Source organism: Ascaphus truei, chromosome 6 (genome assembly GCF_040206685.1).
Source record: "Ascaphus truei isolate aAscTru1 chromosome 6, aAscTru1.hap1, whole genome shotgun sequence".
Taxonomy (NCBI): domain Eukaryota; kingdom Metazoa; phylum Chordata; class Amphibia; order Anura; family Ascaphidae; genus Ascaphus; species Ascaphus truei.
Genome location: NC_134488.1, coordinates 133361420 through 133505598, shown reverse-complemented (window position 1 = coordinate 133505598; position 144179 = coordinate 133361420). Strand labels below are relative to the sequence as shown.

The 144179-nt window shown below is 45.2% G+C and overlaps 3 protein-coding genes across 8 annotated transcripts in view; 1 reads left to right on the top strand and 2 right to left on the bottom strand.

Annotated features, from left to right (window-relative positions):
• The window catches only part of LOC142497939 (phospholipase A2 inhibitor gamma subunit B-like), a 16377-nt gene extending 6644 nt beyond the window's left edge, over positions 1-9733 (top strand). The window contains exons 4-6 of the mRNA XM_075606408.1: positions 3223-3369; positions 6039-6188; positions 9376-9733. Of these exons, the coding sequence (XP_075462523.1) occupies positions 3223-3369; positions 6039-6188; positions 9376-9494 (416 nt within the window). The 3' untranslated portion in view covers positions 9495-9733. The remainder of the gene's footprint in view (positions 1-3222; positions 3370-6038; positions 6189-9375) is intronic.
• A 13788-nt stretch (positions 9734-23521) lies between these two features.
• Positions 23522-93575, bottom strand: LOC142497936 (phospholipase A2 inhibitor gamma subunit B-like). 5 transcript variants are annotated; one of them, XM_075606405.1, is made up of 6 exons: positions 93508-93575; positions 42588-42796; positions 34476-34592; positions 32365-32511; positions 28262-28411; positions 23522-23790 (listed from the first exon to the last, which is right to left on the bottom strand). In XM_075606405.1, exons 2-6 carry the CDS (start codon positions 42637-42639, stop codon positions 23672-23674), a joined length of 585 nt encoding a protein of 194 aa, XP_075462520.1. In that variant the 5' UTR covers positions 42640-42796; positions 93508-93575; the 3' UTR covers positions 23522-23671. The 5 variants fall into 5 exon arrangements, 4 of the variants coding, with proteins under 4 accessions (XP_075462520.1, XP_075462518.1, XP_075462517.1 ...); XM_075606403.1 differs by lacking the exon at positions 93508-93575 and adding an exon at positions 91420-91544; XM_075606402.1 differs by lacking the exon at positions 93508-93575 and adding an exon at positions 44193-44295.
• Positions 93576-123342: 29767 nt separating this feature from the next.
• Positions 123343-144179, bottom strand: part of LOC142497935 (phospholipase A2 inhibitor gamma subunit B-like) — a 133294-nt gene continuing 112457 nt past the window's right edge. Inside the window, exons 1-6 of one of the 2 annotated variants that reach the window (XM_075606401.1) lie at positions 137812-137865; positions 135781-135989; positions 134738-134854; positions 129969-130115; positions 125911-126060; positions 123343-123685 (exon numbers count right to left, since the gene is read on the bottom strand). In XM_075606401.1, coding sequence (XP_075462516.1) covers positions 123567-123685; positions 125911-126060; positions 129969-130115; positions 134738-134854; positions 135781-135832 — 585 coding nt within the window. In that variant the 5' untranslated portion in view covers positions 135833-135989; positions 137812-137865 and the 3' untranslated portion in view covers positions 123343-123566. Of the gene's footprint in view, positions 123686-125910; positions 126061-129968; positions 130116-134737; positions 134855-135780; positions 135990-137811; positions 137866-144179 lie in introns of those variants that run through there. The other variant, XM_075606400.1, reaches the window with a different exon arrangement.

Below are 144179 nucleotides of genomic sequence, written 5' to 3'. Positions count from 1 at the left end.
GTTTTGGTGCTTATCCCATAAAGCAATAACAGACCATACGATACCGGTTGCAACACGACATCAAGGGACAGCACGCAGGTAAGTAAATCAAAAATGTGTTTATGTTGGTATTTAAGGTGTCGCTTCCTGGAAGGATACATAGTCATCAATGCATTATCATTTCTTACACTACGCATTATGCGTTCTATGGCTGAGTGGACACCATTACAGGCTCGAACGGCACCACTGGCTTATGAGGGCCAATCTCATAACTGCTTTCAAATAACGCTTTACTTGTGAGTGGGCATTTGTCTGGTTTTAAATGTTCCATAAAATTATTGGTAAACTTTAATGCACTAGGTGTGCGCCTGTTTTCTTTTCTTTTTTCTTTCATATATATATATATATACACAGTATATATATACACAGTATATATATAATATAGTATAGTATATAATAACTATGTATTAAATATACTGAATGCTTGGAAGTGAAATTGTACAAATATATCAAGATGGAACTTTATTTTACCATGGATGTACCTCTATTCTAAACCAATCAACACAAATAAAGGTATAGTGTATCAAATGAACTTCCTATAATATCCTAATAAAGGAGGAATAAATAATGATACTTAAGAGTCCACTGATGAAAATCAAATAATCCAAAAAATCTTACACACAGGATACAGGCTGCCTTCTTTGTGGGCTCAACGACCTCCCCTTAACCTGTATAGAAAAACAAAAAAGAAAAGCGCCCGATCCTAGTACAATATGTTTAAAAATATATGTAAATTTAATGTCCCAGATAACAAAGGAAAACTCCCAAACAAACGTTAAAAACAGGCATATTATGAGAATATACTCATGCTCCAGCGATCCGTGACTGTTTCTTTGCTGGTCATCAAAGCTGCACACCACGAGTCTCCACACCAGCAGGAAATTGTGATGTTAGTCCTCTGTATAGGTATCCTCCAGCAACACACCACAAGCGTATGTGGTTCCGGCTGGGGAATTAATTCTGTGTGGCCCCAATGGAAATCAGTGCAAGTCTCTGACAGTCTGTCGCGGAGCAGCACCAAGATAAGTAAATCAAGTACAGTCCAATCCTACGCGTTTCATCAGATAAACTGACTTCATCAGGGATTCATAATATATTATTAATAAATTTTTATATATATATATATTTACAGATGCAGCGGTGCACAAGTGTTTATCGCGATTGCTTTGTTTGAATTTCATGGATTCTGTTTCATATCCGTGGCAGAAATGAATGAGTTGTAATGTGTACAGTACTGTGCTACTGTGCTACTGTTTCAATTTCAGTGTTTAACACTGTTTAACACTAAAATGCCATTTTCTGCACTCACGTTTAAGGCGGGAAGGTTGGAAGAAATCACACGCCATGAAATGGGTATTCCGTGGTATAAAACGCGTGAAGTGTTCGAATAACGGCCACTGCATCTATAACAAAAAATAAAACAGCGCTACCGGTGATTTAGGCAAAGGTACTCTAATATGAATACTAACTATTGAAGGAACACTAAATATTAAACATAGTAATATATATAAATATATGTATATGTATATGTGTATATATATATATATATATATATATATAAATATATATATATATATATATATACAGGTAAACCCCATTATAGCGCGACCCGTTATAACGCGAAATCGGTTATAACGCGGTTTTCACGTGGCTCCCGTTTAAAAAATAAATAAATAAATACATTTTTAAATTAAAAAAATATATATTTTTTTTATTTTTTTTGCACACTGCACACACTGCACACACTCTCACTGCACACTCTCTCACTGTACACTCTCTCACTCACTGCACACACTCACTGCACACACTCACTGCACACACTCACTGCACACACTCACTGCACACACTCTCACTGCACACACACTCACTGCCACTGCACACACTCTCACTGCGCACACTCTCACTGCGCACACTCTCACTGCGCACACTCTCACTGCGCACACTCTCACTGCACACACACTCACTGCACACACACTCACTGCACACACACTCACTGCACACACACTCACTGCACACACACTCACTGCACACAAACTCTCACTGCACACACACTCTCACTGCACACACACTCTCACTGCACACACTCTCACTGCACACACACACTCACTGCACACACTGCACACTGCACACTGCACACACTCCCAGCACACTGCTCACAGCACACACTCTCACTGCATGCACACTGCACACACTGCACACTGCATGCACACTGCACACACTGCACACAGCACTCACAGCACACAGCACTCACAGCACACTCTCAAAGCACTCACAGCACACTACACCACACCTCCCCCTCCCTACCTTTTGTGTCGGCTGCTGAGATCGGAGCGGAGCTGGCATCAAGAGGAGGGGGGGGTTTTGGGAGGAGGGGGGTGTCGGGAGGAGGGGGGGGTGAGTGAGGAGCAGGCTGGGACTCGGAGGGCCGCGTGGGCTATGCCGCTGCTGGACTCGCCGTTGCTAGGGGACGGGTAGGGCTTCCGGCCACCTTCCTTCCTTCCCTCCTCACTCCTTCCAGATCAGGCGCGCGGCGGCCATTTTTTTTTAAAATCAGCGCGACCCCAGGTCCAGCGCGGTTGGATCGGGTGGCCCCCGAGGACCGCGCTATAATGGGGTTTACCTCAGGTAAAGTGAGTGTGTGCAGTGAGTGTGTGCAGTGAGAGAGTTTGCAGTGAGAGAGTGTGCAGTGAGAGAGTGTGCAGTGAGAGAGTGTGCAGTGAACGGGAGCACCATGAAAACCGCGTTATAACCTATTTCTCGTTATAACGGGTCGCGCTATAATGGGGTTTACCTGTGTGTGTGTATATATATATATATATATATATATATATATATATGAGCTTGAGAAAGGACCAGCGGGGTCGAAACGTTGCCCTATATTAGTGATTTTGTATTGTTATACTCAATAAATTACTGACTTTATCACATTTTGGTCAGTGCTGCAGATTTTGTGCTACTTTATATTTCCAGGACTGGTTGGTGATCCTTGTCCTTCTGCTTGCACCCCATACTAAGTTAATTACTTACCTTTTTACTTAGTAGTGTGGACCAGGCATCATTGACTTATATATACAGTATATTGTGGAATATTTGAGTTTGTAGATTATTTTCCAGTGTGGAGCCCAGATCTCTTCAGCTATTAATATGGACATTGACTTCTCCTTACCTACATTTTCCCCACAGATGGACAAATATTCCGTTCAATTGCTAAGGGTTGTGCTGAAGAAATACCTTGTGACTCTTCAGGCTATGTATCTAACAGTATGTTCCTTGTACGTGAGAACGTCAAATGCTGCTCTGGGGATAACTGCAACACCAATAAATATTACAGTAAGTGCCCTAGAAATGCATTTAAAAAATCCAACTGGATCAAACATCCATACGAAAAAGAATTTGCTACACTACTGCACTCAATATTGAATTACAATTACAGTATTAAAACATTGAGTATACAAGGAATGCCAATTGTTTACAAAACATATTATTTTTAAATGTTGAAATATACAGAAGTATTCTCAACAACATATAAAACCAAACTAATACAGTATATCATATTATACATGTTCCTTTATAAAGAGTGCTGACTGAACCAAAGATACAGTACACTACTATGCTTATACTTTATACATATAATCTGCAGATGGATGATTAGCAATGGATATTTATACCACTGTTTAAAGGCGGAAGGAAATACAGGTATCTCACAGCTTGGGCAAATTGAAGCGCATATGTTGTAACTTGCTATATTTACCCAACATGGGGTCGGTGAAACCTTGTGTCTCCTGATTTACGGGGAATTGAAGTGAGAGGGCTTCAGAATACATTTTTAAACTGTCCTTTCAGATATCTAAATATAAAGAGAGATATTCAGATCCTAGGACAAACTTACTGCTGATAATATAACAGGCGGAGTCTTTCCTCATGTGAACAGCGACCGCGGGAAATCCAAAAGCATATTCTGAAGGCTTGGAGACACTGTGCGGCTCACTCCGTAGCCGTCAGTAATGGCCCATCAGATTAACACAACGGGGGTCCTTGCATTTAAATTGGACTTGTGCTGTGTGAATCCTACCGGACTGCTCCTGTCTGTAAGAGGTGCTCACTATGGGGCTCATGCAGTAAAGTCCGATCGAAATTATCGGCAGGGTTTTGAAATCGCCATATTTTTTTGCCGTGTTGCTCTCACGGTATGCAGAAAGGCCCGAATACCAATGAGAGCAACATTTCCAAACATGGTGAGGTGCTGGCAGCGATAGGACCTGCCCTCCGATAAGGGCTCACCCAGCGAGTTGTATCTGCTGCCGAGAGATCCGCCTCTCTCAGAGATAATCTCGCAGGAAAAAACTATTTTTACATTTAAATTGTATTACTGTGTATTGTAGCAGGGGGTCTCCGGAGCAGAACAACATTGGTTTCCGGTCGAGGGACCCCTAACATCCCGAGATACATTCTCCGTTAGGGGGTACCAATATCTCCAATACATGGAGATGTCCCAATCACGTGATCGTGACATGGCGGGGATAATGTAATTTTAGTGGTGTTTTCAATAGTTTATTTCAGCGGGGCTTGCTTTTTAATAAAGGCATGTTTTTGGTAGTGATATTTTGTGTGTTGGTGGTTACTTTGAGCTTTCATTTATTTCATAACAGTTTGGTTTTGGAGTTTTAATTGGGAATTGTGTAATGTGCAAAATCCCTATTATCCATATCTGGATAAAAGCATATTTGCCCATATTTTACCTGCCAATTTATCAAGACACTTTGAAGATTAATATTGAATAAAGTTTCCCAGGTGCAGAAATGAAGCAAGCCGAGTGCAAAAGAATGTCCAGAGGCGGATTAAGATTGTCTGGGGCCCTTGGCACCAAGACTTTGGGGGGCCTTTCTTCAAGGCATTCTTCTCCTGCAGCATTGCTGCGTCATGTGATCTTGTTTTGTCATGACGATGTGACGCTGCAGGGGGGGCTGATCCGGAGAAGTTAGGAGACACCCTCATCTCACTCACTCCACAACACACACACCCTAAGGGAGCACTGTTTGCAATTCGCGTTTTCCAAAATGCCTCTCTTTGTCCAAGTCTCCTGTGTCTGTGTCACCTCCTTGGTCAATACCTTTTGTTCCACCGGCCTCTCATCTTTCCGGCTAATTGATCTTATATGTTCAACAAAGCTAATTTTGCTTTACATTTAAAAGGCCACATAGGACCGTTAGAGTGTATACCATGTATTTGGAATCCCATGTAAAGAAGTCCTGAATTGGCATAAAAGTCCCACTCCTTAGGTGGCTCAAGAATGCCCCCTTGATGATATTGTTGCAAGAAGAACAATGTAACCAAGGAAATGTTCCATACACGGATAAACAAGAACATGTTTGCTCCCCATTATTTTTAGGAGACACTAAATCTTCACAAATCAATTCATCATGAAAGCTCTGGGCTCTTTTAAATGATAACAAAGGTAGATTATTAAAGAGTTCACCATATCTGCAGTTATTCCTCAAGATACTCCAATGCTTAGTAATACTCCTTTTTATGGACGTAGAAAATATATTGATTGTAATCACGCAGGGTATTTTATTGATAGTCTTTCTCAGACAACTGCACCATCCTTAACGTTGAATCACTGAAAGGTTAACTGCAAATTTCATTTTAATACAAAGATAGAGAGCTGATCAAAAAGATAAAGCATTTAACATCACGAAACTCAAGAATAACAGCAGAGAATTCTTACTAAAACTGATCAAATGATTCAAAGTGCTACAGATGCACTGGGATACTCTGACAAACAATTATAACAAAGAAGCTATGCAATAAGTAGACACATTGTATTGAAGAGTTCTTTATATACTGGCTTTTATAATTACATGTGTAGCCATTGCTGTACTGTTAATGAATACAAGGATGAGATATATGTGTGTATGTATATATATATATATATATATATATATATATATATATATATATATTCGAGAAATCTAACTGTTTACCTCGTTCATTCTTAGTGCCTCCTGATAATGTAAAACCCAGTGGAAGGGTTTGCCCAGACTGCTTTAAGGGGAATAGCTTTGACGATTGTATCAGCGACAAAACACGAGAGTGCAAACATAAAGAGGACAAATGTGTCACCTACACCGGGCAGTTCAAAAATCCAGGTAATTAGCACAGTCCTCAAAGGTGTATTAAGAAAATGGGTGATGAGACCTTCCCTATACCTAATGTATATAACAGTAACTGATTTAATTGACTTATATGTAACATGCTTAATCGCACCTGGCACATACATTGGAATAGGCTGTTACTAGGTGTAAAGACTGAGCAGGGGGTGAGGGAGATGAAGGGTTTTATCAGTAGGATGATATAAGAGGACACAGAAGGGCACCTGTATGTATCAGTGACATGCAGCACAGGTAACTGCATCTTATTGCTAAATTAAAAACTAATGATGATCCCGATTTTTACCACGAAATATACATTTCAGTGTTTAAAGTATCATGAATACATTTATTTTGTGGTTTGACAATAATCATGCTGACCCTCCTATTTCCGATCATGTGTAATTTATCTTACTTATCTTCTCATGCGGAACATTGCCACAGCTGTATGTGTCTTCAGGCTGCAGTACGTTATGAGGCAGCCTGTCCCACTGACCCTTTTAGTTCCTGCGTATTTACTATGTGTGTGATACACGGCCGCGCACCTTCTGCCACCGGGGACATACCCAAGGAAAGACAGACCTGGGGGAGAGACGGTCTCACAGTCTGGGGGGGCGCTGTCTGGGGGGGCGCTGTGCATGGAGAGGTCTGGTTATTACTTAGAAAGGAAAGTAGTTTGTACATGTTCTTATCGTCTCTCCTTTAGAGAGAATAAGTACTGAACAAATAAAATGAATAGGTAACTGTAACTGTAAGGGAAATGTAATTTCATAAACACATATAATAACTCTGCAATTGTTAAGTTATATTATTAGATATTTTGTGTTACAAAAGATCTAGTTTTATTGTTTCATGTTCCCCAATACAGTTCCAGGAGTGAAATCAGGAGTCAAATGTAAACATTGCATTTAACAAACCTGTAGCGTTTAACACCTATCCTCATTTCTCTCAAGGGAATATATTGCCACGGTTAGTGCACAAATATATGATGAAAAACAAAAACAGCGCACAACTCATAGGGGCCTATGCAGAGAACAGCGCTAATAGCAATCTCGCCATTTTCCGGCGAAAATCGCGCTAAAAACAGCCGAAAATGGCGAGATTTGAAAAAAGCGCCATTTTTTTTTCTTTCCCTTTATATTCGCCGCGCGGCTGGAGAGTTTCAAATCTCTCCAGTTTTTTTCTCTGCCGTATGCAGAGAGCCGCGATCGCCATCTAGTGGCTGTTCGCGCCAAAAAAAGGGCGCGATTTTCAACATTTTTCCTCTCCACCAAGCAGCTGGCGCTCCGCGGTCGGTGGAGGGGAAAAAAAAAAAACCCGATTTTTCCCCCACTAGTTTCAACAGCGCTTATAGCGCTGGTTGAAACTCTCCATATGCAGAAAGGCAGTTTTCTGCCCTTTCTGCATATGGAGATAAAAACTCTCCAATAAAGCTAAACATTTTCCCCCTCTCCACTTCTGAATAGCGCTGCTCTCTGCATGAGGCCCATAGTGTATTAAAAATGATTATTGCTCATTGCAAGGAAGGTTATATATGCACGTACATCAAACAATAAATCAGGCAAGACATGTTTTGGACATGTTACCACAGGGCGCATGTGACGGTAGGGGGTAATCAGGCTCTCAAATAAAGGTTTAAGCCCGTTTGGTTACCCCCTAATCCATAATAAGGGTTCAAGAAAAGTCAGCTCCTGAGCCCAGGGTTGTACATGCATACCCTGCAATGTGCGGTAATAAAGTATTTGATGTGTTTTTACCTTTCCCAGAGTGCCAGAGAGCCGAGAATACTGTGGTATGAGTTTCAAGGGGGGTTTTGCAGAGAAAGTGTGGTCATAACGTGCCTAGCTAGTCGGGGTCCAGAGTTGCTGGTTCCCCTAAAAATGTACCCAAGAATCAGGTCCGATTCCTGGGTGCATGTAGACACACTGTCTCGGTACTATCTCCCCTTGAAAATGTTTTCGTGACTCACCAAACAGTGCTTCAGAACAGACCAGAAAGGTAAATGGGGTATAGGGATGTGAGGTGTCCCTGAAACAGTCAAAGGGTCCCTATGTTAATGGGGATACCCTGTAAATGCCCAGGTCACCCAGAACCTGTATTGGGGTTCTGAGGTGCTTCAACCATACTTATAAAGTTGTGAGGGGATTCTTAGAATCCATTTTAAGTCTATGCAATAGTGTGTGGGGTATATGGCTCGTAAGAAGCAAAGTGCAGCTTTTGATTCTATTCCCCATACCAGGAAGACTTAGGATATTTTAAAGTGTATATTTTTGCACTGGGGCTGCAAACCTGGTGCCGGTGAGTCTGCCAGGACATCTGGAGATGAAAACCACAGAGGAGGTTTGAGGTGTCAATGTGCTAAGTGGAAGGGGCAGGGTGGAGTACTGGGGCAGGGTGGAGTACTGGGTCCGGGTATAAACTGGGTACAAACTTCTTCCAAGCAAAGATAAAGATGATGGCCCATATTTATTGATACACATTGTGGCACCAAAATACAGAACAGACCCAATGCATGATCCTGGTAAAAAGGTGTAAATTGCATGGTCTCCCGAGACACACATCCACTGGCTGACCCTATTGGTGGATCCGGGACCGGGGACTGTTGGTTTAGAGCCCAACGGATCCGTTATAAGTACCGTAATCCAGAGAATCCAGGAGTAAAGACGGGAAGTGCCAGCTGATGTGGATATCGAGGAATATAGACAATCAGATGTGTGCGCCCTGTGATAACATGTCCAAAACATGTACTGCCTGATTTATTGAGTTTGATGTACGTGCATATATCACCTTCCTTGCAATGGGCAATAATAATTTTTAATACACTGAGTTGTACGCTGTTTTTGTTTTTCTTACACGAGCTTTTGTGATGCGAAGCCATCATTGTTGAAACAGCGGCAGACTCGTGTATTATCTCAACAGGAAAGGTTGCATTTATATTCCTTCCTCACTTCACTCAAGTGATTCACTGACACTATTTTGACACACTATTTTGATACACATATTGTATAATTACTCACTTTGTAGGATAATGTTTCTACCTTGGTTCATCACTGTTTAATATTATTCGCTTACACTGTTCCGCTTATTTATCACGATCTGGTGCACATTTATTTTTGTTCTATTGTCACAAACATGTGATGCTGGATATTCTTCATTATCTGATCAGAGAAATATGCTGTCTCTGCAGATGGATCAAATGTGCAATTGTCCCAAAAAGGCTGCATGTCTCCCTCGATATGTAAGCACGGCTTCGCTATATTGATTGGTTTTGAAGATGTATCCATGTCTGGCATTCGTTGCACCTAACTGCAGAAAGAAGACAGATCCCCCAGTCTTCAAAGATTTGCAATCATTAAATAATGACAGAAGAGAAGAAAAGAAGTAAATATTTTATTTAGATTATTGATACATATGCGCTGGGAGTTTGAATTATTGAAATGATAATAACAATAAACAATTACAATTGTTAAGCAATGTATTATTATTGTCTCCTTTGTATCGGTCACACAGGAAGCTTTGGCAGAACACGAGTTGCCATATCATAATCCTTTTATAGGAACCACAAAGTAAGAAAGTAAACAAAGATTTTATAAATGTAATCTCATATCAAATAAATAAATACCAAAAATCAAGTGTTTGAATGTGTGTGCTGGGCTCATTTGCTGGAGCATTGCAAATTCATTTTGACAGGTTAAATTGGGATGATATTGTTGAAAGGTGGAGTGATTACGCTGTAGTTTTGTGGTGAGATTTTTAAACTCGAAGATCCCAGATCAGAAACTTGTGAATCAGTTTAACAAAGTAAAACATGTAGGAAGGTGGGAGGGCAGGGCATTTTACAGGTTATCTCTGATGAAAATCTGAACCACTGTGACAGTCAGATAAACCATGGTTTGAACTACTGTAGAGTATGAGTGATAATAGAGAGAGAGGCATATTGTTCATCTGTCCAATGGTAATGTATCTGCATTATAGATACTTGTTCATAGAAAAACAGCACTCAAGTGATCTTGTAGAAAGAAAGAAAAAAAAATGTTATTAGTGAAATATATATATATATATATATATATATATATATATATTATATATATATATTTCACTAAGAAAATGTTTTTTTCTTTCTGTATATATGGTTTTCTGTATATATATATATATATATATATATATATATATATATATATATATATATATATATATATACACAGAAAAACAGAGACTGCACTTGATATAATGGTGAGCAACACCAATGATAATCCAAAAATTATATCAAATATAAAAACATATATATCAATAAAAATTCATAAATAAAAATAATAAAATGTAAAAAAATGTAAATGTGATTATAATTTAACTGATGCCTGACTATACCACATATGTGAACTACTAAACCTATATATACTTGAAATTACTATTAACTCTATCTATATATTTAATATAACTGAATGCTGAGTGATATTGTACATGTATATCCGGATGGAACTCTAAACTACCATGAATGTACCTCTATTCTATATCAATCAACACAGGTAAAGGTATAGTGTATCGAATGAACTTCCTATAATGTCCTAATAAAGGGGGAATAATATGTACAGTATGATTGATGATACTTAAGAGTCCATGGATAAAAGATCAAATAATCCAAAAAATCTTGCACACAGGATAAAGGCTGCCTTCTTTGTGGGCTCAACGACCTCCCCTTAACCTGTATAGAAAAAAGAAAAAGAAAAGCGCCCGATCCTAGTGCAATACGTTAAAAAATATATGTAAATTTAATGTCCCAGATAACAAATTAATACTCACAAACAAACGTTAAAAACAGGCATATTATGAGTATATACTCATGCACCAACGATCCGTGACTGTGTCTTTGCTGGTCATCAAAACTGCATACCATGAGTCTCCACACCAGCAGGAAATTGCGATGTTAGTTCTCTGTATAGGTATCATCCAGCAACACACCACAAGCGTATGTGGTTCCGGCTGGGGAATTAATTCTGTGTGGCTCCAATGGAAATCAGTGCAAGTCTCTGACAGTCTGTCGCGGAGCAGCGCCAAGATAAGTAAATCAAGTATTGTCCAATCCTACGCGTTTCATCAGATAAACTGACTTCATCAGGGAAAAGTAATTAAGTCAGTTTATCTGATGAAACGCCTAGGATGAGACTATACTTTCCTACGCTTGTCCTCTGGGCTGCTGTACTCAGGGGGTGTTGCGCCACTGTCTTGAGCTTTTCTCGTGCTGCGGCTAGCATGCTGGATGTTCCTTGCTTGCACTCCGGTGTCCTGGATGTGACGTAATCTCTACGTATTTCCGGTGTCTCTGGTAGGTGATTACCCCTATAGCAAATCTATACAAATGGATAGAACTACCTCCCAGGCTTCAGTTTTTGCTGGCAAATGATTACTGACCAACAGTCCACAACTGCAGACTTGGATACGTCAGTTGGTTATAGATAAAAAAAATCCTACTCGTTTCGACGCACCTGCACCTTCCTCAGGAATGTAGTGAGGCACTGTTAGATCCTTTTTTTATACACACCTAAGTGATCCTAGTCTCATTTATAATTGGTTATTGAGTTAATTAGATAACTGTTTACATGTTTGGGATTGGTTTCTCTGCAATGTGATGTGTTTGCCTCAGGTCTAACAGTGATCAACAAATACAAATACAAACAGATAGATCACAGGTACCGTTGGGCTAACCACAGTAATCTCCAGCATAATCTATGTAATGCTTAAGTGCCCATGGAGCCCGGATATCTAATGCTGAGGGGGGAGGTGGAACTGACCCAGCAGAGCAGAAACCGCGAACTGGCGCAAAGCGCCCCTCATGATGTCAGCGGGACCTCCCCTCTGTCTCAGGCCTGCCACAGAGTCAGGAGCCGACCTCTATCACTCAAGGCAGGGCTTGAAGGGGGAAAAACCCATGATTACTACTGGCGCCTGCCCTTAACATGACTTACTGCAGTAGGAGAAAGATATGTAGCCCATTATTTCTTACCGGGGCTACATAGTATTGCAGTTTATAAAATGTTTAAATTTAAATGTTTCCTCTGTGACTCCAGATCTAAATTCAATCTATTTGTTCTTAATGTGTTTACATAAAAAAGGAAAGGTGATGTAAAAATGCGCTAATGGGAATAAAAACAATGAACCCTGTATAGAGGGGGAACCCTATTGGTGGAAAGGCAGCCTGGTGGAAACTGATAGTACAATCAGATAGACAGCATAAATAAAAAGAGATACCGGCACCTAATGAGTCCAAAATAGATGGAAGTCCAGTGGAAATAGTCCCAGTCCCAAGATGTGCTACAGTCACTGAATCCTTGAGTGCTCCATTAGGAATTCATGCAGGGGATGTGGAACATGGAATGAAAGAAGAGAGAAATTTAGTGCAACACAGCTAAACAGATTACACAGATATAAAATGCAAACTGGCTGCCACAGGGGGACAAGACAAACAGACACAACTAGACAGACAACATTAAAGCAAAGCTAGTGATAAAAGTTAATTTATTATAACTGAAAATAAAAGGTAGGACAGGTTGCTGATGTGCCGCTCCGGTGGGTAAAATCTGAATAACACTCACAGGACGGCAGATGTAGATTCGCATATATCAATGTGAGCCGAAATCCACGCAGGGTTCTCAGGATGCCGTGTACTCCCTCCGTTTCTCCTTGCTGGTGAGGACCGGAAATTACGTCTCCGTCGTGCCGAAACCGGAAATGACGTCGCTGGATGTGACGTCAGGACTGGCAATATCCCGTGAAGCCTCAGGGAAACGGCGATCCACACCTCCTTGCCCCTCTGACGCTCAACCAAAGCGCTCAGCGATATTACAGCTTGTACTTCTACACAGCAAAAATGTCCAAAATCAAATAAAATAGCCCTACGCGTTTCGTGTGTGACTACACTTCCTCAGGGGGTATGAAGTTATGGCAGTGAGCCCAGGTATATATATCCTCAACTTGGCTCCGATTGGTCTGTCAATCAGGGCAGTCACGGGGATACACCAATTAGCATAGTAAATCACTGACATTTGGTTCAGCTTTGCATAACAAAAAAAAAACATGACACAACATTTAACATGACATAAAAACAGATAAAATAGTGGATAGATAAAATCAATGGCATTGGCAATTAACAAAGGGCAAAACCAGCTCAAAGAAGTAATGCTACTGTTTTAAAAAAACCTAGCAGTAACATTCTGGTTCCTAGCCAAACAACTCAGGTTCCATTACCTATACACAACAAAAACCTTTACCTTCAACAGAAAAAAAGCTAAAGAACGGTATGACCTGTAAACAAAGTCACAACAAGCACCTATTGTTACAAGTAATAAATATACTGTGTTGACCGATATAGAGTCAGGAAGTGAGACAGACAGTGTTTCATACACACCCTTACCCACCCCTGTTAACAAGACTAATTTCTCTTTTTTAGAGTGGAGGAAGGAGAGGGACCACATTTTCCCGGAGGTAGAAATCATCAAACCTCATGTGTACCCTATCCGACCTCTAAACTACAAGAAAAGAAAAACAGGGCCAGAGGAAGAAGAGGAGGTATTGGTAGAACTAGATTAAACAGACCCAAACAAGAATCCAACATCTTCAATATTAGTCAGCACACCTTGACCAATTTAGAACAACGAGTCCTAGGGAAAGGACTCACTTTTGCTCCAGTTTGTGGTCCCAATAGTTTTAACCTGTATATACTGTAGACGTCCATAAATTTGCTAGGAAATTGGCCTTAAAAAAGTATTTTATTAGGGATGCCATTTCCAGCCATAATGGTACCAACCAAGAGGTAAAAACAGATATACCATCATCTCATGCTTTTAAAAGGAAATCAACCTTTTATCCCAAATTTGCTCAGGGGCACCTAGTAAGTTCTTTTGTCGATATGGTCACTAAAGACCTGGAAGATTCAAGTCGATCATTTAAAATTAAAAATGACAATTTGAACACAAAAGAAAAAGAAGCCTTGCACAATTTGGAGACTAATGAATTGTTAGTTATAAAACCTGCTGACAAAGGGGGAGGTATAGTGGTAATGGATAGATCTTATTATCTGGCTGAGGCCAAAAGACTGTTGGATGACAGATCCACTTACCTCCCCCTCTGTAATGATCCCCTCGATCAATATCAAAAAGATCTAGAGGCTCTGCTTGACACTGGCTTGAAAAATAGAGCTATCACTGAAGATGAGGCAGCTTACAACACTTACTATTACAACACTTTTTTTCTTATTTGAACAATAATGACAAAAATCTTGAGTTCACTTTTAAGCACAGTACAGAGCACATTGATTTTTTAGATTTTAATATTTATATCACCAATCACACTTTACACACTAAAACCTACTTCAAGCCAGTGCAGGCTAATACCTACCTAAGAGCTGACAGTTCACATGACCCATTGTGGATAAAGAACATACCGAGGGGTCAGTTTCTCCGCTTGAGACGCAATTGTTCCGACATTGGTGACTTTGCGTCACAGGCGAAGGAACTGAAGTGCAAGTTTCTTAGTAGGAACTACCCAGATAGAATAAGTGAAATAGACCGCTATCACCTTAAGTAGTTAAACAGATAGGTATAAATGACAGGTGCTGTAAGGGTATTGAATACAATAGTATCAGTGGTGATCAAAGAGTTAGATCAAAAAAGAAACCCTTATAAGTAGCAATCTCATGTCATATAAGTAGTGCCATATTTGTTGGACATAAATGGTCCAGCAGTGAATACTGTATATCTGAGTGGTGACCAGATTCACAGAGGAAGTCAAAAATAATAAAATTTTATTCAATCTACATAGATATTAAAAACACATACTGCACCGACACACTTTATTCGAGCAAATACCCGGTATGTACCTGGCAGATACCTGGAATGCGCCGCTCCTCACCTCTAACAAGCCCCGTTGCATTTGCCTTCCCAGCCTGGGTTCATGCCTGGCTGATGGGCGGCTGATCTGTTAAATGATAATGATTAGGATTTAATAGGCTGCAATGCTTCGCGTGTCTACCAGATGGCATAAATTCATGAATTGTAATGCAGTATATATATATATACTGTGCATTATTGCAGCCAGCGGGAATAAAATGCTTCAATCCCTGCTTGGAAAATACCTCAATGCACTCGGGCAGAAAACAGTCACAAACCTCAATACACCCGGGTATACCCGAATTCGTGGGACTAGCCAAGCTCGAATAAAGTGTGTCGCCAGTGTATACATTATTAAAAATCCCTGTTGTTTTGAGTGGTGGATATGTTTTAATCATAGGTCAGTCGGTACAATACCATATATAGACTTATCTAGACTTTCAGAATCGCAGCTATAAGTAAGGTCTTTAAACCAAAACCAAAAGGTGTTGCAGGTGTGTGATATGTATCAATCACAGTGCGATCAAATGGAATGGGGTAGTACCTCAGTGTGTATTATATGGCTAGATCAAGGAGCATGTTGGAAGTGTAGTGTGGGAAAGATGGTACATTCAACAGAGAAAGGGCCTATAGGTATATATCGATACTAGTGTCGCAGTATACAGGTATGCCAAAACAGTTTGTATATATATCACTGCCACATAGCAGTATATAGTAGACTCTGTTTGTATAATGGGCCCTCTGGCTCTCCCAAACACTACAGGGCTATGTATTCGTTTACAAAGCTCAAACTGTATCACATTGATAGGTAGATAAAAGAGTCTCTATGATCACAAATCGCGGTAATATTTATCACATCAAAGAGTCCTCTATTAGCCAAATGCAGAAATATAAGCTCATATAGATCGCCAAATAGTGAATACTACTGCACAAATGGTCTGTATTAGCCTAAACAGTGTTTTAGCTGGCTGCCATAAGTGTAGATCGATACAAGCCTGCTTCTGTTGCCGCTTTCAGAAAGTCGCCACTCAGATGACGTCACGCCTGTGACGCCTTACGTCCCGTGGTAGTCACGTGAAACGTACGTCGGGACGTAAGGCGTCACAGGCGTGACGTCATCTGAGTGGCGACTTTCTGAAAGCGGCAACAGAAGCAGGCTTGTATCGATCTACAGTAAAGGTGATTTGGTGCTCAAGCATGGAATCCCATTATTCTGAGTATATGAGGGGGACACTTCTGGGACATGAGATATAAAAACCTTTTAAAGAGCTCCAGTTGCCCTGAAGGCAGGGGTAAATGCACAAAGACACCCCCCCTAACCTCATTGGGCTGGCCCCAGGTAAGTACTCACGATTGTGTCACCAGTAGTCCTTCTCAATCTGCGTGCAGTTGCCAGTAGGGAGAAGTCCAGTGCAATATGGGTTGGTGCAACGCACAGCAAAAAAAGGGGGTGATGGCAGGTCTGGCAAAAATGTTTCTTTATTATGTGGACATAAAAACAGAAGGCTGCAACCTTCTACGCGTTTCGTAGGGTATATGTGTGTTTATTATTTGCACCATTCGGCGGTTTTTGATTTTGTATATGTCATACCGTTCTTGAGTTGCACTACATCATACTTTAGTGTGGGCCCCTGACACAAGGTCCTTACTATTGGACCGGCCTATCTTAAGTTTTCCACCCCTAGAGATTCAGTATCAGCAGCCTGCCATTGTTTAGGTTTGCTGATTTTTTAGATAAAAGGGTATCCATCATAACATTGGGTACCTTTTTCTGTAGGTAACTAATGGTGTATCTCTTGGCCACTAGGCCCCCAGTTTATTGGTGTAGTGCGACTTATAATTATCTTCCGTCTATTTGTATGTAAGAAAAATCTTTGGTTTGCCATAAGGGACTGGTCTTGGACTGTGTTTACCATGTCCCTCTTTAAAACATTATTTTATATGTGATTAAAGGTTTTTTAATGTACTAATCATATCAAATTGGTGTATGCCCGTGACTGCCCTGATTGACAGACCAATTGGAGCCAAGTTGAGGATATATATACCTGGGTTCACTGCCATAACTTCATATCCCCTGAGGAGGTGTGGTCACACACGAAACGCGTAGGGCTATTTTATTTGATTTTGGACATTTTTGCTGTGTAGAAGAACAAGCTGTAATATCGCTGAGCGCTTTGGTTGAGCTTCAGAGGGGCAAGGAGGTGTGGATCGCTGTTTCCCTGAGGCTTCACGGGATATTGCCAGTCCTGACGTCACATCCAGCGACGTCATTTCCGGTTTCGGCGCGACGGAGATGTCATTTCCAGTCCTCACCAGCAAGGAGTAACGGAGGGAGTACACGGCATCCTGAGAACCCTGCGAACCCCCCACACGTGGATTTCGGCTCACATTGATATATGCGAATCTACATCTGCCGTCCTGTGAGTGTTATTCAGATTTTACCCACCGGAGCGGCACATCAGCAACCTGTCCTACCTTTTATTTTCAGTTATAATAAATTTACTTTTATCACTAGCTTTGCTTTAATGTTGTCTGTCTAGTTGTGTCTGTTTGTCTTGTCCCCCTGTGGCAGCCAGTTTGCATTTTATGTCTGTGTAATCTGTTTAGCTGTGTTGCACTAAATTTCTCTCTTCTTTCATTCCATGTTCCACATCCCCTGCATGAATTCCTAATGGAGCACTCAAGGATTCAGTGACTGTAGCACATCTTGGGACTGGGACTATTTCCACTGGACTTCCATCTATTTTGGACTCATTAGGCGCCGGTATCTCTTTTTATTTATAATGTGTTTACATGTGACACATCTGTAAACCAGATATCCCTCATACGTTGTATGGTCTCTACACTGGTTTTCTTATTTCGTAGTACGCTGGGTGCAATGATGTTTTTCAAAGATCTAGGGGCCTATGCAGAGAGCAGCGCTATTTCAAAATTCGCCATTTTTTGGAGAAAATCGCGCAGAAAACAGCAGAAAATGGCGAGTTACGGAAAACGCGCCAATTTTTCTTTTCTATTTCTAAAACTCGCCTCGCGGTTGGCGAGAACCTCCATCTCGCCAGTTTTAAAAATATCCTAATGCGGAGAGGCGCGAACGGCATCTAGCGGCTGTTCGCGCCAATAAAATGGCGCGATTGTCTCCTTTTTGCCTCGCCAGAAAAAGTTGGCAAGAAGCTGCCGCTCGCGGCCATAGCAAAGGGAAAAAAAAGGCGCGATTTTTTTTTACACATTTCTGAAGCGCGCATCTCGCCAATTTAAATTCGCCACACGCATTCATGTTAAACATAGCAGAATTCGCACATTTCTGCATATGGAGAATAAAACTCTCCAAAAAAGCTACTTTTTAATAAACTCGCCAATTTTAAAATTCGCTGCTCTCTGCATAGGCCCCCTAGCTTTCTTGAAAATGACAGAAGTTCTGTCTTCTAATTCCTCCTTTAGAATTTGATAATTTAATGGTATTCCCCAATGTTTGGTAATTATATTTTCAATGTTTTTGGCCGACTTGTTATATTTTGTTGTGAGTAAACACTTTTTTTTCTATCTTCTCTCGCTCAGGTTCTTCTCCTTTTTTTGTCTCTACTGATAAGTACAGATGCAGCGGCCGTAATTTCACGGCCTCATGCTGTACTCCACGCGGCATGAATGTGGCCACCAGGCATGCGCGTTTATCGCGGTTGCTTTGTTTGAATTTTAGGGATTTTGCACAATTATATGCAATGAAATTAATTAATTGTAATGTGTACTGTACTGTGCTACTCTGCTACTGTGTCAATTTATGGTGTTTAAAAACCAGAACACAAAAATTCCATTTTATGCACTTGTCTGCACTCGTGGTGCGGTTGGAAATAATCCCGCGCCATCACATGGGTATTCCGCAGTATAAACCGAGTGATTTCGTATAATTATGGCCGATGCATCTCTGTTTGAATTGCATACTCTAATTAGTGATTCCTCCACTTCCTCTCTTCTGTACCCTTTTTCTAGAAATTTTATCTTCAATAAAAGTGACTGCTGCTCAAAATCCTGATCTTTCGTACAATTTCTACGTAATCTTAAAAACTGTCCATACGGGATGTTTGCTTTCCATCTTTGAGGTGGTTGCTTTCCGAGTGTAAGTAGCTATTCGCATCAACTGGTTTAAAATGTGTTTTAGTGCAAATATTCTCTCCCTCAGTAAAAAGAATTAAATCTAGATAGTCTATTGAGTTTGCATCATACTTTGCTGTAAACTTTAAATTCATCTCATTTGTATTTAAAAAATAAGACACAATTCTTTAAAAGTTCCTCACCTCCCTTCCAGATAAAAATAAGATCATCTATAAATCTTCCATAAAATAATATATTAAAAATGGGTTGTTGTTCCAGACATTCTGTCTCCTCCCAGTTTTCCATGAACTCATTTTCAAATGTGGGAGCAAATTTAGTACCCATTGCCACTCCACATAGTTGTTGATAAAATTTGCCTTCAAAGTTAAAATAGTTGTGGATTAAAATAAATCTAATACAGTTTGTAATACAAAAACAAAAACACACCAAGCGCACCAAGGATTATTATAACACTCAGAGATGATCAATACAATAGAACCCGTCCAAAAATAAACACTGAGTACACAATTTAATAAAACATATAGTAAAATCACACATGTCTAAAAAACGCAAACCCCACGCTGCACTTCGGGCAAAGGGAATAATCATGTAGGGCCAGCCCTTATACTACATACCCCCAATAGCAGCAAAGTGATCAACAAATACAAATACAAACAGATACAGTAGATCCCAGGTACCGTTGGGCTAACCACAGTAATCTTCAGCATAATCTATGTAATGCTCGAGTGCCCATGGAGCCCGGATATCTAATGCTGAGGGGGGAGGTGGAACTGACCAAGATAGTGCGAGCAGGAACCGCTTAATAATTCTATCTTGTAATAGAATCAATGCCCGATACAGTTGGTCTCCCCAGTGGATTTATAAGGCTCTTGTGTATTTTGGGGACATGATAAAAGTTCGGCGTTCTTGGGTGAGGAATGTTTACAAATAAAAATATAGATTTGTTTAAAATATTTCTATCTAGACCATCTTTCAGTGTTCTATTAGTGAGTCCTGATATTTAAAGATAGGGTCAGCATTCAGCTCTAGATAGGAAACAGCATCTCCCAAGAGTCTCATGGCTTCCTTAATATACTGTCTTGCACAAAAACCCCTCCACCTCTGTCTGTCTGTCATATAACGAGACTATGGCCATTTTTGAGTTCTTCCAAGGCTATTTTCTCTGTTTGTGTTAAGTTAGGGACATTTTCTATTTTAGATTCACATATTTTGTAAAAATTCTTAAAAATCAATTGATGGAACATTTCAATATTATGCCCTTTCAACTGTGGGGATACAAAAATGATTGGGTTTAAAACTTGTGTGTCTTATATTTGTTCCGAGATCTGTCTCTATAGCATTTATTTCCTGTGTGTCTTGTTCTCTAGCCTCTTCTAATAGTGCAATCATATCTGCTAGATAGTTCTGCTCCCTTTCATAAAAACCTGTGTAGCCAGGTCCCCCCCTGTCATGGCTGACCCCCTCCTCCCTTTTTGCCAGACGCTGTGTGCGAGGGAGTGAGGGGGGGCCGGCGCACGAGGAGAGAGATCCCTGGTAGCTAGGGACGCGAGCGGCGAGCGGGCCGGTTGCCGGGGATGCGATCGGGCCGTCGCTAAGGCCGCGATCGCGTTGCCACCGGCCCGGCGGCTCGGGAAGCAGGGCGCCGCCATGTCTAGGGCTGTTGCGCATGCGCAGTGACTAGAGACAGCGCGAGAGGCCCCAGATAGCTCGCGCATGCGCGAGATGAGACTGCCAGCCCCCAGGGTGCATAGGGGCAGAACACCACCTGACTCCAGGGAGCCAATAGGGCTGAGGGATTGCCTGGCAACAGATGGATACATTTAGCGGGGTTTTGCAGCCACGCAGGCAGTCAGGATCCGGACCAGCTAGGGGTAAGAGGTGGATGCAGGGGTCAGTGACCCTCTGCATTAGGCCAGCAGCCCCCAAGGTCCCAGTTAGGTCCTGAGCCACCTAGTAGTTTGTGGAGCTTAGGGACAGGCCCTAGATAGGGACACTGCCCCATTAATTGGTCGCTTAGTCAGGGACACAGTGCTGAAGCCGTGCGGCCCTGCGAGGTGGGTTATGGGCTCAGAACACCACCAAAGACCCTGGGACTAAGGTGATATTATCCGCGCTGGAATTCACCCAACGCGGTGTGGAGGACAACGTCGGATCGGGCGGATCTCCGGTGATATCGCGGTACCCGTGGCTGGAGCCCGGGCAGGTAACCTGCAACTCACGTGCACCAACCAGGCCTATTACCAGACATAGTGGCTGCGCAGTCACACATACACATGCACCGTGGTATTTGACTTTGGGGGTGCGAGACATTTGGGTGGGGGTTACTGGACACGGGGTGGGATCACTCTGTGGGAGGTTAGCGTCCGCCGTGGCGCAGAGTGGTTAGCGTCCGCCGTGGCGCAGAGTGGTTAGCGTCCGCCGTGGCGCATGGAGGTTGTGTTGATATGTGATGATATACGTTATGATATGCAGTAAAGACAGTCCTGTTTTATATTGCTCACTTTGTGTGGTTGTTTCCTGTGAGGGCCTCCTCCCACTCCGTTGGGATCCCTCCCAGGTGGAGGCGTTGCACCAAGAGATGTATAACATGCATGTACCCCAGGTTCCCCAAGCGGAGGCTTAGGCTCCTGAGAGCCACACAGGTTGCACAGCAGGTAGTAGCGGTTGTATTCATAGGGAATACCCGCTACACCTGCATCATAAATTGGTAAAACCTCATTCCTCTGGTTCTCTTCCTTTTGGTGACAGCACCTTCAGGCATAAGGGGCTTCAGCATTGTCGAAGGCAGTCCCCGCTATGACAGTCTCTACTCCTACTACCTCTCTCCACATAGAATGTGCTGAGCCAGAAGTATAATGAGGGTGATCTTTATTATAGCAGTCACTGCTGGTGTCGTTGCAGCGTATGCTCCAGCTAGTAAGGTAGATCCTTGGCTTCTGGATGGGACAGGCCTGCGGGTAATGGTGAGGGCATCGCTGGATTAGCTTAGTGCCCTCAACCAATGTGGGCTGAGAGCATGTCTCCCTCCCAGCCGGGAGGAGAAGATGGATGTTTCTACCCCATGAAGGGGTAGTCTGGAACTCACTGAAGGTCTAACCCCTAAGGGACTGAACTTCACTCTATAATTTAGGCACCTCCTACCTGAGGTTCAAAGAGGGAGGGCCCAGTATCAGCACCACCATTGGCTATTCACAGATCCCTGTGTCACACCACTACGGTCACTCAGGAAATCAGCATGAGGAGGGGGAAAACCACATAGGATAGCCTGTCACTGTCTATATTTTACTAGAACAGGGAAGGTAGAAAAATAGCTGGACCATCCATGGCTATATACAGTATGTTTGCAAGCATGGATGTGTAGCTGCGTTGGTCTGTCGGATCGTGAGAGAGGTTGTCCCACTGCCTGCGGTGCAGTGAAGAGGGGAGAATTCCTTTGCTCTTGCTAGGACTGTCTCAATAACTGGCACCTCTGGATTCCATTGCCAGTGTATGGAATGCAGTTAGGGGGTTCCTGTTACCCCTGCGACATTACGGCCAGTGCCTCTGGACCCCTGTTTCCGGTTCTGTATATATTTGGACACTTAAATGGGTTTCTCATGGAGCAGTCCCCTGATGTCTAAATGATGTTGCTAGGTGATTATATCATACCAAAAAGCTTTTAATTCTTTGCTATATGTGAGTGCATTTACCTTTCCAACTTTTAATATTAAATTGTTCAACTTTTATGCGCTATGTGGCGTGTGCCTTCTTTTTATGATATTCTATTCACTAATAACATTTTGTAGTATGTTTTTCTACAAGATCACTGGAGTGTAATTTTCTATGAACAAGTATCTATAACGCAGCTAAATTACCCTTGGACAGATGCGCAATACTCCTCTCTATAATCACTCATAGTTCAGCCCATGGCTTATATCTGACTATCACACTGGCTCAGATTTTCATCAGAGATAACCTGTAAGATGCCCTTCCCTCCCACCTTCCTAAATATGTTACATTGTTAAACTGATTCCCAGGATTCTGATCTGGGATCTTCGAGTTTGAAAAATATAATCCCAAAACGTCAGGAAAATAATCCTTCCTTGCAATGATATTTGATATGCAAGAAACATATCATCCCAATTTAACCTCTCAAAATGAATTTGCAATGCTCCAGTAAATGAACCCAGCACACACACTCAAACACTTGAATTTTGGTATTTATTTATTTGATATGAGATTTTGCTTATGGAATATTTGGTTACTTTCTAACTTTGTGGTTCCTATAAAAGGATTATTATATAGTAACTTGTGTTCTGCCAAAGCTTCCTGTGTGACCGATACAAAGGAGACCATAATAATTCATTGCTTTACAATTGTTATTGTTTATTGTTATTATCATTGCAATAATTCCAATCCCCAGTGCATGTATCAATAACCCAAATAAAACGCTTTTCTACTTTTCTGTCTTTAGTGAAGTTTTTGTAGACTGGGGGATCTGTCTTTTTTCTGCAGTTAGGTGCAATGAATGCCAGAATTGGATACATCTTGAAAACCAACCAATAGATCAAAGCCAAACTCACATAACGAGGGAGACAGGCAGCCTTTCTCAGAATATGGTATTTCCCCTCCATCTGCAATGAAGAATATCCAGCATCATACATTTGTGCATTAACCATGGCAAGATGTTATATGCAAGAGATTTGTTAACTGCAACTCTCACATTAGTTTCTTGATTTCACACCTGTAACTGTGCTGGTGAACAAGAAAACTACTGAAGGTATTATGTAAAAAAAAAAAACATCTAAACATACAGTATGACTTAACATTTGCTGAATTGCCATTTTTAAACTTTGTCTTCCTTTGGCCTTTGTGTTCCTGAAATTGTTCCCTTGTTACAGTTACATATTTGTTCCCTACTTACTGTATTCTCTCTAAGGGGAGCAATAAGATCCCGTACAAACTTCTTCCAAGAAAGGATAAAAAGATGATGGCCCATAATTACTAAGTGGTGCTATTCCATAATACACGTTGTGGCACCAACATACATATATACATCCCATTAAAAGGAATGGGTTAGATTGTGACTTATGGAATAGCACTGTCTAGACCAGGGGTGAGCAAACTTTTTAGGCCGAGCCCCCCCTTTTCATCCATGACATTACTCGCCCCCCTGCCTGATGTAATCAAAATCACATGGAAAAAAAAAACCTTTATTAAACAGTATACAATGTAAATACAAATATGTCTAAATACTTACATATTTCAACAGCTCGCGCTTGCAAAATTAGGCTGCGTCCACGCTGCCGCTGAGAGCAGTGACATCACCAACTCTCCAAGCATGAGCACAGTGTGTCCTGCATAATTTTGCAAGCACGAGCGTGGAGGCATGGATCGGGGTTGGTGTGTGTGTGTGTGTGTGTGTGTGTGTTTGTGTGTGCATGTGTGTGTGTGTCTGTATGTGTGTTTGTGGCAGTGTGTAGCTGTGTGTGTGTGCATTGACTGCTGCTGAGCACGCTTCAAAGTCAATTTTGTTTGTCTTCCCAAGCGCCAAGCTTGGGCGAGCGTACGTACACAAACGCAATCCTTTTGGGGGGGCATTCACCCATCTCTTTGCTACCTCCCTTCCCTCTCTCCCACCCCCCTTTCTTTCCCCTTCCTTTCCTTTTTTTTCTTCTCCCTTTGCCTTTTTATTCTCCCTACTTTTTGGCTTGCTGTCCCCAGTGGCACCACACTCCTACCTACAGTATTATGTATTATTTATTTATTTTCTGTTTTCAATGTTGTGTTTTCACTTTTTTTAAATTCATTTTGTACATTCATAGCATGATTGATATAGTGGCAGCCGACCCTTTCACTTGCAGGGGATCGCAGTGAAGCAGGTTGCCAGCGGAAGAGAGCAGGACCACCGCGCTATTGCAGGGCAGACACCGGAAGTTGGGGTGTTTGATATCACAGCACTGGGGCGTGCTCCTCCCTCATACCGCCGAAGCCCCCGCGCGTGTGCACACACCATCACGTGGCCGCCATCTGCACTATCCTGTTCGGCCGCCCTCGCACATCTTCGGTTACCCACATGCGTACAGCTTCTTGGCCTCCCGTGCACAGCTTTTTCTCCCCCAGCATAGTGTCTGCCGGCCAGCGCACACCAGGTTTTGCCGCACGCCGCCTGCACCCCCCCTAAATAATCTCGCACCCCTGCATTCAATCACAACACCCACACACAATCACAAAACAGACACAACACACATATTCAATCACAAAACATGCAGACACCACACACTCATATCAAAACACACACAGACACAACCTACACTCAATCACAACACACACTCAATCGCAACACACACACTCAATCACAACACAGACACAGCACCCATACTTCAATCACAACACATATAGACACAGCACACATCAATCAGAACAAACACAGACACAACACCACACAATAACAACACACATTCATATCTCAACACACACCACAGACATCACAACAAACACAGACACAACACACACTCAATCACAACACACACTCAATCACAACACAGACACAGCACACATTCTCAATCACAACACACATATCACAACACACACTCATCACAACACACACCACACATATCACAACACACACAGACACAACACACACTCAATCACAACAAAGACAGCACACATACTCAATCACAACACACACAGAAACCGCACACACTCATATCACAACACACACAGACACAACACACACTCAATCACAACCAACACAGACACAACACACACATCAAAACACTCATAACACACACACTCATATCACAACACAAACTCATATCACAACACACACAGCGCACATTCAATCACAACACATACATACACAGACACAATCATAACAGTCACAAACTTTCACCTGGGGGGGGGTGGAAGTACTAAGCATGCTCCGGTCCCCTGTGTGCTGCTGCAAACTGGGGCAGGAAACAGACTGGAGGAGGAGGAGTTGTCTGTGTGCAGTGAAGGCCACGCCCCCGCAGCAAGGCCCCGCCCCCACAGCAAGGCCCTGCCCCCGCAACAAGCAGAGAGCAGAAAGGCCTTGACCCGCAGCAAGAAGAGAGCACCGAGAAGCAGCCAGCACGAAGCTTGAGCTTGTTCAGCCGTCCACACGTGCACAGTGTCTGCCCGCCCGCGCATATCTTCTTGGCCGCCCGCGCACAGCAGGTTTCTCCGCACGCCCCCTGTGCCCCCCCTAAATAATCTTTTGCCCCCTCAAGGTGGCGCGCCCCCCAGATTGCGCACCGCTGGTTTAAACAATATGGCCCAATGTGTCGTTCAACAAAAAAGAAAAGTATATCTGAAAAACAAAGTTAAGAAAGAAGAGGTGATGTATAATAGCGCTAATGGGAATTGGACAGTAAGCCCTACTCGAAGGGTGAGCCCTAATGGTAAAAAAGGCATCCTGATGATAAACTGATAGTACAATCAGAATAGACAGCATAAAACAAAAAGAGATACCGGCGCCTAGTGAGTCCAAATGATGGAATCCTGTTGTGTGTGTAGTTGTGTCTGTTTGTCTTGTCACCCAGTGCCAGCCAGTTTGCAATTTTATGTCTGTATAATTTGTTTCAGCTGTGTTGCACTAAATATCTCTTTTTCTCATTACATGTTCCACTTCCCATGAATGAAGTCCTATCTGAGCACCCAAAGATTTAGAGACTGTTGATCATCTTGGGACTGGAACTATTTCTACTGGATATCCATTATTCCATCATTTGGACTCACTAGGCGCCGGTATCTCTTTTTGTTTTATGTTGAAAAACAATGTTGCTACAGATGCAGCGGCCGTTATTCGAACAAATCACAGAGCCGTCTTCGTGTGCGCTGCTGTACTCCACGCGGCATTAACGCCGCCAATCACCCCAGGAACGCGTGTTTATCGCGGTTGCTTTGTTTGAATGTCATGGATTGTGTGCAATTACATGCAATGAAATGAATGAATTGTAATGTGTACAGTACTGTACAATGAATGAATTGTGATGTGTACAGTACTTTACAATGAATGAATTGTAATGTGTACAGTACTTTACAATGAAGGAATTGTAATGTGTACAGTACTGTGCGACTGTGCTACCGTGTCACTTTTACGTGTTTAAAAACAGAACACTAAAATGCCATTTTCTGCACTCGCCTGCACTCGTGTCTAAAGGCGGTACGGTACGGTTGGAAGAGATCGCGCGCCATCACATGGGTATTCCGAGGTATACACCGCGTAATTTGTCAAAATAATGGCTGCTGCATCTGTATAAGCAGAGAACCTTGTAGTTGTTCCCTCAGGGTGTCTGGTAGGATGTGGAAGTCTGCAGCTCAGATCCTGTATCAGGAGCTCAGGGACAACTCTGCTCTACGTACATTAGGGTCATATGTAGCAGCACATGCACACCGCTGGTAGGTGCTGGAGGGGGGTACTTATCTGCCGGTGCGCTGTATCCAGGGAGGTCCAGACATCCCAGAGTTACTTGAGCAAAGGAATGGAAGCAGGCACACAGTCTTTCTAAAGGTGCAGTTTATTGTGCCACCAAAGGTCCAACATTTCGGCAAATAGATTGCCTTTATCAAGGAGAGCCCTCTCCTTGATAAAGGCAATCTTTTTGCCGAAACGTTGGACCTTTGGTGGCACAATAAACTGCACCTTTAGAAAGACTGTGTGCCTGCTTCCATTCCTCTACGTACATTAGGGACCTGGGTGGAGGTTAGGACTCCCAACAGCAAAGTTAATGGGGAAAATGTGATTATAGTGTGTGATACCTGCCTGCTATCAGAGATATAAATATAGCAAAATATAGCTAACACTGAGAGTAACCTGCAGCTTCCTTCCTGTATCTACTTTCCTTTCCAAGTAATAACCAGACCTCTCCAGTGTTTTAATTCATGATCATTTGAAGACTGAAACTTACATTTAGTTGTAAATTATATAATTTACCTATCAACATTGAGGTTATCTTTTAGTTTTGAAGTGCCCTTCTTATTCCTCTCATATCACCCTACTGATAAAACCCTTAATATCCCTCTTCCCTTTCGGTCTCATCACACACTTTTTAATACTCTTTTGAGGACTGTGCTAATTACCTGGAACTCTGACTATACCGACGTAGGTGTAGCATTTGTCCTCTTCATGTTTGCATACTAGGGTTTGGTCGCTGATACACTCCTCCAAGCTATTCACTTTCAAGCAGTCTGGGCATACTTTTCCATTGGGGTTTCCATTATCAGGAGGCACTAAAAATTAATGAGGGAAACAATTAAATCTCTTTATAATATATATATGTATGTAGAGGTATCTGAACCGTGTTAGCCAAGCTTAATAATGAAAAACAAATAGACAATACCGGTTTGAATTTTTGAACTATTGCGCCCAAGTTCTCAGAAAAGACTGTAGTGGTCACACCTTAGATTTCATGCTGATTTGGTTCCAGGAGATTCATGCTGACTTGCGGTCAGGAGGGACCAAATTCTCAGAAGCAAACGTAGCGGTCGTGGCTGGGGTTTTATGCCGATTTGAGTTCCAGTAGATTCCGGGCTAAGTTCCGGTCAGGGTAAAACTCTCCCATAGAGTTCCCTGCCCCTACTGTAGGACAGTCTAGTTTTCGACACAGAGACCCAGTAAGTGTGTCTTTTCGTCTGTATTTTGTGTTTCTTTGTGTGTAAGCAAATTTATGCCGAATAAATGACAATTTATTTCTCTACCTTGTTTTGCTCAATGAATGATTCTGGTATAAAGGTGTAAGTAACCTGGTCTCCCATGACACCCATCCTTTATAAATCCATGCTGAATATTCCTAATCATTTTGTTTTCCATTAGATATTCCTGAATATTATCCCATTCTAAACCTTCAAGTAGCTTCGCCACTATTGATGTCAGGCTTACAGGTCTGTAATTCCACAGTTGTGATCTACAGTGGCGGCCGAGCTGAGTCTTATTCGGCCGTCACCGCAATGCGCGGGAAGACCCGGCTTGGCCCGCTGCGTGCCGCACGCCACAGATGCGCGGTCACGCAGTACAGGCTGCGTGCATGCGTGGTGCACGTGCCCAGGGCTCCCCAAAGGTGGGTGGGTTGGAGGGGGGATGTGGGAAGGCATAGGGGGACCCGGAGAACTGGAGAAGGCAGGTCGCGAGGGGAGAGGAATGACCGTGGAGATCCGGCTGGCGCGCGGCCAAGTTCGGCGTCAGCCCGAAAACAGCCACGGGACAAGACAGGTGAGTGTTAGAGTCAGATGCGCTGCAGCAGTAGCTCCCTTTTCGTACATATAGGCACCATGTCTGTTTTACGCCAATCGTGTGGTACTGAGCCATTGGAAATGGAGTCCCTGAATAATAAATGTAATGTTTTTTCTGTTACTGAACTTAACTCCTTGAGAACTCTTGGATGTATGCCATCGGGGCCAGGTGCCTTATTTACTTTAATTTAATCAAGCCGTCTATGAACCTGTTCCTCAGTTAGCCATTTGTTCGTTAATATAGAGGTTGTGTTTCCTCCTGCGGCACTACTCTTGCAAGTGATTCTTCCGTGGTAAATACTGAGGAACATATTTTTCCCTTATCTATGTATGTATTATATGTCTTTATTTACATATTTACATAGCGCTTCACAGTAGTAATACACGTGACATTCATATAAATAACAAATAATACAAATTATCTCCAATAATCTCCCTGCCCATCTCACACTGAAAGGGTCCTATATTTTCTTTTGTTATTAAGGGACTTAAAGAACATTTTAGGGTTTTGCATTGACTAATGCATAAAAAATATGCGGATGCAGTTACACAGCTAAGAAAACGTTGTCGGAACTAATGTTATATCCTGACTTTGAACCGGAGGACAAACTCCACAAGGAGTATTATCGAGAGATCACATTAGTGTATCATAACGGATACATAAGTCTAACAAGAAACTATTAAGAGTTCCTGTAACTCCACACTATCCTTACCCATATCTATTAAACACCAAATTACATGGCTAGAACTTAACAAGTTCAGAACGTAATACTGTAAGTGGCAACAAACCCTGGAGGCACTTGAGGGCGATCATTCGCTCTGCAGTATACATTTACATGATCTCTAGCATTTGGAGAAGGGGCACCATCAAAAGGGCTATATACACCCCTGCACTGAAAGCCAATTGCTCCACACTATTGATACATATATATACGTCATACGTTTGAAACCACATTTGGTATCAGGAGATACTATCCCTGAATAATAAGAGCTCAATTGTACCAGGGACTGGCAAAACCTATACTAGTGCTATTGTAACTGTATCCTATCCAACACTACGTCGGACTATCCGAAAGATACACACACTTACAGGGTTCTAATATACCAGTCTGTGTGCACGATAAAGCTCTGAGTGTGCTAGTTCCTCTACTAGAGGCACACAGCTACATTTGCTTTTTAACCAGTATCTCTGTAATATTTCCATATTACACTGTCACAATATGTGTTATTAAAATTTAGATTTTAGACCATTTTCCAGTACTATATCTAGACCATTATTATATAAAAACTATTTTGGTTAGTAGTGCACTATAAAAGGGATCTCTCTCTGAAGGTTTGTGTCTCTGCCACATGACTCCCCAGCTCTTCCAATAGGCTTCCTCAATCTCACAGATATTTGGTGGTTTATAGCATATCACTACAAACATTTTCTCTTGATCACTTTTGATAATTTCATTGACCCCACTGCTCTCATGATACTTGGAAGCATTTTACCATGTTCCATTCTACTTGTATCAAGCCCTGCTGGATACGTTCTTCATATAAAGCTATATTTACAAATGCTGCGGTTAATGCACATATGCCACAAATGAGAAAGTTAATGGATAGGACACCCATTAAAGGTGAGTCTCCGTTACATTGTAGATGAGGTTCAAAATAGACATACAGTATGTTCATCAAGTTCAACCTATGCTATTTAGACGACAGATATTTATCCTAGTTTTCTGTTTACAGTATATTGATCTAGATGAAGGCAAACAAAAAACAGAAGTGAAAGTTTATCTAATGATATCTCATATAGGGAAAAATAAATTCCTTTGTGATTATGGTTATCAGTTTTCTCCCTGGATCAACATTCTTCCGTTGTTTACTTATTTGCTATATCCATGTATACATTTCCTTTCTAGAAAGATGTCAAATATTTATTTGAATATATTTATTGTATCTGCCATCACAGTCTCCATGGGTAATAAATTAAAATGTTGAACTGCCCTTACTGTAAAGAACCCTTTCCATTGTTTCTGGTGAAATCTTCTTTCCCACAATCCTAAGTGATGATCCCATGTCATTTGCTCTGCCCTCGGCATGAATAGATATTTTGAAAGCTTGTTGTATTGACGCTGAATATATGTGTATAAAGTTTTCATATTGTTTCTTAGATGCCTCTTTTCTAATGTAATCTAATCTAATTTAGATAGCCTCTCCTCAGAAATCAGATTTTCCATCACCTTTTTTATGTACTCCATATTCAAGGTGTTGAATTACTAATGCTTTATAGAGGGCATAATTATGCTTACTTCCATGTATTCCACATTTAATGCAAGATTAGATCTAATTTGCCTTTGCAGCTACTGCCTGACATTGGGCACTATTGCTAAACCTGCCATCTACATGCACTCTTAAATGCTTCTCCATCAAGGATTCACCTAATATTGCCCCATTTAATTTGTAAATTGCCCATTTATTCTTGTTTCCCAATTGCATAACGTACACTTACAATTATCTGCCGTGTATCTGCCCAAATTCGCAGTCTATCCAAGTTCTTCAGGAAAAAAATTACATTTACCTTTGATTTTACTAATTTACACCATTTTAAACAGTCTGCCGTGCTCACGACCCAGCAAGCCAGGTATGCGTCATCTGACCGCCCTCACTGACAAACCAGCTCTGATAAGGGCATTTTCCAATGTCCCACGCAGGACCACTACACTGCCTAGAACAGCTGCTCCTACACGCCATCTTTTGAGGTCCGGCATGGGACATTTAAACATGCACTTTTCAGACCTGGCTATTCAGAGCGGGCAGTAGGCCGTTGCTGACCTGCATTTGTTCATAATGTTTTCATAATTCTGATTCAATATTGATTTCAGACTTTGGTAAAATCTTTTTTCTTATACATTTGTAATTCAATTGGATTTTTTTATTACATGTCTCTTAATAGTCAGTGCACTTACTGTCATAGTTATAGGTGTTGCAGTTATCCCCAGAGCAGCATTTGAAGTTATCACGTAGAAGTAACTTGCTGTTATTTAAATAGCCTGTAGTGCCACACGGGATTTTTTCAGCACAACCTTTAGCAATTGATTGGTATATTTTTCCGTCTGTGAAAATAATTTAGGAAATGAGAAGTTAATGTCCATATTCATAACCGGAGAGATCTGGGCTCCACACTCACCGCATTGGAAAATTATATCCAAATGATCTACAAACTCAACTATTCCAACATACAGTATATAAATCAAAAGAACCTCAAAGTGTCATCTACATTTGAGTATTTCTCTCACGTTTAATCTTCTGCAGAATAACATAGATTAACCCAACTACATATGTGCTGCATTTTCAAAAGCGAAGAAAATAATTCTTTATCCTTTCATCAGAAGTAAACTCTTTGTTTTACATGAAATAATGCAAGAATATTGAAGATCAGAATTTTACGTTCCCCTGTATATGACCCACAGCTTTCTATACTCATACGTCACTCATATGACGTATAGAACTGTTTGTGAGAAGGTGAGAAAAGTCTCCAGTTCATACAGAAATTACCATGTTACTAGAGAAGGGGAATACAATGTATTGCAGGACTCAGAGGAAAAGCAGGGGGTTATGGGAACATGGAAACACTAGAAGAAAGTTGACAGGACATTATATAATTGATGTATATAATTAAAATGTTCATTAGGTAATTGCCCCATTAGCTCATAGAATTGCTCCACAAATTTCCTCACATTTGTAGGTGATGCATGATCCAAATGACATTGTGATTACAGGAAGCATATTCAAAATTACCTGAACATAATTGTTTGTATTAAAATCACATAGTTTGGAGCTTTAGACATTCAATAGAAAAAAATACATTAGTGAATTGTTAGCTTTGTTTTATCCTATTCTTATTCTAATAAAGAGGGGACATAGCTCTAAAAAGGGGGGATATTTAGAGTCCCACAATACGACTCCTGTTCTATTTCTCCTCATTTCTAGCACATATAGGAAGTACACTCTGTATCAAGGAAACCACTGTTTAATGCACTGCATTATATTGTTACGTTCTGCTTCCATCTGCATAAACTGTAAGGGACTTCTGCATCAGCATAATGTGTGAGGAACGTTTACACCCCCCAGACCTGGAGGAATGGGGTGTTATTTGTCTGTGGCTGCAAAATAGGGTAGAAAATGCACCAGATTAATGAACAAATAGAAATTTTGCACCACAATCCTTTCTTTGCACTAGTTTTGCAGTTGGGAGATTTTGATGGAGAAAAATGAAGATATTAGAATAAAATATTGCTTTATTAAATGATTAATAAATTAGATGGATTATATGATATGTGTCATGTTCAAATAGGGTGTGAGGTTTTGCCGCGGTTAGGAACCGGGCCGCCAACAGAAATCATTGGGCCCAGGACAAATGTAAGGAGCAGTGGGGGAGGGGCATTGCTGTGGGGGCCAGTGGCTGCCGGTGTTGCGGGAGGGACTGTGCCTGCGACGGGGCCATTGCTTTGGGGGGGGGGGCATTGCTGCGGGGTGGAGGGTAGGCCGATGTCTGCGGCATGGCTTGGGGGAGGGGGGCCACAGCCACACAGGCAAACTTACCTGAGGCAGCTGAGAGCCGGGGCAGGGCCGGGGCAAGGCCGGGGCAGAGCCTGGCCAGAGGAAATTTTCAGTGCCAGCGGGCCCGGGACACCACCCTCACCCCCCCCCCCCCCCCCACCTGTTGGTAGCCCATGTTAGGAACATGGTCTGACTCGGTGCAGGACCGGTGGGTTATTATCTGAGGTCACAGTCTGTGTTTCTATATACAGAAATACACAGAGGTGAGAGATAGAGATGCCTATAACTGCACTCTAACTCAGTATAGAAATACAATATAATCTTTATTAAAATAGTTCAAACGCAAAATAAGTGGCATAGAATAACTTTGTCGTTTGATATAAGCACAGTATTACATGTGCATTATGTCGCTAACGCACAATATTATCTGCGTTATTTCCATGAGCGCATTTGACCTAAAACTGCAACTCCTGTTCCCCTAGCACAGGACCACCCACCGTTACAGACTTGCACTTACCTACATAGGTATATTCAGAAATCACAACGCATTGTGACTCCCCCTTGCAGGACACGGACTCTCCTTCACATGTGACACCGTTGAGGTTGAGGCACTTAAGGCACCTGCTGCCATTAGCTGGAAGGTGAAAATAGTGATTATTTGGCTATGTACAGTATCATTTACATCCAAACACCCAACAATGACCTTATTGTTTCTATTGAAAGTATAGGATATAGGGAGCAATACGAGGACTAATTAGTATATCAATTGATATAGATAAAGGTGGTGAATCGGGAACAGCATAGGGACCCTAAGCCCTCAAAATGTAAATTTTGAGGGATTAATGTAAATACAAAATGTTAAATGTAAATACAATGTAACATTGTATCTCAGAATCAATATACAGCAGAATAGGTGGATAGAATCAATAGTGTGTATTTACACTCAATCATGATTCGAATGTATGTGCTGGATTTGATGTTAAGGCTGGGTACAGTATCTCCTATTTGTTCTACCATATACATCTTTGGGGAGTTAATATTTTGTGGCCGGTCTATCTACAGTACCCTCTATGGGAATTGTTTATTCCCCTAGTATGTACTAGTCATGATTCTTTTGTTATTTCTTTAACATTGGTGTAATTTGTTTGCATTTTTTTTGTGTTTGCTATTATTATTTTCTTACCTGATTAGACTGAAATAAGTTATTTTTCATTATCTACAGTATTAGTATTTTGGAGCTTAGCGGTTCAGGTTTTGTTTTATTTCAATTTTAATTGTTTTATAGTGTTGTGTGTTTTTTTTGTTTGTTACCAATACAATCCATAATAATTTGTCATATTTGCGTGCTTTAGACAGATCTCTTTTCTTCTTCTGTGTGTGTGTGTATAATATCTATCTGTCTATCTGTCTATCTATCTGTCTATCTGTCTATCTGTCTATCTGTCTATCTATCTATCTATCTATTCTTATTTACCTGTATAATTACAGGAAGAATGATCACATTGGATCTGTCGTAACCTGGCAAAATGAAACTGAGCTGCCAACTTGGAAAGTGAGGGGGGTGCAAGCTTAAACCTTGGGGGGGAGGGGCCACTACCCTCCCATAAGCAACAGCTTGCGTGTACTGATTGATCTGTGTGGTTGATTGAAGTGCTGATTGGTTAAAGTGTGTGCAGTTAGAACCAGAAGGAAAGGGAAGTACTGGGTATACTAGCAGGGGTGGCTGTTTTTGGGGAGTGTGCAGTGGGTTAATCTATTTTTAAAGTGTGCTGTAATTTGAAGCCTGTAACTATTTTTCCCCTTTCTCCTGCCTGAGGCAGAGTGGGTGTGGTTGGTTAATTGGCTGGCCTAACACACCTGAAGTGGGTGGGGTTAGTTAATTGATAACCTAACACACCTGGTGGGTGTCCCTATTTAAACAGAGGCTTCTAACGAATCCTGAGCTTGCTTGTACTGATTGATCTGTGTGGGTGATTGAAGTGCTGGTTTGTTAAAGTGTGTGCAGTTAGAACCAGAAGCAGTTTGAACAAGGAAGCAGTTAAACAAGGTATAGTTTATTGAAGTACAGTTTACTGTTAGTACTTCTAAACTTCATAGTTGCTAGAATGAGCAGGATTGAAAATGCCACTCAATGCGCATCTTGCCACATGTATGTGCACTTGGAGCAGCTGTTCCAAGGAGCATACCGCTGTGAAAAGTGTGAGCAGGTGGTCTCTTTAGAATCAGAGATTGCTGATCTGAAGAGGCAACTTGCAATATTGAGGGACATTGGCAATCTTGAAAGGGACTTAGAGCTCCCTGAGCAGGCCCTTGCTTCGACTAGTGGTGCAGATGGTGGCGCTTTTAGTGTGGAGCATGTAGGTAGCTTAGTTGCTGTTAGTGAGGAGCAGGTAGGTAGCTGGGTGACAGTTAGAAGGGGAAGCAGGGGCAATAGGGAGAGGCAGGTCGTTTCTGAGCTGACACATCCCAATAGATTTGCCATGTTGAGTGAAGATATTGGGAATGTTGGGGCAGAAATGGCAAGGCTGGGGGAGACTAATTCCTCTAGCAGCCAGGGGAATAGTTCCTCCAGCACAGTGGGGACTCAGGATGCTCAGATGCAAAGAAAGATTGTGGTGGTAGGGGACTCAATTATTAGGAAGGTAGATAGGGCAATCTATTGCCGGGACCGCATGAACCGAACAGGTTGTTGTCTCCCGGGTGCTCGGGTTCGGCACATTGCGGATCGGGTAGACAGATTGTTGGGGGGGGCTGGGATTGACCCGGCGGTCTTGGTACATGTTGGCACCAATGACAAAGTTAGAGAAAGATGGAGGGTCCTAAAAAATGATTAAAGGGATCTAGGCCAAAAGCTTAAGGCAAGGACCTCCAAGGTAGTATTTTCTGAAATACTACCAGTGCCATGCGCTACCGCAGGGAGACAGTCAGAGATCAGGGAGGTTAATGCATGGCTAAGAAAGTAGTGAAGGAAGGAAAGGTTTGGGTTTTTAGAGCACTGGGACTCCTTTTCTGAGAGGTGCCATCTATAATCTAGGGACGGATTGCACCTCAATGAAGAGGGATCTTCTGTGCTTGGGGGGAGAATGCTAAAAAGGTTGGAGGAGATTTTAAACTAGGATGGAGTGGGGAGGGGAATGAAACAGATAATGAACTAAATGGAATAGATGAGGATACAAGGTGGTATGGAAGTAGAATGGGGGCAAGTGCAAGTATGACAAGCAGTGAGATACCCATAGTAAATAGAGATAATACTAGAAAACTTCTAAAGACTAAACCAAGTGGGAGCAGAAAGGAAGGAGCAGATAAGATAATAGTACAGGCTGAAAAAAAACTTAAATGCATGCTTGCTAATGCAAGAAGCCTGACAGATAAAATGGGGGAGTTTAAATTAATAGCTACAAGCGAGCAATATGATATCATAGGCATTACTGAAACATGGTGGGATGAAACTCATGACTGGACAGTTAATTTAGAGGGGTATTTTCTTTTTTGGAAGGATCGAACAAATAGAAGGGGAGGTGGAGTATTTCTATATGTTAAACCAGATCTAAAACCTATTATAAGGGATGATGTCTATGAAGGGAATGATGAAAATGTAGAGACTTTGTGGATAGAAATTAGCAGTGGAGGTAAAAGTATAAAGAAAATGTTTGTGGGAATATGCTATAAACCACCAAATATCTGTGAGATTGAGGAAGCTAAAATACATTTGCAAATGGAGAAGGCATCAAAACTGGGTCATGTTTGCATAATGGGGTATTTTAATTATCCAGACATAGACTGGGGCAATGAGATTAGCGTTACAACGAAAGGGAACAGGTTTTTGGGGGTGCTTAAAGATAATTATATGACCCAAATTATTGAGGAACCAACCAGGAGAGGGGCAGTTCTGGATTTGGTCATATCAAACAATGTAGAAGTGTGACACAGTGAAGTCAACTCCTATCAGTTACGCCTGGGAGACATATGTCTGAGTGCTTCATCCAGCACTCATAAGGGTTAATTCAGGTGGAAGTTAGGTAGTCAGGAAGTAAGCTGACACCTGAGAGCCAGCAAGGTAGATAAGGATCTTGTGACTAGCAGTAGCTGGCTCTCTCAGACCAGAGCACATGGTTATATGTGCTGCTAGCCAGACGGATATAGCACAATACTTACTGCAGCCAAAGTAAGATTTGTTTCATTTGTTTTCATGACTGCTTAAAAGACTCTTAATGTTTGGTTATGGTTTAGCCAGCCAGCCTGCTAGATCGGTCTGCTGTGTTAGTCAGTTTTTGGAGCAGGATTTATTTGTTTAAAGGGACAGTGTACTGTACACGCATGTTATGTTGCTGTGGAGAAATAAAGCCACTGAGCGTTTTCATTTATCCTGAAACTACATGTGTGGACTGTTCCCTGACCTCGGCTACAGGCCGTCCTGCCACAAGAAGTAATAACAAATATTCAAGTCCTGGAACATTTGGGTAACAGTGATCATAACATGGTCTCATTTGAAATAAATTATCAAAAAACAGATTACTTGGGTTCAACAAAGACTTTAAACTTTTGAAAGGCAGATTTTAATAAACTGAGGTCTAATCTAGTAGTAATACAATGGGATGATGTTTTTGCAGGGGAAAATGTAGAAGATAAATGGGCAGTCTTTAAAACATTGTTAGAAAAGCACACTTATCAGTGTATACCCTTGGGTAATAAGTATAAAAGAAATAAGTCAAAACCAATGTGGCTAAATAAACAGGTAGGGGAGGAAATGGACAAGAAGAGGAAGGCGTTTAGATTCTTTAAGTCAGAAGGGACAGAGACATCATATCAGAATTATAAGGAATGTAACAAAAATTGCAAAAGGGCAATTAAATTAGCAAAAATGGATAATGAAAAAAGGATTGCAATAGAAAGTATGGTCAACCCTAAAAAGTTCTTTAAGTACCTTAATAACAAAAAAACGAGAAAAGAAAATATAGGACCCTTTCAGTGTGAGATGGGTAGGCAGGAGATAAGGAAAATGCAGAGGTTTTAAACAAATTCTTTGCCTCTGTGTTTACCAGGGAAGAATCAAGTTCAACAGTAGCGCCACAACCTCCATATTAATGACCAATTGGTTAACAGAGGAAGAAGTTCATAAGCGACTTGAAAAAATTAAAGTAAATAGGCACCTGGCCCCGATGGCATACATCCAAGAGTTCTCAAGGAGTTAAGCTCAGTAATAGCAAAACCATTATATTTAAAATTCAAGGACTCCATTTCCAAAGGCTCAGTACCACAAGATTGGCGTGAAGCAGATGTGGTGCCTATATTTAAAAAGGGAGCTAGATCACAACCGGGAAATTACAGACCTGTAAGCCTGACTTCAATAGTAGGGAAACTACTTGAAGGTTTAATACGGGATAATATTCAGGAATACCTAATGGAAAACAAAATTATTAGTAATAGTCAGCATGGATTTATGAAGGATAGATCTTGCCAAACTAACCTTATTTGTTTTTTTGAGGAGGTAAGTAGGAATTTAGACCAGGGTAATGCAGTTGATGTGGTCTACTTAGATTTTGTAAAGGCTTTTGATACGGTTTCACACAAGAGGTTGGTGTACAAAATAAAGAAAATTGGACTCAGTAATAATATATGCACCTGGATTGAAAAGTGGTTAAAGGACAGACAACAGAGGGTTGTCATAAATGGAACTTTTTCAGGTTGGGCTAAAGTTGTGAGTGGAGTACCTCAAGGATCGGTACTGGGACCCCTGCTTTTTAACTTGTTTATTAATGACCTTGAGGTTGGGATCGAGAGCAAAGTCTCCATCTTTGCTGATGATACTAAATTGTGTAAGGTAATAGAATCAGAGCAGGATGTAATTTCTCTTCAGAAGGACTTGGAGAGACTGGAAACGTGGGCAGGTAAATGGCAAATGAGGTTTAATACAGATAAATGTAAGGTTATGCATTTGGGATGCAAGAATAAAAAGGCGACTTACAAATTAAATGGAGATATATTGGGGGAATCCTTGATGGAGAAGGATTTAGGAGTGCTTGTAGACAGCAGGCTTAGCAATAGTGCCCAATGTCATGCAGTAGCTGCAAAGGCAAACAAGATCTTATCTTGCATCAAACGGGCAATGGATGGAAGGGAAGTAAACATAATTATGCCCCTTTATAAAGCATTAGTAAGACCACACCTTGAATATGGAGTACAATTTTGGGCACCAATCCTAAGAAAAGACATTATGGAACTAGAGAGAGTGCAGAGAAGAGCCACCAAATTAATAAAGGGGATGAACATTCTAACTTATGAGGAGAGGCTAGCTAAATTAGATTTATTTACATTAGAAAACAGGCGTCTAAGAGGGGATATGATTACTATATACAAATATATTCAGGGACAATACAAGGAGCTTTCAAAAGAACTATTCATCCCACGGGCAGTACAAAGGACTTGGGGCCATCCCTTAAGGTTGGAGGAAAGTAAATTTCACCAGCAACAAAGGAATACCAATATATTCTCATAAAAAAAGGATATAGAGATACTGTATATATAATGTGGTAATGTTTGGGTTTCTCAGAGCTTGTTGGGTATCTGTGTGTTTATTAACTATGTGCAGCTGGTCTCAGCTGTTTTTGTGAGGTTAGTGGCCCCTCCTCCCCCAAGGTTTAAGCTCGCCCCTCCACACTTTCCAAGTTGGCAGGTAAGTTTTATTTTGCTGCGTTACGACAGATCCAATGTGATCATTCTTCCTGTAACTATACAAGCAAATAAAAATTGTAACTCAGGGAGTGTTAGGACCTGCTAACGGTCATGCCTTGTAGTGGCAGCAGGCTTAAGACGCTTTGGCCAAAGGGTTGAACTAAATGACCCTTTTTCAAGAGAATTTATAGGTATTGCACTGTGTATGTTTGTCACATTGGAAGTACCGTAGCTTTGGGCATCTTTGTTTATTTTTTGTTGTATAGAGATAGAGATAGTAATAGAGATGAGGATACAGATAAGGATAGAGATATAAGGATAGAGAAAGCGATATAAGGATATAGATATAGATAGAGATAATGATATAGACAGATATATATATATATATATATATGTAGAGAGAATATATATATATATATATAAATATATATATATATATATATATATATATATATATATATATAAAGCAGAAAATAGCCGTGTTAGTCCAGTTGCGATAGTGCAGAATAAATGAGTTCTTCAGTATTAGGTGATACCTTTTTTATTGGACTAACAATTTATGTCATAGGACAAGCTTTTGAGAGTTCTCCTCTCTTCTTCAGGTCAGCAATACTGATATACAAAGGATTCAATGGCTAATACAGTGTAGAGAGAGGGGGGAAAAAACAACAAAAAAACAGATATTTACTGTAGATAAGGTTGGGTGTTAAGTGTTTGAAGCCAGGGGACAGTGTCAAAGAAAGGTGGGGAGGGGAAGGGATGCTGTGGGGGAGAGAAAGTGTGGATAAGAATATATATATATAATGTAGAGAGAATATGTATATATATATATATATATATATATATATATATATATATATATATATATATGAAACATGAAAAGAAAAAAGAATGGTCAAAAAGGTGCACTCAAACAATATCTAATGAAAAATGAAAAAATGTACTTAATTAGCAATGAGAAATAAAAAAACACACAAGACAGACCCAAACAACTACCACATAATAAATTGCTGTGCGTAAATGCGGTTATAAATATAGCACCAAGTCACATGGATTATGCACCAAATCACAGGAAGGTCTGTTGAAAACCAATACATAAAGGTTCAAATATGGCATAACAAAACCAGGGGAAAGAATAATTCCCCCCAGTAATGAAACTAAGATCGGCCGATCTAATAAAGGTATTAAACAAACCAGACCACATGAAAGATAGTAATACCTCAAATGCCTGCTAGTCAAGCAGCAAGGATGAGAAATATATTCAGAATATTGCATGAAGTAACATAAACATGAAAGGCACGGTTAATGGGTATAATAGTAAGCATAATAAAACACACAGCATGAATACCTAACTGGCTAGGAGAAAGATAATAAATGATGTAAACAAAGCCACTCAGATATATGTGCAAATGACCCTGCAAAGTGCTGCAAATGTTTCATACATTTTGTGGGTCGGTAGCACCACCAGAGGGTAATTTTTTACCTTGACCACTGGTTATCCCATTAATTCGACCATTTAGGGGTGATTTGACTGCGGCACCTATTTTGTGTTTTAATATATATATATATATATATATAGGTAATCCTTGGGATTTCTCAGAGCTTGTTGGTTATCTGTGTGCTTATCTATATTTCTATCCTTATCTCTATCCTTATTTCTATCTCTATCCTTAAATCTCTGTCCTTAAATTTCTATCCTTATGTCTGTCTCTATCCTTAAGTCTCTATCTCTATCCTTAAATCTCTATCTCTATCCTTAAATCTTTATCTCTAGCCTTAAAACTCTATCCTTATCGCTAGCTCTATCCTTAAATCTCTATCCTTAAATCTCTATCCTTATCTCTATCCTTAAATCTCTATCTCTATCCTTTAATCTCTATCCTTATCTCTATCTCAATCCTTAAATCTCTAATCTTAAACCTGGTTTTATATATATAGTAGGAAGAAGTCGCCTTACCTGTGGTGGTTAGAGCCAAGAACATGGCAATACACAGGATTAAGGAGAACATATTGATAGAGAAACTTGTTGGACACTGATCTCTGATAGTATCCTGCTTGCGTGGCTGGGCAATCCGTGGTAGGGATCAAGGGGGATTTAGCTGCTCATTGACAATGTGGATAACCCAACAGTAATCTCTTGATCTCCTTTGATCCAATAATGGTTAACTTGAATTGAAAAAGTAAACAGGAAAAGGCAGCTGGATCAGTACATGCAAGGTGACAAAATGACCCGCTGGGAAATGTAGTGTACGTGTTATACTAACACCAGCCTCACTGGCCCAGTGGCTGCTCTGAGCAGTTCAGAAATAGCCACCACATTACTCCTAATCATTAAATGTCATTGGTGGTATGCCATTCTCAAATATTCTGTAATGTAAATAAGTTTTAAAAAAACCTTAAATATAATTTCCTTTTTTTTTCTCTTCATGATGATCTTGATACATACAGTATACAGATGGGGAGCGAGGGTTATTTTAACCTCTGTGCGTAATGCTTGGATATGTTGTAATATTCTGCGTTATCACTGCCATTCAATCATATGATATTCTGCATTGTAACATAATATTCTGTGATATCAGTAAGTAAGGTAAAGCTGGGTGCAACTGTATGTTAACAGTGAAGCATTAAATATAAGCAGGACGCAGGTATCAGATACAGTATACAAAGATTGTACTAACGCTAAGGCCCCGCTCCCTCAGTTAGCACGCCCGCACTGCAGACAGGCTGGGCGCTGACAGACACAGACCACGATATGCGGTCTGTAGGGAGCGGGAGGGGGGCGGGAGTGGGAGGGGGGGGCGTTGTTTGAGTGGAGGGACCCGCTGCTTCCCCCCCCCTCCCTGCACGGGCTCAGACTTGGGCTCGGTCTGCAGGACAGGAGGGAGCTGCTGCGGGCTGCTGGAAGGTAAGCAGCTCCCTCCCAATTCCCCCACAAATGTCCTAACACACGCTGACACTGAGACACAGACAGACACATAGACAGAGACACACACACACACCACCGCTCCCTACCTTGTGTAGGAAGCTGTGTGACAGCTCCTGCTCCTGCCCCCGCCGCTGATTGGCTCATCAGCGCACCACGTGACGCGTCACCGCTCAGGATCACAATTTTCTTGCATCCCCTGGCGGCTGATGCGTCAAAGTGCGTAGTGAGCCGTGCAGTGAGGGGGGAATGGGACCGGATCACAAGGATTCCCCTGCTGGTGGGGAACGCTCGCACGGCCGCCAGCGCCGCCTGGCTCAGCGCGTCCCAGCCCTAAGGCTGCCTATTAAAGGAGTTTGTCCTGTTATCTCCTTTCTCGCTATCTCTTGTTGTGTGTTTGTTTGTACACAAAAAAAGAAGAGACCTCAATTCCCCAATAAAGATACACCCCCCCCTTATTCAGATTGGAACAGTGTGTTCCCTGGAGCAGCTGTGTGTGGGAGAATGACCTGTTATGCAGAACAGCTGTCCTTGGGACTTCCACTGGGACAGAGGTACTGGGTAATACCCGCTGAGACAACTCTATTACCAGCCATACCTTATTACTGCATGAGAAGCATATATTCATATAGTACTCACCTTATTAGTAATTCTGAGATAGCATTAATCTTCAGATGTGCTAAGGAATAATTCTGCAACTGACAGTAACAGAGGTATTTAAAATCTCCTGCTAATGTTTATAAGTAAAGGGGGCGTATTTATATTAAACACGTGAAGCTCACAGTGTACAGGCTAAGGGGCTGTTTTGCAGGATAAATTATTGCAGCAGGAGACAATAGTAAATACACAAAGATAAATACTTCTGTATATGTTGTCAGAGATCTACTTGCCTTTTAATACATTCCTGTTTTAGATATTTCATATTTATTTTTTTAACAATAAGGGATTGTGTATAAAACTGTGGGAAAAAGTAATGAAAGATACCGCACCAAATTATTCAAAGAAATCATGTTATTCTCCTGCCATCTTCTTGCCCCAGTCTTGCAGACTGATATAATATCTTAGTCCTGCTAGTGCGCTAATGTACTCATTTGTTAATCAATTTGGTTAAGATACAGTTGTGTGTTTGCTCTATCCTATGGAAGACATACTGTATAAAGAGAAAATATTCCCTTAGACTGAGGTGGGAAACCCTACTTGTATGCCCTCTACACCCTCTACTAGGGCCACAGACAGATTTCCCAGTGAACAGAATTTGAGTTATGACCGCCTCCCTTCCCTCCCCCATCAGCGGTCTTGCGTAACCCCCCATTTCAAACCTCGTAAGCCCCATCCATTTCCCCTCCTCTTCCCATGTATTTCTCTCCCATACGTCTTACTCCCTCTCTTCCTCACTCATTCACCCCCTCTCATCTCCTCTCACTCACCCCACTCTCCTCAATCAATTACTCCACTACTCGATCAACCCATCTCACACTATTTCCTTCACAATTACCCCACACACAACTCTTCCACAAAAATACTACTAAAAAATATACATATATCTTAAAGACCCACCCACAAAGCCCCACATACATTTACAGACCCCCCCACCAAGCCCCAAATACATATACAGACCCACCCACCAAGCCCCAAATACATATACAGACCCCCCCACCAAGCCCCAAATACATATACAGACCCACCCACCAAGACCCACATACATATACAGACCCCCCCACCAAGCCCCAAATACATATACAGACCCACCCACCAAGCCCCAAATACATATACAGACCCCCCCACCAAGCCCCAAATACATATACAGACCCACCCACCAAGACCCACATACATATACAGACCCACCTACCAAGCCCCAAACACATATACAGACCCACCCACCAAGCCCCAAATACATATACAGACCCCCCACCAAGCCCCAACTACATATACAGACTCACCCACCAAGCCCCACATACATATACAGACCCCCCCATCAAGCCCCAAATACATATACAGACCCACCTGCCAAGCCCCAAATACATATACAGACCCACCCACCAAGCCCCAAATACATATACAGACACACCCACCAAGCCCCAACTACATATACAGACCCCACCACCAAGCCCCACATACATATACAAACCCACCCACCAAGCCCCAAATACATATACAGACCCCCCCATCAAGCCCCAAATAAATATACAGACCCACCTGCCAAGCCCCAAATACATATACAGACCCACCTGCCAAGCCCCAAATACATATACAGACCCACCCACCAAGCCCCAAATACATATACAGACACACCCACCAAGCCCCAACTACATATACAGACCCCACCACCAAGCCCCACATACATATACAAACCCACCCACCAAGCCCCAAATACATATACAGACCCCCCCATCAAGCCCCAAATAAATATACAGACCCACCTGCCAAGCCCCAAATACATATACAGACCCACCTGCCAAGCCCCAAATACATATACAGACCCACCCGCCAAGCCCCACATACATATACAAACCCACCCACCAAGTCCCAAACACATATACAGACCCCCCACCAAGCCCCAAATACATATACAGACCCCCCCACCAAGCCCCAAAAACATATACAGACCCATCCACCAAGCCCCAAATACATATACAGACCCACCCACCAAGCCCCAAATACATATACAGACCCACCCACCAAGCCCCAAATACATATACAGTACAGACCTCCCTACCAAGCCCCAAATACATATAGACCCAACCACCAGGCCCCAAATACATATACAGACCCATCCACCAAGCCACAAATAAATATACAGACCCACCCACCAAGCCCAAAATACATATACAGACCCACCCACCAAGCCCCAAATACATATACAGACCCACCCACCAAGCCCCAAATACATATACAGACCCCACCACTAAGACCAAATACATATACAGACACACCAAGCCCCAAATACATATACAGACCCACCCACCATGCCCCAAATACATATACAGACACACCGACCAAGCCCCAAATACATTTACAGACCCACCCACTTAGCCCGAAATACATATACAGACCCACACACAAAGTCCCAAACACATATACAGACCCCCCCACCAGGCCCCAAATACATATACAGACCCCACCAAGCCCCAAATAAAAATACAGACCCACCAACCAAGCCCCAAATACATATACAGACCCCCCACCAATCCCCAAATTCATATACAGACCCACCCACTAAGCCCCAAATACATTTAAAGACCCCCCCACCAAGCCCCAAATACATATACCGACCCACCCACCAGGCCTCAAATACATATACAGACCTCCACCAAGCCCCAAATAAATATACAGACCCACCCACAAAGTCCAAAATACATATGCAAACCCACCAAGCCCCAAATACATATACAGACCCCCACCAGGCCCCAAATACATATACAGACCCACCCACCAAGCCCCAAATACATATACATACACACCCACCAAGTCCCAAATACATACAGACCCAACCACCAAGCCCCAAATACATATACCGACCCACCCACCAGGCCCCAAATACATATACAGACCTACCCACCAGGCCTCAAACACATATACAGACCCACCGACAAAGCCCCAAATACATATGCACAAGCCCCAAATACATATACAGACACACCCACCAGGCCCCAAATACATAAACAGACCCACTCACCAAGCCCCAAATACATATACAGACCCAACCACCAAGCCCCAAATACATATACATACCCACCCACCAAGCCCCAAATACATATACAGACCCACCCACCAAGCCCCAAATACATATACAGACCCCCCACCAATCCCCAAACACATATACAGACCATCCCACCAAGCCCCAAATACATATAAAGACCCCCCCACCAAGCCCCAAATTCATATACCGACTCACCCACCAGGCCTCAAATACATATACAGACCCCCACCAAGCCCCAAATACATATACAGTACATGCCCACCCACCATGCCCCAAATTTATATACAGACCCACCCACCAGGCCCCAAATACATATACAGACACACCCACCAAGCCCCAAATACATATACAGACATACCCACCAAGCCCCAACTACATATACAGACCCACACACCAGGCCCCAAATACATATACAGACCCACCCACCAAGCCCCAAATACATATACAGACCCACCCACCAAGCCCCAACTACATATACAGACCCACCCACCAGGCCCCAAATACATATACAGACCCACCCACCAAGCCCCAAATACATATACAGACCCCCCCACCAAGCCCCAAATACATATAAAGACCCACCCACCAAGCCCCAACTACATATACAGACCCACCCACCAGGCCCCAAATACATATACAGACCCACCCACCAAGCCCCAAATACATATACAGACCCCCCCACCAAGCCCCCAAAAAATATACAGAACCACCCACAAAGCCCGAAATACATATACAGACCCACCCACCAGGCCCCAAATACACATACAGACACACCCACCAAGCCCCAAATACATATACAGACCCCCCCACAAGCCCCAAATACAATATAGACCCACCCACTGAACCCCAACTACAAATACAGACCCACCCACCAAGCCCCAAATACATATACAGACCCCCCACCAATCCCCAAATACATATACAGACCCACCCACCAAGCCCCAAATACATATACAGACCCCCACCAAGCCCCAAATACATATACCGACCCACCCACCAGGCCTCAAATACATATACAGACCCCCACCAAGCCCCAAATACATGTACAGGCCCACCCACCAAGCCCCAAATACATATACAGACCCCCCCACAAACCCCAAATACAATACAGACCCACCCACTAAGCCCCAACTACATATACAGACCCACCCACCAAGCCCCAAATACATATACAGACCCACCCACCAAGCCCCAAATACATATACAAACCCACCCGCCAAGCCCCAAATACATATACAGACCCCCCACCAATACCCAAATACAAATACAGACCCACCCACCAAGCCCCAAATGCATATAAAGACCCCCCACCATGCCCCAAATACATATACCAACCCACCCACCAAGCCCCAAATACATATACAGACCCCCCCCCACCAGGCCCCAAATACATATAAAGACCCTCCCACCAAGCCCCAAATACATATACAGACCCTCCCACCAAGCCCCAACTACATATACAGACCCACCCACCAAGCCCCAAATACATATAGAGACCCACCCACCAAGACCCACATACATTTACAGACCCACCCACCAAGCCCAAATACATATACAGACCCACCCACCATGCCCCAAATACATATACAGACCCACCCATGAAGCCCCAAATACATATACAGACCCAACCACCAAGCCCCAAATACATATACAGACCCCCCCACAAACCCCAAATACAATACAGACCCACCCACCAAGCCCCAAATACATATACAGACCCACCCACAAAGCCCCAAATACATATACAGACCCACCCACCAAGCCCCAAATACATATACAGACCCCCCACCAATCCCCAAATACATATACAGACCCACCCACCAAGCCCCAAATACATATAAAGACCCCCCACCAAGCCCCAAATACATATAAAGACCCCCCACCAAGCCCCAAATACATATACCAACCCACCCACCAGGCCTCAAATACATATACAGACCCACACCAAGCCCCAAATACATATACAGACCCACCCACCAAGCCCCAAATACATATACAGACCCACCCACCAAGCCCCAAATACATATACAGACCCCCCCACCAGTCCGTAAATACATGTACAGACCCCCCCACCAAGCCCCAAATACATATACAGACCCTCCCACCAAGCCCCAACTACATATACAGACCCACCCACCAAGCCCCAAATACATATAAAGACCCACCCACCAAGCCCCAAATACATATACAGACCCACCCACCAAGACCCACATACATATACAGACCCACCCACCAAGCCCCAAATACATATACAGACCCACCCACCAAGACCCAAATACATATACAGACCCACCCATCAGGCCCTAAATACATATACAGACCCACCCACCAAGCCCAAATACATATACAGACCGACCCACCAAGCCCCAAATACATATACAGACCCACCCACCAAGCCCAAAACACATATACAGACCCACCCACAAAGCCCCAAATACATATACAGACCCACCCACCAAAACCCACATACATATACAGACCCACCCACAAAGCCCCAAATACATATACAGACCCACCCACCAAGCCCAAATACATATACAGACCCACCCACCAAGCCCCAAATACAATACAGACCCAACCATGAAGCCCCAAATACATATACAGACCCACCCACCAAGCCCCAAATACATATACAGATCCACCCACCAGGCCCCAAATACATATACAGCCCCACCAACCAAGCCCCAAATAAATTTACAGACCCACCACAAAGCCCCAAATACATATGCAGACCCACCCACTATGCCCCAAATACATATACAGACCCACCCACCAGGCCCCAAATACATATACAGACCCACCCACCAAGCCCCACATACTGTACAGATACAGACCCTCCCACCAAGCCCCAAATACATATACAGACCCCCCCCACCATGCCCCAAATACATATACAGACCCACCCACCAAGCCCCAAATACATATACAGACCCACCCACCAAGCCCCAAATAAATATACAGACCCACCCACCAAGCCCCAAATACATATACAGACCCTCCCACCAAGCCCAAAATACATATACAGACCCACCTACCAAGCCCAAATACATATACAGACCCACCCACCAAGACCCACATACATATACGGACCCACCCACCAAGCCCCAAATACATATACAGACCCACCCACCAAGCCACAAATACATATACAGACCCACCTACCAAGCCCAAATACATTTACAGACACCCGCCACCAAGCCCCACATACATATACAGACCTTCCCACCAAGCCCCAAATACAAATACAGACCCCCCCACCAAGCCCCAAATACATATACAGACCCACCCACCAAGCCCCACATACATATACAGACCCACCCACCAAGCCCCAACTACATATACAAACCACTCCACCAAGCCCCAAATACATATACAGACCCACCCACCAAGCCCCAAATACATATACAGACCCCCCACCAAGCTTCAAATACATATACAGACCCACCCACCAGGCCCTAAATACATATACAGACCCACCCTCCAAGCCCCAAATACATATACAGACCCTCCCACCAAGCCCCAAATACATATTCAGAACCCCCACCAAGCCCCAAATACATATACAGACCCACCCACCAAGACCCACATACATTTACAGACCCACCCACCAAGCCCAAATACATATACAGACCCACCCACCAAGACCCACATACATATACGGACCCACCCACCAAGCCCCAAATACATATACAGACCCACCCACCAAGCCACAAATACATATACAGACCCACCTACCAAGCCCAAATACATTTACAGACACCCGCCACCAAGCCCCAAATACATATACAGACCCCCCCACCAAGCCCCACATACATATACAGACCTTCCCACCAAGCCCCAAATACAAATACAGACCCCCCCACCAAGCCCCAAATACATATACAGACCCACCCACCAAGCCCCACATACATATACAGACCCACCCACCAAGCCCCAACTACATATACAGACCACTCCACCAAGCCCCAAATACATATACAGACCCACCCACCAAGCCCCAAATACATATACAGACCCCCCACCAAGCTTCAAATACATATACAGACCCACCCACCAGGCCCTAAATACATATACAGACCCACCCTCCAAGCCCCAAATACATATACAGACCCTCCCACCAAGCCCCAAATACATATACAGACCCCCCCACCAAGCCCCAAATACATATACAGACCCACCCACCAAGACCCACATACATTTACAGACCCACCCACCAAGCCCAAATACATATACAGACCCACCCACCATGCCCCAAATACATATACAGACCCACCCATGAAGCCCCAAATACATATACAGACCCAACCACCAAGCCCCAAATACATATACAGACCCCCCCACAAACCCCAAATACAATACAGACCCACCCACCAAGCCCCAAATACATATACAGACCCACCCACAAAGCCCCAAATACATATACAAATCCACCCACCAAGCCCCAAATACATATACAGACCCCCCACCAATCCCCAAATACATATACAGACCCACCCACCAAGCCCCAAATACATATAAAGACCCCCACCAAGCCCCAAATACATATAAAGACCCCCCACCAAGCCCCAATACATATACCAACCCACCCACCAGGCCTCAAATACATATACAGACCCACACCAAGCCCCAAATACATATACAGACCCACCCACCAAGCCCCAAATACATATACAGACCCACCCACCAAGCCCCAAATACATATACAGACCCCCCCACCAGTCCCTAAATACATATACAGACCCCCCCACCAAGCCCCAAATACATATACAGACCCTCCCACCAAGCCCCAACTACATATACAGACCCACCCACCAAGCCCCAAATACATATAAAGACCCACCCACCAAGCCCCAAATACATATACAGACCCACCCACCAAGACCCACATACATATACAGACCCACCCACCAAGCCCCAAATACATATACAGACCCACCCACCAAGACCCACATACATATACAGACCCACCCACCAGACCCTAAATACATATACAGACCCACCCACCAAGCCCAAATACATATACAGACCCACCCACCAAGCCCCAAATACATATACAGACCCACCCACCAAGCCCAAAATACATATACAGACCCACCCACAAAGCCCCAAATACATATACAGACCCACCCACCAAAACCCACATACATATACAGACCCACCCACCAAGCCCAAATACATATACAGACCCACCCACCAAGCCCCAAATACAATACAGACCCAACCATGAAGCCCCAAATACATATACAGACCCACCCACCAAAGCCCCAAATACATATACAGATCCACCCACCAGGCCCCAAATACATATACAGACCCACCCACCAAGCCCCAAATAAATATACAGACCCACCCACCAAGCCCCAAATACATATACAGACCCTCCCACCAAGATCAAAATACATATACAGACCCACCTACCAAGCCCAAATACATATACAGACCCACCCACCAAGACCCACATACATATACGGACCCACCCACCAAGCCCCAAATACATATACAGACCCACACCAAGCCCCAAATACATATACAGACCCACCCACCAAGCCCCAAATACATATACAGACCCACCCACCAAGCCCCAAATACATATACAGACCCCCCCACCAGTCCCTAAATACATATACAGACCCCCCCACCAAGCCCCAAATACATATACAGACCCTCCCACCAAGCCCCAACTACATATACAGACCCACCCACCAAGCCCCAAATACATATAAAGACCCACCCACCAAGCCCCAAATACATATACAGACCCACCCACCAAGACCCACATACATATACAGACCCACCCACCAAGCCCCAAATACATATACAGACCCACCCACCAAGACCCACATACATATACAGACCCACCCACCAGACCCTAAATACATATACAGACCCACCCACCAAGCCCAAATACATATACAGACCCACCCACCAAGCCCCAAATACATATACAGACCCACCCACCAAGCCCAAAATACATATACAGACCCACCCACAAAGCCCCAAATACATATACAGACCCACCCACCAAAACCCACATACATATACAGACCCACCCACCAAGCCCAAATACATATACAGACCCACCCACCAAGCCCCAAATACAATACAGACCCAACCATGAAGCCCCAAATACATATACAGACCCACCCACCAAGCCCCAAATACATATACAGATCCACCCACCAGGCCCCAAATACATATACAGACCCACCCACCAAGCCCCAAATAAATATACAGACCCACCCACCAAGCCCCAAATACATATACAGACCCTCCCACCAAGATCAAAATACATATACAGACCCACCTACCAAGCCCAAATACATATACAGACCCACCCACCAAGACCCACATACATATACGGACCCACCCACCAAGCCCCAAATACATATACAGGCCCACCCACCAAGCCACAAATACATATACAGACCCACCTACCAAGCCCAAATACATTTACAGACACCCGCCACCAAGCCCCAAATACATATACAGACCCCCCCACCAAGCCCCACATACATATACAGACCTTCCCACCAAGCCCCAACTACATATACAGACCACTCCACCAAGCCCCAAATACATATACAGACCCACCCACCAAGCCCAAAATACATATACAGACCCCCCACCAAGCTTCAAATACATATACAGACCCACCCACCAGGCCCTAAATACATATACAGACCCACCCTCCAAGCCCCAAATACATATACAGACCCTCCCACCAAGCCCCAAATACATATACAGACCCCCCCACCAAGCCCCAAATACATATAGAGACCCACCCACCAAGACCCACATACATTTACAGACCCACCCACCAAGCCCAAATACATATACAGACCCACCCACCATGCCCCAAATACATATACAGACCCACCCATGAAGCCCCAAATACATATACAGACCCAACCACCAAGCCCCAAATACATATACAGACCCCCCCACAAACCCCAAATACAATACAGACCCACCCACCAAGCCCCAAATACATATACAGACCCACCCACAAAGCCCCAAATACATATACAGACCCACCCACCAAGCCCCAAATACATATACAGACCCCCCACCAATCCCCAAATACATATACAGACCCACCCACCAAGCCCCAAATACATATAAAGACCCCCCACCAAGCCCCAAATACATATAAAGACCCCCCACCAAGCCCCAAATACATATACCAACCCACCCACCAGGCCTCAAATACATATACAGACCCACACCAAGCCCCAAATACATATACAGACCCACCAACCAGGCCCCAAATACATATACAGACCCACCCACCAAGCCCCATATACATATACAGACCCACCCACGAAGCCCCAAATAAATATACAGACCCACCCCCCAAAGAACCAAATACATATACAGACCCCACCAACAAGCCCCAAATCCATATACAGACCCCCCCACCAGGCCCCAAATACATAAACAGACCCACCCACCAAGCCCCAAATACATATACAGACCCCCCCCCCCAACCACGCACCAAATACATATACAGACCCCCCACCAGGCCCCAAATACATATACAGACCCCCCCACCAAGCCCCAAATATATATACAGACCCCCCCACCAAGCCCCAAATAAATATACAGAACCACCCACAAAGCCCCAAATACATATACAGACCAACCCACCAGGCCCCAAATACATATACAGACCCCCACCAAGCCCCAAATAAATATACAGACCCACCCACAAAGCACCAAATACATATGCAGACCCACCAAGCCCAAAATACATACATACCCCCCACCAATCCCCAAATACATATACAGACCCACCCACGAAGCCCCAAATACATATAAAGACCCCCCCACCAAGCCCTAAATAAATATACAGACCCACCCACAAAGCCCCAAATACATATGCAGACCCACCAAGCCCCAAATACATATACAGACCCCCACCAGGCCCCAAATACATATACAGACCCTCCCCCCAAGCCCCAAATACTTATACAGACCCACCCACCAAGCCTCAAATACATATACAGACCCACCCACCAAGCCCCAAATACATATACAGACCCACCCACCAAGCCCCAAATACATATATAGACCCCCCCACCAAGCCCCACATACAAATACAGACCTTCCCACCAAGCCCCAAATACAAATACAGACCCCCCACCAAGCCCCAAATACATATACAGACCCACCCACCAAGCCCCACATACTGTACATATACAGACCCACCCACCAAGCCCCAACTACATATACAGACCACTCCACCAAGCCCCAAATACATATAGAGACCCACCCACCAAGCCCCAAATACATATACAGACACCCCACCAAGCTTCAAATACATATACAGACCCACCCACCAGGCCCTAAATACATATACAGACCCACCCACCAAGCCCCAAATACATATACAGACCCAACCACCAAGCCCCAAATACATATACAGACCCCCCCACCAAGCCCCAAATACATATACAGACCCACCCACCAAGCCCCAAATACATATACAGACCCACCCACCAGGCCCCAAATACATATACAGACCCACCCACCAAGCCCCAAATACATATACAGACCCTCCCACCAAGCCCCAAATACATATACAGACCCCCCCACCAAGCCCCAAATACATATACAGACCCACCCACCAAGCCCCAAATACATATACAGACCCACCCACCAAGCCCCAAATAAATATACAGACCCATCCACCAAGCCCCAAATACATATACAGACCCACCTACCAAGCCCCAAATACATATACAGACTCATAATGTGCATATCAGGGGGGACTCCATTTTGATTGCAATATAACCATTTCTCTATAACCATTATGTACTAACATTTTAGATTTCAGGAACTAACTAAATGCCTAATGTCATACGTAATTGTCTTCTCAAGTCAGATGTGAGAAAAAATTACTGCCCTCTCCCGAGCTCGTCCGCCATTTTGTTTTTCCAGATATCAGCGCTTTAAGATGTGGTTAAAGCCTCCGGAGGTGAAGTCATTTCGAGTGGCAGAAGGAGGGTTCTCACGCAGAGACGTTAGAGAACAGGATACTTTCAGATGGTGTCAGATTTGGGACAGAAGCCACAGTGGGTAAGCATACAAGATATACATTTTATCTGTATATTATCCATCTGTGTCTCCTTGCCCAAAGAGCCCATAAAGGTTTTAAGGTTTAGAAGTTTTTAGTGTTACCTCTGCACCGAATGATTCAAGGTTAAGGAAAAATATAGAAACACTTGAGTAAGGGACTCAAGGTGAAGTCAGGATTAGATGAATCCTTGACTGAGTTGTATACACAGGGTTATAGTCCCTGCTGAGAGAAAGGAAAAACCGATATAGGTGTTTATCTGCTTGAAATACTCTTAAAGTGTCTGTGGAAAAAGTGTATTTTTTTTAAAAGGGGGGAGGAGGATTGTAAGGGATTTTTAAGGGAATACTGTATTATTGTGCATTTGCATGTTTTATATATATATAAGATAAGATATATAAGATATATAACTGCATAAGTGCTAACTATATAAGTGCTAAGTATTTAAGTGCTAAGTATATAAGTGCTAAGTACATAAGTGATAAGTATATAATTGCATAAGGTTAAGCCGTATTGCTCATATATTTTTACAGTGCAGTGCTTGCTTGATTTTGGTTATTTTAATCGAGTGTGTATTGTATTGTCTAAATGATGGGAAGCACAAATAGCAAAAGTTGCCCTAAGGGACAAATGATTGTAAAAAGAGCAAGAAAGTTGTTGACACAGCATGTAAGACATCTAGGCAGAAACCGACTGTTACACTTATCATTAACAGAGAATATAACCCTGACATAGAAACACCTAAAGATTTTGTAAGTGCATGTACGTCAGATTTTTACACAATTCCCTTTGTGGATAATATGGCTGGCTGGTCTGAGAAAATGCAATCTTCCAACCCTTTCCAGAGGGAAGGTAGTTTTGCCCCATTTCACATGACAATGATAAAAGGCTTATGTTTGGGGGGAGATCCTGAATGACTATGGTTTCAGCCAGATCCCGAGTGGGACATGCATTATATGGCATTATGTGGCCGCATTTGGGTAAAAGTTGCACCTCACATTGATGAGGCTAAACAAAATAATAACCCAAAATTTGATGAGCCAATTTGGCTACCCCCACCTAATAACCTTACAATGGTTTATTCCCAAGCCCCTAATGTACCCCCACAGGAGTTTTTACCTCCAGATATTTTACCCCCAACACCGCCGCCTTGTGTGATGTTACAAGTACCCCCGTATACTCCTATCACACCTGTGCCACTATTTCCAAGTTTGGATCCTACCATGTTGGCAGCTTTATCACACTATGCTGCAAGTCATCACCCCAAACCTCCTGCATCCTTACGTAGGGAGGAGAGTAATAGCATTTGCCCCCAACCCTCTCAACCCACATATGGGGAGTTGAGAAACACTGCAGAATCAGAGGTGGTACACCGCTCTGAGTCTGTGCCTCATATGTCGTCCTCTAGAGGAAGCCCAAAAAAGACAGCTTCCCTCTGTCGTAAGCCCCACAAGACTTTCATCTCATGGTTCACCCCCTGTCTCCGGGGAGAGTGAAGGGGAAGATTCTAGTTCGGATTCATCTCATTCCGACATACCATCACCCACTAGCCGATTGCCTTTAAGTAAACTTAAAGAAACCACTGCTTCAGCAGCTACAGTGACGTCTGAGTCATCTGCAGGAGCCAGCAATAATAGAGTTAAGGATTTCTGTGCTTCTGTAAGGGTACTGACTGAGGAATTCAAGGAATTTAAAGACGTATTGACTGATTCATTTGCAATAACATCACCACCCGCACATGATAGCAAGCCTGTTATTGCAACACCGCAATCATTCATTCTCACACCTAGAAATACCACTAGGAAAGACGCGATTTGCACTGCTAAAAAAACGCGAATATGAAGCAGTGTTAGCTGACACTTTGGCTGATTCAATAAAACTCTCTGAGGAAATCAGAAGGTATAATTCTCCAAGACAGGATCCCCCAATATCAACTTGAACACAGCAGGCATCACAAATAAGGGAACAAGCTGACACACAGGATTGTGCTGAAGCAGAGGTTGATTTTAGCATTGTTAAAACTGATAAGGAATGTGCTGCAGCCTGTGTCAAAATTGCATCTTTTAAGTGCTGCCAACTGAATTTTTTTTATATATATAACTCTCAAAATGCATATTTGCCCCCTGCCCCTATGGCATCGGGACAATTACCATTTCCATAGGTAGCCCCAATTTACCCCAGTGTCCCTGTTCTAAAAAAAACCCTGAGCCCTTAACCTTTCCTAGGTCACAGGCTCTGAGGCAGTCTCCGATAAAGAAGTTTTTATGGCTTCATGGGGAACCCGAAGCAATAGGCTCCCTAGACCAGTCCCTATTGATATGCCTGCCAGGCAGATCGGTACGGATGGGGAAGAGACGGACTCTAGGCAGGAATGAACCCCTGTCAGGGACCGTTCATGGGACAGGGAAAAGTCACAGGATGAATCAGAATCAGATACTGACACTGTGGCACAGTTTTATGCAGGTCTGTCAAACAACGCTAAAAAAAAAAAAAAAAATGAGGAAGGAAAAAAAAAAATGTGTTATTACTGCTGTATTTATATTTAACATAACGTAAGAATGAAAAAAAAAAAAAAAAGAGCAGAGAAGCTAAGAAAGCAAGGGAAAAGAAAGGACAGGCAGTGCTATAATTGTAAAGAGACAAGATATTTTGCCAGTAATTGCAAACCAGCCCCTAAGAAGGGAACCAGAGAATTTTTTTAGTAGAATATTTTTGTCTAAATTCAGACGGGTCTATCCCGCCGGTATTGAGATTATCAAGTATTGGAAATCTTAGTGGAAAATATGTTTTGTATGTAAATTCAAGGTAGGAAAATTAGTTTTTCCCCAGAATGTTTTATTAAATTTTATAAATATGGTAAAAAGGTTGATTGAGTAATCCCTGTGTGCTTGTATAATCTGAGTGAATCCTAACTATGTGAACGTTTTATGTGCATTGAATAATATGAATGTCGGTTTATTGTATATATACAAGTATTATCTAGGTACTTGCAAGTGTTTCTCAAATAAGAACATAATTGATTGCTCATGTTAAGTGTAAATTTTAAAGGTAAGAAACACCCCCACTATAACACAAACTAATCAATAATGGGAAAGGGAGAGTTTGACTGGTTATAGAGAAAAGGACAAAGAATGGGCAAATGTGAGGAAAAGAAAAAAAAAATTATAATTCAGCCCGGTCACTGGTATATTTTGAGGATTTATTCGTTCTGGCCAGACGATGATTTCTTAAAACCAGAAAGACATCCTTTTCCAACTTCTCTATTTCCATGTCAAGAGAGAGAGGGAGAGAGAGAATCAGAATAGCAGCCCAGACAGCCCCCCTTCTCCAGTTGAAAAAAATGTGCGGAGATACATTTGAGACACAAAAGTTAACCGAAGCTCTGTAGCTACAAATTAGGTTTAACTGTTTTATTAATATAGTTTGCGGGCAGGATCAAACAGTTTTGCATTGCCTTGTCTTGGTAATTTTTGTTGTATTATTTTTGTTTCTTTTGTGTGTCACATTTTATTCTGTAATCAGGCCGTGTAAGGAGCTGCATTTTTAAGATGTCCCAAATTATATTGCAATGTAATTAACAGTTTTTTTTCTTATCTGTTTTGTTCCAAGGTTTTGGCAGGATGCCCAGAAAGTTATTTCAAGCTTGTTCCAATCCGGAAAAAAAAAAAAAAAAGTTTTTAAATCTGTGTCTATAATTTCTTATATTACAGGATGTTTCTGTCAGAAGACAATAGCTGATTATATTTATATTCAGTAGTGTTTTCAGGGTTTTTAATGCAAATTTTATACCCAAAGGATTCAAGTTAGTTTAGCTACAGATCGAGCAACAATAGTTAGTTACGTTTTGAATGCTGTTATCCTTTCTGTAATATTGTTCACATATAAAAAAATTATGTGAACAAAGGAGGGGTATTATTGCTGTTTATCATATAGCTGTCTATGCCCAGAAGTTAGATGGTTTAGTGCCCGGGATGAACGAAATCTGAAATTATTATTTATTTATTTTTAAGAATAATGCTGAGTGCCTTTTAAAGTTGGCAGTGTGCTCGGCACTTTTCAAAGAAATTATATTACAAGTAATTAGTTTGGAGTTCTATTCAGAATTATTTTAGCCATTTTTTCTTTTGGTTTGGCAATAGCTGAGGCACCAATTTTAATGAATTTAGATTGTAGCAAGTCAAGACCACAGTGACTGTTTAGTAAAACAATTAGTAAGTATTGTATGCAACTAATATATTTTTGAGTCTCTCTAGGCACATGTCAAAGTTGAAAGTGCACCTACGAGAGATGGGTTAATGGTCAAGCATTTCCTACGCAAGAACGTTCTTCATCCCAGATGAAAAGGCGCTACTACTACTATTAAAAGTACTACTCATCACCATTACAGCAAATAAAATGGCAGAGGTCTCTTTTTGGATCCACGTTACGCATATGAAATTTATCCCAGCACCACCCACAGTTGCTTCAATCTACACCGTATCCAAAGTGGAAAAGCCTAGAGACACAGCCAAAATTCCGGGCCTCAACATATGAACTTTGAACTTTTTAATAATCTTTTTTCTTTACAGGTTTTGTTATTTTAATTATAAATGTATAGTCTATTAGGTTTGTGTAAATAATGTGCACACAAAGACGATAGTGTAGGAACAGGTATATTTTGTTTAGTAATTGTTATTTTGTTTTTATTGATTTGTGTATAGCATATATGCACACCTTTTGTCACACAATGGAATCCTAGTAAACAAAGCCCATATTTTATATATAATATAACCCAATATACTATCTATATTCAATATGTTGCACCCCAGGAAAAATGAGTGTTATATTTAACCCCTTGAGAAAAAGACAATATGAAATAAGACATATGTAGAACCATCTATAAGAAATTGGTTACGAAGGGTGTAGAAATACGAGTTTGCCCTAGGGAAGTTATTGACTCTGTGATAGGAGGACAGATAGAATATTACCCTACAACTAGAACAGGTCATGTTATTTGGGGAAAATAGTCCAATGTTTAAAGGTAGAGATGACGGATGGGATTTGTTGGGACTTGGTGGTTGGATTAGTTCTCTGGAAGCGAAGCTATTGGATGCTTTTGTGTGTGTGTCTGTCCTACTCATCACTCTCTATGTATGTGTCATATGCAGTAAACTTTGATCCAGAAGTGCGTTGCACCCCCACCGACGCTATGCCTCTTTTCGGTGATGTCAGCAGTCCCCCAGAAGAAGAGACCGAGAAGAAATCAACTGTGCCGATATAATGGCCGAAAAAGAATGACAAGGCACAATTGGACAATCTCCTGGTCCAGCAGGACTATGCAATGGTTAACTGTTCTTTAAATAGACTGTCTCTAAAGAATAAGAGGGGACTAAGAAGATTGGATATGAGGCTATGAGGAAAGTGGGAGGTCACCCAGAGGCGTGTGTCAGCCACAAGGAAAGGATCATAAGTCAGCCATTTTTTACCATAGCAGCCATTTTTCTGTTTTGCCATTCTGAATAAATGCAGTATGAAAGATGCGTGAAAGATGGATATTTGTGCAATCGCTCCCGGTAGAAATTAGCCCCCACCAATTTTCACAAATTTTAGCCGCCATAATGTGCTAGTAGTTACAGAAGAGCAGTGTGAATAGTAATTTAGAAATCGGTAATAGGTTTTGTAGTAATAGTCAACCTGGTAAACAGAAAAGATATCATACCAGCCACACCGATATATATCTCTCTACAAACAAGAACTCCTGTGGCCATATATATATATATATATTTTTTTTTTTCTTTTCTTCGGACCCCCAAAACCTGCACCACTATTTCAGTACGACAAAGTATATCAACAATATCAAAAACAATATAGTAGTTGTTAGGTTATGGACCCATGACAAAATGAGGGAAAGAGAATTGTTATGGGACTGATATTTATCGTTTGCATATTTGTAGTATTAGTTGTTCTTATTTCATGTTGCAAATTAATGTGTTTATCTTTATGTAAAATGATTATGCCTTTTGGTAAGTCAGTTGATCACACATATGCATCACTGAACGTTAATGCCCCCATTCATAGTTTCCCAAATATGATCCATGACTCTAGACCTAATACTACTAGAGTCCAAATACCTTTAGTGGATTATGATAATATTCAAATCCAGTACGAGACCCCAATATCCTATATCGTTGTCATTTTGATGACAAAAGGAGGGATTCATAATGTGCATATCAGGGGGGACTCCATTTTGATTGCAATATAACCATTTCTCTATAACCATTATGTACTAACATTTTAGATTTCAGGAACTAACTAAATGCCTAATGTCATACGTAATTGTCTTCTCAAGTCAGATGTGAGAAAGTGACCTCTCACCCACTTAATGCCAAATTGAACTCTGTTTGTTCAGACTTATTTAGGCCTGTAGAAACAGGAACTGTCCCCAGCCATGTTGAACATGAGTTACACAAGAATGTCTTACACAATCTACTGTCCTGAAGAATAACATTTCATTTAACGGCCTCCAAGCTCGGTACCAAAAGCCACTTCCCAGATCGTAAACTGTCTAACTGTCATTTGCTGAGGTAGACAGACTATGACTTAAAGGGGAAGTAAATTACTCGTATCTGTGTTTTTTCTATGTTCAAGATGGCTATATAAACTGACTGTAAACCCTTTAATAAACGAGAGAACAGTTTTTGACAAAGCTTCACTGGTTGTCTGACTCAATTACTGCCCTCTCCCGAGCTCGTTCGCCATTTTGTTTTTCCAGATATCAGCGCTTTAAGAGGGGGTTAAAGACTCCGGAGGTGAAGTCATTTCGAGTGGCAGAAGGAGGGTTCTCACGCTGAGACGTTAGAGAACAGGATACTTTCACAGACCCACCCACCAAGACCCACATACATATACAGACCCACCTACCAAGCCCAAATACATTTACAGACACCCGCCACCAAGCCCCAAATACATATACAGACCTTCCCACCAAGCCCCAAATACAAATACAGACCCCCCACCAAGCCCCAAATACATATACAGACCCACCCACCAAGCACCACATACATATACAGACCCACCCACCAAGCCCCAACTACATATACAGACCACTCCACCAAGCCCCAAATACATATACAGACCCACCCACCAAGCCCCAAATACATATACAGACCCCCCACCAAGCTTCAAATACATATACAGACCCACCCACCAGGCCCTAAATACATATACAGACCCACCCACCAAGCCCCAAATACATATACAGACCCTCCCACCAAGCCCCAAATACATATACAGACCCCCCCACCAAGCCCCAAATACATATACAGACCCACCCACCAAGCCCCAAATACATATACAGACCCACCCACCAGGCCCCAAATAGATATACAGACCCACCCACCAAGCCCCATATACATATACAGACCCACCCACGAAGCCCCAAATAAATACACAGACCCACCCCCCAAAGAACCAAATACATTTACAGACCCCACCAACAAGCCCCAAATCCATATACAGACCCCCCCACCAGGCCCCAAATACATATACAGACCCACCCACCAAGCCCCAAATACATATACAGACCCACCCCCCAACCACGCACCAAATACATATACAGACCCCCCCCACCAGGCCCCAAATACATATACAGACCCCCCCACCAACCCCAAATACATATACAGACCCCCCCACCAAGCCCCAAATAAATATACAGAACCACCCACAAAGCCCCAAATACATATACAGACCCACCCACCAGGCCCCAAATACATATACAGACCCCCACCAAGCCCCAAATAAATATACAGACCCACCCACAAAGCACCAAATACATATGCAGACCCAGCAAGCCCCAAATACATACAGACCCCCCACCAATCCCCAAATACATATACAGACCCACCCACCAAGCCCCAAATACATATAAAGACCCCCCCACCAAGCCCTAAATAAATATACAGACCAACCCACAAAGCCCCAAATACATATGCAGACCCACCAAGCCCCAAATACATATACAGACCCCCACCAGGCCCCAAATACATATACAGACCCACCCACCACGCCCCAAATACTTATACAGACCCACCAACCAAGCCTCAAATACATATACAGACCCACCAAGCCCCAAATACATATACAGACCCACCCACCAAGCCCCAAATACATATACAGACCCACCCACCAAGCCCCAAATACTTATACAGACCCACCAACCAAACCTCAAATACATATACAGATCCACCCACCAAGCCCCAAATACATATACAGACCCACCCACCAAGCCCCAAATACATATACAGACCCACCCACCAAGCCCCAAATACATATACAGACCCACCCACCAAGCCCCAAATACATATACAGACCCCCTCCAAGCCCCAATTAAAATACAGACCCACCCACAAAGCCCCAAATACATATGCAGACCCACCCACCAAGCCCCAAATACATATACAGACCCACCCACCAGGCCCCAAATACATATACAGACCCCCCCACCAAGCCCCAAATACATATACAGACCCACCCACCAAGCCCCAAATACATATACAGACCCCACCCCCACCAAGCCCCAAATACATATACAGACCCACCCACCAAGCCCCAAATACATATACAGACCGACCCACCAGGCCACAAATACATATACAGACCCACCCACCAAGCCCCATATACATATACAGACCCACCCACGAAGCCCCAAATACATATACAGACCCTCCCACCAAGCCCCAAATACTTATACAGACGCCCCACCAAGCCCAAAATACATATACAGACCAACCCACCAAGCCCCAAATACATATACAGACCAACCCACCAAGCCCGAAATACATATACAGACCCTCCCACCAAGCCCCAACTACTAATACAGACCCACCCACCAAGCCCCAAATACATATACAGACCCACCCACCAAGCCCCAAATACATATACAGACCCACCCACCAAGCCCCAAATACATATACTGACCCTCCCACCAAGCCCCAAATACTTATACAGACGCCCCACCAAGCCAAAAATACATATACAGACCCACCCACCAAGCCCCAAATACATATACAGAACCACCCACCAAGCCCCAAATACATATACAGACCCACCCACCAAGCCCCAAATACATATACAGACCCACCCACCAAGCCCGAAATACATATACAGACCCTCCCACCAAGCCCCAACTACATATACAGACCCACCCACCAAGCCCCAAATACATATAAAGACCCACCCACCAAGCCCCAAATACATATACTGACCCACCCACCAAGCCCCAAATACTTATACAGACGCCCCACCAAGCCCAAAATACATATACAGACCCACCCACCAAGCCCCAAATACATATACAGACCCACCCACCAAGACCCACATACATATACAGACACCCCACCAAGCTTCAAATACATATACAGACCCACCCACCAAGCCCCAAATACATATACAGGCACCCCACCAAGCTTCAAATACATATACAGACCCCCCCACCAGGCCCTAAATACATATAGGGACCCCCCCACCAAGCCCCAAATACATATACAGACCCACCCACCAAGCCCCAAATACATATACAGACCCACCCACCAGGCCCCAAATACATATACAGACCCACCCACCAAGCCCCATATACATATACAGACCCACCCACGATGCCCCAAATAAATATACAGACCCACCCCCCAAAGCAACAAATACATATACAGACCCCACCAACAAGCCCCAAATACATATACAGACCCCCCTACCAGGCCCCAAATACATATAAAGACCCATACACCAAGCCACAAATACATATATAGACCCCCCCCACCACGCACTAAATACATATACAGACCCCCCACCAGGCCCCAAATACATATACAGACCCCCCCCACCAAGCCCCAAATACATATACAGACCCCCCCACCAAGCCCCAAATAAATATACAGAACCACCCACAAAGCCCCAAATACATATACAGACCCACCCACCAGGCCCCAAATACATATACAGACCCCCACCAAGCCCCAAATAAATATACAGAACCACCCACAAAGCCCCAAATACATATACAGACCCACCCACCAGGCCCCAAATACATATACAGACCCCCACCAAGCCCCAAATAAATATACAGACCCACCCACAAAGCACCAAATACATATGCAGACCCACCAAGCCCCAAATACATACAGACCCCCCACCAATCCCCAAATACATATACAGACCCACCCACCAAGCCCCAAATACATATAAGGACCCCCCCACAAAGCCCTAAATAAATATACAGACCCACCAACCAAGCCTCAAATACATATACAGACCCACCCACCAAGCCCCAAATACATATACAGACCCACCCACCAAGCCCCAAATACTTATACAGACCCACCAACCAAACCTCAAATACATATACAGATCCACCCACCAAGCCCCAAATACATATACAGACCCACCCACCAAGCCCCAAATACATATACAGACCCACCCACCAAGCCCCAAATACATATACAGACCCACCCACCAAGCCCCAAATACATATACAGACCCACCCACCAAGCCCCAAATACATATACAGACCCACCCACCAAGCCCCAAATACATATACAGACCCCCTCCAAGCCCCAATTAAAATACAGACCCACCCACAAAGCCCCAAATACATATGCAGACCCACCCACCAAGCCCCAAATACATATACAGACCCACCCACCAGGCCCCAAATACATATACAGACCCCCCCACCAAGCTCCAAATACATATACAGACCCACCCACCAAGCCCCAAATACATATACAGACCCCCCCCCCCCACCAAGCCCCAAATACATATACAGACCCACCCACCAAGCCCCAAATACATATACAGACCGACCCACCAGGCCACAAATACATATACAGACCCACCCACCTAGCCCCATATACATATACAGACCCACCCACGAAGCCCCAAATACATATACAGACCCTCCCACCAAGCCCCAAATACTTATACAGACACCCCACCAAGCCCAAAATACATATACAGACCAACCCACCAAGCCCCAAATACATATACAGACCAACCCACCAAGCCCGAAATACATATACAGACCCTCCCACCAAGCCCCAACTACATATACAGACCCACCCACCAAGCCCCAAATACATATACAGACCCACCCACCAAGCCCCAAATACATATACTGAACCACCCACCAAGCCCCAAATACTTATACAGATGCCCCACCAAGCCCAAAATACATATACAGACCCACCCACCAAGCCCCAAATACATATACAGACGCACCCACCAAGCCCCAAATACATATACTGACCCTCCCACCAAGCCCCAAATACTTATACAGACGCCCCACCAAGCCAAAAATACATATACAGACCCACCCACCAAGCCCCAAATACATATACAGACCCACCCACCAAGCCCCAAATACATATACAGACCCACCCACCAAGCCCCAAATACATATACAGACCCACCCACCAAGCCCCAAATACATATACAGACCCCCCACCAAGCCCCAACTACATATACAGACCCCCTCCAAGCCCCAATTAAAATACAGACCCACCCACAAAGCCCCAATTAAAATACAGACCCACCCACAAAGCCCCAAATACATATGCAGACCCACCCACCAAGCCCCAAATACATATACAGACCCACCCACCAGGCCCCAAATACATATACAGACCCCCCCACCAAGCCCCAAATACATATACAGACCCCCCCCCACCAAGCCCCAAATACATATACAGACCCCCCCCCCACCAAGCCCCAAATACATATACAGACCCACCCACCAAGCCCCAAATACATATACAGACCGACCCACCAGGCCACAAATACATATACAGACCCACCCACCTAGCCCCATATACATATACAGACCCACCCACGAAGCCCCAAATACATATACAGACCCTCCCACCAAGCCCCAAATACTTATACAGATGCCCCACCAAGCCCAAAATACATATACAGACCAACCCACCAAGCCCCAAATACATATACAGACCAACCCACCAAGCCCGAAATACATATACAGACCCTCCCACCAAGCCCCAACTACATATACAGACCCACCCACCAAGCCCCAAATACATATACAGACCCACCCACCAAGCCCCAAATACATATACTGACCCACCCACCAAGCCCCAAATACTTATACAGACGCCCCACCAAGCCCAAAATACATATACAGACCCACCCACCAAGCCCCAAATACATATACAGACCCACCCACCAAGCCCCAAATACATATACTGACCCTCCCACCAAGCCCCAAATACTTATACAGACGCCCCACCAAGCCAAAAATACATATACAGACCCAACCACCAAGCCCGAAATACATATACAGACCCTCCCACCAAGCCCCAACTACATATACAGACCCACCCACCAAGCCCCAAATACATATACAGACCCACCCACCAAGCCCCAAATACATATACTGACCCACCCACCAAGCCCCAAATACTTATACAGACGCCCCACCAAGCCCAAAATACATATACAGACCCACCCACCAAGCCCCAAATACATATACAGACCCACCCACCAAGACCCACATACATATACAGACACACCCACCAAGCTCCAAATACATATACAGACCCACCCACCAAGCCCGAAATACATATACAGACCCACCCATCAAGCCCCAAATACATATACAGACCCACCCACCAAGTCCCAAATACATATACAGACACCCCCACCAAGCCCCAAATACATATACAGACCCCCCACCAAGCACCAAATACATATATAGACCCACCCACCAAGCCTCAAATACATATACAGACCCCCCCACCACGCACCAAATACATATACAGACCCCCCCACCAGGCCCCAAATACATATACAGACCCCCCCACCAGGCCCAAAATACATATACAGACCCCCCCCACCAAGCCCCAAATACATATACAGACCCCCCCCCACCAAGCCCCAAATACATATACAGACCCACCCACCAAGCCCCAAATACATATACAGACCGACCCACCAGGCCCCAAATACATATACAGACCCACCTGCCAAGCCCCAAATACATATACAGACCCACCCACCAAGCCCCAAATACATATACAGACCCTCCCACCAAGCCTCAAATACTTATACAGACGCCCCACCAAGCCCAAAATACATATACAGACCCACCCACCAAGCCCCAAATACATATACAGACCCCCTCCAAGCCCCAATTAAAATACAGACCCACCCAAAAAGCCCCAAATACATATAAAGACCCACCCACCAAGCCCCAAATACATATACAGACGCCCCACCAAGCCCAAAATACATATACAGACCCACCCACCAAGCCCCAAATACATATACAGACGCCCCACCAAGCCCAAAATACATATACAGACCCACCCACCAAGCCCCAAATAAATATACAGACCCACCAACCAAGCCCCAAATACATATACAGACCCACCCACCAAGCCCGAAATACATATACAGACCCCCCCATCAAGCCCCAAATACATATACAGACCCACCCACCAAGCCCAAAATGCATATACAGACTCCCCCACCAAGCCGCAAATACATATACAGACCCCCCACCAAGCACCAAATACATATACAGACCCACACACCAAGCCTCAAATACATATACAGACCCCCCCACCACGCACCAAATACATATACAGACCCCCCCACCAGGCCACAAATACATATACAGACCCCCCCACCAAGCCCCAAATACATATACAGACCCACCCACCAAGCCCCAAATAAATATACAGAACCACCCACAAAGCCCCAAATACATATACAGACCCACCCACCAGGCCCCAAATACATATACAGAACCCCACCAAGCCCCAAATAAATATACAGACCCACCCACAAAGCACCAAATTCATATGCAGACCCGCCAAGCCCCAAATACATACAGACCCCCCACCAAAACCCAAATACATATACAGACCCACCCACCAAGCCCCAAATACATATGCAGACCCACCCACAAAGCCCCAAATACATATGCAGACCCACCAAGCCCCAAATACATATACAGACCCACCCACCAAGCCCCAAATACATATACAGACCCACCAACCAGGCCCCAAATACATATACAGACCCACCCACCAAGCCCCAAATACTTATACAGACCCACCCACCAAGCCTCAAATACATATACAAACCCACCCACCAAGCCCCAAATACATATACAGACCCACCCACCAAGCCCCAAATACATATACAGACCCACCCTCCAAGCCCCAAATACATATACGGACCCACCCACCAGGCCCCAAATACATATACAGACCCCCTCCAAGCCCCAAATAAAATACAGACCCAACCACAAAGCCCCAAATACATATGCAGACCCACCCACCAAGCCCAAAATACATATACAGACCCACCCACCAGGCCCCAAATACATATACAGACCCCCCCACCAGGCCCCAAATACATATACAGACCCCCCCACCAAGCCCCAAATACATATACAGACCCCCCCCCACCAAGCCCCAAATACATATACAGATCCCCCCCACCAAGCCCCAAATACATATACAGACCCACCCACCAAGCCCCAAACACATATACAGACCCACCCACCAAGCCCCAAATACATATACAGACCCACCCACCAAGCCCCAAATACATATACAGACCCTCCCACCAAGCCCCAAATACATATACAGATCCCCCCCACCAAGCCCCAAATGCATATACAGAACGACCCACCAGGCCCCAAATACATATACAGACCCACCCACCAAGCCCCAAAAACATATACAGATCCCCCCCACCAAGCCCCAAATACATATACAGAACGACCCACCAGGCCCCAAATACATATACAGACCCACCCACCAAGCCCCAAATACATATACAGATCCCCCCCACCAAGCCCCAAATACATATACAGACCGACCCACCAGGCCCCAAATACATATACAGACCCACCCACCAAGCCCCAAATACATATACAGATCCCCCCCACCAAGCCCCAAATACATATACCGACCCACCCACCAAGCCCCAAATACATATACAGACCCACCCACCAAGCCCCAAATACAAATACAGACCCCCTCCAAGCCCCAATTAAAATACAGACCCACCCACAAAGCCCCAATTAAAATACAGACCCACCCACAAAGCCCCAAATACATATGCAGACCCACCCACCAAGCCCCAAATACATATACAGACCCACCCACCAGGCCCCAAATACATATACAGACCCCCCCACCAAGCCCCAAATACATATACAGACCCACCCACCAAGTCCCAAATACATATACAGACCCCCCCCCCCACCAAGCCCCAAATACATATACAGACCCACCCACCAAGCCCCAAATACATATACAGACCGACCCACCAGGCCACAAATACATATACAGACCCACCCACCTAGCCCCATATACATATACAGACCCACCCACGAAGCCCCAAATACATATACAGACCCTCCCACCAAGCCCCAAATACTTATACAGACGCTCCACCAAGCCCAAAATACATATACAGACCAACCCACCAAGCCCCAAATACATACACAGACCAACCCACCAAGCCCGAAATACATATACAGACCCTCCCACCAAGCCCCAACTACATATACAGACCCACCCACCAAGCCCCAAATACATATACAGACCCACCCACCAAGCCCCAAATACATATACTGACCCACCCACCAAGCCCCAAATACTTATACAGACGCCCCACCAAGCCCAAAATACATATACAGACCCACCCACCAAGCCCCAAATACATATACAGACCCACCCACCAAGCCCCAAATACATATACTGACCCTCCCACCAAGCCCCAAATACTTATACAGACGCCCCACCAAGCCAAAAATACATATACAGACCCACCCACCAAGCCCCAAATACATATACAGACCCACCCACCAAGCCCCAAATACATATACAGACCCACCCACCAAGCCCCAAATACATATACAGACCCACCCACCAAGCCCGAAATATATATACAGACCCTCCCACCAAGCCCCAACTACATATACAGACCCACCCACCAAGCCCCAAATACATATACAGACCCACCCACCAAGCCCCAAATACATATACTGACCCACCCACCAAGCCCCAAATACTTATACAGACGCCCCACCAAGCCCAAAATACATATACAGACCCACCCACCAAGCCCCAAATACATATACAGACCCACCCACCAAGACCCACATACATATACAGACACACCCACCAAGCTCCAAATACATATACAGACCCACCCACCAAGCCCGAAATACATATACAGACCCACCCATCAAGCCCCAAATACATATACAGACCCACCCACCAAGTCCCAAATACATATACAGACACCCCCACCAAGCCCCAAATACATATACAGACCCCCCACCAAGCACCAAATACATATATAGACCCACCCACAAAGCCTCAAATACATATACAGACCCCCCCACCACGCACCAAATACATATACAGACCCCCCCACCAGGCCCCAAATACATATACAGACCCCCCCACCAGGCCCAAAATACATATACAGACCCCCCCCACCAAGCCCCAAATACATATACAGACCCCCCCCCCACCAAGCCCCAAATACATATACAGACCCACCCACCAAGCCCCAAATACATATACAGACCGACCCACCAGGCCCCAAATACATATACAGACCCACCTGCCAAGCCCCAAATACATATACAGACCCACCCACCAAGCCCCAAATACATATACAGACCCTCCCACCAAGCCCCAAATACTTATACAGACGCCCCACCAAGCCCAAAATACATATACAGACCCACCCACCAAGCCCCAAATACATATACAGACCCCCTCCAAGCCCCAATTAAAATACAGAACCACCCAAAAAGCCCCAAATACATATAAAGACCCACCCACCAAGCCCCAAATACATATACAGACGCCCCACCAAGCCCAAAATACATATACAGACCCACCCACCAAGCCCCAAATACATATACAGACCCTCCCACCAAGCCCCAAATACTTATACAGACGCCCCACCAAGCCCAAAATACATATACAGACCCACCCACCAAGCCCCAAATACATATACAGACGCCCCACCAAGCCCAAAATACATATACAGACCCACCCACCAAGCCCCAAATACATATACAGACGCCCCACCAAGCCCAAAATACATATACAGACCCACCCACCAAGCCCCAAATAAATATACAGACCCACCAACCAAGCCCCAAATACATATACAGACCCACCCACCAAACCCGAAATACATATACAGACCCCCCCATCAAGCCCCAAATACATATACAGACCCACCCACCAAGCCCAAAATGCATATACAGACTCCCCCACCAAGCCGCAAATACATATACAGACCCCCCACCAAGCACCAAATACATATACAGACCCACACACCAAGCCTCAAATACATATACAGACCCCCCCACCACGCACCAAATACATATACAGACCCCCCCACCAGGCCACAAATACATATACAGACCCCCCCACCAAGCCCCAAATACATATACAGACCCACCCACCAAGCCCCAAATAAATATACAGAACCACCCACAAAGCCCCAAATACATATACAGACCCACCCACCAGGCCCCAAATACATATACAGAACCCCACCAAGCCCCAAATAAATATACAGACCCACCCACAAAGCACCAAATTCATATGCAGACCCGCCAAGCCCCAAATACATACAGACCCCCCACCAATCCCCAAATACATATACAGACCCACCCACCAAGCCCCAAATACATATGCAGACCCACCCACAAAGCCCCAAATACATATGCAGACCCACCAAGCCCCAAATACATATACAGACCCACCCACCAAGCCCCAAATACATATACAGACCCACCAACCAGGCCCCAAATACATATACAGACCCACCCACCAAGCCCCAAATACTTATACAGACCCACCCACCAAGCCTCAAATACATATACAAACCCACCCACCAAGCCCCAAATACATATACAGACCCACCCACCAAGCCCCAAATACATATACAGACCCACCCTCCAAGCCCCAAATACATATACGGACCCACCCACCAGGCCCCAAATACATATACAGACCCCCTCCAAGCCCCAAATAAAATACAGACCCAACCACAAAGCCCCAAATACATATGCAGACCCACCCACCAAGCCCCAAATACATATACAGACCCACCCACCAGGCCCCAAATACATATACAGACCCCCCCACCAGGCCCCAAATACATATACAGACCCCCCCACCAAGCCCCAAATACATATACAGACCCCCCCCCCACCAAGCCCCAAATACATATACAGATCCCCCCCACCAAGCCCCAAATACATATACAGACCCACCCACCAAGCCCCAAACACATATACAGACCCACCCACCAAGCCCCAAATACATATACAGACCCACCCACCAAGCCCCAAATACATATACAGACCCTCCCACCAAGCCCCAAATACATATACAGATCCCCCCCACCAAGCCCCAAATGCATATACAGAACGACCCACCAGGCCCCAAATACATATACAGACCCACCCACCAAGCCCCAAATACATATACAGATCCCCCCCACCAAGCCCCAAATACATATACAGAACGACCCACCAGGCCCCAAATACATATACAGACCCACCCACCAAGCCCCAAATACATATACAGATCCCCCCCACCAAGCCCCAAATACATATACAGACCGACCCACCAGGCCCCAAATACATATACAGACCCACCCACCAAGCCCCAAATACATATACAGATCCCCCCCACCAAGCCCCAAATACATATACCGACCCACCCACCAAGCCCCAAATACATATACAGACCCACCCACCAAGCCCCAAATACAAATACAGACCCCCTCCAAGCCCCAATTAAAATACAGACCCACCCACAAAGCCCCAATTAAAATACAGACCCACCCACAAAGCCCCAAATACATATGCAGACCCACCCACCAAGCCCCAAATACATATACAGACCCACCCACCAGGCCCCAAATACATATACAGACCCCCCCACCAAGCCCCAAATACATATACAGACCCACCCACCAAGTCCCAAATACATATACAGACCCCCCCCCCACCAAGCCCCAAATACATATACAGACCCACCCACCAAGCCCCAAATACATATACAGACCGACCCACCAGGCCACAAATACATATACAGACCCACCCACCTAGCCCCATATACATATACAGACCCACCCATGAAGCCCCAAATACATATACAGACCCTCCCACCAAGCCCCAAATACTTATACAGACGCTCCACCAAGCCCAAAATACATATACAGACCAACCCACCAAGCCCCAAATACATACACAGACCAACCCACCAAGCCCGAAATACATATACAGACCCTCCCACCAAGCCCCAACTACATATACAGACCCACCCACCAAGCCCCAAATACATATACAGACCCACCCACCAAGCCCCAAATACATATACTGACCCACCCACCAAGCCCCAAATACTTATACAGACGCCCCACCAAGCCCAAAATACATATACAGACCCACCCACCAAGCCCCAAATACATATACAGACCCACCCACCAAGCCCCAAATACATATACTGACCCTCCCACCAAGCCCCAAATACTTATACAGACGCCCCACCAAGCCAAAAATACATATACAGACCCACCCACCAAGCCCCAAATACATATACAGACCCACCCACCAAGCCCCAAATACATATACAGACCCACCCACCAAGCCCCAAATACATATACAGACCCACCCACCAAGCCCGAAATATATATACAGACCCTCCCACCAAGCCCCAACTACATATACAGACCCACCCACCAAGCCCCAAATACATATACAGACCCACCCACCAAGCCCCAAATACATATACTGACCCACCCACCAAGCCCCAAATACTTATACAGACGCCCCACCAAGCCCAAAATACATATACAGACCCACCCACCAAGCCCCAAATACATATACAGACCCACCCACCAAGACCCACATACATATACAGACACACCCACCAAGCTCCAAATACATATACAGACCCACCCACCAAGCCCGAAATACATATACAGACCCACCCATCAAGCCCCAAATACATATACAGACCCACCCACCAAGTCCCAAATACATATACAGACACCCCCACCAAGCCCCAAATACATATACAGACCCCCCACCAAGCACCAAATACATATATAGACCCACCCACAAAGCCTCAAATACATATACAGACCCCCCCACCACGCACCAAATACATATACAGACCCCCCCACCAGGCCCCAAATACATATACAGACCCCCCCACCAGGCCCAAAATACATATACAGACCCCCCCCACCAAGCCCCAAATACATATACAGACCCCCCCCCCACCAAGCCCCAAATACATATACAGACCCACCCACCAAGCCCCAAATACATATACAGACCGACCCACCAGGCCCCAAATACATATACAGACCCACCTGCCAAGCCCCAAATACATATACAGACCCACCCACCAAGCCCCAAATACATATACAGACCCTCCCACCAAGCCCCAAATACTTATACAGACGCCCCACCAAGCCCAAAATACATATACAGACCCACCCACCAAGCCCCAAATACATATACAGACCCCCTCCAAGCCCCAATTAAAATACAGAACCACCCAAAAAGCCCCAAATACATATAAAGACCCACCCACCAAGCCCCAAATACATATACAGACGCCCCACCAAGCCCAAAATACATATACAGACCCACCCACCAAGCCCCAAATACATATACAGACCCTCCCACCAAGCCCCAAATACTTATACAGACGCCCCACCAAGCCCAAAATACATATACAGACCCACCCACCAAGCCCCAAATAAATATACAGACCCACCAACCAAGCCCCAAATACATATACAGACCCACCCACCAAGCCCGAAATACATATACAGACCCCCCCATCAAGCCCCAAATACATATACAGACCCACCCACCAAGCCCAAAATGCATATACAGACTCCCCCACCAAGCCGCAAATACATATACAGACCCCCCACCAAGCACCAAATACATATACAGACCCACACACCAAGCCTCAAATACATATACAGACCCCCCCACCACGCACCAAATACATATACAGACCCCCCCACCAGGCCACAAATACATATACAGACCCCCCCACCAAGCCCCAAATACATATACAGACCCACCCACCAAGCCCCAAATAAATATACAGAACCACCCACAAAGCCCCAAATACATATACAGAACCCCACCAAGCCCCAAATAAATATACAGACCCACCCACAAAGCACCAAATTCATATGCAGACCCGCCAAGCCCCAAATACATACAGACCCCCCACCAATCCCCAAATACATTTACAGACCCACCCACCAAGCCCCAAATACATATGCAGACCCACCCACAAAGCCCCAAATACATATGCAGACCCACCAAGCCCCAAAGACATATACAGACCCACCCACCAAGCCCCAAATACATATACAGACCCACCAACCAGGCCCCAAATACATATACAGACCCACCCACCAAGCCCCAAATACTTATACAGACCCACCCACCAAGCCTCAAATACATATACAAACCCACCCACCAAGCCCCAAATACATATACAGACCCACCCACCAAGCCCCAAATACATATACAGACCCACACTCCAAGCCCCAAATACATATACGGACCCACCCACCAGGCCCCAAATACATATACAGACCCCCTCCAAGCCCCAAATAAAATACAGACCCAACCACAAAGCCCCAAATACATATGCAGACCCACCCACCAAGCCCCAAATACATATACAGACCCACCCACCAGGCCCCAAATACATATACAGACCCCCCCACCAGGCCCCAAATACATATACAGACCCCCCCACCAAGCCCCAAATACATATACAGACCCCCCCCCCACCAAGCCCCAAATACATATACAGATCCCCCCCACCAAGCCCCAAATACATATACAGACCCACCCACCAAGCCCCAAACACATATACAGACCCACCCACCAAGCCCCAAATACATATACAGACCCACCCACCAAGCCCCAAATACATATACAGACCCTCCCACCAAGCCCCAAATACATATACAGATCCCCCCCACCAAGCCCCAAATACATATACAGAACGACCCACCAGGCCCCAAATACATATACAGACCCACCCACCAAGCCCCAAATACATATACAGATCCCCCCCACCAAGCCCCAAATACATATACAGACCGACCCACCAGGCCCCAAATACATATACAGACCCACCCACCAAGCCCCAAATACATATACAGACCCACCCACCAAGCCCCAAATACATATACAGACCCACCACCAAGCCCAAATACATAAACAGACCCCCCATCAAGCACCAAATACATATACAGACCCCCCCACCAAGCCCCAAATACATATACAGACCCCCCACCAAGCCCCAAATACATATACAGACACCCCACAAAGCCCCAAATACATATACAGACCCACCCACCAGGCCCCAAATTCTATATACAGACCCCCCCACTAAGCCCCAAATACATATGCAGACCCACGCACAAAGCCCCAAATACATATGCAGACCCACCAAGCCCCAAATACATATACAGACCCCCACCAAGCCCCAAATACATATACAGACCCACCCACCAAGCCCAAAATACTTATACAGACCCACCCACCAAGCCTCAAATACATATACAGACCCACCCACCAAGCCCCAAATACATATACAGACCAACCCACCAAGCCCCAAATACATAAACAGACCCACCCACCAAGCCCCAAATACTTATACAGACCCACCCACCAAGCCTCAAATACATATACAGACCCACCAACCAAGCCCCAAATACATATACAGACCAACCCAACAAGCCCCAAATACATATACAGACCCACCCACCAAGCCCCAAATACATATACGGACCCACCCACCAGGCCCCAAATACATATACAAACCCCCTCCAAGCCCCCCAAAAAATACAGACCCACCCACAAAGCCCCAAATACATATGCAGACCCACCCACCAAGCCCCAAATACATATACAGACCCACCCACCAGGCCCCAAATACATATACAGACCCCCCCACCAGGCCCCAAATACATATACAGACCCCCCACCAAGCCCCAAATACATATACAGACCCCCCCCCCACCAAGCCCCAAATACATATACAGACCCCCCCCACCAAGCCCCAAATACATATACAGACCCACCCACCAAGCCCCAAATACATATACAGACCGACCCACCAGGCCCCAAATACATATACAGACCCACCCGCCAAGCCCCAAATACATATACAGACCCACCCACCAAGCCCCAAATACATATACAGACCCTCCCACCAAGCCCCAAATACTTAAACAGACGCCCCACCAAGCCCAAAATACATATACAGACCCACCCACCAAGCCCCAAATACATATACAGACCCACACACCAAGCCCCAAATTCATATACAGACCCACCCACCAAGTCCGAAATACATATACATACCCACCCATCAAGCCCCAAATACATATACATACCCACCCACCAAGCCCAAAATGCATATACAGACTCCCCACCAAGCCGCAAATACATAGACAGACCCCCCACCAAGCACCAAATACATATACAGACCCACCCACCAGGCCCCAAATACATATACAGACCCACCCACCAAGCCCCAAATACATATACAGACCCACCCATCAGGCCCCAAATACATATACAGACCCCCCACCAAGCCCAAATACATATACAAACCCCCTCCAAGCCCCCAAAAAAATACAGACCCACCCACAAAGCCCCAAATACATATGCAGACCCACCCACCAAGCCCCAAATACATATACAGACCCACCCACCAGGCCCCAAATACATATACAGACCCCCCCACCAGGCCCCAAATACATATACAGACCCCCCCACCAAGCCCCAAATACATATACAGAGGGCCCCAAATACATATACAGACCCCCCCCACCAAGCCCCAAATACATATACAGACCCACCCACCAAGCCCCAAATACATATACAGACCGACCCACCAGGCCCCAAATACATATACAGACCCACCCGCCAAGCCCCAAATACATATACAGACCCACCCACCAAGCCCCAAATACATATACAGACCCTCCCACCAAGCCCCAAATACTTAAACAGACGCCCCACCAAGCCCAAAATACAGATACAGACCCACCCACCAAGCCCCAAATACATATACAGACCCACACACCAAGCCAAAATACATATACAGACCCACCCACCAAGTCCGAAATACATATACATACCCACCCATCAAGCCCCAAATACATATACATACCCACCCACCAAGCCCAAAATGCATATACAGACTCCCCACCAAGCCGCAAATACATATACAGACCCCCCACCAAGCACCAAATACATATACAGACCCACCCACCAGGCCCCAAATACATATACAGACCCACCCACCAAGCCCCAAATACATATACAGACCCACCCATCAGGCCCCAAATACATATACAGACCCCCCACCAAGCCCAAATACATAAACAGACCCCCCATCAAGCCTCAAATACATATACAGACCCCCCCACCAAGCCCCAAATACATATACAGACCCCCCACCAAGCCCCAAATACATATACAGACACCCCACAAAGCCCCAAATACATATACAGACCCACCCACCAGGCCCCAAATTCTATATACAGACCCCCCACCAAGCCACAAATACATACTGTATACAGTACAGACCCTCCAACCAAGCCTCAAATACATATAAAAAAACACCCATGCATACTGTATAAATAAAATTTAAAAAAACAGCACCACACACACACACACACACACACACACACACACACACACACACACACACACACACACACACACACACACACACACACACACACACACACACACACACACACACACACACACGTGTGTTGTGTATATATATACTTTCTCTTTGTTGTTTTTATATATATATATATATATATATATATATTAAAACAACAAAAACAAAGTACCAAAAATGGAGCATATAGGTACACCAAAAGAATGGAGGTAACAATTTATTAATTAACATAAAAACAAGGGAGAAATCTAAAATGAAAGGGGACTCACAAAATCCTCAAGGTAACCACAAAGGGACAAAGCTTTGAATCAGAAATAAATTACACAAATGGGTCTGGCCTAATACAAAATGCAGTGTGATAACAAATGTCAAGGCATGAAATAAAGTAGCTCTATAGAAACTGTTGCTAAAGTAACATAATACCTACTAGCGGCAAATAGGTGTGACTGCAGATGAATACATTGTCTGTAATCACAGTTACTTATACCTGACAGCTTATGGTAACCACTCTTTTAAATTAGGTGTGCATGCGGTATACAGTGTGTATATACTGTATAAACAACACAAAAATTATGCCGCAATCAAATCAACTCCCAAACAGTAACAATAATTCACGAAACCAGAGATACGGGTTAAAATTACCCTCTGGCGGTGCTGATGACCCAAATCACAACAGGAACACAAAAAGAGAAAAGGGAGTCTTAATGAAAGCACTCAAAATTAACGTGAGAAATAAGAAAATGGATTTTATTAGCAACACATACAGTAACAATAAAACATTAAAACATTAAAACATACCAAATGTTACTGCTAGGTAGTAGCTATCTCCATATAGTAGTATAGCACTTATGTACTGTAGTTGGTTTACAGTATTATTTATTCTGTTTTATCTACTGCTTATATCTGGGTTATGTGTTGATTTCAGTTATATTTTGCATGTCTGAGTAAAATTTCATTGATGATCGGCCGATCTTCATTGCATCACTAGGGGAAATTAATTTTTCCCCTGGATGTGCACTATTACATTCTCTGACTTCTTATGCTTTATATTTTGGGTTAACTTACTGTATATGTTGATGCAACTTTTTTTCTTTCTTATCAGCAGTCTTTTTGGTATGTGGTTTGGTATGTTTTAATGTTTTATTGTTATGTGTTGCTAATAAAATCAATTTTCTTATTTCTCACGTTAAATTTGAGTGCTTTCATAAAGACCCCCTTTTCTCTGTTTGTGTTTATCTTCTACTATATATTTGTGAAATCACTGTATGTCTGCGTCCCAAGGGTCAATCGCATTGGACCTTGGGCCTGTCACTCCTGCTCAGGCCATGCCCGCCCCCGCACACCTCTCATTGGCCTACGTCCAACACCAATGCCACACTGTCCCACCCCTCACTGACTCTCATTGGCCTGCGTCCAATGCCCGCCCCCGCACACCTCTCATTGGCCTGCGTCCCACCCCTCACTGACTCTCATTGGCCTGCGTCCAATGCCCGCCCCCGCACACCTCTCATTGGCCTGCGTCCAACACCAATGCCCTAATACTTCCACACTGTCCCACCCCTCACTGAGTTTTGGGAACGCTCTGGGGCCACGCTTCACAGCTATCAAAACCTTCACGTCTGCTACCACAGACTGCCGAATCAGGTACAGCAGTGTTTCCCAAACTGTGCGCCGCGGCGCCCTGGTGCGCCGCGGCTTGGCTAGAGGGGCGCCGCGATCAGGGCCGCCAGCAGCGGGAAACAAGGGCTGCTAGCTCATTTAAAAAAAAAAAAAAAAAAGCTCTGAGGGGAAGCAGAGGAGCGGTCACGTGACCGCTCCCATCCAATGGGGCTGCAGCCTGCCCGGCATTGCAACTGCAGAGCCACCAGACAGCACCAAGGTGTGTGTGTGTGTGTGTGTGTGTGTGTGTGTGTGTGTGTGTGTGTGTGTGTGTGTGTGTGTGTGTGTGTGTGTGTGTGTGTGTGTGTGTGTGTGTGTGTGTGTGTGTGTGTGTGTGTGTGTGTGTGAAAAACGGGCTGCAGGGTATGTGTGAAAAACGGGCTGCAGTGTGTGTGTGTGTGTGTGTGTGTGTGTGTGTGTGTGTGTGTGTGTGTGTGTGTGTGTGTGTGTGTGAAAAACGGGCTGCAGGGGGTGTGTGTGTGTATATATGTGTGGTGTGTGTGTATATATGTGTGGTGTGTGTGTGTGTGTATATATGTATATATGTGTGTGTATGTGTGGTGTGTGTGTGTATATATATATATATATATGTGTGGTGTGTATATATGTATGTGTGGTGTGTATAGCTACTATATATTTCTGAAATGTCTGTATGTTTGTCTGCATGCCCTGTGTCCCTAGGGCCAATCGCATTGCACCTTTGGCCTGTCACTCCACCTCAACACTGTCCCACCCCTCACCACACTGTCCCACCCCTCACTGACTCTCATTGGCCTTCGGCCAACACCACTGCCACACTGTCCCACCCCTCACCCCACTGTCCCACCCCTCACTGACTCTCATTGGCCTTTGGCCAACACCACTGCCACATTGTCCCACCCCTCAGTGACCTTTGGGAATGCTTCTAAGCACCTAACACTCACCGCACTGCCTCTTACAAACACCCCCCTCCACCACCACCCCCCCAACCTCATGCACCTCCCTCCACCACCACCCCCCTCAACCTCATGCACCCCCCTCCACCATCACCCCCCCCAACCTCATGCACACTACAAACGCACGCCACAGCTCTCCCGCTACTGCAGCCCATCACCAACCCCCCTCACCCAAACATACAACGCACGATGCTCCATCACCCCCCCCCCCCCTCACACCAACAGCAAACGCACGCTGCTGAACATACAACGCACGATGCTCCATCACACACCCCCCCCCCCTCACCCGAACATCCCCGGAGCACACCCAAAACTACCCCACCCCCCTCACCCATACATCCACCGCACGATGCTGCTCCGGAGCCCCTCACCCCCCCCCCCCACTCACCCGAACATCCACAGCACGATGCTGCTCCGGAGCCCCTCACCCCCCTCCTCACCCTCTGTCCGCCCCCCCCCTTTCCTGGCCGCTGGCCCGCAACAACGGAACTACCCCCTATCACCACTCCGCGGGACCTCAACATCACCCGCTCTCCCGGAGCACCCTCTCCCCCGGTGCTCCCCCCCTCCCCCAGAGCACCCTCTCTCCCGGTGCTCACCCGCTCCCCCGGTGCTCCCCCCCTCCCCCCCCCCAGAGCACCCTCCCTCCCCCCCCCCCCAGAGCACCCTCTCTCCCGGTGCTCTCCCGGTGCTCCCCCCCCCAGAGCACGCTGTCGCCGCTCTCACCTTCAGGCCTAGAGGCCACGCCCCCAGCTCCCCATCCCCGCGCGCGCTGCTCCGGCTCTCAGGCCTAGCTGTCTCTGTCGGGAGCTGCACGGGCCGCGGCCCACACCCCCCCTCACCTGAGCGTCTCAGCTCCGCATCGCCGGGGGGAACCACCGAGGAACCCGAGGAGGAGCGCGGCCCGGTGCGAGGTAAGTAACCGCACGGGAAGAGATCTTTCACCCCCGGCCCGTCCCTTCACCCCACCCGGCGCTTCACCCCACCCGGCCTGGCGCTTCGCCCGGCGCTTCACCCCAGCCGGCGCTTCAACCCCCCCCCCCCACCCTGGCCCTTCACCCCCCCCCCCCGCCCTGGCCCTTCACCCCCCCCCTGGCCCTTCACCCGCCCTGGCCCTTCACCCGGCCCTGCCCTTCACCCCCCCCCCTGCCCTTCACCCCCCCCCCGGCCCTGCCCTTCACCCCCCCCCCCCGGCCCTGCCCTTCACCCCCCCCGGCCCTGCCCTTCACCCCCCCCCCGGCCCTGCCCTTCACACCCCCCCCCCCCGGCCCTGCCCTTCACCCCCCCCCCCCGGCCCTGCCCTTCACCCCCCCCCTGCCCTTCACCCCCCCCCGGCCCTGCCCCCCCCCCCGGCCCTGCCCTTCACCCACCCCCCCCGGCCCTGCCCTTCACCCCCCCCCCCGGCCCTGCCCTTCACCCCCCCCCCCCCCGGCCCTGCCCTTCACCCCCCCCCCCCGGCCCTGCCCTTCACCCCCCCCCCGGCCCTGCCCTTCACCCCCCCCCCCCGGCCCTGCCCTTCACCCCCCCCCGGCCCTGCCCTTCACCCCCCCGGACCTGCCCTTCACTCCCCCCCCTGCCCTTCACCCCCCCCCGGCCCTGCCCCCCCCCCCCCCGGCCCTGCCCTTCGCCCCCACCCTCCCTGCCCTTCGCCCCCACCCTCCCTGCCCTTCGCCCCCACCCTCCCTGCCCTTCGCCCCCACCCTCCCTGCCCTACACACGTACACACACGTACACACACGTACACACACGTATACACACGTACACACACGTATATACACACACGTAGGCACATGTAGACACACACGCGTAGACACGTACACATACACACGCAGGCACACGTAGACACGCAGGCACACGTAGACACGCAGGCACACGTAGACACGCAGGCACACGTAGACACGCAGGCACACGTAGACACGCAGGCACACGTAGACACGCAGGCACACGTAGACACGCAGGCACACGCAGGCACACGTAGACACACGTAGACACGCAGACACACGCAGACACTTACACACACGTATACGTAGACACACACGCACGTGTACACACACACACACGTGTACACACACACACACACACGTGTACACACACACACACACACACACACACACACACGTGTACACACACGTGTACACACACGTGTACACACACACACACACGTGTACACACACGTGTACACACACACACACGTGTACACACACACACACGTGTACACACACACACACACACACGTGTACACACACACACGTGTACACACACACACACGTGTACACACACGTGTACACACACACACACACACACACACACGTGTACACACACACGTGTACACACACACACACGTGTACACACACACGTGTACACACACACGTGTACACACACACACACGTGTACACACACACGTGTACACACACACACACACACGTGTACACACACACACACACACGTGTACACACACACACACGTGTACACACACACACACACACGTGTACACACACACGTGTACACACACACACACGTGTACACACACGTGTACACACACACACACACACGTGTACACACACACACGTGTACACACACACGTGTACACACACACACGTGTACAAACACACGTGTACACACACACACGTGTACACACACACACACGTGTACACACACACGTGTACACACACACACGTGTACACACACACACACACACGTGTACACACACACACACGTGTACACACACACGTGTACACACGTGTACACACACACACACGTGTACACACACACGTGTACACACATACAAACGTGTACACACACACACACACGTGTACACACACACACACACGTGTACACACACACACGTGTACACACACACGTGTACACACACACACACACGTGTACACACACACACACACATGTACACACACACACACACGTGTACACACACACACACACGTGTACACACACACACACACACACACACACACGTGTACACACACACACACACGTGTACACACACACACGTGTACACACACACACGTGTACACACACACACACACACGTGTACACACACACACACACGTGTACACACACACACACACACACACGTGTACACACACACACACGTGTACACACACACACACACATGTACACACACGTGTATACACACACACACGTGTATACACACACACACGTCTATACACACACACACACGTCTATACACACACACACACACGTCTATACACACACACACACGTCTATACACACACACACACGTATACACACACACACACGTACACACACACGTGTATACACACACACACGTGTATACACACACACACGTGTATACACACACACGTGTATACACACACACACACGTGTATACACACACACACACACGTGTATACACACACACACGTGTATACACACACACACACGTATACACACACACACACGTGTATACACACACACACGTACACATACACAATGTATACAAACAAACATGTATACACACAAACACAAACATGTATACACACACGTGTGTATATATACACACACACACGTATAGACACACATACACTATCCCCAGCACCACCACATCAGCACACCGGTATCCCATGCCCCCCCCCCCCCCCCCCCAGCACACTGGCATTCTCGGCTCCCCACCATTCCCAGCTCCCATCAACACCATCAGCACCCACACATTGGCACCTTCGCACCTCCCCATCGGCACACCCACATCCGCACCCCCACATCAGCAACAAACCCTCCCAAATCAGCACACCGATACAATCACCATCAGTACAGCCACAGCAGCAGTACCACCGCACACTGCCATGGGCCGCGTGGACCACTCCCCACCCAAATGCCACCCCCACACCACAAACATCCCGGGCAACGCCGGGGCTCTCAGCTAGTATATATATATATATATTGATGTAGAGGTATCTGTACCATGTTAGCTGAGCTTAATAATCATAATAATCAAAAATGAATATATATATATATATATATATATATATATATATATATATATCTTATACTATATTAGTGAAAGCACTGTATGCCTGCTTGCCTGCCTGCCTGCTGGATGTCCGGTGTCCCTAGGGGAAATCTCATTGGTCCCTTGGTCCGCCCCCGCACACCTCTCATTGGCCTGAGGCGGAGTGACGGGCCAAAGGACACACAGGGACACAAACACACACACAGGGACACAAACACACACACAGGGACACAAACACACACACAGTGTCACACACACACAGTGTCACACACACACACACACAGGGACACAAACACACACACAGGGACACACACATGGACACACACACACACACAGGGACACACACACACACACAGTGTCACACACACACACACTAGGGGGGGGGTGTACATTAGCAGCATGTATAACCCGGGGGGTGGGGCTCACATACCCGCCGGTCCCGGAGCCTCCGCCTCTTCCTCCCCGAACATCAGCCTCCACACCCGCGCGCACCTCCTCCTCTCCCCGTGTCTCCCTGTTTCCCGCGCTTTGAGCCCCCCCCCCCTCGGTGCCGCTACAGTCAGCGGGGGAGCGAGCGCCCGGGACACAGCGGGGGAGCGGCCACAACAAGCTGCCACCCGCCTCACATCCACGTGGGAGCTGCCGGACGGCTGAGGGAGCTGCCGGATGGGTGAGTGAGCGGCCTTCACCTCCCCTCACCCACCTTCACCTCCCCTCACCCCCCTTCACCTCCCCTCACCCCCCGTCACCTCCCCTTCACCTCCCTTCACCTCCCCTCCACCCCCCCGGCGCCGCTACAGTCAGCGGGGGAGCGAGCGCCCGGGACACAGCGGGGGAGCGGCCACAACAAGCTGCCTCCCGCCTCACATCCACGTGGGAGCTGCTGGACGGCTGAGGGAGCTGCCGAACAGGTGAGGGAGCGGCCGGACGGCTGAGGGAGCGGCCTTCACCTCCCCTCACCCACCCCTCACTCCACTTCCCCTCCCTTCCACCTCCACCTCCCTCTACCCCCCCTTCACCTCCCCTTCACCCCCCCCTCCACCTCCCCTCCACCCCCCCTTCACCTCTCCTCCACCCACCTCCCCTCCACCCACCCCCCCTTCACCCCCCCTTCACCTCCCCTCCACCCCCCCTTCACCTCCCCTCCACCCCCCTTCACCTCCCCTCCACCCCCACCTTCACCCCCCCTTCACAACCTCCCACCACCTCCCCCCTCCTCACCACCTTCCCACCACCTCGCCCCCCCTTCCCACCTTCCCACCACCTCGCCCCCCCTTCCCACCTTCCCACCACCTCCCCCCCTTCCCACCTTCCCACCACCTCCCCCCCCCCTTCCCACCTTCCCACCACCTCCCCCCCCCTTCCCACCTTCCCACCACCTCCCCCCCTTCCCACCACCTCCCCCCCTTCACACCACCTCCCCCCCCTTCCCACCACCTCCCCCCCTTCCCACCATCTCTCCCCCCCCCTTCCCACCACCTCCCCCCCCTTCCCACCACCTCCCCCCCTTCTCACCACCTCCCCCCCTTCCCACCACCTCCCCCCCCCCACACACACACGTAGACACACACACACACACACACACACACACACACACACACACACACACACACACACACACACACACACACACGTAGACACACACACACACACACGTAGACACACACACACACACACGTAGACACACACACACACACACACACGTAGACACACACACACACACACACACACGTAGACACACACACACACGTAGACACACACACAGACGTAGACACACACACGTATACACACACACACACACAAACACACACGTATACAGAAACACACACACACGTATACACAAACACAGACACACACACACACGTAGACACACACACACACACGTAGACACACACACACGTACACACATGTACACGTAGACACACACATGTACACGTAGACACACACATGTTCACGTACACACACACATGTACACGTAGACACACACACACATGTACACGTAGACACGTACACACACACATGGAGACATACACACACACACATGGAGACATACACACACGTATACACTCACACACGTATACACTTACACACGTATACACTCACACGTATACATACACACACTCACACGTATATATACACACACATAATGTATACACACACACATATATACACACACATGTATATATACACACACACATGTATATATACACACACACATGTATATATACACACACACATGTATACACACACACACGTATACACACACACACACACACACACACACACGTATAAACACACACACACATGTATACACACACACACATGTATACACACACACACACGTGTATACACACACACGTGTATACACACACACGTGTATACACACACACGTGTATACACACACGTGTATACACACACGTGTATACACACACGTGTATACACACACATGTATACACACACACACATGTATACACACACACATGTATACACACACACACATGTATACACACACGTGTATACACACGCACAAACATGTATGCACACAAACATGTATACACACACACAAATGTACACACACACGTATACACACACTTATACACACATACACACACTTATACACAAACACACATGTATACACACACACACACTTATACACACGCACACACACATACAATATATACACACAAACATGTATACACACACACAAACATGTATACACGTGTATATACACACACACATGTATACATACACACAATATATACATACACACAATGTATACACACATGTGTATACACACATGTGTATACACACGTGTATACACACACACATGTGTATACACACACACATGTGTATACACACACACACACGTGTATACACACACACACACGTGTATACACACACACACATGTATACACACACACATGTATACACACACGTACACATACACACACACACACATGTATACACACACACACACACTATCCCCAGCACCACCACATCAGACACACCGGTATCCCATGCCCCCCCCCCAGCACACTGGCATTCTCGGCTCCCCGCCATTCCCAGCCCCCATCAACCCCATCAGCACCCACACATCGCCACCTTTGCACCTCCCCCATCGGCACCCCCACATCCGCACCCCCACATCAGCACCAAACCCTCCCAAATCAGCACACCGATACAATCACCATCAGTACAGCCACAGCAGCAGTACCACCGCACACTGCCATGGGCCGCGTGGACCACTCCCCACCCAAATGCCACCCCCACACCACAAACATCCCGGGCAACGCCGGGGCTCTCAGCTAGTATATATATAAAGACAACACAAAAATTAAGTAGCGCTAAAGAGGATGTGAAATAACCCTAATAAATGATAAATTATAATAACATATTTAAAATATTAAAATAAATTAAAATTACCACAATTTAACCTAATAATATCTGCAAACCATAACGTGATAGTGAAAAAAAAGGAAAATCCAAATTGAATGTTCCACTCAAACAAAAAATCCAGAGAGAAATATAGTCTCAATAGAAGATCCAGGGAGCGTCTCTGCAGCTTTAAGGGGAGTGGTATAGCCAACCACTTTTGGAATCTATGAACAAAAAACAAACAAAAGCGCAAACTCCATAGCACGTAACTGAGTAAAAAATAAGGTACATTTATTTAAAAATCAGCAACCCATAAGAATGTGCACTTACAGGATTTCAAACAGAACCATTCGTGGGAGAGAAATCTCTATTGTGGTCATCTGCGGTGGTAGGGTGAGTCCCAGGTTTGCAGAGTGGATGTAAACAGCCCAGGTTCACCATTAATTGGCAGCAAGATATAAAGGCATCCAGTGCCTGCACGTCCTTTGCTCCCTCATAAAATGATTGCTAACACTTGAAATTACTGCCAGCCGGAAGCCAGGGACTCCAAATACATCAACACAAGCGCGATGACGTCACAGCTCTACTCAGATACGTGCTATGGAGCTTGCGCTTTTGTTTGTTTTTTGTTCATATATATATATATATATACAAATATAACTGTATGCTCATCTGCATGTCTTAGGCAGGTCTGCAACCCCACCTTTCACCATTATCACCCAGCATACAGCACTTCCACTGCAGCAAGGGATTCTGGGAAATGACATGCAAATGAGCACGCAGTGCCACTTTTTGCTTCAAAAACCATTTTTAACATGGTTCCCTATAGGCTTAAGCTTGCTGCATGGTCACAGCTTTGAGCACAGCCAGAGTTAAGGTGCTGTGTATATATATATATATATATATATATATATATATATATATATATATATATATATATATATATATATATATACACATATATACAGTTGCAGACTCTTTCCTTTCACATGCACATGGGGAGGTTCTGAATCACTTCTTTCTGTATGTATTGTATTGTATGTCTTTATTTATATAGCGCCATTAGTGTACACTCTTACTGTCAGAAGTATAATTATAGACCAATAAAATAAGTTCCCTTTCTATCGATACCTGAAGATCATACTACAGAAAGAGGAGCAGTATTGTGTGTAATTGTGATAGCAGATGTGCTGCAGCTAACACGATTGCCCCTGTTTATACATTACGGTGGGGAAAATATAACACAATTTATCAGAGCCTCTCCGGGCAAAGAGACATAACGCCCACCAATAGCCATGCAGAAAATGGTGCTACCCAATCATCGTCTAATGCGTTAATGTCTGCAATAACTGCTGCACCATCTCTATGTCTGTGTCTATAGAACAGAGACTATTAGGGTATTAACTCTGCTCTGAGAACAGGATCTTCCTCCCAACACCGCAGCTGAGATCCACATGATAACTCAGCACATCCCCAGGCTGATAACAGGTTCTCAGTACTTCGTGTGACTTTTACTGGTTATGTGCTGCGTCCTGTGTGCTGTGTGCTGCGTCCTGTGTGCTGTGTGCTGTGTCCTGTGTGCTGTGTCCTGTGTTCTCTGTGCTGTGCAAACAATGATGTGATAATAACAGCAAAACAAGTCCAAAGAAGCAAAACAAAAACCTTATAATTTTGACTATTTTGTCTCTTATGATCTATGTATAATACATATGGGAAAATTGATGTCCTCTTTGGCGCTGATCTTCACTTCGGGCTCAGCGCAATATGTGAAAGAAATATAAAAAAACAGACCACAATGTGTAATACCGTATAATACTGTACAATTTAAACAACCACACCTCTGTGAATGGGTATTATAAATGATATGTGAATACCGCCAATAAATCCCTTCAGACCGTGATGTTGCTTGGTGATGGACTCATTAACCCTTGGTGTTGGTTATGAAATGCACCTTTATCATAGGGAATTATATCTGAAATGTAACCCCTTATATTAGCACCAAGTGCACAGTCATACATCAAGTGAACTTTGTAACTGGATATGACACAATAAAGTGGAGATTTAAGAACAGGAAAACTCTAGTGGTTAGTGGGAATCCGCAGTAGTCACCTGGTGTAATTGTTTTTCCCCAGAATTGTACCACTTGTGCCTTGATACACACTATTAGGGGGAGGGGGGGATTCATGAAGCTCTGATAAGGGATATTGGAACTTGATTATACTATAGAAGAGGAGCAGTATAGGTGTTATAGTTGTATTCTGACCACATTCCCTTCCATCTCCTTAAACCTTTTGTTCCTACTACAATCCCTATGCTCACACGCATTTTTAACTCCCCCATCTACTCTGTTACCGCTCAATCCTCCTTCAAACATGCAAAAGTTATACCATTACTCAAAAACAGCAAGCTTGATCCTACCTGTCTTTTCAACTATCGAACAGTCTTCCTCCTGCCTTTTGCCTATAAACGCCTTGAACGTCTTGTTTCCTCTTGCTTGCTCCACCCATTCTCTCCTAGACCCTCTACAATCTGGCTTCCGCACTGCTCACTCGACTGAAATAGCCTTCACAAAAATAACTAATGACCTTCATGTTGCCAAGACAGAGGTCATTACATTCTGCTCATATTACTCGACCTCTCTGCAGCATTTGACACCTTGGACCACCCTCTTCTCCTTCACATTCTCCATAATCTTGGTATTCGTAACAAAGTCATGACCGTTGACATTTAACATGCTAACTGAGGCCTGTAGAGTCTGAGGTGTAACTCTTGTTTTTTTTTCTGAGCATTGCACGGTCTGATCTTGGGGTGAATTTGCTGGGACATCCACTCCTGGAATAATTGGCAACTGTCTTGAATGTTTTCCACTTTTGAATAATCTTTCTCACTGTAGAATGATGAACTTTAAATTGTTGGGAAAATGGCCTTATAACCCTTCCCAGATTGATGGGCAGCAACAATTGCTTCTCTAAGATCATTGCTGATATATTTCTTCCTTGGCATTGTGTTAACACACACCTGAATACTCCAGACCAGCAAACTGCTAAAACTTCGGCTTTTATAGGTGTCGTCACACTTGCTGATGATCAATTAATCAAGGGCATTTGATTAGCAGCACCTGTCTGCTACTTAGCAATTCCAATGGAAGCAGTAAGGGTGTACTTAGTTTTTCACACATGGCTTCTACATTTTTGCTTTATTTTTGTTAAATAAATCATGACGGTGTAATATGTCATGTGTTGTTGTTCATCTGAGGTTGTATTTACCTAATTTTAAGACCTGCTAAGGAACAGATGATTGTTATTATGTCCTGATATGTAAAACCATAGAATTCAAAGAGGGTGTACAATATATATATATATTTTTTAAAAAGAAAGAGAATTGGATTTGCGCCTATTTACTGCTTGAGCCAAAGATAAAGCTGTGATGAAACCTCACTGATGGATAGCTATGCTGACCAAGGGATAACCTGGAGTGGATGTAAATGTAATGGGTATTCCCCCACCCAATCACAGATTACAGTGTGGGTGCGGAGGACATACAGTGTTACCAGCGTGTGTGGTGCTTTACCTGTTGGCTCACAGGAGGGCTGAGCTTCCGCTAATGGGAACCTGGGGCAATTATGATACTATGAGTAACCACTTACAAGGTGCAGCGCCTCCACATGCGATGGTTCTTAGCGGAGCAGGAATTGTTCCTCGCAGGACCTCATACAATAACCATATGCACGATATGAGAGATAACCAAATACCCTTTACTTGTGAACAGCAAACCACACATATATTAGCACACTGAATAACGGGTGTCCCTCTCTAGAGGAGACACTACCCACTACGTCTCTCAAAACGCTAACGCCGTCTTGCGCCACGGCGGACGCCAACACTTTGTGCGCCACGGCGGATGCTAACACTATGCGCCACGGCAGACGCTAACTCTTTATGCGCCACGGCGGACGCTAACACTTTATGCGTAACGGCAGACGCTAACACTGAATGGTCCCACCCCGTGTCCGGTAACCCCACCCAATGTCTCGCCCCACCAAGTGTGATACAGGAGTGTGTGTGTGTGACTGCGCAGCCACTATGTCTGGTGATAGACCTTGTTGGTGCACTTGATGTTGTGGGTTACCTGCCGAGCACTCCAGTGCCCGGACCTGCAACGGCTTCACAAAGGGGGCAAGACGAACTCCTGCACGATATCCGGATCCACCGTAGGATGATCCATCAGGGGCGATCCCACCCTGATAACAGTCCAGCTCTCTCTCAGCAAGACAGGCAATGTTCTTTGTTCCCTACTATCAAAAAGCTAATGGGGCAGAGTCCCAAACCTAGGGCCTGTCCCTACAACACTCCACTAGGGTGACTCAGGGCTATCTGGGGCCTAGGGGAATTGCTGGCCTAGTTCAGGGAGTCACTGACTCCTGCACCCTACCTCCTTCCCCTAGCTGCTCCGGTCACCAACTCCCAGTCTCTCAAAACCCCGCAAATTGTATCTCTTTTCCCTTGCAGGGAGTCACTGTGCCCTATTGGCTCCCTGGCATCATGTGGGGCGCGCAGAGGCTCCTGGGATCTGTAGTCCCTCTCTAGAGCCTTCCCTAATAGGCTAGGGCTTTGCGGGCTCCTATCTGCGCATGCGCGAGCTGTCTGGAGTTCTCCCGGCACCTGCTCTAACTGCGCATGCGCGAGCTATCTTTCAATGGCGACGCCCTGCTCCGCTAGCCGCCGGGACCCTAACGACGCGACCGCGGCCCTAGCAACGGCCCGATCGCGTCCCCGGCAACCGGCTGCCTCTACCTGAGCCGCACTATGCGCGGACACGCCCCCGCACCTCCCCACGAGCGGCTCTAACCTCCCTACAACCCCGGTGAGTGTCCCGAGGAGGGGGGGCAGCAACGGGATCGGGGGACCTGGCTACATAAATAATAAAAACACATGATGTTCATCTAATCCGGTACACAGAATACTAAGGCACCGCCTTTGGAGTACCGCATGCAGTGAAGGAGGCATCTCAACATCGGAAAAGGATTCCGTTTGGACCCATGCAGCAGCTTGGCGATTGAGTATATGCTTTTATTCTATCTCTGTTTGTGAGTGCACATTTTATATTTTCCCGTCAGAGAAAATTATTTTTATACTTTAACACACTAGGAGTGCGCCTGTTTTCTTTTTGTTTTTTTTACAGAACACATATATATATATGAGACAAACAAAGAAAAAGCAGCGCCTCTAGAAGTGTGTAATTAAATTGTCTAGAATTTATAGTGCTGGTGATTACTAAAATAAATATAGGATGAAAAAAATGTTTTTAATATGTGAATAAAAAATGAACTACTCTAATATTGTGATGGCACATAAATAGACTAGATGCCTGTGCATAATAACAAGAGATAATTAAGAACAAAGAATAACATATGATTAAATTAAAATAACTGTAAAATACATGTAATGGGTATTCAACCACCCCAATCGCAGATACAGTGTGGGGGTACAGGGAACATACAAGGTTACCATAGGTGTGGTGCATTACCTGTTGGCTCGCAGGAGGGCTGAGCTTCCGCCACGGGGAACCTGGGGCAATTATACTAGGGGTAATTACTTACTACGATGCAGCGCCTCCACCTGCGATGGCTCCCACCAGAGGGGGAGTGGTTCCTCGCAGGACAAACACAATAATCACATAGACAGCATGTATATTAACTAGTGACTTTACTAACATGCAAGACAACACATCCCATTCATAATAACCTGTGTCCCTCTCACGAGGAGACAATAACCGCGACGTCTCGCAGGACACTTCCCCAACACCAGGTGATCCCACCCAGTGTCCAAAGAACCCCACCCAATGTCCCGCACTCTTGCAGAGAGAGTCAATGGGTAACTGCGCAGTCACTATTTATACTAAGGGCCCGTTGGTGCACTTGTGTATTAGATAGTACCTGCCGAGCACTCCCGTGCCCGGATCTCCAACTGGCTTCGCAAAGGATCAGTCGTGGGATGGTTCCGTCTGATCCTACACCGGACTCCTTGCACGCGGACTGCCAGGGGCGGTCCCAACCTCGAAACAGTCTCTGAGGACCCCAACTTGGATCCGGACCTCTTAGCAGGAACCGCAGCGTCCGCTGTGTCCCTATCTAATCTACCCTACCGTGACAGGATCCCTAACATAGGACCTGTCCCTACAGCACTAAATGACACGCGCTATACTATAGGCCGTCCCTACAGCACAGCAACCTGTAATGTCTTTGGGGGAGACTCCTAGGCCTGCGGGGTTAATGACCTGCCCCACTCCCCTAACTACCCAAGTCCCCTCAGCCTCACTAATACCTAACGAGTCCCAGCGCCTACAGCAGCAAGCTGTAGCTCACTGGATGCTGGCAGCCACCGTGCTGCGCAACAAGGTGCCTGCCTGTCAGACCTCACAGCACTGACAGCCGTGACTCTGACAAGGCAGCACTCTATACTAAGGGCAGCGTCCCTATCTTGGGCCTCCCTCAGCACTTACCCACTAACCTAGTGGGGAGTTGGGCCCTACCTACTGCGTAGCTGCAGCCCAAACAATGTATCTCTTCTCCTCTGCCAAGTCATCCTAAGCCCTATTGGCTCCACTAAGGCACCTGGTATGCTTGGCCCTAAGCCTCATGGGAGTTGTAGTCCCGTGGATGCTGCAATTACATTGGGGCCACGTGCGCGCCTTCCCTGCGCCTGTGCGCATCCCTAATGGCCGCCACAACCTCTCCTGCGCCTTCCCTGCCCTCACGCAACTGTTCCCTGGCTCTAGGGTACCTTCTGCGCATGCGCGACTCTGTCGTGCCGCCGGGGGCTTACTGCGCATGCGCGAACTGGCGCAACATGGCGGCGCCCTTACCGCCCAGCTCCGGGAGCGCCGGGAGCTCTGTGACGCGCGCGCGCCTTGGCAACAGGCCGCACGCGTCCCCGGCAACCCCCGAGCCGGGGCCTGACCGCCCTCACCCCTGCGATCGCCGCGCTGGGCCGCCATTTGACTCGGCTGCACCCGCGATCGTCAGCAAGGTGAGGGGGTGCTGACAGGCTGGGGAGACCTGGCTACACACATATAACAAAATATATAATAAAAAGGATCCACAGTGTACCAAGGACTGATTGCTACTGAACACTAATGAATTGAAAATGCATGAAGTTACAGACATAAGTATGAACACAAAGATCACAAATAAGCTGGTATAAAAGCTGTAAGCTAATGTGTGAAAAACCAGAAGTAGTGAAGAGGTTAATGTGTCAGAAGTAACTATGTATAGGCTACCATATGCACACGCAGAGACCCAAACCCTAAAGTGTGGTGGCAACTAAGTTGCCACCTAGCACTTGGACCGGCCGGTTAGAATCACCAATAATAAAAGCTCAAAATAGATGCATATGCTGATGTGTGCACAGACAGTGGGTAATATACAGCAGACATGTATGAGTATTGCACATTGAATTGGCACACACAGATATGCAGCAGAGCTAAAGACAGATGTCAACAATAAGTATAATGGAGTACTTAGCACTGGTCCAAGTGAGGGTTAATAGTGGCTGGGTGTTTGCAACTGGAGCGCTGGTAGAGAGTCCAGATAGGTGAAATCGCCACAATGCGCATGCTCAAATGAGCAGTGAGAGCGCCAAATTGAAAATTGCAACAGGGGAGAGATGAATCAGCCTGGGTCACCGCTTGACCCTGAACTAACAAAAGAGCCCCGACGTGCACGTTCTGCCACCTGCTTCGTCCGGGGGCTTGATGTGCTGACTGAGTAGAGCCAAATGTGAAGTCACAGTTAATGTGATGTAGATGATATCAGGTGAGTGAGAGAGCTGGGGATTGCAACACTGATGAGATGATGTCATAACTTCTCCCATGTGGGAGGGATGATCAAGGCATATCATGGTTTATAAACCTAGATACAGAAAATATATAAGGATAAAAATATATATAACTAAATAATAAAAATGCACATGGGTTAAAAGGAAGAGGAGAGTGGACCACATTATATGCAGATGTTAAACCAAACACACAGCCTGGACGTTATGGCAAAAAAGATCAGCATAACTGCTGTAATAGACTCTCACAAACATGCTGATACTGTTCAGGTCCACACTACAGTATCAAGTCAGTGAAAATTGATATATATCTTTGTATATAATTGAACACTATACCTATGCAATAAGAAGAGTATAAATTGCAAGATAGCTTAAAAGGAAAGAGATAAACAAATAAATAAAAGAGGTAAATCAAACTGAAAGTGTGGTCAAAACAAAAACAAAGGATGATGATAATAATACAAATGTGCCTCAGAGAAATGAGATAGGTTGAGTTGGGTCACTGGATTGTCACAGGAACATTGCATACCCCATATACTCATTCATCCCCAAGGGCAGCAACGTTCCTAATTTGACAATCCAGCAACACTCGCATTGCAGGAGTAGATGTTACAGGTCACCACCTCTGATGCCCAAGGACACCTGGTCAATAGCAAAGACCTTCAGCAAGCTAATGTTTGAGTTATGCTTGGCTCTACAGTGTCTCGCTACTGTTGTCAGTTTACATCCACACTGGAACTGCTTTGCGGAATTAATGAGAATTCTGATTCTGAATGACGAATCTTCTCTGGTTGAATTGCGCACACAGATTGACATAACTAAAAGTGCAACGCGAGTGTCGCTGGATTGTCAAATTAGGAACATTGCTGCCCTTGGGGATGAATGAGTATATGGGGTATGCAATGTTCCTGTGACAATCCAGTGACCCACTTCAACCTATCTCATTTCTCTGAGGCACATTTGTATTATTATCATCATCCTTTGTTTTTGTTTTGACCACACTTTCAGTTTGATTTACCTCCAGTTCCATCATGAGCGAAAAAACCATTATTAACAAAATAATAGGAATAAAAATAGGAACTATGGGAGGCTTCCGGTGACGTCACCCAACATGGTGGTGTGGTTTGGGAGCTCTGCAGACTCTCCTGATTAAAGATTAACAAAAGCACCCTTCCACCGAATAATCACAATTAAATTTCGGGTCCCCGGCTGGGGTAACAACCGGAGAATGTCTAGACAGCAAAAGAAACCACTGTCCCAAGCGGTAACCAAATATTTCACGCCGCAACAAAAGAGCCCGGAGCCGCAGCCGGAAAAACAAGATGGCGGCAGCCCACGAGGAGAACCGGCTAAACAGGGGAAAGCACCCCGCTCTAAAGAGACCCCCGCTTCAGAGGAACCCCTCACTAGGTCATATATGGAGGAACTGCTGGCGGCAATGCAGACAAAACTGTATACCTCCTTACAATCGGAGATAAAGTCAGCAGTCCATGATCTCAAGCAGGAAATAAACGGATTGGCAGAAAAGACCACCACGCTTGAAACTAAAATGGAGGAGAGCCACCTGCGCCAAACCGGAGCAGAAGAAGAGATTTTTAATCTAAAAGAGGAACTCCAACGGATTAGAGACGTGCTAGAAGACCAGGAGAACCGGGATAGAAGGCAGAATTTGCGTATTCGAAATATCCCTGAAACGGTTCTCCCTGGCCTCCTCCGCCCATATCTACTCGACCTATTTAAATTTATCTGTGGATCCCTGGATGACAGAGACCTTGAAATGGATCGGGCCCACAGGGCTCTGGGGCCCAGATCAGAAGACCCGAACCGAAGGCGCGACGTGATAGTGAAACTGCACAGCTACACGTCTAAAGAAAGCATTCTCATAGCATGCAGAGGAAAAGAATCACTCACCTTCATGGAAGAACAGCTCCAGATATTCAGTGACCTGTCGAGGACAACGGTGCTCCGCAGGAGGGGGATGAAACCTCTAACAACTTTCCTCCGAGACAACGAAGTAAAATATCGCTGGGGGTTCCCCTTTAAATTGACGGCGAACCACAAAGGTAAATTCCTGACGATCCGATTCCCGGAGGATATGGACCCGTATGTGCGGGCCCTGGGTCTGACCCCACCAGCCTCCTGGGCACCGGAGCGACAGCGGGCCTCTGCGCTGAGTGAAGACCCGGACGAGAGCAACGATCAAGGAAGAAGAGAGCCCTCAGCACGCCTGAAGTCAACCAGACGCTGAAGGGACAGAGAAGCGCCGCCGCTCTACTCACCTGCTTACTGCCGAGTCGAACTGCTCATCTCCGCTGAAGTATCGCGAGACATGCGGGGAGAACAGCCTCCGGATCCGGAGAGGAATCCCAGAGACTGCAGAACCTGAGGGCCGTCCGGAAAGCACCAAAGAAAAATCTTTGCACGCAGTTATCGACCCCCCAGCAAGCCTAAGTCCGGTCCGAAACAAAGTTTAAGTTGAAAAGTTCTTCGAGTTGTTGTTACCCTTCGGGGTGTTGTTGCAGCGGCCAGGAGGCCCTGGTGGTTGGAGGAGCCTGGGACTCGCTTATCACGGGGAGGGGGGGAGGGGGAGAGACAACAAAGCGGAGTCAGCCGAACTGTGAGTATCCCTTTGCCCCCCCACTGCCCCCCCCCCAAGAGAACCTGGAGACCACCCCAAAATGGGCAGCGGGACCCACCCTCCAAACGGACCTGGGGTACGGCTAGGACTGAATCACAAAACACCCAGAGGCCCCACTGTTGCAGGCCTATGCGTATACAGGGTTGACAAGCAAGGTCGCCCCCCCTCCCTCCCCCCCCCTGCCGTCTCCCCCCCCTGCCATCTCCCCCCTCCCCCCCCGGCCGCCACCTCCCCCCCCCCCTGCCACCCCCCCTACCCCCTCCTCTCCTGACCACCCCCTAACCCCCCCCCCCCCTCCCCCATCTACCTCATCCCCCCCCTGCCACCCCGTCCCCCCCCTGCCACCCCGTCCCCCCCCACACCCCTCCCCAACATGATAACAAGGCAGTATATACCGGGCACCTGAGAGAAAATGGCAAATGTCTCAAACCGTTGTCTGCACTGAAACCCAATAATGTGACACATGTCTGACTGCTAACTTAAAAGGTGATGAACAGGCTTTGAATTGTTAGATGCTCCCCCCCTGCCATTCCCCCCTCCTGCCATCTCCCCCCCCCCTGCCATCTCCCCCCCCCTGCCATCTCCCCCCCTGCCATCTCCCCCCTGCCATCTCCCCCCCCTGCCATCTCCCCCTCCCTCTCCCCCTCCCTCCGCCCCTGCCATCTCCCCCTCCCTCCCCCCCTGCCATCTCCCCCCCCTGCCATCTCCCCCCCCTGCCACCTCTCCCCCCCGCCACCTCTCCCGCCCCGCCACCTCTCCCCCCCGCCACCTCTCCCCCCCCGCCACCTCTCCCCACCCCCTCCTCTCCTGACCATCCCCTACCCTCCCCCCCGTCCCCCTGTTCACCTCATCCCCCCCCTGCCACCCCGTCCCCCCCCACACCCCCTCCCCAACGGGATATCAGGGCAGTATATACTGGGCACCTAAGAGAAAATGTCAAATGTTTCAAACCGCTGTCTGCACTGAAACCCAATAATGTGAAATAATAATATACATGTCTGATTGCAAACTTAAAATGTGATGAACAGGCTTTGAATTGTTAGATGGCTCCCCACCCTTCTCCCCCTCCCCCCCCCTCCCTCTCCCCCCCTCTCCCCCCCTCTCCCCCCTCCCTCTCCCCCCCCTCCCTCCCCCTCTCCCCCTCCCCCCCCTCCCTCTCCCCCCCCCAACGGGATATCAAGGCAGTATACACCGGGCACCTGAGAGAAAATGTTAAATGTTTCAAACCGCTGTCTGCACTGAAACCCAATAATGTGAAATAATAATATACATGTCTGATTGCTAACTTAAAATGCGATGAACAGCCTTGAATTGTTAGATGGCTCCTTCCCCCCCTTTCCCCCCCCTCTCTCCCCCCGCCTTCCCCCCCCTCCCCCCCTCTCCTCCCCTCCCTCTCCCCCCCTCCCTCTCCCAATCCCCTTCTCCTCCCCCCGCCCTCCCCCTCTCCTCCCCCCCTCCTCCCCCCCCTCCCCTCCCCCCTCTCCTCCCCCCTCTCCTCCCCCCCCTCCCTCTCCTCCCCCCCTCCCCTCCCCCCTCTCCCCCCCCTCCCTCTCCTCCCCCCCTCCCTCTCCTCCCCACTCTTCTCCCCCCTCTCCTCCCCCCTCTCCTCCCCCCCCTCCTCCCCCCCCCCTCCCCCCCTCCCTCTCCCCCCTTCCCCCCCTTCCCCCCCTTCCCCTTCCCCCCCTCCCCCCCTTACCCTTCCCCCTCCCCCCCTTCCCCCCCTCCCCCCCCTCCCCCCCTTTCCCCCCCCTTCCCTTCCCCCCCCCCTCCCCCCTTTCCCCCCCTTCCCCCTTTCCCCCCCCTTCCCCCCCCCTTCCCCCCCTCCCCCTAACCTAATATAAACCCCTCATTACGCGAAGGAATATGGTCCGACAAAGGATCCGAAAAATTCTCCCTAGTGGGAAGGGAGTTGCTCTAGAAGAATGAAACCTCAAACCAATGGCTAGCCAAATTCCAATAAATTTAATCTCACTAAACGTAAAAGGCCTAAACAACAATAAAAAAAGGAGGCTAGCTCTACAAGAGATGAAAAGATTAAAAGGCGACATTGTATTTCTACAGGAGACCCACTTCGCATCGCACGAGCTGCCTAAACTGTTCAGCAAGGCTTTCCCCACGGGCTACTTCTCATCGTTTGGTAGCAAAAAGAGAGGAGTGGCAATTCTATTCCGTCAGGGAACGCCATTCAATCACACTAAAACAATCACAGATCCAGAGGGTAGATTTCTTATAGTTTATGGGTCGCTGGCAGGTTCACCTATCGTGCTGGTCAATGTATACACACCCAATGAGAACCAGATAGAATTTCTGAGGGCTCTTCTGGACAAGATTGACCCGACCTACCTGTCCTCAATGGTAGTAGGAGGGGACTTTAACATGGCCCTGAATCCACTAGAGGACAAGTCAAGCCTATTAAATAGATCGCATGCAAAGGCCTCCCAAAGAATAGGGAAAAAATTCAAAGAAATCATAGGAGAGTACTCTTTGTTGGATATTTGGAGAACACAACATCGGGGCCATAGAGATTACACTTTTTTCTCTCCTCCACACCAGACCTACTCTCGAATAGACTATCTCTTCGCCACGAAAACCATTTTTGAAGCGTCAACAAGCTCAGATATAGGCCCCATCACATGGTCAGACCATGCCCCAATCATAGTTACCCTTGACACCCCATTCATAAAGACAAATTCGTTCAATTGGAAACTTAACGACTCACTATTAAACTACCCTGAAATTGAGAGAGAAATAAAAACAGCACTCAAAGAATACTTTGCCCATAATACAGAGTCGGTCTCATCACCAGCAATCCTGTGGGAAGCCCATAAGGCAACGATTAGAGGAGCCATTATCTCCATCGCGTCCCACAGGAAAAAAAAAAAAAACAAAGGCTATTAGAGACCCGACGGATAAAATCCTAGAACTAGAGCGCCAACATAAAATTAACCCCTCCAGAAAAATATATAAAACACTAACATCCGTCAGAGAGGAGCTCAACCAATTACAGATAGAAGATGTAGAAAAGTCACTGCGATGGACCAGTCAAAAATATTATGATAAGGGGAACAAAGTAGATAGACTATTGGCTAACAAATTAAGAGGTGTACAAAAGAGATCTCAAATTACAGCTATCAAGAGTAGGTCTGGTGAAATTTTATATAACGATAAGAAAATCGCAGAGGAGTTTACAGCATTTTACACAGAGCTCTATAACCTAAAAACCCAGGGCAACAAAGCTCCGGAAACAAATTCCAGAATTATCAATGACTACCTTTCTAAGTGTCACCTCCCCAGTCTCACGGATGAAGAACAACAAAAACTGAACGCAAGAATAACGAAAATAGAGCTCACGGAAGCGGTAAAAGCGTCAAAGATCTCTAAAACTCCTGGTCCCGATGGCTTCTCCAATACCTATTACAAACGGTTCCTCCCGCTCCTGTCAACACACCTTCTCAACCTATTCAATTCCTTCATGGAGGGCTCACCAATCCGCCCTCCATGACCAATGCTAGTTTAGCTATAATCCATAAGGACGGTAGAGACCCACAACATTGTGGAAGCTACCGACCTATATCGCTACTAAACAATGATCTGAAACTGTACAGTAAGCCAATCGGTTGAACCCAATCTTACCCAGACTGATCAACATTGACCAGGTTGGATTTGTTAAGAACCGTCAGGCCTCTGACAACACACGAAAAATTATAAACATAATAGAACATGTCCGAATCTTAGGTTCCAAAGCAGTGTTGTTAAGTCTTGATGCAGAGAAGGCGTTCGACAGAATTGACTGGCTCTTTCTAGATAACACAATGAAAAAATTCGGCTTCAATGACACATACCTGGAGGGTGTCAGGGCACTCTACCGCAGCCCCACGGCGACGGTCAAACTCCCGGGCGCTCCGGCAGAGGCCTTCGAGATAAGGAATGCACGAGACAGGGTTGCCCCCTTTCCCCTCTTCTCTTCGCCTTGACAATAGAGCCTTTGGCGGCGAGAATAAGGGACAACGCAAGCATTCAAGGCATAGCTATAGGGACACTAATTACAAAATCTCGTTGTTTGCGGACGATGTCATTCTCACGCTGTCCCACCCTCATACCTCCCTACCCAACCTGCAAAAAGAGTTATCCAACTTCGGAGAGATATCGGGCTATAAAATTAATAGCGACAAGTCTGAAGCCCTGAATCTAAATCTCGAAGACTCGGAGGTCCAACTATTGAAATCAAATTTCAATTACAGATGGTGCCCTTCATACATTAAATATTTGGGAGTTAATGTATCAAAGGACTACCGCTCCCTATATCAATGCAATTACCCCCCCTTATTTGACAAAATCAGAAAGATTTGGATAAATGGGAGGAATACCAAATTTCCTGGATCGGAAGGATGATCTCAATTAAGATGAATGTACTCCCAAGGTTATTATACTATTTTCAGACACTTCCGATCAGGGTCCCTGGATCAGAATTGAAAGATCTCTAGAGCAGAATATTCAAATTTATTTGGCACAGTAAAAAACCCAGAGTCGCAAAATCAATACTAACAGCACCAAAGAGTGGGGGGGGGGCATGGGGTGCCGTATATCGCTCGATACTACCAGGCAGCCCAATTAAAAGCAGTGGTCGAGTGGAACTCGGACCCAGACCAGCTATGCTGGCTAAAGATTGAGTCCCAGTATGCCAGGGCGCCTTCGAGTCCCAGTATGCCAGGGCGCCTTCTCTGCAAGCAAGTCTATGGGCCACGGGCAGACCTGAAAAGGGGCTAAGCAAATTTGAACTAAGGACAATGGGCCACACAATGGAGATTTGGCAAAAAGCTAAGAACAAATTTAAACTCTCGAACGCAGCCTCACAACTCACCCCACTATATACTGCACCGACACACTTTATTCGAGCAAATACCCAGTATGTACCTGGCAGATACCTGGAATGCGCCGCTCCTCACCTCTGACAAGCCCCGTTGCGTTTGCCTTCCCAGCCTGGGTTCATGCCTGGCTGACGGGCGGCTGATCTGTTAAATGATAATGATTAGGATTTAATAGGCTGCAATGCTTCGCGTGTCTACCAGATGGCATAAATTCCATGAATTGTAATGCAGTATCTACTATATATTTGTGAAATCACTGTATGTCTGCGTCCCAAGGGTCAATCGCATTGGACCTTGGGCCTGTCACTCCTGCTCAGGCCATGCCCGCCCCCGCACACCTCTCATTGGCCCTACGTCCAACACCAATGCCACACTGTCCCACCCCTCACTGACTCTCATTGGCCTGCGTCCAATGCCCGCCCCCGCACACCTCTCATTGGCCTGCGTCCCCACCCCTCACTGACTCTCATTGGCCTGCGTCCAATGCCCGCCCCGCACACCTCTCATTGGCCTGCGTCCCACCCCTCACTAACTCTCATTGCCTGCGTCCAATGCCCGCCCCCGCACACCTCTCATTGGCCTGCGTCCAACACCAATGCCCTAATACTTCCACACTGTCCCACCCCTCACGCTTTGCTTTTGCAACACCTAATCCTCTAATCCTCAACCTGCTCTGGGGCCACGCTTCACAGCTATCAAAACCTTCACGTCTGCTACCACAGACTGCCGAATCAGGTACAGCAGTGTTTCCCAAACTTTGGCTAGAGGGGCGCCGCGATCAGGGCCGCCAGTAGCGGGAAACAAGGGCTGCTAGCTCATTTAAAAAAAAAAAAAAACCTCTGAGGGGAAGCAGAGGAGCGGTCACGTGACCGCTCCCATCCAATGGGGCTGCAGCCTGCCCGGCATTGCAACTGCAGAGCCACCAGACAGCACCAAGGTGTGTGTGTGTGTGTGTGTGTGTGTGTGTGTGTGTGTGTGTGTGTGTGTGTGTGTGTGTGTGTGTGTGTGTGTGTGTGTGTGTGTGTGTGTGTGTGTGTGTGTGTGTGTAAAACGGGCTGGGCTGCAGGGTGTGTGTGAAAAACGGGCTGCAGGGTGTGTGTGTGTTGTGTGTGTGTGTGTGTGTGTGTGTGTGTGAAAAACGGGCTGCAGGGTGTGTGTGTGTGTGTGTGTGTGTGTGTGTGTGTGTGTGTGTGTGTGTGTGTGTGAAAAACGGGCTGCAGGGTGTGTGTGAAAAACGGGCCGGAGCCCCTCACCCCCCCCCCCCCCCCCACCATCCACCGCACGATGCTGCTCCGGAGCCCCTCACCCCCCTCCTCACCCTCTGTCCGCCCCCCCCCCCCTTTCCTGGCCGCTGAGGAACCCGAGGAGGAGCGCGGCCCGGTGCGAGGTAAGTAACCGCACGGGAAGAGATCTTTCACCCCCCGGCCCTTCACCCCACCCGGCGCTTCACCCCACCCGGCCTGGCGCTTCACCCGGCCCGGCGCTTCACCCGGGCCGGCGCTTCACCCCCCCCCCGCCCTGGCCCTTCACCCCCCCCCCCCCGCCCTGGCCCTTCACCCGCCCTGGCCCTTCACCCGGCCCTGCCCTTCACCCCCCCCCCTGCCCTTCACCCCCCCCCCCGGCCCTTCACCCCCCCCCCCGGCCCTTCACCCCCCCCCCCCAGCCCTGCCCTTCACCCCCCCCCCGGCCCTGCCCTTCACCCCCCCCCGGCCCTGTCCTTCACCCCCCCCCCGGCCCTGCCCCCCCCCCCCGGCCCTGCCCTTCACCCCCCCCCCCCGGCCCTGCCCTTCACCCCCCCCCCCCCCGGCCCTGCCCTTCACCCCCCCCCCCGGCCCTGCCCTTCACCCCCCCCCCGGCCCTGCCCTTCACCCCCCCCCCCCGGCCCTGCCCTTCACCCCCCCCCCCCCCCGGCCCTGCCCTTCACCCCCCCAGGCCCTGCCCTTCACCCCCCCCCCCCGACCCTGCCCTTCACCCCCCCCCCCGCCCTGCCCTTCACCCCCCCCCCTCCCCGGCCCTGCCCTTCACCCCCCCCCCCCGGCCCTGCCCTTCACCCCCCCTCCCCGGCCCTGCCCTTCACCCCCCCCCGGCCCTACCCTTCACCCCCCCCCCCCCGGCCCTGCCCTTCACCCTCCCCCCCCCCCCCGGCCCTGCCCTTCACCCCCCCCCCCCCGGCCCTGCCCTGCCCTGCCCTTCGCCCCCGGCCCTGCCCTTCGCCCCCGGCCCTGCCCTTCGCCCCCCCCCCCCGGCCCTGCCCTTCACCCCCCCCCCCCCGGCCCTGCCCTTCACCCCCCCCCGTCCCTGCCCTTCACCCCTGCCCTTCGCTCCCGCCCTTCGCCCCCACCCTCCCTGCCCTTCGCCCCCACCCTCCCTGCCCTTCGCCCCCACCCTCCCTGCCCTTCGCCCCCACCCTCCCTGCCCTACACACATACACACACGTACACACACGTATACACACGTACACACACACGTATATACACACACACGTAGGCACATGTAGACACACACATGTAGACACACACGCGTAGACACACACACGTACACATACACACGCAGGCACACATAGACACGCAGGCACACGTAGACACGCAGGCACACGTAGACACGCAGGCACACGTAGACACGCAGGCACACGTAGACACGCAGGCACACGTAGACACGCAGGCACACGTAGACACGCAGGCACACGTAGACACGCAGGCACACGTAGACTCGCAGGCACACGTAGACTCGCAGGCACACGTAGACACACGTAGACACGTAGACACACGTAGACACGCAGGCACACGTAGACACGCAGGCACACGTAGACACGCAGGCACACGTAGACACGCAGGCACACGTAGACACGCAGGCACACGTAGACACGCAGACACACGTAGACACGCAGACACACGCAGACACGTACACACACGTATACGTAGACACACACGCACGTGTACACACACACGTGTACACACACACACACACACGTGTACACACACACACGTGTACACACACACACACGTGTACACACACACACACACGTGTACACACACACACACGTGTACACACACACACACGTGTACACACACACACACACGTGTACACACACACGTGTACACACACACACACGTGTACACACACACACACGTGTACACACACACGTGTACACACACACGTGTACACACACACGTGTACACACACACACGTGTACACACACACACACACGTGTACACACACACACACGTGTACACACACACACACACGTGTACACACACACGTGTACACACACACACATGTGTACACACACACACACACGTATACACACACGTGTACACACACACACACGTGTACACACACACGTGTACACACACACACACACACGTGTACACACACACACACACGTGTGCACACACACACACGTGTACACACACACACACGTGTACACACACACACGTGTACACACACACACACGTGTACACACACACGTGTATACACACACACACGTGTATACACACACACGTGTATACACACACACACACACGTGTATATGTGTGTATACACACACACGTGTATACACACACACACGTGTATACACACACACACGTGTATACACACACACACATGTATACACACACACACGTACACATACACAATGTATACAAACAAACATGTATACACACACACACACAAACATGTATACACACACGTGTGTATATATACACACACACACGTATACACACACATACACTATCCCCAGCACCACCACATCAGCAGACCGGTATCCCATGCCCCCCCCCCCCCCAGCACACTGGCATTCTCGGCTCCCCACCATTCCCAGCCCCCATCAACACCATCAGCACCCACACATTGGCACCTTCGCACCTCCCCATCGGCACACCCACATCCGCACCCCCACATCAGCAACAAACCCTCCCAAATCAGCACACCGATACAATCACCATCAGTACAGCCACAGCAGCAGTACCACCGCACACTGCCATGGGCCGCGTGGACCACTCGCCACCCAAATGCCACCCCCACACCACAAACATCCCGGGCAACGCCGGGGCTCTCAGCTAGTATATATATATACTGTGCAGTATTGCAGCCAGCGGGAATAAAATGCTTCAATCCCTGCTTGGAAAATACCTCAATGCACTCGGGCAGAAAACAGTCACAAACCTCAATACACCCGGGTATACCCGAATTCGTGGGACTAGCCGAGCTCGAATAAAGTGTGTCGCCAGTGTAATAACCCAGAATTCCTCCCAGGGTGTGAGACCAAGCAGTTTGAGCAGTATGCGAGGGTAGGAATTGAGAAAGTCTATGATCTGGTATGTGACAAGAAACCTTTGACTTTCCAAGAACTGCGGAATAAATTTAAAGCCCCAACCCTAGATACATTTAAATTCCTTCAGATCAGACATTTCCTACAAAAGCTGTCCCTCACACTAGAATTCCCTCCCTTAACACAATTTGAAAGATTGTGTCAGGAAAACGAGCACCAAAAAGGCCTAATCTCTCAAATCTACGGGATTCTAGATAGACACGCAAGCCCTGACACACACGATTATATGCACAAGTGGGCAGCGGAGTTAAATGTAGACATTGATAGCGAAGACTGGGAGGAGATATGGGAAGCGGCATCAGGAACCTCAGTGTGCACCAGCATTAAAGAAAACATCTACAAGATAATGTTTCACTGGTACTTAACACCAGTGAGACTGCGGCAAATCTACCCTCTGGTATCCGATCTATGCTGGAGAGGCTGTGGACATAGGGGGGACATGGCTCACATATGGTGGCACTGCCCAAAAATTCAGATATATTGGCTCTCAATTCAAAACCTAATTAAAATGGTAACTGACCTCACAATCTCTATGGACCCACTGACCTTCATACTGGGCAGGCCAATGGATGAAATTGACCACCCAGTATGGAAATTAATCTCCTTTATTCTGACTGCAGCGCGGTGCTCGGTGGCACTCTCCTGGAAGAAAAATTCCCCACCCAATATACAAATGGTAAAAAAAAGATTAAATGAGGTAATGTTAATGGAAAAACTGACAGCATTCCTTAACCACTCAACAGAGCGGTTCTACCGCATATGGGAGCCCTGGCTGACCCACTAAACCGTAAGAGACAACAGCCCCCTCCTTTGCCCAGTAACCGGACGAGACGCTGGGACCAAGTAACAGGAGGCGACTCCAGGGGAAGGGAAACCTATCAATCCCCCCCTCCCCCCCCCTTTTCCTCCACTCTCTCCCACTCTTTTCTCTCTTTCGGGAGTCTAATCACAGGGTCCACTGAAGGACCGGACGGTCGGCCACCCCTATGGGTGGGTAATCAGGGACCCCTCCCACCCCCTCTCCTCCCCCCCCATCTCTCGTCTTTCTACCCCCACTCTTATAAGGAAAAAAGGGAAAAACAACTGTTATGGTATTATGCTATGCACATATGACAATGCGTGTAAAGTAATGTTTCAATACCTAATAAAAATGTTTGGAAAAAAAAAAAAAAATAGGAACTATGAGTCCCGACACCTCGTGATGAGAGCCTGAGTTATCGTTTTGAAAACGGTAGTCATAATTTAAAAACTTCAGTGACTACAGATAAACCAGATCATAGATCCTCCTCTGGGTCTCATTTTTTAGAGTCCCTGAGGAACAGATTCCTTACCCTATAGAGAAAATCAAAAGGAAACAGAATTTGAAAGAAAGAACCCCACCCGCAGACAGCACGAAAAAACGGGTTTTGTCAGGGGAGGGACCAGAGTCCAAAAAAAGAGATCAACAAAGAAGGGGGTCCCATTAAAACAAGGGATCTTTAATCTTTCATCTGTTATATTAACTGAATATCAAAAAATGGTACTTAGCAGAGGTCTTACTTTTGCTAGATCCAGTGGACCTGATGGTTTTCAGCTGTATAAAGACCTACACAAATTCATTAGGAACATCACCCTTAAGAGACACTTTATAAAGGTAGATAAAGAGAACAATAAGGCTACTGTATACTAGAACAAAATGTAATGACCATATTGGATAACACAGAGGATAACCTAGACTGTAAATACACGCCATTTAAACCTAGATCCAAGTTTTATCCGGCCTGCTCTAAGGGACACCACGTGGAGACATTCTTTAATATGGCCAATAATGATTTCCTCAGTTTAACTAGAACCTTTAAACCAAAAAGTATTAAACATAATACAGTATGAGCTTCAAGGAAAATTTAGCATTTAGATTTTTGAAGGATAATTCTAATTTAATTATCAGACAGGCCGATAAAGGAGGCGGTGTGGTTCTTCAAGATCGTCCGGTCTATGAAGCAGAAGCACACCGTCTCCTTTCAGACACTGCCTTTTATAAAAAAGATCTCCAAGGATCCGACGTTAGAATTTACAGTTTCATTGAAGAAACTTTTGGATAAGGCCCACATTGATTTGGTTATATCTAAAAATGAATACGAATTCTTGTACTCCAAGTGCCCGAAGGTACCTATATTCTACCACCTGCCAAAGTTGCATAAATCATTGATTAATCCACCGGGTTGACCGATTATTTCGGGGATCCAGTCACTCACGGCGAATTTATGGATTTTTTTTTACAAGGTTATGTAACTACTTTACCTTCATTCTTAAAAGATACCTCTTCAGTTCTGCAGACCTTTGCTGACTTCAAGTGGAAGTCAACGTATAGATGGTTGACCTGCGATGTGCAGGCACTCTATACGCACATCCCTCATTATAAGGGATTATTGGCAGTAAGATCTTTCTTGGAGGGTGATCATTCATTACATCCCCTCAACACAGAGTTTATTCTTGGCTCAATCAAATTCATATTGACTTATAATTACTTCATGTTTCTCTCCCAGTTCTTCCTGCAGGTTTGCGGAACTGCTATGGGGACACGTTTTGCCCCCAGCTTCTCAAACCTGTATATGGGGAACTGGGAGAGGCAGAGAATATGGACCAACAATCCATTCCATCAAAATGTAATTATTTGGCGGCTTTTCATTGATGACATCCTCTGCGTTTGGGATGGTGATGAGTCTAGTATGAATTAATTCATTAACTATCTAAATGACAATGACTTGAATTTAATTTTTAGTCATAAATCTGATGTGAGTTCGATTGATTTCCTGGATTTGAAACTAACTGCCACTGATAGTGGGAATGTCTCCACAAAAGTCTTTTTTTAAAGAAGTGGACTCAAATAACCTACTGATGGCAACCAGTAACCACAAGAGAACGTGGATTTCAAATATTCCCAGGGGCCATTTGTTAGAATAAAAAGAAACTGCAGTAACCCTGAAGACTTTGAGGACCAAGCTCAACAGTTATTCTGCAAATTTATTGAAAGGGGATACTCTGAATCCAGTCTATTGCTAGATTTGGATAAAGTAAGGTGTATGAATACTGATTCCATGATTGTACCGAGGGTGTCAAAAGTACCAGCAGACACTGGCGGACAACTGGAGGTTGCTTTCATTACTACCTTTAACTCAGTAAATAAAAAAAGTTGAAGAGATTATCAAAAAACATTGGGCAATTTTATGCAATGATCTAATCCTTGGAGATCATATTTCATCAACACCTAAATTCATATATAGAAAGGCTAGGAGTCTTAAAAACACACTAGCCCCAAGTGATGTTTTTCCTTCTTATAATGCTAGAGAGAAGCTATGGCTAAGTAAACCTACTGGTAATTTTACATGCGGAAACTGTTCTGTATGTAAATATTTCTTTAAAGATAATACTACATTTAAGTCAGCTATAACAAATGAAGAGTTCAAAATTGAGGATTTCATTCATTGTAATTCAACCCATGTAGTATATTTAATAGAATGTGCTTGCAGTATTCAGTATGTGGGCCGCACTAAGCGATGTCTTAAAGTGCGGATCCAAGAGCACATTAGAAATATAAAACATGGGTATGAAAAACATAGTCTATCTAAACACTTTCTAAGACATCACAATAAAAATCCCTCCACTTTAAGATTTAAGGGGATTAAGATTGTCCCTAAAGGTAGGTGAGGAGGTGATAGAATTAAAGACCTTTCTGTTCAAGAAACTTATTGGATTCACCAATTACAGTCTCTTTCCCCTAAGGGGTTAAAGGAAGATGTTGACATTTGGCCTTTGTACTGAATTCTTTGGTTTTTTTCTTTCATGCCCCAGATTAATCATTATGGATGTAAATTATGTAACTAGTCCTGTGTTTCTATATCTTTTAGTATCAACGTGGAGCTGAATCATTGCCATTTGTTAGATTTATATTTTATATATTTGTATGTATTGAAATGTTTTTATGTGTTTATATAATTTTGTACTATGAATGTAACGCTGTTTTTCATTAGATCAATTGTACATACAGCTGAATGCTAATGCGGCTTGCCTAATGGCTATTGGTTGTTCTATCATTACCAATTAACCAATCGCAGATCTCTAGAAGGTATTTAATGTGAACATTTGCTCGTTATCTTTTTTCCCTGAAGAAGTGGCCTTTTTAGTTGCTACGAAACGCGTTGGAATTTTACTTTTATTGATCTGATAGTACCCGCAGTATTCTATCACTATCCTGGTCAAGTGACAGCTTTATTCCGGCATTCTCCTGGCTGTCGCCGATCCAGTGACGTCATCTTCGTTCGCCGGCGTTCAGTGTGCTGGCGCGAGGGCTAGAGCAGACGCTGACTAGTGAGACTGTCCCTACATCAGCTGCTCCTTAACGGAGCTCGGGACTCATTCACTCTGACGGCGTGGAAGCTACCAAGGGACCCTCTGCTTACAGAGTGCAGCAGATGAGAGCACAGTAGACCATCTGAATACAGATTCCTGAGATCGGGTGATCCGCTGCAGCCTCCCCATGTGTCCTGATGTCTGAGTGGTAACAACTGTCACAGTCACAGTTAAATGCTTGTTATACCTTTTTCTGATGTACGCAGAACCTTGAATTATTTTTAAATGATAAATTGTTCATTCTTACTTCACCATGAGCGTTGTGCGCAGTTTTGTGTTTTGTTTTATCTAGATTCAGGATCTTGGACCACCCTTATTACAGCAGCAGACGCTCCTTAATGGTGACACAGTTATCTTTACTCACCTTGGTATTTAGTGGATATTTTCACTGAATTTATTTATCACATTGTTTATTCATTATAGTAGCACACTTGTACTGTTTTTATTTTATTTTCTTCTTCTTTATCTTCTTCTTTATCTTCATCTTCATATGTATCTTCACATGTTCATTGTAATCCAAAAGCGGATGTTGTCCTGTCGGCTTCTTAAAGTCAAATGAGACAGGACAGGTTTTATATAAGGCCTGTGACATAACATTTGAGTGTCAGATTGTAGAGAAACAATCCAATTGGATGCTGTACCATGTGACAGGGTTCTTTTTTTTGAGGATGTGACATCATCTTCAAGGGAGGAACATCACATCCTTAAAACAAAATGGATGCCATCACTTGGTACTGGAACAATTTGGATTGTGAGTGTACCACGTGGTAAGTAGAACTTTTATTTAGTTTATGCTAGCTGGATAATATTTAATAATTTTTTTTTTTTACTTGTATTTTATTGTTTTTCAAAGTTTAACAGGGAGGGGGGAGGGGTACAGAAAATGAAAAGGGTGGGTGGGGAGGGTGAAGGGGAATCATCCACAATGGTCTCCACGCAGGGAACTTGCAAGTAAAGGTATACATATATTTATATAAAAATATAAAAGACATCCTATATGTTAGAAGTGCATACATTTTGGTTTTAAATCTAGTCTGATTTCACGGTCTTAAGCCAGGTTTGGATTTTGCCATATATAAGTCGCCCAAGGGTCCCAGGTTGTCATGAAACTATTAAATCTATTTTGTACTAGACAGGTTAGTCTTTCCATGGTCATAACATGGTTAATTTTATTTATTACTGTTGTGATTGGTGGGGAGTCATTCTGTTTCCAGTGTTTCACAATCATTGCTTTAGCTGCCGAGAGTATTTGTGTTATCAAGTAGTCTGTCTTCCTTTCAAGACGTCTGTAGGTTTTAATAAAAGTACAGTTTCCACATCCCATGTCAAATCTATACCTAGTACCCCTTTATTAGTGTTCTAATTCTCCCCCAGTATAGAATAATCTTGGGGCATGACCACCAGCTATGTTTAAACGTGCCCGCTTGTCCGCAATTATGCCATCACATGGGGGAAGTTGATGAGAAGAAAGAATGAAGGCGCACAGGTGTGTAATACCATCTGTAAAGGATTTTCAGATTTGTTTCTCTAACCGCTGAGCATCTGGAAGCTCTAGCTATTCTTTCATATATCTCTTCCCAATCTTCCTCCTCCATGGTACTCCCTATATCTTTTTCCCAGTCTGATATATTTTTGCTTGTTTGCCCTCTGTGTTACTGTATCAGTACCTGATAAAACTGGGCGATTGTCCCTTTATGGTATATGCCTGATTGATACAACCTCTCGAAAGTGGTTAGGGGTCTAGTCCAGGTTTACTTGTGGTTGTATCGAGGAAACATAATGATTAAGCTGCATATACTGGAGTGTATGTGTATTAGGGATATCATATATCCCCATTTCCCTAGTTTGCAGGTCCTTTTATTCTGCTTGATATAGACCCACTGTGGTCTTTCTCCCTCCTAATAGAGGTGAATGAGAATTTTAGGCCTAATAGAGGTATATTAGTATTTTATCTGGTAGTGTTAGGCCTTGCGAACAGGTGTCTGCCTCGTCGTGGCTCGCAAGCTTACAACGCTTTGGCCAAAGGGTTAAACTAAATGACCCTATTTCAAGAGAATATATAAGTATTTTACTGTGTATTTCTGTCATGTTGGATGTAGCATTGGGCTTCTCTGTCGTCTGTTGTATACATACAGTATGCCACGCTCAATAGCACTCCTTTTTGACACAAATACATATAAATATTTGTGGGGGCTCAGGGGTTCCCAAAAAGAGCTTGCTGGGGTTCTGTGTTTTATTTTGAACTAAGCAACTTTGAAAAATCCGCCCGCGCTCTTTCGGCTCTGACTCAAGGGGAACACACAATCTGATTGGCTCACCACTTCTTATAGTATTCTCTGCTTCATTCAAAAATAGAAGCAGACTGGACAGCCAATCAGCACATGGAAACTTTCTCAAGCAGCCAACCAGAGCCAAGCCGGGTAGAAAAGCCGGGTCAGTGGGGAATTCGAAATAGCCAAGAGACATACACAAGCCTGGCACATCTCCCCCCCAGCTATCCCAATGCCACCCGCTGGGCAGGCGCCCCTAAGTCTGGCAGAACAAGTGGCATCCCAGAGGACTGCCATTGATCTCCGGACCCAGTACTCCGTCTTTCCCCACTAACCAAATGCTATTCACACCTCTAGGCATCATCTGGCTGCTTTGAACTTCGAAGTCCAGAAGAAATACCGGCACCTATGGGTTTGCACGGGCTGCCTGTTTGGACATCGGTTACGAATGTAAAACACATTGAAATAAATTTTAATAAACACTGAGTCTTCGGGAACCCCTTCAGCTATGTGGGACTTTAGGAGAGGATGTTGGAGTTTGAAAACTAGGAGTCTGGGAGACACTGTATGACCCAAGTGCAACTTACCCCGGGTACCCGAAAATAGTGCGAGTAAGCCGGGGAGAATTATAAGGCCACTGTTAACTTTGTCCCCAGACCTCCTGCAATCAAAATGACTTGCTTTTCACCCCAAACACCTACCTAAGACTTAAACTCCCAAAGTTTGAAGTCTCAAAGGTACAGTGAACAGAACAGGAAAAAAATTTGTCTCTTTATTTCTATCTGCATTATCTCCACAGACACTTTCCCTTTGACTCACGTTGGAATCTCAGAGTCCCCACAACCTTATATACGGTTGGGCACCCACAAACCATATACTGTTTGCGGGTCACTTTGACACTAGCTGGAGTAAAAACCTTAACCTAGGGATTCCTTCAGCTAAAGGAATACATTTTTATCCCTGTGCCTTATTCTCCTTTCCGCGTTGTGCGGAAGCAGGGCGCCCTAGTTTTCTAAAAGGATTTCCATAGCAACTATGTAGAGTTGTTTAACCTAAGTACCAACCCAATGACTGGAATGGTTTCACACCCAGCAGGACACGAAACCAAAACCACGGCTTTTCCAGTGTTAACTGGAATAGTTAACAAGGGTTACCCCATGGTTACCTTAGCTGTTACTAAAGCATTACATGGCAATGTTTTACTACCCATAAAGGTGGCCAAGGGGGTAGGTAGTGTAGTTTAATGTTTCTATTGACCTCTTTCTAGGACTTTTTGATCAGCTAGTCATTTAAACCCATGACTCGTTTCCCGTGGGTTACTAAGGGTTTAATATGTACTGTAATATATTTTAATTACTATGTTATCATCTATTTCAAGTTGTTTTAGTTTATGTATATATAATGGCCAATACATGTGTCATTATATACTGTACATAGGAAACAAAGGGCTATCCCCAGCCTGATAAAATATGAAATATGAAATGAAAACTCCACCGTATAGCATATGCTATACGGTGGAGGTTTCTTGTCGCCTTTTTCACCCACCGTAACTTTAAAATGTGTATGGTAAATCTTACTACCTTGAAAATTGCAGAGCCAGTACAACCAACCTCACACTGATGAGACCCATTAAGGTTGAAAACTGTCTGTGAATGGTTTCTCTGGCTTTGCATCTGATTCCCATGCTGTGCTTAAAAGCTGTGTTAAAAGTGAGCATTAGTTTATAAGGGTTCCATGTCAAAATGGATTTCAGGCAAAAGGTGACACAGGACAGAAAGAATTAGGGGTGGCTGCAAAAGACACAGTACACCGCCTAGAACCCCTTGCAATGCATTTTCCTGTATAGATGATAATTTGTCTGACACCATACAAAAATTACTAGTTTTTTTTTTTTATAATAGGTTGTGTCAATTTAAGCTCAAACACAAAAGAAACATCATTCCTGAAAAAACGCTAACAATACAGTGATTAAAGTATTATCCGGTGTATACATAAGTACAGTTTTAGTGATGAAGAGGCTGTACCTCCTAAGCATAAGAGTACATGTTGCTTTTCATATATCACTAGGGGGTTAACGAAGCAAACCCTGCCCCATATGCAAAACAGTGAAGGTATTTATACTCCCCTTACGTATATTTGGCACCTCCCCATGAGAAACCCTAATGTCGAAACGTACGTCGGGAGACATGACTACGTGGCCGCACTATATTGAAGTCAGTCCTCAAAGGTTCCCCTCTCTGGCTAAGCATCATGCCCCAGACAGAGACCAGAAATCAGCTGGTAGCCAAGCGGGCATTTTTTGCATACAGTATCGGCGATCCGATCCAGCCGTAAAGGAAGCCCTGCACTTTGTGATTATTTCACCCAAAAGTGAATGCAGCACACGAGAGTTCAACAAACCAGACAATTACTATGCTTCATATATATGGGGGTAGTTGGCTTGGATCCAATGTGGTGATTTTCAAATCGCTGTATACACTGGCGACGCTCAGATTAGAAATCAGAAAAATGGCTACCGCTCACCTAAAGTGTCCTATTTTACATATGTGCTGGTAATCAAAAGATAGGGTGCATACAGGAGGGGTATGTACTAGAAAACGGTGAAAGGTCACAGCAGTGGCCTAAAAGATTCCTATTTGCACTCGCTAAACCAGAAATGCTAGGCTGGGAAAGATTCAATCCTTGGAGTAACCTCCATAGCCATACATAAACAATATTAAAATCACATTTATTTAACATATATACAAGAAATCTTAATTATTAAAACGCCACTATGTGGCTCCAGGGGGGCACAGAGAGAAGGGTGAGTCGTCAGTGAGTGCTTATAAACTCATCTGGACAATGAGAAACTCCAATTGAATTCAGGGCAATGTACACATAATATATACTCCTTCTTGAGCTCTCTACAACAGTTCACTGTATGCTAACAGTTCTGCGTATGCCCTATATACTGTGAATGGAAGTCCACAAGGGTAGAGATTGCTGCTGTATTGGTTATCCCCTATGGGTCTATATAGTACTTGTATTTTCAAATCGCTGTATACACTGGTGACGCTCAGATTAGTCATGGCGGGAGTGAATGAGGGCCTGCATTACAGTTTTAGCAGTAGAAGGACAGATGAAAGGGTGTATCTTTGCAATGTTACAGAGGTAAAAATTAGTGGAGTAAAATGTGACCCCTAGGCAGCGTGCGTGTAGTACTGAGTTTCTGATAGTATAGCAAACAGTAATGTATAAGGGGGCCGTAGGGTAAGGCTTAGGAGGAAGTATGAGGAGCTCCGTCTTGGACATGTTAAGTTTGAGTAAGCAGAGGGCCACCCAGGATGATATACAGTGGCAGAAAGACATTGGGAGACTTTGGTCTGTACAGCAGCTTTAAGGTCAGGAGTTTAAATATACATTGTGTGTCATCGACATAGAGGTGATATTTGAACCATAGATATGTTATACTGTTACCTGGAGATAGTGCGTAAACAGAACAGAGAAGATATCCCAGGACAGAGCGTTGTGGTACACACACAGAGAGGTCAACACAGAAGGAGGTGTTAGAAAATAGACAAACGAGACGCTCAAAGTACAATGGGAAAGGTAAGAGGAAATCCAAGGCTAGAGCTCTTTACAGACACTAAGAGTATGGATAATGTGAAGTATACAATAAGAGGGTAGTCTACAGTATCAAAGGAGGCAGAGAGGTCGAGTAATATGAGCAGAGTGTAATGATCATTGTCTTTTGCAGCATGGAGGTCATTAGTTATTTTGATAAGGGCTGTTTCAGTGGAGTGAGCATGCAGAAACCAGATTGTCAAGGTTCTAAGAAAGAATTGGTGGTGAGAAAATAGAGCAATCAAGAGAACACAAGGAGTTCAAGGAGTTTAGAGGCAAAAGGCACCTGCTGTCTCTGCACTGTAAGTCTCTCAGCATTCCACTTAGATTGTAAGCTCCCTGGGGCAGGGATTTCCTTTCCTATTGTCTAACTTTGTTGCATTTTTGTATTATAATTCCCTGTCCTGTAATGTCTCATTAGTAAAGCGCTCAGCGCTATATAACTAAAGATATTTAGAATCATATATACATAGAAAAACAGCACTCCAGTGGTCTCGTATAAAATATACTACAAGATATAGATATAATATTCACTAAAAGATAACAATAAGTAGCGCCAATAAGAATAATAGGTGACATTAAAGTCATTAGTATCTAATGAATGTAACAATAAATAGCCTAAAAATATATATTGTGTCAGATATATAGTAAAACTCCATATATGGGTCCCATTTTTAGAGCATTCCTATAGATATATGAACAGTACACTGAAGACCCCATTCAAAGATATGGAAAAACAAAACCAAGAGTATAAAATGACAAACAGTATAATATAATACCTAAAACCAGGGAGAAACGAAACATTAACACTATAAAGGATGTATGTTCACTAAGTTTAAACAATGATTTAATAATAAAATGGAATAAAACAAGAGGATTAAGTTCTATCACAGAATCATTGAAAGAAAGAGAAATCCTATAGAAAAGAAAAATGAGACAAAGACTATAAATGAGAGTGACATACGTAACCACAAGATTAAACCCAGGTACTGGTTTCAAGAAACTCGTTAAGACCTCCTGGAGTAAGGGTACCCAGGTGATAAATCCAATAGAACTAATTTCTACATAGGTTTTTGAATATATCACCTCTATAGCAGGTGGAGGGTAGATGTTCAAGTCCCATTACAGTGAGCGTCCCTGGGTCTTTATGATGCTTTTTAACTAAGTCTCTCAAAACATTGCGTGTGTTCAAACCTTTTAAAATATTGTGCTTATGTTCAAGGACCGTAGTAACAAGGGAGTATGTGGCCTGCCCCACGTATTGGAGACCACAGGCGCAATACAACAAACAGGTAACAAAAGTGGTCAAACAATTATTCTTACCTCTAACTTTAAATGTTTCCCCATTATGAAAAGAACAAAAACTGCCTTCAAGATACGGATATTTGCAAGTGTGGCTGTGTGAGTGCGTTGGTCTGTCTGCTCGAGAGAGAGGTCGTCCCGCTACCTGTGGTGCAGTGAGGAGGGGAGACTTCCTTTGCTCTTATAGGACTGTCTCAATAACTGGCACCTCTGGATTCGGTTGCCGGTGTATGGAATACAGTTAGGGGGTTCCTGTCACCCTTGTGACAGTACGGCAGGTGCCTCTGGACCCCTGTTTCCGGTTGTGTATATATTTGGACACTTACTTGGGTTTCCCGTGGAGAAGTCCCCTGATGTCCAGGTGATGTTGCCTTGTGATTATATGACTCCGAAAAGCTTTTAATTATTCGCTGTTTTGTAAGTGCATTTACTGGTCCAACTTTTAATATTAAATTGTAAAACTTGTATGCGCTATGAAGCGCGCACCTTCTTTTTTCTTTTTAAGATATAATATTCACTAATATCATTTTGTAGTATTTTTTCTACAAGATCATTGGAGTGTAATTATTTTATGAACAAGTATCAATAATCCAGCTAAATTACCATTGGACAGATGTGCAATACCCCTCTCACTATTATCACTCATAGTTCAGCCCATGGCTTATATCTGACTGTCACACTCGCTCAGATTTTCATCAGAGATAATCTGTAAGATGCCCTTCCCTCCCACCTTCCTAAATATGTTACAATGTTAAACTGATTCCAAGGATTCTGATCTGGGATCTTCGTGTTTGAAAAATATAATACCAAAACGTCAGGAAAAAAATCCTTCCTTTCAATGATATTTCGTATGCAAGAAGCATATCATCCCAATTTAACCTCTCAAATTAAATTTGCAATGCTCCAGTAAATGAACCCAGCACACACACTCAAACACTTGAATTTTGGTATTTATTTATTTGATATGAGATTTTGCTTATGGAATCTTTGGTTACTTTCTAACTTTGTGGTTCCTATAAAAGGATTATGATATCATAACTTGTGTTCTGGCAAAGCTTCTTGTCTGACTGATACAAAGGTATCAATAATAATACATTGATTTACAATTGTTATTGTTTATTGTTATTATCATTGCAATAATTCCATTCCCAGCGCTTGTATCAATAACCCAAATAAAATGCTTTTCTACATTTCTGTCATTATTGCAGTTTTTGGTAGACTGGGGGATCTGTCGTCTTTCTGTAGTTAGGTGCAATGAAAGACAGATCTGGATATTTCTTCAAAACCAATAATTAGATCAAAGCCAAACTCACATATCGAGGGAGACAGGCAGCCTTTCTCTGAATATTGCATTTCTGCTCCACCTGCAGAGACAACACAATTCACACATCATGTAATGAAGAATATCCAGCATCATGAATTTGTGCATTAACCATGACAACATGTTACATGCAAGAGGTTTGTTAACTGCAACTCTTACATTAGTTTCTTGATTTCACTTCTGTAACTGTGCTGGTGAACAAGAAAACTAGTGTAGGTATTGTGAAAAAAGAGACAATAATATCATGAACAAACTTCTTCCAAGAAAAGATAAAAAGATTATGGTCCATATTTACTAAGTGGTGCTATTCCATAATACATGTTGTGGCACCAACATACATATATTAGTCCCATTAAAAGGAATTGGTTGGATTGTGACTTATGGAATACCACTGTTTAGATTATACGGCCCAATGTGCCCTTCAACAAAAAGAGAAGCATATCGAAAAACTACGCTGCTACTGTATAAAGCAGAGAACCCTGCAGTTGTTCCCTCGGGGTGTCTGTAGGAGGTGGAAGTTGATGGGAGATGAGGAGCATGCAGCTCAGATTCTGTATCAGGAGTTCAGGGACAACTCTGCTCTAAGTACATTAGGGACCTGGGTGGAGGTTAGGACTCCCAAAAGCAAAGTTACTGGGGAAAACGTGATTATATTGTGTGATATCTGCCTGCTATCAGAGATATAAATATAGCCAACAGTGAGAGTAACCTGCAGCTTCCATCCTGTCTCTACTTTCCTTTCCAAGTAATAACCAGACCTCTCCATGCACAGCACCACCCCAGACAGTGAGACGTCTTTCCCCCAGGTCTGTCTTTCCTTGGTTTTGCCCCCGGTGGCAGAAGGTGCGCGGCCGTGTATCACACAAATAGTAAATACGCAGGTACTAAAAGGGTCAGTCGGACAGGCTGCCTCATAACGTACTGCAGCCTGAAGACACATACAACTGTGGCAATGTTCCGCATGAGAAGCTAATTAAGATAAATTACACATAATCGGAAATAGGAGGGTCAGCACGATTATTGTCAAACTACAAAGGGCCTCATTCAGAAAGCGTTCATAAGCCACTTATCAAGCACTTATCACCCAAAATGACTATCATAAAAAAAATCACAGAGGCAGCGGTGATAAGCCACTTATCACCACTATTCGGCATGTTCATAAACTTGTGCAATTCTAGTAGCAGTGATTTGGCTATGAACGCCTATCACCGCTCTAGAATGGTGATTTTATCACAAAATTCTCACGCCAGAAAAAGTTGGCTTAAAGGTGTTGGAAACCTGCAGAGAAGCGGCGAGATGGGACTTAGAAATAAAATGCCTTTTCCTGCATAGGATTGATGCCGGGAATCTCTGGAGCTGATATCCATTCATATTAGCACCGGAGACCCCTTGTATGAATCCTGTCAAATAAAAATGCATTTACAGTAAACTTCATTACCATAGCGGATAGCCTCAGGGACACCCGACTTCCCGAGATATAGGCCCCGTTATGGGGTGCCAGTATCTCCCATGCGTCACGTGACCATGGGAATAAAATGCATAGAAGATACCGGCACAACATAACAGGGCCTTTATCTCGGGAAGAATGGGGTCCCTGAGACTGAAATCAATGGGGATCAGCTCAGGAGACCCCCTGCTCATCTAAACTATTAACAAAATTAAAATTTACACATAAATTTCGGGCGATATTTGCACAGGGAGAGACGGCTCTCTCAGAGCAGCTCTCTCTGCAGCAGATACAACTCGCCAGGTAAGGCCTTTTCAGAGGATTCCCGGCTTATCACCCGTTTTGTGAATTTTGCTGTGACAGGTAATGAAGGCTTTCTGATACCGTGATAGCAACGCTCATAAAAAGGGTGATTTAAATGGTCCGGTGATTTTTTTTATGAACCTTCTCTGAATGAGGCCCAAAGTGTTTTAATTCATGATAATTTAAAGACTGAAGCTTACATTTAGTTGTAAGTATATAATTTACCTATCAAAATTGAGGTCAGCTTTTAGTTTTGAAGTGTCCTTCTGAGTCCTCCCATATCATCCTACTGATAAAACCCTTAATCTCCCGCTTCCCCTTAATAGCCTTTGCACCTTGTAACCGCCTATTCCAATATGCCCAAAATACATTATGTACCAGGTGTGATGCAGGAAGTGGAAAGTGATTAAGCAAGTTACTTGAATATCAGTCAAATCATATACTGTTATAGACATTAGGTGTAGGAAAGGTCTCATCACCCACTTTTTTAATACTCCTTTGAGGACTGTACTGATTACCTTGATCTCTGGCTGTACCGATGTAGGTGTAGCATCTGTCCTCTTTATGTTTGCATACTAGGGTTTGGTCGCTGATACACTCCTCCAAGCTATTACCTTTAAAGCAGTCTGGGCAAACATTTCCATTGGGTTTTTCATTATCAGGAGGCACTAAGAATGAATGAAGGAAACGGTTAGATTTCTTTATAATATATACATTTGTTTTATTTTGTACACAAACATACAGTATTGTTTGGAACTGTATCAAAAGCCTTTGCAAAATCTAAGTAGACCACATGAACAGCAGTACCTGGGTCTAAATTCCTACTTACCTCCTCAAATAAACTAATAAGGTTAGTTAGGCATGACCCATAATGACGGGAAGGGGTAACCAGGCTATATAATAAAGGTCAAGCCTGTTTTGGTTACCCCTGCTCCGTGAATAAGGGTTCAAGAGAGTTAGCTCTTGGATCCAGTAAAAGTGTACTATGGCATTGAACTGTGTTTGCAAAACTGTAATATTTTTTTCCTGTGTGTTTTCCCCTTTCCGGGCATGCCATCAAGCAGGGATTGCTAGTGTATGAGTTTCAAGTGGGGTTCTGTGGAGGAACCGTTGTCTGAATGTGCCTAGGAGGTTGGGGTCCAGAGTTACCGGTCCCCAAATAAATGTGTCCGGGAATCATGCCTGATTGTCAGATACATGTAGACACATTGTCCCGGCAATAACTCCCCTTGAAAACATAAGCACCATTACATTTTTCCTTTTCTGTTCCCTGTACCCTGAGACTCAGAGTTTATTAAAGTGCATTTTAATGTTTTAACATTCGGAACCGATGTCCAAACAGGCATCCCATGAAAACCCATAGGCTCCGGTATGTCTGTTGTACATCGCAGTTCAAAGCAGCCAGAGGATGCCCAGAGGTGTGAACACTGTTTAGTTAGCGGGGAAAGGCGGAGTTCTAGGTCCGGAGATCAATGGATGTCCTCCGGGATGCAACTTTTTCTGCCAGACTTAGGGGTGTCTGCCCAGCCGGTGGTATTGGGATAGCTGGGGGGAGCTGTGGCAGGCTTGCGCATGTCTCTTGGCTATTTCAAATTTCACACAGACCGGGCTTTTCTACCCGACTTAGCTCGGATTTGCTGCTTGAGAAAGTTCCCACGTGCTGATTGGCTGTCTGGTCTGCTTCAATTTTATGAATGAATCAGAAAATACTATAATAAGTGATGAGCCAATCAGATTGTGTGTTCCCATTGAGTAAGAGCCGTAAGAACACCGGCAGGCTTTTTAAAGTTGCTTAGCTTGAAATAGCAAGTCAACCGGCTTCGATTTCAAGCCTGAAATGTCTGCCTGCCAGAGACTAAGTTCCGAATTTTGCGCTCAAGTTCTCATAAAAGTATGTAGCGGTCATGGCTGGGATTTAATGCCGATTTCGGTTCCAGGAGATTCATGCTGACTCATGGTCAAGAGGGACAGAGTTTTCAGAAACGAACGTAGCGGTCGTGGCTGGGGTTTTATGCCGATTTGAGTTCCAGGAGATTCCGATAAGTCCCGGTAAGGGTAAAACTCTCCCTTAGGGTTCCCTGCACCTAGGAAAGTCTAGTTTTTGACCCAGAGAAATAACCTGGTCTCCTTTGACACCTATCGTTTATAAATTTATGCTAACTATTCTCAAATCATTGTGTTTTCCATTAGGTATTCCTGAATATTACCCCTTACTAAACCTTCAACAAGCTTCCCCACTATTGATGTCAGGCTGACAGGTCTGATATATGCCATCAGGGCCAGGTGCCTAATTTACTTTAATTTTATTAAGTCGTCTATGAACTTCTTCCTCGGTTAACCAATTGTTAGTTAATAAAGAGGTTGTGTTTCCTCCTGTGGCACTACTATTGCAATTGATTCTTCCGTGGTTAATACTGAGGATTTTTTTTTTTCTTCCTTATTTATGTATGTACAGTATGTATATCTTTATTTATATAGCACCATTAATGTACATAGCGCTTCACAGTAGTAATACATGTGACATTCATATAAATAACAAATAATACAAACTATTTACAATTTGCATGTCCATCTCACACTGAAAGGGTCATATATTTTCTTTTCTCGTTTTTTTGTTATTAAGATACTTAAAGAACTTTTTAGGGCTGATTTTATTTTCTATTGCAATCCGTTTTTCATTATCCATTTTTGCTAATTTGATTGGCCTTTAGCAACTTTTATTACATTCCTTATAATTCTGATACGATGTCTCTGTCCCTTCTGACTTCAAGTATCTAAACGCCTGCCTCTTCTTGTCCATTTCCTCCCTTACCTGTTTATTTACTGCAGTACACAGGCGGCACACTTTATCCGAGTGCGGCTCATTCCGCAAGCCGGGAAATGTCCCGGCTTGCGAGCCGCACTCCCTCAGCGTGCCGCGCATCACCGATGCGCGGTCACGCATCATCGGGTGCCTGTCCCTCCCCGAGGGAGCCCTGGTGTCGCGTGGATGTCACGACGGCGGCGGGACGTTCCGGGGGACCCGGCGGACCCGGTAAGGAGAGGGGGAAGCCCAGATCGGCGGGCCTCTCCTCCGAGGCTTCGGCGCGCGCCCGGCACCCTCCGGCGCGCGCCAGGTTACTGCTGCGGCCGAGAACGGGCAAATGTTCTAATAAACTCGGCCGCAGCAGTAACATTGATTTAGACATATTCGTTTAAATTTATTACCCAAGGGTGCCTTTTAACAATGTTTTAAAGACTAGGCATTTATCTTTCACATTTTTTCCCTGCAAAAACATCATCCCGATGTATTACTTGTAGATTATTCCTCAATTTATTAATATCTGCCTTTCTAATTGTTAAAGTCTTTGTTGAACCCAAGTAATGTGTTTTTTGATAATTATTTTAAAATGTGACCATGTTATGATCACTGTTACCCAAATGTTCCCGAATTGAATATGTGTTATTACTTCTACATTGTTTGATATTACCAAACCCAGTATTGCCCCTCTCCTGGTTGGTTCCTCAAAAATGTGGGCCATATAATTGTCTTTAAGCACCGCCAAAAACCTGTTTTCTTTCATGTAATGCTAATCTCATTGTCCCAGTCCATGTCTGGATAACTAAAATCACCCATTATGCAACCAATTAACTTATGAGGAGAGGCTAACTAAATTAGATTTATTTACATTAGAAAAGAGGCGTCTAAGAGGGGATATGATAACTATATACAGTACAAATATATTCGGGGACAGAACAAGATGCTTTCAAAAGAACTATTCATCCTAAGGGCAATACAAAGGACACGGGGGCATCCCTTTAGGTTGGAGGAAAGTGTAGAGGCAACGAAGGCCTATCCCACCCCAAGTTTGAGACAGAGCTGCCCCATGATGTGTTGGTGAACTTATGAAAAATACCATCCCGGATCTCTTGCCCCGGGGGTCACTGAGTAAGGCCAAGTTATGGTCATTCTGTTCCACCGAATATCCGCCTCCGTGTGGGGTGGCCTCCAGCTGGAACGTCCCACCATTAGATAGTCTCTGAGATGAGGGCCTGGTCTGGTCCCTGATGCAGGCCACGCACACCGCGTGCATCCACTAACAAGCTAAGGGGTGCGTTCCTATCTGAGGTGCCTTCCCCATAGCACCACAAGCTAGAGATGGTCGGGCCTAGGCTAGGAACTGAAGGGGGATACTCTGGCCTAGTCCAGCGGAGCAGTTCTCCCTGGACCTTACATATCCCCTTGCTGTCCTGCTCCCAACTCCCCAACTGCTCTAACTGGCCTAACTGTTATCCTGTTCTAGCTGTTATAAATGCAGCAGTCTTATTGGTTGCCAGGCAACATGTGGTCTGCAGCCCTTCAGGCCTGCTCACCAGCTCACAATCTCCCTGCAGCAACCACACAGCCACCCCCTCACGTAGCCGGGAGGTAAGAGGGAGACCTGGCTACATACTTAATGGACATTCCCTGTATAAACATGTTTTCATCATTTTGATTCAATATTGAGTGCAGTAGTTTGGTAAAGTTTTTTTTCTTATACATTTTTCATTCAGTTGTATTTTTTATTATATGTCTCTTAATAGTCAGTGCACTTACTGTCATAGTTATAGGTGTTGCAGTTATCCCCAGAGCAGCATTTGAAGTTCTCACGTAGAAGTAACTTCTCGTTTTTTAAATAGCCTCTAGTGCCACACGGTATTTCTCCAGCACAACCCTTAGCAATTGAATGGAATATTTTTCCATCTGTGAGAATAATTTGGGAAATGAGAAGTCAATGTCCATATTAATTGCTAAAGAGATCTGGGCTCCACACTCACAGCATTGGAAAATTATCTCCAAATGATCTAAAATCTCAACTATTCCACCACATGCAAATTAAAGAAAGCGCAACATGTCATCTACATTTGAGGAACTCTCTCACACTTAGGGCCTCGTGCACTAAGCCCCGGAAAAAAATATCAGCAGGGTTTTGAACTCGCCATGTTTTTGCAGAGTTGTTCTCACGGTATGCAGAAAGGCCGAATACCTGTGAGAGCTACATTTGCAAACATGGCGAGTTGTCGGTGGCGAGACGATCTGCCTTGCGAGAAGGGCTCACCCGGCGAGATCTGTTTGCAGCAGGAAGAGATTCGCCTGCAGCAGAAAGAGATCCGTCTCTCTCTGCGCAAATCCCGCCGGAAAAAAATATATTTTAAAATAAACATTTTATTCATAGTGTAGATGTGCAGGGGGTCTCCGGAGCAGAACCGTGCCGGTTTGAGGTCCGGGGATACAGGCCCCGTTATGGGGGGTCGGTATCCCTCTGCTTTGAGATGTCCTGATCACGTGGGATGTAAACAAAGCAGAGGGATACCGGCACACCATAACGGGGCCTGTATCCCGGGAAGCAGGGGGTCCCCGGACCTAAAACCAACGCGGTTCTGCTCCGGAGACCCCCTGCACATCTACACAATTCTCAAAAGACACATATCAATAAACAATAATTCATTACCGTAGCGGATAGCCTCTATGGTAATGAAGCTGCATTGATGTCATTTTTATTAATAGTGTGTGGGTGTGTGTGTTGTGTATTGCAATGTTTATTGGGGGGGCAATTGTCCCCAATAAATATGCTATTGTGCCTTTAATGTATTTTTATTAATAGTGTGCGGGAGCAGGGGGTCTCCTGAGCTGAACCTCGTTGATTTCTTGCTCAGGGACCCCCTGCTTCACGAGTTACAGGACATTTTTATAGCGTCCACATCGTGTGACATGTAAACAATGGAGGAGATACAGCACCCCATATCTGAGCCTGTAACTTGGGAAGCAAGGGGTCCCTGAGCCAGAAATCAAAGCGATTCTGCTCAGGAGACCCCCTGCTCCCGCACACTATTAATAAAAATACATTAAATCAGCTTCATTGCCTTAACGGCTATTGGCTAAAGCATTGAAGGGGTTAAGGCACAATAACATGTTTGTTGGGGACAATTAAATAAGCATTGCAATATACAACACACCCACCCCCTGTGCCCCCAACAACCCCTATAACCCCCTAACACACATAACATATCCTCATTTATTTGGATGCACAGGAATTATACTATAGGCCGGAGGTGGCCCTCAGGTGGTCCCTGCTTGCCTGCAGTATCAATTCTGTGCCCCAAAAAAATAAATTAAAAATACATAAATACTTTGAAATAAATATACCCCCCCTGCATCCTAACACATACAATACAGTAATGGTCAAAATTACAATTATCCACATTTCTGTTGATGGTTATATTGCTATGTATTATGCGTTCCCAAGCAGGGCATTGGTGTTTCACCAGGGGAGAATGTAGCCTGGATCCGCCTTGTCCCCCCGTAAGCCCCTGGCCTCCCGGTGCGGGTGCGCTTTTCAGCAGAGGCAGGAGGGGGCAGGTCCCGACAGTGTTTGGGGTATAGGTAGGGCGAACAAGTCGCTGGCAGCTCCCATAATAGGGCGTCGCCATCTTCCGTGTGGTCGCGCATGCTCAGAGCAGATAGCTATGTTGCAGTGGCCATTTTGGTGCACCATGCGCATGTGCAGAGGGGTACACAGGCGGCCATTATGTCCAAATGCCCAGCAGGGGGACTACAACACCCAGCAGTCACCGGGGCTACTAGATCACATAGTGCGCAACAGCCAATCGGGCTGCAGCAATCCTGTGCGGGCAGATAGATACTTTTGGCTCGCTGAGGACCACGCCAGTCGGAGTTGGGAAGCAGCTAGGGTAGGTTGTATATGTGCAGGTATCTGTGGCACCTGCACTAGGCCAAAGACCCCCTAGGACCCAGCTATGCCCTGACTCCCCTGTGCAGCTTGTGGTTGCTGCAGGAACAGGAGAAAAAACAAATAGGTAGCGCTATATCCCACAGTGAGCTGGCAGCCGGTGATATAACCCTGACCCCTAGTCAGGCTATAGAAGTGGAAAAGAAGTTATATCAGTGGCGCTCAACACTGTAATGATCAAAGCAATTCTAATAGATATTATAAAATATATATTATAAAATATACAACCAGAGCCACGGAAATCGCCCGTCCGATTGGATGCTCCACGTGGTAAGGGTGAACATGTAAATATACAAAGAAATCAAATCATAGCATAATACTGTAAAACATACACATACATAAACAAACAACACTTAACAGACGCTGAGAACAACAGGTAACTACTCACAATGGCATTTAATATGGCATATCATTAATATCATAAAATACACTTATTACACATAAAATAGTACATAAAAACATATATTAGGTTCAGGCAAGATTCTCCAACTCGGGTGGGGGTACCTGCTTACCGAAAACAGGATGTAATCAGGCAATGGATAATTCAAAGAGTATCCCCTCTTATGGATAGCAGCTGCTGCTGTTGCTGCTGCTGTTGTTAACACCTGGGCTCAGACGAGGAGTCTCTTATGGGCAGGGACAGGTTTTTCCAGCTAGCTGCGTCTGCCTCAGTCCTCTCCCAGCACTGCAGAAGCTCCAGGACCACACACACAGATACTTCCTGGTCTGCCCGGGCCACGTGCACCAAACACAGCAATGCTGAAATGTTGGATATTCCTACGCCAGCATTTGATTTACCACAGCTCACAGCTCACAGCTCCCAGCTTCGGAAGGGTACAGCACTCACACCCGAGTGGTAGGGACCTCACAGAACCACCCTACGCGTTTCGAAAGTCTTGCTTTCTTCCTCAGGGGTAAAAAGTACCTTACTTTTTACCCCTGAGGAAGAAAGCAAGACTTTCGAAACGCGTAGGGTGGTTCTGTGAGGTCCCTTCCACTCGGGTGTGAGTGCTGTACCCTTCCGAAGCTGTGAGCTGTGAGCTGTGAGCTGTAAGCTGTGGTAAATCAAATGCTGGCGTAGGAATATCCAACATTTCAGCATTGCTGTGTTTGGTGCACGTGGCCCGGGCAGACCAGGAAGTATCTGTGTGTGTGGTCCTGGAGCTTCTGCAGTGCAGGGAGAGGACTGAGGCAGACGCAGCTAGCTGGAAAAACCTGTCCCTGCCCATAAGAGACTCCTCGTCTGAGCCCAGGTGTTAACAACAGCAGCAGCAGCAGCAGCAGCAGCAGCAGCAGCAGCAGCAGCAGCTATCCATAAGAGGGGATACTCTTTGAATTATCCATTGCCTGATTACATCCTGTTTTCGGTAAGAAGGTACCCCCACCCGAGTTGGAGAATCTTGCCTGAACCTAATATATGTTTTTATGTTCTATTTTATGTATAATAAGTGTATTTTATGATATTAATGATATGCCATATTAAATGCCATTGTGAGTAGTTACCTGTTGTTCTCAGCGTCTGTTAAGTGTTGTTTGTTTATGTATGTGTATGTTTTACAGTATTATGCTATGATTTGATTTCTTTGTATATTTACATGTTCACCCTTACCACGTGGAGCATCCAATCGGACGGGCGATTTCCGTGGCTCTGGTTTTATATTTTATAATATATATTTTATAATATCTATTAGAATTGCTTTGATCATTACCGTGTTGAGCGCCACTGATATAACTTCTTTTCCTCCTCCTCTGCTGCAGGAACAGGGCCATAGATAGGGACAGATAGGGAAACTGCCCCTTTAGAACCAGAGCATTGGGACAAAGCAAGGACATGGCGGCATCCTGGATCAGGGTGATCTGGGACCAGATCATCCATCTGTGCTACAGAGACTATTAAAGGTGGTACCATCCATGAGGGACACACTACCGTATCCGTGGATCTCATCTTCATATGCGCGCCCGGGTGTGGACACACCCGGCAAGTACCCAACATATCACGTTCACCACCTCAACCTTAGTGGGGCAGCGATGTCGCACATATTTCGGTGAGTTGGCTCTTGGGGGACACTGGTATGGGCCGGTGCCTGGAGCACCTCAGTACATTGGGGCAAACCCCATCGGGGTGTGGACACGCTGTTGAGGAGTCACGGTGAGCGGTTATATCCTGCGAGGTCTGTGAGGGTGTATCTTATTCTCATTATTGGTTTATGCTGTGTATAGTAAACTGTTATGCTTTCCACGTGGGCATTCTTTATTGTCTTGTAAAGGGTCACTCCACATAGTAGAATCCCATTGCAGGTGGAGGCGCTACAGAGCAATCACTCAGGTATACCCCAGGTTCTCAGCAGCAGAGATTCAGATCTCCTGTACGCCACAGGTATAGCACACACATATACCGTAGCCACATCTCCCAAGGGGTGGGGAAAGTGTGCTACATATTCACAGTATTACATGTGCATTATGTTACTAACGCACACAATATTATCTGCATTATTTACAAGAGCGCGTGTGACCTAAAACTACAACTCCCGTTCCCTTAGCACAGGACCACCCACCGTTACAGACTTGCACTTACCCATATTTGTATATTCAGAAATCACAAAGCATTGTGACTCCCCCTTGCAGGACACGGACTCTCCTTCACATGTGTCACCGTTGCGGTTGAGGCACTTAAGGCACCTGCTGCCATGAGCTGGAAGAGGATAATATTGATTATTTGTCTTCATGCATTATCATTTCAATCCAAAAATCCAACAGTGACCTTATTGTTTCTATTGAAAGTATAGGATACATGGAGCAATCCGAGGACTAATTAATATATCAATAGATAAATGTGGTGAGACGGAAACAGCGGAAGGACCACAATCCCTCCCAAAATGTAAATCACACAAGGGGTAACATTGTATCTCAGAATCAATATATAGCAGAATAGGCGGAAAGAATCAATAGTCACAAAAGCTCTCAAATGCCCGTAAAGAATAGTGATACATGTCCCAGGAATACGGGGTAGCCTGAGAGGGAGGAGTCTTTAGCACATTTGTACATACACTTTGTCCTGAGATCATTGAAGCGCCACTTTGTCTGCACTACAGAGTATCCTGTGGTTACTCTTTTATATAGGTTAATACAGATCTTTTTGGCTTAACCTCTGTGTTTGTATTTTTATTTATATACCATTGAGTGCTGGGAACCTACCGTAGTTGTGAGTTCTTATTATATATAGTGTTACATTGTTTCATTTTATCTAGTGATTTCAGAAGTAACATTATCTACGATGCATACATATATATGCACCCAACCTATAAACCCCACCTTTCACCATTATCAACCTGCACATAGCACTGCCACTGCACCAAGGGATTCTGGGAAATGACATACAGTTGAGCACACAGTGCCAACTTTTGCTTCAAAACCATTAACATGGTTCCCTATAGGCTTAAGCTTGCTGCATGGTCACAGCTTTGAGCACAGCCTGGGTTAAGATGGATAGTCAGCAAACCCACCCACAGACAGACTGTTTCAACCTTAATGGTCTCCTCAGAAGAGTGATTATATATATATATATATATATATATATATATATATATATGTTATTATAGTAGGAAGAAGCCGCCTTACCTGTGGTGGTTAGAGCGCAGAACACGACGATATACAGGATTAAGGAGAACATATTGATAGAGAAACTTGTTGGACACTGATCTCTGATAGTATCCTGCTTGCGTGGCTGAGCAATCCGTGGTAGGTATCGAAGGGAATTTTGCTACTCTTTGACAATGTGGATAACCCAATAGTAATCTCTTGATCTCCTTTGATCCAGTAATGGTTAACTTGAATTGAAAAAGTAAACAGGAAAAGGCAGCTGGATCAGTATACTGTATGCAAGGTGACAAAATGACCCACTGGGAAATGTAGTGTACGTGTTATACTAACACAGCCTCACTGGCCCAGTGGCTGCTCTGAGCAGTTCAGAAAAAGCCACCACATTACTCCTAATCATTAAATGTCAGTGATTTTATGCCATTTTCAAATATTCTGTAATGTAAAATAGTTTTAAAAGTTTTTCTCTTCATAATGATCTTGATACATGTACAGACGGGGAGCGAGGGTTATTTTAACCTCTGCGTGTAATGCTTGGATACTGTATGTTGTAATATTCAGCAGTATCACTGAATGCCTCTCTGGAATATTATCCTGGATGGCCATCCGCCGACTGAAACGTAACATGCCAAAAACAGAGCTCCTTATACTTCCTCCTAAACCTGGCCCTACTACCTCCTTCCACATTACTATTGGAAATACGATCATTCACCCAGTAGCCCAAGCACGCTGCCTAGGGTTACACTTGATTCCTCTCTCTCATTCTCCTCTCATATTCAAAACGTTTCTACAACTTGTCGCCTTTTCCTCCGCAATATCTCAAAGATACGCCCTTTCCTCTGTGACTCGCCTGCTAAAACTCTGACTCAGGCCCTCATTCTCTCACGTCTCGATTACTGCAACCTCCTGCTGGCCGGCCTTCCTGCCTCTCACCTGTCTCCCCTACAATCTATCCTAAACGCTGCTGCCAGAATCACTCTACTCTTCCCTAAATCTGTCTCTGCATCTCCCCTCCTGAAATCCCTCTCCTGGCTTCCGATCAAATCCCGTATCTCACACTCAATTCTCCTCCTCACTTTTAAAGCTTTACATTCTTCTGCCCCTCCTTACATCTCAGCCCTAATTTCTTGCTATGCACCATCCCGACTCTTGCGTTCTTCTCAAGGATGTCTTATTTCTACCCCCTTTGTTTCTAAAGCTCTCTCCCGCCTTAAACCTTTCTCACTTTCTGCCCCACACTTCTGGAATGCCCTTCCCCTCAATACCCGACTAGCACCCTCTCTATCAACCTTTAAGACCCACCTTAAGACACATCTGCTTAAAGAAGCAAATGAACAGCACTGGATAATCATGGGCACATGATACATAAAGCTTGGCCCCCTGCAGACGCACTTACCAGAATTCCCTCCTACTATCTCTATACGTTCCTCTACCTACCAATTAGACTGTAAGCTCCTCGGAGCAGGGACTCCTCTTCCTTAATGTTACTTTTATGTCTGAAGAACTTATTCCCATGATCTGTTATTTATATTATTTGCTATTTATATGATATGTATTACTACTGTGAAGCGCTATGTACATTTATGGCGCTATATAAATTAAGACATACAATACAATATGATATTCTGAATTGTAACGCAATATTCTGTGATATCAGTAAGTAAGGTAAAGCTGGGTACATCTGTATGTTAACAGTGAAGCATTAAATATAAGCAGGACGCGGGTATCAGATACAGTATAACAAGATTGCATTAAGGCTGCTTATTAAAGGAGTGTGTCCTGTTATCTCCTTTCTCACTATCTCTTGTTGTGTGTTTGTTTGTACACAAAATGAAGAGACATCAATTCCCCAATAAAGATATCCCCCCTTATTCAGATTGGAACATTGTGTTCCCTGGAGCAGCTGTGTGCGGGAGAATGACCTGTAATGCAGATCAGCTGTCATTGGGACATCCACTGGGACAGAGGTACTGGGTAATACCCGCTGAGACACCTCTATTAACAGCCATACATTAATACTACATTAACAGCATATATTCATATAGTACTCACCTATTAGTTATTCTGAGATAGCATTAATCTTCAGATGTGCTAAGCAAGGATTCCTCATCTGACTGTAACAGGGGTATTTCAGATATTAATATAATGTCTATAAGTAAATAGGGCGTATTTATATTAAACACGTGAAGCTCACTGTTTACAGGCTCAGGATCTGTTTTGCAGAATAAATTGTTGCTGCAGGAGACAAGTGTAAATACACAAAGATAAATACTTCTGTATATGTTGTCAGAGGTCTAATTGCCTTGTAATACATTCCTGTTTTATATATTTCTTATTTCCTAACATTAAGGGATTGTGTATAAAACTGTGGGATAAAGTAATGAAAGAAACTGCACCAAATTATTCAAATAAATCATGTTATTCTCCTGCCATCTTCTTGCCCCAGTCTTGCAGACTGATATAAAATCTTAGTGCTGCTAGTGCGCTAATGTAGTCATTTGTTAATGAGTTTGACTAAGATACAGTTGTGTGTTTGCTGTATCATATGGAAGACATACTGTATAAAGAGAAAATATTCCCTTAGACTGAGGTTGCAAACCCAACTTGTACGCCCTCTATGCCCTCTATGCCCTCTACGCCCTCTATGCCCTCTACGCGGGCCACAGTCAGATTTTCCAGAGAACAGAATTAGAGTTTACGTTCCCCCCCCCACGCCGGTCTTGCGGGCCCCCCCATTTCACACCTCGTAAGCCCCCTCTATTTCCCCTCCTCTTCCCATGTATCTCTCCCTTACATCTTAATCCCCTCTCTTCCTCATTCATTCACCCCCTCTCCTCTCCTTTCACTCCCCCCCATCCATCAATTACCCCACTACTCGATCAAACTTCCTCATACTCTTTCCCTCCCCCCTACCCCACACACACAACTCCCTGCACAAAAATACATACTAAAAAATCCCACCACCCAAAATATAAAAAAACCTTCCCACCCGAATACATACAAATACCCTCACCCCCAAATACATACAACCTCCATCCAGCCCCAAATACATCTAAATACCCCCCACCAAGCCCCAAATACATATACAGATCCCCCACCAAGACCCAAATACATATACAGATCCCCCCACCAAGACCCAAATACATATACAGATCCCCCCACCAAGCCCCAAATACATATACAGACCTATTTCGGTGGTGGAAGGGTTAACCAGGCCAATTATAAAGGTATTATGCTTGGCTGGTTAACCCTAAACAATTTTGAGACAGAAGGCGTTAAAATGTATTGCAAATATAATTCCATGTTTTCCCCTCCACTATCTTTATTGTCCCTATTTTGCAGCTCAGAAGCTAGCTGCAGTTCAGACCACAGACGTTGAAACCGCAAAGTCAATTGAATAAGTGGTCTGCGGTTTAGCTGAAGTACCTTCTTGATACATGGTATCCTACCGTCTCGTTATCCACTTAAGGTGAATTGGTGGCGTGCGTCTGCTGTTACCGATCAAAGCCCGCACGGATACATTGTATGCCGGCTTGTAACCCACATCATATATATATAGATAGATAGATAGATAGATAGATAGATAGATAGATAGATAGATAGATAGATACATTGTATCTCAATGGTGTTTTAAATGCAAAGGCTGGAACCCTTTCCTGCTTGTCCGGCAATGAATCCATTAACATGCCCATATGTTATGGATGAATGAGCTGAGGGATTTTTTTCATCTCCGTACTTCAAAGGGCACCCTGCTAAGTCGATGTCCCAGTGTCTAGAGAAGTCCGGAGTTGAAAAGCCTCATAGACCCCAGGTGTTAGCGTGGCCGGATTATTCCCAAGTACCAGACACCGGTATGATGTATGGGCGCTTCACACTTGGTAGCCAAACCCTAGACTTGCTGTCGCCAGGTAAGAGGTTGGGCTCGGTATGCTAAGTAGCTCAGGTGTGAGGTTAACGCATGCTCTTAGCAGACTGGGAAGCAACGTCTGCCCATTCTATGAACACCTGGAAAGCCTGGGATAGGTGGGAAAAGTTGTTCCCACAGGAGGATTGGCTGTATATGTTAGGAATAGGGCTCTTAACCCTATAAGAATGCCTGCAGCCCCATCCTAGTCAGATTCACGTAAGATCAACCAAGAAACTTCCAAGTTTTAGTGTCAGCGGTTCCGGAGTGTGAGGGGTTAACAACATCGTAACAAAGGATTGTGCCCCTCTTCCAGAATTCGTTTGAGCTAAGGATTCCCGAACGAATCCTGTAAGGACATTACGAAATCTTTCCTTTCGGTGGAGATATAGGGGAAGCAAGTTGCGTCCCTAGCCAAGGACTGTCGCACGGCTCACATCGCACACCCACTTACATGTGTGCAGGGGTGTCCAGAGACTTTGTTTCGTTCTGTGGACATTTCATTTAGTTTCCCCATCCCATTAAGTGTTTATTGAGTGTAATTGTGAAGTATTGTGTGTTTGTCTTAAAAGGAAAAAATTACAATTTATTTTACCCTCCTTGTTGTGCTCAATCCAGAATCCCGGTATTAAAGTGTTGGTAAGACCTGGTCAACCATGACACCCACACACCAAGCCCCACATACATATACAGACCCACCCACCAAGTCCCAAATACATATACAGACCCCCACCAAGCTTCAAATACATATACAGACCCACCCACCAAGCCCCAAATACAAATAAAGACCCACCTACCAAGCCCCAACTACATATACAGACCTACTCACCAGGCCCCAAATACATTCACAGACCAACCCACCAAGCCCCAAATAGATATACAGACTCCACCAAGCCCCAAATCCATATACAGACACACCCACCAAGCCCTAAATACATATACAGTACAGACCCCCACCCACCAAGCCTGAAATACATATACAGTACAGACCTCACCAACCAAGCCTCAAATATATATTAAAAAAAACACCCATGCACATATATAAAATTAAAAAAACATCACTAAATACACACACACACACACACACACACACACTTATGTGTGTGTATATATGTGTGTGTGTGTGTGTGTGTGTGTGTGTATATATACAAAAACAAATAAAGACAAACTTACCTGTCTTAGAGATGTTATCAGGCCTCTGCTGCTCAGGCTCTCCCACCAAGTTCTTTGCCTGTCTGCCGGTTCTCTTGTTGCAGCACTCGCCCAACTGCGGTCCTCACTCACTGATTGTCCCACAATGAGCTTCTGTGCTGGCACATGCTGGGCCTCTCTCTCTTGCTGGTGCACACAGTAATCTAAAGCGAACTTGCTTCCAGTGCGCGACGGGCCTCCCTGATGTCGACAGAAGCTTAGTTTGGGACAGTCAGTGAGGGAGGCCTCACATGGTACACCTCAAATCCGATTGGTTGGAGTATCATGTGATGGCAGCCATTTTTTTAAAGGATGTGACAACTTCCCTTTACGATGATGTCACATCCTTTAAAAAGAAAATACTGTCACATGGTACTTCAGCCAATTGGAATGGAGGTGTACCATTTGACCCTCAAGTGTGACGTTACAGGCTTTATATAAGGCCTGTCCCGTCTCATTTGAGCCCAAGAAAACGATGAGAGCACCTCAGCCACCTATTGGATTACAAAGAAAGAAGGACAGAAAGTAGAACAGAGAGAAGAAAAGCACTAAAGAACTTACTGAAGTAACATCGGCTATTGAGGTGCATTGCGTCGCGAACCAAGAGTTGCTGCTGTTGATGCTGGAGTCGGATTTGGAGGGTGAAGACATCAAACGTATGAAACACATGGATTGTATTTTATTTCATTGTGTATTTTTTTTAGGGTAGCATTGGCATTTTTTTTATATTCAAATAAAATGTCTTATTTGCTGCTTGTTTTTTTATTTGCAGCTTTCCCATTGCCTGCCATAGTAGAAAAACATGCCCAGAGGGTATTATATACCACTGTGCCAATCAATTGGTTTATGGGAATTGTTTTATTTTATTATTAAAATTTATTGTTATTTATGTGGTGCTTGTTTTTTTTATATGCAGCTTGCCCATTGACTGCCATAGAGGCAATCCATGCCCATAGGGTATGGTGTGCCACTGTGCCAAACAATGGGTAAAGGAGGTGGGGTTAGTTGCCGTGGGGAGGGTGATTAGGTCTCCTGGGTGGGTATCAGGACTGTGGGTTAAATCTTTAATGACCATATTAGTAAATAAGCGCTACGGTGATAAAGGGGTTAGTGCTCAGTAGTTAGTTTTTTTTAATTTTACTGCCCACTGAAGAAGAGGAAGAAGAGGAAGACAAGGAGGATAAGAAGGACGAATACGGCCTTCATCCTGGCAGGGGTAAGTAGAACTTTAATTTACCATATGGTGGCTAGGTAATGTTTTGGTTATGTTTTATTTTTAAATGGGAAATTGAGCTATTATCCAAAATGGATAATAGGGATTTTGCCCATTACTGTACTGTATGTGTTGGAGGAGGAAGGGGGGGTTGTTCAATGTATTGTATTGATATGTTTATTGGGGGAAAAGAGTGAGCGAAGGGGGTAGTTGCTCCAGGGTGGGTGGTTAGGCCTCTCGGGTGGGTAGTGGGAGGGGTTAACCCTTTCATTACCATAGCGGTTACTAACGCTAAGGTTGTGAAGTGGCTAACCCCTCCCACAACCTTCCCGGTAGGCCTACCCCCCAGACTGGGGCAACTACACCATTCACTCCCCCCCTCTACCCCCAGTAAACCAGGTAGTCTGGCTTAACCCCTTCATTGCTTTAGCAGTTAGCCGCTAAGGTAATGAAGATGCTTTAATTTTATTTTGATAACATAGCATGGGGTCTCTGGAGCTAAACCCCAGTGATTTCCGGTCCGGGGACCCCATGCTTCACGATTTACAGGCCACCTTATGGGGAGCCAGTATCTGCTTGCTTTGGTTAACTCTCCCGATAACGTGGGCCGCTGGGATACTGACACCCCATAACGGGGCCTGTAACTTGGGAAGCAGGGGGTCCCCAGAACTTAAATCAATGGGGTTTAGCTCCGGAGACTCCCTGCTACAATAATTTATTATTAAAATAAAGTAAAAGCCCCGCAATCACCTGTTAGAGGCGTTCAGGTAGAGTGACTGATTCAGTCTCTCTTACTGCACGTCTCTTGCAGACGGGTGGAACCCTGTAGGATGGGTGAGTCCCATTAAAACGGAGGGACCTCCGCTGGGTTATTCCAATGGGCTATTACAGCTTGCTGTGGACTATCTCGCGGGTGAATGCAACATGGTCATGGACTTTCCTCAGACAGCGGTTCACAACAGACATTTGCACCTGTATCTATTCAACAACAAAGTATTATTTGTGAAAGGCTGTAAAATCTTCTAAACGTGTGAGCGTATCAGCTGCTTTTCTTTGAAAACGTTCAATTCCATTTTTGAAACATATTAATGCACTATTTGTGTCTTTCTGTGTTTATCACTGTATATACCTAGGGAGGATTTGCGCCCCGGTACATTTAGGAGAGTGTGCTAAAGCCACCTTAGAAGGTTTTACCTGGAGCTGCCTTCCATTTAGGGATTTTATACATAATTTTGCTTTCCCAGCATCACTTGGGCCTGTAGTCATAATTTCCTCCTTGCTTGAGATGTTGTGTAACATCTGGTTATGTCATTGGGTGGGGGGAGGAATGCCTACATGGGGTGGGGAAGATTCCCCCAGTTGTCTTGCTCTCTTCTTATGCTATGTGTCTAGAAACCGCCATTTCCCTCACCATTTGGTCCATCCTGTCCAAAATCAGCTCCTTTCACTGTGTCTCTGTATGTCTGCAGTGGCACAGGTGCAGGTGTATGTGCGTCTATTACAGGGGGATCATAGCTGAACCTTACAAATTCACCCGGCATTGCCAGGCTGCATCTGACCATGTTGCCTGTTGCAGCACAGCAGCTTGATATCTTTATTTTGGTGGGGGATTGTCTGAGTTGGGCAAAGCTGGGTCCACGCCTCCTCGCACCCACACTGGCAGTAAATCGTAATACATCTGTGTCATATTACATAAACCTCCCTACACAAACACACAGTTGCATCACTAGCGCTGACTAATACAGACCTATACATTAACACTTATTTACTGCTGAGTTCATGCAATTTTAAGGTATGCAAGTGAGAATGAATATCTCACCCCATTTATGTAAAAGTCATTAGAAGTGAATAAAGCAGTAATTTTAAAAATTATCACTACAATAATTATTTTCTTAATACCAATTTTAACTCAATAATTTCGACCTGTAGTGAATCCAGCCCATTGACATACTGTATGTAACATCCAGGTTGAGCTTGGTGACTGATTCATTGTGCAGCTGTTAGTGGTTAAATTATTGCAAAATACAGCAATCATTACATATCCCTGAGTGTGTCTGCATATCTTCCACAGGTCCACATTTACCCCATTGCCACGTCATGAATTAGTTATGC

What these genes read in the sequence shown, in the direction of transcription:
- LOC142497936 (XM_075606405.1), bottom strand. Translation starts at nt 42,639, where the DNA reads ATGTTCTCCTTAATCCTGTGTATTGCCATGTTCTTGGCTCTAACCACC. An exon ending in CTTGGCTCTAACCACCACAG is followed by an intron (nt 34,593 to 42,587) that starts GTAAGGCGACTT and finishes TTCACCTTCCAG; the next exon opens with CTAATGGCAGCAGGTGCCTT. An exon ending in TTCTGAATATACCTATGTAG is followed by an intron (nt 32,512 to 34,475) that starts GTAAGTGCAAGT and finishes TTATTTTCACAG; the next exon opens with ACGGAAAAATATACCAATCA.